Here is a 134071-nt window from a genome sequence, read left to right on the forward strand (position 1 = left end):
ATGTAAATGGGAAACCATGTGGCTGCTGCGGCTCGTCGCTACAGGTGCAACCGCTTGAAAACGCCTTAGAAAATTGCGTTCGAGCTAAAAGGGTCCTCGGCAAACGTTAGCATGCAAATATGCCAAACTAAGCTGGAGAACAACTGTGCTTAACATGAGCATATCAGCGAGCTGGGTAAGACAGTGTGGTGCTTTGAGCTAAATGCAGTCCAGCCTCCCAGCCATGTTTCATTTTTCGCCCTAACTTTGCAGTTTTTTTGTGTGTTTTTGCCACTCTGGTTGTCATCATCGTAGATTGCATTCTCTTTTACTCTATTCGTCTTATCGTTCACCCATGCTTGTGTGTCTTGTGTCTGATAATGTGTCTGCCCTGTTGTCACCCGTATCCAAGTACGCGCGCGATAACCATCATGTTTTTTTCTTCTGAATTTTCTGCGTGCGTTCAAGTGTGTGCGTTTGCAGCATGGACAGACGAAAAAGCCGATTGAGAGGGGAAAAAAAAAGAAAGACGCAGACTGCACAGCCTGTTCCAAAACAGAAGGCAACGGGGGAAAGAAAAACAAGCAAAGGGAGAGGTTAGGAGAGTGCCAGTAAGAAAGGATGAGAGAAGAGGGGGGGGGGGGGGGGATGAGGAATTTAAGTCCTAAAGTTATTTTTAAACCAAGAACAGGAACTCTACTGTTGACTTCCCAAACACTGAAACATAGATCGGCATATGAGTCGAGCTGGGGAAAAGGAGACAGGGAGGGAACGCACATTCGCACAGCTGTCAGGTGTGTCATCCCATACACGTGTCCACATCCAAGCACGTTCCGTAATGCAGGCTCACAAATTCACACTCTCACCAGGACGCGCTCATCGAAACGTAAACACATCGTATGGCCCTGTGTTTTCACGATCTTCACATCCTCGGTCCATTAAGGACACATGGGACGGCCTTTCATCTGAACTTCTATTTGTGCAATTCCTGTTTTCCCCCCACGTATGTACAGTGTATATATGTGCTGCATTTGGCTCGAGCGACTATAATCAGGACGTGGTGCACATAAGGAACTGACGGTCAGAACATCCCCAATTACAGGGCCAGCGGTGAGCGCAGACAGAAAGAGAGGAGTCGTTTTAAAAAAAGATGGCGGCAAAAGGGGGGGACATGTTGAAGAGAGTAAAAAAAAAAAAATCATGGTGGATACAGTTTCACACTAATTGAAATAAATACTACTGTAATCATCCTCTTGGCACAATCCGCTCAACGGGCTTCACGCTGTGTGCTTTTCCACCGGCTATGCCGCCAATCTGTTATTATCAAATGAAGACGTCTGGATTCACGGGGAGTGAGCCGGGACAAAACTCGCACACAAAGGGGGTGGTGGTGGTGTTCAGTGTACGCAAAGAGCACACGCCCTGCCATTCATGCGAGCTTTGTCAGTGGCTGTTATGAAACCCCGGCCTCATCAATGGCTGTTGTATTCACAACTCGTGCAGCCGAGGACGGGAGTGGATATAAACAGCCTCGAGAGGAGGTCGATCAGGTGCAGCGATCCCAGGAAGTCGATATCTGTCAGGAGACACGCGGTACAGGTCGCCCCTGCGTCACAGAGTATCATTTCTTCCTGACCTTTAGCCTGGGTCAGCCCCTTCTGTGAAGAGGGAGGTCAGCCTTAGCACGCACTCCAGGCCCCGGTGCTCCCAATGGGGTCAAAAGAAACTGGGTCACCTGTACCTGTTTGTCAGTGTATATATGCATCTTACTGATGCTGCCCACCCCATCAACCACCCAAGGCAAGGTCACGCCCTCCCCTCTGGACCCCCCCCCCCTCCTTCTTCTGCGTCTTCGCCCTCCCCTCACCTCCAAGGTGTCACAGAGAGCACCCTTGTTCTAGCTCTCGCCTCCTTTCCACCGGGACCTCTCAAAAATCCCAGATATCCCTGCAATTTCCGGTGCAATGTTTATTTGGCGGAAAGAGGGCTGGGGGGCGAGCGACGATGAAAAAAGAGCCTCACTCACAAACAGTTTGGGCTGCGTTTGAGGGTAAACATGTGCAGGAGGGGTACGTGAGGCGAGCGGTAAGACAGACTGAGGCTCGTGTGTTCTGGTCCTGACACACAGATCCCACCTCAGCAGGGACACAGAGTACGGCTCTGTTCAGGCCCCAACCGCCACAGTCTAATAAACATCCACCTCGCCACCTCCTGTCTGTTCCAGGGACAGCGCCCTCTGGAGGAGAGCTGAGGACAAGATGCAGAAAAACAGATCACACAGCGGCTGAAATAAACATCCGTCTCAACTCTGTAATAACTTTGGGTTTTTTTTATGCACACTAGTCAAAAACAGGATGGATGCAATACCATAAACATTTCTACAAAAGTGGTTCCTAACCTTTGTCGTCTCTTACCCCAACCGTTCATCAACACCACCCATCACGTCCTGAATGTGTTCTTTTATACATATTTTTATTTATTTTTTTATTATCAAACTCAGTCAGTCAGTCATTTTAAAGGGGTTATTGTTACACTTGTGTTTCCATACAGATGAACTGTCAATGTTGAGGCTTGTTTGGTCACGTTTGAATTAGAAGCTAACGCTAGGCCTGCTAGCCCAGTTAACACAACTTGGCAGAATGATACGTTTTAACCATATAGCCTACTTTTAGCTAACTTTTTAAAACTGTTTATGTTCAGTTGTCTCAGCAATTTAATCATAACTGATTTAAGGTAGCTACTTCAAACATGTATTCATTACTTTTAGCTGTGTACTTTTACAGTTTATCTTTTACTTTTAGCTATCAGAATGTTTAGCATTAAAGCTATCTTTTTATCTATTAGTTATTTGTTACTTTCAACTGTCTAATTTAACTAGTCATTCATAACTTTTAGTATTTCAAAACGATATCCATCAGAGCTAGGCTGCTTTTAAGCAAGCTAAGTTTTTCTTGTAGCTTTCCATTTGAACTTTTACTTTTAACAATTAAAAATATGCATCCATAATTTGTAATATCTAACCTATTGCAGTTGTATAACTGTTAGTTGTACTTTTTAATTATTTATTCAAAGTCTTTAGTTATATGGCTAGGCTTCTTGTAGTTAACTTTTAAGCCTGCTCTGCTCGCCTGCCAATAGCTGTAACAGCGGAACATGTGGTGTTCAGGTGTCATGGCAGACTAAATATGACAACCTTCAATTTTAAATCAAATTATTTCTCCTTTTTATACTTGTGAGCTACTGTACAATCTTTCATTGTAGCCCTGGCAACTGTAGGAGTTCACCCTGGGGTACATTCACCCCAGGCTGAGAATCACTGCTAAATCACCCCTGTAAGTCTATGAAAAATGTTGTGTAATAATGTAAAGTGTTCACGTTTTTTTTTTTGTCCACCTGTTGATTATTCTAACAAAAAGAGATTAAGCGAATGTATAAGCAAACAAACAACAACAAAGATCACACTTAGAATAACATACACAGATCCTTAATCCATAATGTTTTTAATATGCTCAAATGAATCACGCAAGAGCCAGTGAGAACATCGCAAGACATAAATCAGAAACTCTAACGTCAGTACACAACCACCGTCTGCAGTCCTGAGGAAGTCAGCGCTCTCCCCTCTTTGGCTGGCCGACAGCATCAGACTTCCTCCTTGATGAGAACGGCCCCAGCAGCGGTATAGGGAGTGAAAGGACTGGGGCGTCCGGGTGAGAGCAGGGTGAGGGTGGGGGGGAGTTTTCAGGGAGCAGGAGGGGCACATGTAGGAGGGAGGTCGACTGACAGATGGGAGGGAGGAAATGGGGCCGCCTGTCTCTCCTGTGGCTTGCCGCTGTCTCCTGCTCCCCCGTTAACCCCCTGCATCTGGATACAAACAGCCGCTGCTGGTTGTTTGTGGTGACGGAGCTCTTCTCACGGCTGTCTGCAATACCCAGACTTTGTAACCACTCAGAGAGCTTGGCATCCTCCTCCCTCTCAGTGTGTGATGGGACCACATATTTCTGTTTCCCTGTGCAGTCCACCTTATAGCTCCGCTTTCTCCTCTTCTGCTGCTGCTTTTCTTTGATCGCTGCTGGATCCTCTGATGTCTGAAGTGGAGTCACCAGTCTGCCCTGTCTGCCTCTGTTTCTCCCATTCGACCGTGCAGATGGACAGATGTGAGAAAACAGCTGTCTGTCCTGCTGACCGCATTGCACCTGAAGGCTTCCTTGTGCTGCCGTCCGTGTGCCTGCAAACAAACCTGACCTAAACACAGCTCTCCTGTGCAGATCTGAGTCCACTCCATGCTGAAGTTCATTCAACACTGTGACATCCTCTGAGAGTGCATCAGTGCACCCCAGTGGGCACATAATTGTACGAGCATGGCTGTCAGCCTGTATATTCGTAAAAATGCACGTATCTGAAACCTCAGTGGGGCGTGTGTCTGCCGGCAGCACAGCTCTGGACCTGCAGAATAAAGAGCGCAGTCGTCGGTGTGGGGGCAGGCTGGCAGACGACCCAGGCGGTCCGATGCTGCGAAACAGAGGAGGAGGTCGAAGACTGGATGAGGAGGGTCTCCCAGTTCCAACTTTACTCTCGATGCTTTTATGCATCCTGCTCAAAAGTGTTCAGATACTCCCTGCACGCACATCCACAACAGTCCAAAGTGAGCTAGCAATCTGCTTCACAGCTTCACCTTTAAAAGGACTGAGAAAAAAAAAACACAAAATTGTGCATATGGAGGTAGTTTAACATCAGCAGAGGTGTGATGTCAGCCATACGTACGACTCTTCATCCACACAGGGGCATGTTTGTGGTGGTCATGATGATGCCTCTCAGCAGAAATGACCACAAGAACATCCTCCACACGGCTTCATCATCAGGACCTCATTTACCAAAACGACGTATCTAGTAATCCAGTCTCTTCACATTATCCCCGTCGGACGACTCGTCTGCAGTCCTCTAAAGTCCACACTGTGTTGTTTGGTCTGACTTTTTTCACTGAGCCTCGGCCGACAGACACCCATCTCCAGTCCAAACAACCCACCCACCTTTTCTCTCCCTTTCATCCTGTTGCCCTCCCGGACATGAAAGGCACAAGTCCACCAACCATTCCCTCTCAATAATTTATGATTAAACCTGAGCAGAAAGGAGGGTTTACAAAAAAAAAAATGAATAAATAAAAAATCCACTCACCACTTATTATGTGTTTATCGTTTACATTGTTTATCACACAAATAAAAATGTGAAAACCTGAGTGCCTCTTCTGGTCATGTTATCACTGATATTGGCAGGCTGTCTCACAACAACAAAGTCAGTTGTCCACATTTGACATTAAGTACTGTTATTGGCTTTCTAAGATTCAGATGAGAAGACTGATATCCCACCACTTGTGTTAAAGCCTTGTGGTGGGTTTAGCTAACCTTCTGTCTGTTACGCATTTAGCATTCCCCTCCCTCCTCTCTTACTCCCGACCAAAAACACTTTAACGGTGATTACTGTCGGAATATAAAGCATTTTGATACTAGTTTTCATAAAAAAAAAATACATATATAACACTTACAGCAGCTCTAATGTCTTCTATGGAGCGAGCGCCAGGAGACAATTAGCTTAGCAAGGCATAAAGCCAACCTTTCGTCAAGATATTTATGCATTAAATACCTGTTCATTTAATTCATTTATACTCATTTATATTTATATTTGTACTTTTATGTTTGTGTGTTTGTCGGTTTATCCCTTTAAGGGTGGGGGGCTGGGAACACTGCTCAAAAGAAAATTGCAAACTGTTAGACCGATTATCAGTATGTTTGTACATTACATGAATGATTTTCTCTTGAGAAATAAAAATATATATATATATATTTAAAAAATACCTGTAAAGATACAGCTTGAAGTTTTGACATGTTTTGATTGTAAAGGTATCATACAAATAACATACAACTTTTGTATCATTATCTAATATAGGTTTAGAGTTAGAGTCAGCAGCTGGCATGGTTAGCTTAGCTTAGTGTGAAGACTGCTAACCTGGCTCTGTCCAAACGTTATACCCACTAGCACCTCCTCGGCTCACTACATAACATAATGAAACTTGTGTGTTGGATCTAATCAAATTAAAATTGAATTGTAAAAACCACACGTTTTGATTATACAGGACTGTAGGCTTCTATACTATCTCTTGCTCTATCCATCTCATTTGAAGGGATCATTCTAAATAAATATAACATGTTTTATAAAAATGTGCGAGGGGACTCAAAGGCGATATGTTTCTGAGGTATTTAGTGACGAGGTCATGAGCTACTAGTATAATTTGGAATTTGTTGTATTTCATAAATTCTGCATCTGTAAATAAGTAACTCAATCTATCAAATAGATGTGGTGGAGTAGAAAAAAAGTAGGCTACCACATTTGACTACATACAAACTGCATTTATACAGTAGTTGAATAAATGTAGTTAGTTACTATTCACCGCTGACAATAAATACTACAGAAATAATACATGTATTCCCTTGTTTTTAAAGACGAATCTCTCCCTTGTACATTGCTTTTGGTAAGCAGGCCACCCTGTGCTTCCCAACCTGGCCAGGCGATGGCGCTACTCACGTCACTGCGGCCGCGAGAAGTCTTCATAAACTCGTCGGTCTGTTTTCTATCTGCGGCACCAAAGCGGAAGCACTTCACTGGTGCGCGAGGCCAAGATCAACGCTAGCTAAACAGCAAGGTAAACACAGAAAATACGTTTTTGACAAGTTTGTGTTTTGTGTGACATTTCGGGAATGTGATGCGGAACTGTCCGGTTCGAGTGTTCGTGTGTTTCACAACGAGGAAAAAGGCGCCGGAGGGGAAGGTTAGGAGGAGGAGGACGAAGAGAGGGCAAAGTCATACGTAACGGAGGTTAATGGAGGAAACGAGCCGCCGGTAGAAACGTAGCAAACATATGGGGCTGTGGTGATACCTCCGACTGAGTTGGTGGGGAGTGGACAAGGGGTTAACGAGCAAATGTTCATTAAGACAAATGAGAGCGTTTTTAAGCTTGTTAGTTTATTTATCTTTGTAGCGTGCGAGTGTAACAACAGCAGAGCAACATGGCTGTGGAAAGAGAGAGACAGTCTTAATGATGCTGACCTCGATCACTTCAAACTCCTGAAGACTGACAGCACACAGGTCCAACAGATAGATTTTGTTGCTTTGCTGCCAAAGTGTTTGTGGAGTCAACTGGCTAAATAACTCACCAGTCAAAGAAAGGTCCTAAAAATACAAACATAGTGCTTTAGAGTGCAAATTAACAAGCTGTTGGCAACAGAAACTAATGTATATGGATAACAGAACATTAAAGTTTAGTGGAGAGGTTTTTATTATCCTAGCTTTTTTCAGCCAGCTCCAGGAGGTGAGCTACTGATCCAATTTGATGGTCCCCGGGTCTGCAAAACTATTTAAATTTCCAAGCAGTATGACTGAGTTTCTCAATCAGGATTGCAACAAGAAGTGATTTGAAACAGTTGCTCAATTGTGTTTTGAACTTGTTTTTTTAACTTCCTTTCTACTATATCTGATAAGCTGCAACCAGTGGATTTCTTGTAATTCGCTGAAAAAAATAATCTAAAAATTCAAGCTGTTACTGCTCTGTCTAATCCTAGTCCTGGGATTTAACTGGTGCTAAATGGATTCTAGATTTTACATTAAATCAGATGAGACCTGTTTTTCATAGATGTGTTAGTTCTGGCTGTGCTCATCCAATTCTGGCTACAATGACATAATGTTCATGCAAGGATGTAGTTGAACCTTGGTTGTACTTCAGCAAAACACGCCCACCCAATCTACACCCTTCATATACAGGATGGCTGTAAACTTGTTCTCCTTACATAAGTGTGCTCTTTTGTGGTACAGTAAAAACACTGAGCAGTCTCTCTGCTTTTACCTCAACTAGTGTCAAACTGACCTGAAATCACAATGAACTCTCGTAATCCACTCTCTTCTTCTGTTCTTTTATTTTATGTCTTTGACACAGATGGCTCACAGGCTGCTAGTGCGCAGAATTTGGACGCTCTCGGCGAAAGACATCCGCTGCCTCAAAACATCCACCGTCACCACAGCCTCCTCTTCATTTTCCACCTCCCTGCAGTCCGCCACACCTCGGGTATCCTTCCTTTCTCCATCACGCACACTGCCTCGCTCCCTTCCCCACACCTCCCGTCGTGAAGTTTCCTTCAACGTTCAGGACCACGAGGACTTCACGGAGCGGGTCATCAACAGCGAGCTGCCTGTACTAATTGACTTTCATGCACAGTGAGTACCCCGGGGAGACAGGGATTGGATTATTTTTGTTTCTAACTGTGTTTTTTAAATTATTTTTTATTTTTTTATATGATAAAGTAAGAATTCGAGCACAACTAATGATATTATTTGGCATTTTACTTGAATTACTCAAGCAATTAATATCAAGTAACAATTAGAATCTACACATTTCCTATTGATAGAATAATAGGGTGACTGATTAACTGATGGCAGCGCTACCATCCTGAAGATGGGGTAAACAATCGGCTAAAGAGCCGGCTAATGAAGACTGTGCATATAGCAACATAAAACCCCATGTAGATGGTCTTTAGGTTTAATTTCAAAGGTGACAAATATAAGTGAGAATGTTAATAATTGCTAAGTTTAAAATCATTCTTAGATAGTTGAGAATATGTCTTCAAGCATGGATGTTTTCTAATCTCTGAAGTTTTCATGCTGCTTATGTGTCTCGGCTGTAGGTATATATTGTTTCACTTATTTTCTTTATCTGTTATGTGACTTTTGTTTGAGATTTATGTACTGACCTTGGGAAAGACCTCTCTTCACAGCTGTCCCGTGTCTTTAAATGGCTGTAGGTGTTGCATGTGCGTGTGTGTGTGTCTTGCTGTTAAAAATAAATACACATGTACAAAACTGGCCGTGGGGATTCCTCTCACATGTCATGTGAGGCTGCACAACAGCTAATGAAAGACAGGCTGTAAATACTGTGTCCTATAGAGAGGTCTTCATCTCCCAAGATTTTCAATGATAAGAGTTAAGTTCTGAAGAGAGTGTGTCTAAACTGCACAGTCAGTTCTGTACAGTCAGGCTCAGGATGGTGTTCAGCTGAGTACAAGGAATGTTTGGGTTGCTTTTCCTGAATGAGCCAAGATGCATTGGAAAGCAAACTAAGAAAATAATAATCAGAAGAATAAAGTAAAGCTTATAGGATGATGAAGAAAAAGTAGAAAATGGAATGAGTGGAAAACTTTGGAATTGTGCATGCTGGCTCACTGTCATGGCAGACTGGGACCCTTGAATTAAACAAAGCCATTATTGATTTTAGTAGTAACACCTGTGCAGAACGGTCAACATTTCAGCTGTAAAAAGGTCTTTCATTTAATTGTTCTTTTTCGTTTCACACTTTGTAAACCTCATCAAAAACGTCCTGTTGCTTTCCAAACACATATCATAACTTCATGCTTTTATTCTTTATTATTCGGCTTTATTAAAGATGAATAAAATTGCCACATGCTTTTGAACTGTTTTGCTCTGTGTTTGAAAATCTTCTGGAGCATATGTTCACATACTCCTCATACTTGTGTCTTTTCAAAAACACATTGACGTTGGTTGTGTTTGTGTCTTTTTTTAGTTGGTGTGGTCCCTGTAAGATCCTCGGGCCAAGGTTGGAGAAGGCTGTGGCAAAACATAAAGGCCGTGTTGCGATGGCAAAAGTTGACATTGACGATCACACAGACCTGGCTATTGAATATGGGGTGAGACGCACTGCATTTGATGTGCCATCTGAACTTTGAGTTTTGTTGTTTTTGTATAATGCAGTTTTAAAAATGTTGATTCAACTTTGCTCAAGTGGCATACTTTGCAGTGACAGCTCTTGATGTATTGCATGTTAAGTCATGATATTACATCTTACTCGTCTTACAAGTTGTAACTTGGTCTCTCTCCAGGTGTCTGCCGTTCCGACAGTAATCGCCATGCGAGGAGGTGACGTCGTCGACCATTTTGTGGGGATCAAAGATGATGATGAGCTGGACTCATTTGTCAGCAAAGTCATTGAACAATAAACCAGCTGTCCCCACCCTGCCGTTGACCACCATTATGGTGCTGTTTTCTATGATTCTGGCATGGTAGGCAGCCCTTAGCCACCAAAGCCTGTTTAGCAACAGCTAACTGATAAACAACCATGCCACAGTTCCAGCTGGCAAACTCCCAAATGCTCACACCCATCACAAGACACACCGCTTCAGCTTTGCATTTTTGCATCTGTCTCTCTTGTCTCCTGCTGTTTCTTTTGTCTAGTGATGGGTGTGTGCCTCCATTTACCATTTTAGTTTATGCTGAGCTCCATTTTACAGAACTACAGTTTCTCTTTTATAACGTGACGGCTCCATGGGGGAGCCGGTGTGTAACAGTTTGCTTTAAACGTCTGTAGAATGGAAAATACACCGCTGTACTGCACTTATACTGTATAACAGGAGGGATGAACATGTTTAGCTTTAGTGCTGAAGAGGATTTAACTTTAAACCTGACGATATTGAATGAGGGTTGTGACAGTGTTACCTGTAGTTCCTGCTTCTGTCCACATGATGGTGGCATTTCTTTAACAGCGCAAAGCCACTCATAGTCATTTTACACCATTATGCCTAATAATGTGAGAAAGGAAGATGTGTGTGTGTGTGTGTTTCCGTCTGTTCATTGTGTGTCTGGTTTCTGACTGTGAAACTTAAGTCAAGTGGGAATTGCAAAATTGAGTTTGATTTAGTTTATTACTCAAATGAACTCTATGTACCCGAAAACATGACCAAGTGAAGTAATAAAGGAGTCAAAAGATGTTATGGGTATGAGTTGTGTTTTTGCCTGTGGTTAAGAAGAAGACAACAGTCCAAGCTTTATTGCCCCTAATGACACTGATGTAATACTTAAGTTATGTGCTTCTCCCCGGGTTGTTGATTTGCCTGCACTGTGAGGATGCAGATATTAGCCGGAGTTTTAAGTCCACGACGTGAAGTTTCTCCCACCAGGAGAATAAATGGGAGGTTTTCTCAGTGTAAAGACATTGAGAAAATTATAAACTAGAAGTAGCTTTCAATTATTCCCATTTTTATATACATCTACAGTGTTCTTTGAGCCGCATTTCTCTGCCTTCTGTCTGAACATGTAGGTGTTACTCATGCTGTCACAACCCTCTCATCAGCGTGACTGAAACACCCACACACCACCCTCCACTTACTGCTGCCCTTTAAATTACCTGCCCCCCCCCCTAAAATTAACAGTGTCAGCCTTCTTTCTCTGTAATCTTGACTTAATAATGTTTTGAATCTCGCACCTGACCAAAAATCCTTCACCAAAACCACCTTTCTCCCCTGCATTGCGAGTTGATGTCAACATATGTTACAGTCAGATGGACTTTGACCCTACAGCACGCAGTGGACTGCACCCTCCAACGTCACATTTTCAGTTTTACCCGCCTGTCTCCAACAGATCTAAATGCGTGGGATTCCGGCCCTGAAACACACCGACACGGTCTGGAGCCAGAGTAAAAGCAAAAGTGATAAAATGGCGTGGTATCAGTGGACCTGTTAAATCATTAACATTGGAATAGTAGGGCAGGGTGTGTTTATTTTAGTAGCACCATTTAACAAGGTAATTTAAAGGTGCGATATGTAAGACTCCGTTAAAGATATGATACGTAAGAATCCTGCATTATTAAAATGACTAGACCTTTGTTAGGTATTGGTTGAGAAGTACTTAGACCATCCAAAACGTTTCTATGTTCAAACCCAATGCACAAGTTAACGGAGCTGAATGAAATCATCCACAGAATCTGAAGAAATAACAGCTGGACATTAAGCCAAAGACATCTCGGTAGGCTACTGTGTTGCTGCAATATGTTGCTACTAAAGCTGACGTGCTAACCGACAAAGGCCCAGCCCATCCTGTTTCATAATTGAGAGCCTAAATCACGAACAGCGACTTTGTTGACTTTGAAAGTGATCTTTTTAATTCACAAACACCACGTGTAATTCATGGCACAATTCAAGTAGGATCTTAAGTGTGTTTGTCCGATGAGATCCACAGGAAGGGGTGTGACCTCAGTTCTCTGTACCACTCTGAGCTCCCAGTCTGGATCGCTAGCTGCAGGGCTAACTGAGCTAATTGGCTAATGTCAGCTCCAGTTGGCGGTTGCTCTGGTGATATGTTGCCGGAGTGACCTTGGAGCCCTTTCAAAGTGTTTCTACAAGTATTGTGATTCTCCAGTGTATCGCCTCTTACTGTGCAGGAACCCTTTCCTATGAACTGAAAGCGTGCGTGTGTTTGTGTGTGATTAAGGCATTTCTGTGTCATCGCCCGTGAGAAACACTCATGTTTATGCGGTCAGGTGAGGCTGACGGAGACAGGAGAGCACCTGCAGTCAGAGAGTCCCTCCAGTCAACATTTCATCATCCCCTCTTCTCTCACGACTCGCTAACTGAAAAACATTCCCACCCTTGCCTGCCTTCCCAACCTGGCATGTCATTAGAGAGCCCACAGCTGACAGAATCATGCCGAGGGCTTCCAGACTGCTTATTACATGCACATCATTTGACAAGCTCCATCTGCACATTTAGTGGTCCTGCCTTGGATTAGATCATCTCAGACGAAGCCCAGGGATGTGTTCATGAAGGGCTGCTCGGTAGCAACCGGTGGTTTGTTGAATGTGGGGGAATTCCTCTGGCATTACGTAAGCAGGTGTGAGCGAACCAAGCGATCCAGATGTATGCACCAATTGTTGCGTGCAGGATGAAAGGCATTCCTGCATAGTTTAGAGACGCCTGGGACCGCACGACAGCACCTTTAGATAATGATCTGCCATTTTAAACCACATTCTGCTTGTTCCTTGACAATCAGTGACTGGTCTGAGGGCCTCAGGATTCACACTCATGAATCAGGCTGCACCCCCGCCTTCACACACCCGCCCACACACCCTCCCCTGTGTTGTCTGCTCATCCTCTTTGTCTGCCTTCAGACAGGGGAAAGGGGTGACCGAATAGATGACGACTAGCTCCAAAGGTTCAAGAGCAGAGCGTAACCCTACACCTCTTCCGCCAAAAACAATAGACCACACCTCCATCCTCGCTCCGGCTGTCTCTCTCTCTTACTCAACCACTCTTGTGACCATATAAGGCAAAAAAAAGACAGGGGAAGCCAGCGTCTGCTGCTGCTGCTGCTGCTGCTGAGCAAACGGGTTGCAGATTTCTTCTAGTGACTCCGTCCCAATTTGCCCGCCTCTCTCGGAGCCTGAAACTGTTAATGTTTGCTGTGTGTTTGTTTGATATTAGATCTCTTGCCATGGATCCAAATGCTTTTGCAATGTACGTGTCGAAATGTGTGTGTGCGTGTGTGTGGGAGAGCGAGCAACTATGTTAACAACACCCACGTTTGGCACGGCCTTAGAGTGTTCTGTGTTTGTAGTAAATACATGGCTGTATTTATATATGAAACACATGCTGCCCCCTCCACCTTGTTGGGAGTCCATTCTGTTCCAGACAAACACCAGCCCGAGACAGACAATGCAACCACTGTTGCTGTTTATATCCCCTCCACCTTCTTCCCATGCAACACGCACACGTCCTACAATGCTGTCAAATCAGCGCAGGTGATAAACGAGCAAAGAGGCATCCCGGCAAAATGGGAAAGCTACGCGTATTGTCCCTTTACCCCACATTCCTGAGTTTTGTGAGCGAGCATGTGTCTTATCGCTCCTTCCTGTGTACTAATTACCAAGGAAAGGAGGAGGAAACTTGGCAGACTAAAAGACAGAAGGCAGAATAAACAACCAGTCCCCGTGCCATAATCTCATTATTGTTTTATCTTAAAAGCTATAGTTGCTCTCAATTATTGTGGTTCGGGCCTTTTTTTCCGGCACACGCAAACAAACACTTTGCTTCTTATAATGTCAGGAGGCTTTGTGAACTCAGGCGAGTTGCGTAAATAGTCTTGGCGGGGGGGGGCTCGTGCATGGCTGGGGAAGGATGTTTAAGGAAACACAAAGGGCTGGTCGCTGGAATGAAGGGAGATGTGTTTACGCCGGGCTCACGCTCGAGGCGTATGTCAGGTTAGATAATCTGGGTCGGACGGGAGTGTTTAACAACCTCTGCACTGTGAAAATGGACACAGATCTGAGCCGCTGGAGGCACACATGCACGTATCTCTCGCGCACGAGGGCACGGAGGCGCACATTCCCACCAAGACACTCGAGCGTGAACGCCCGCACACATGAACTCACACAAGTAATTACACAGCAAGAGTGGTCAGTGAGTTAAACATGCCACCCTTTTTAACATGCTGTCACTGAATGGGTCCCTTTCTCTCCGACTGGATGATATAATGGCCTCACACACCCTGAATTACAGACACACCCTTACGACCAGCCGAAGGGAAAAAGAGAGAGAGACTAGGTCACAGTGAAAAGGAGAGCAGGAGGCAGGGAGAGGGAGGGAGATAGTGAGGTCAGAAGTGTCCATATTTGGTAATTCGTGCCTGCGTTTTAATCCCACATTTCTGCCGGTGCCCAGGTCTGTTTGTTTTGTCTCATGCCACTGTTGTGTGAATCATGTAGTCTTTTCACACAAGGTTTTTGTTACACGTGAACTTTCTGTCAAGCAGGAACTTGCTTTCGATTAAAAATGCGCTTATTTTAGTACTTTGTTGTACGCAAGAGGTCCCTTTGTTTTTCCTTTTCCCATCACTCTCCTCCTCTAAGGCCTCTTTACTCTACCGGCATCTGGTCCTGCTCAAGTAACGAGTGACAGGGTGACCTCTGACCTCTCTGCTGAAATCTTTGGATATTTCCCATCCATCCAAAGAGAGAGAGAGAGAGAGACTGTGAGATTTATTGATTTTTCCAGGCATGCACACTGAATGTTCTGTGTTTTGCTCTACATGCATGTGATGCCCAGCTGCTAAAACTATAGGAAAACACACCGACACATTCCTGTCATAATGACACATAGCGGACGTAAATCACACGTTGAACAGAAAAATGTGCTTTTTCCTGTTTTCCAGGGGATGCCAGGCATGCCTGATGACCTGTTATGTTGTTACTTCTCGGGGTAAATTGACTTGAAAGTTGCCTTTTCGGGGTGTGTTTAACTGTGTAGCTGAGAATTCAGATGGCGATGTGCGTTGATGTCACTTATAGAGGCAGTTTTTGCATCAGATCTTGTTGAAAAGTTGTTTATCCCTGGACCTCAGATCAGCAACATCTGTTTCGTGTTCCCTCAGTCTGGTATCACTCCCTAAGAGCAGGAGAGATGATAAAACAGAAAAAGGTCGATCTTTGGCTTGTTTGAGTAGAATTACCTTTATTATTCCCTTTAAACCGGGGTTAAGTTGTTTTTTTTATTCAGATGTGTCCCCACAGCTCTGCCAGATTCAAACTGATCATCAGCATGAGCACGACCCTTCATGTTCCAGATGAATTTGTATTTTAAATCGGAAGTTATTTAACAATATGAACGACACGGAAGGAGTGTTTAGGTTGGTTGTCAAGTTTATATTGGTTTTCCTTGTGGCAGACGCTTGACCCTTTAACAATTGACCCATTACGTTAGAAACAGGGAAAGGACTGCAGAAACACTGGGAGGAGGGAAGGCTAATAAAGGAGATGTAGAGCAGGTGTGGAGGGAAAGCTGAGGACTCAGGTAATGGGCTGGGCTAATAAGACGGATGCAAGACCAGTGTGGACGGGAAAATTAGGCTTGTGAGGAGCACAAGAACACAAACAATGGACGAAATGACAGGACCACGACGTTAAACTGCTTGTCCATTAGCTATTTTAACCATTTATCCTTCACTTTGCCTGACTACTTCAACTGCTCAACTGTTGGCTATCTTTGGCTAACTATTTAAAGGTGCTGTATGTGACATTCAGCGACATCTAGCAATTTCAACCTTTGCCGACCACATTCGTAACAGCTAGTTAGCTATCATGCTTGTTCTAGCCAGCCACAGATAAAATCAAGTTACCTACACATGCAGTGCGTTTACATGACACTCAAGAAAAACGAATTACTGTGTTAGTCCGACTATGATCGGATTTTTAAGATGCATGTATGCACCTTAGTCTGACTAAAATCGGACTGGATCGGATTTCTCATAGTCGAATTAAAGCACCCAGATTATTCGATTGATAGTCGCATTAGTCCTGCGTGTATACGTTCCATCGGATCGGATCGGATTTTGCGTTCCGCGCAGGTGCAAGATTTTTTCCCCGGGGCCGTGAGCCTGAAGTAGACGGACGGCGGCGGCGTCTTTCCTCCGAAATCGCCGCAAGAAAGAGCGCCATTGTGCACCTAGTTTGTGTAATTATCATGTACACCATATACGAAATGTAAAAAGATGTAGCTTCGTCTCGCTCTTCGTACACAATCTTTCTTGAATGCCGAGGCAGCTGGTGACGTAAAGAGCCAGGGTGTGTCTAGTTGAAACGCCACCTATCGTACCGGGGTATGACATGCTCCGGCCCAATAATCCGATTTTCTCACCGGCATGTATACTCGGATAATTGCAGTTGTCTGATTGAGTTGCATAGTCGAACAATGGCTGTAATCCGACTAAACTGTGCATGTAAACGCACTGACTGAAGAGAAAAAAGCCAACTCTCAGTCACATTGGAGCGATTTAGCCACTCGTGGCTCACAAAACTAAAGAACATAAAGGGATTGTGACACCCTTTTCCGCTCATGATGCCATTAATCCACTGTATCTTTACATAGCAAATAATTTTTTCCTGTTATTATAATAATCTCGTATAAAGAATCTTGAAACTGTTCAACTGATAATTTAATGATTTATCAATTACTTTTAGCTAACTATTCTAACTGTTTGTAGGTTGTTTTATCTATTTATCCCTTACTTTAGCCAACATTTTAACCATTCATCCCTTTGGCTTAATCTGTTTATTAAGGGCCCAGTTTTAACCAGGGTATCTATTTCAACCATCAATCCATTACTTTTTTATGACTATTTAGACTTCTCTTTTAGCTTGCCAACTTCACTTTCTTTCGATCCATGTGCAACCCATGTTGTCCAAATGTCACAACTGAGTCATTTTTATTTTATTTTTTGTTACTGATCAAAGCTGCAGTTGTGCAATCCAAACTTCACACTGACAAAGTAAAAAATATTTATTTTCCATTGCTAATGTCTCCCTGCTGGTTGTGGCATGTGCATTGGCTGTGTGCCTTCAGTTCCACTCGACAAACAGGGCTCAAATCACCCAGTCTGAATCCCAGGAGAGTATTTGAAGTAAACAGGTTCACTTTGTGCTGTTCCATTCTTCTGTGTAGACTTTGGCAACGGCACCGCAAGAACTTTCATCTCAACATTCATCATTTCATTCTTCTCTCTGTTGCTCAGTTTTCTTGCACTGTCTCGCCAGCCCTTAATCTTACTCGTCTCTTCTTATTCCTCATTAAGGGATCAAATTAAACACACATATTCCAGATACCTGTTGCTTTTTTATCTGATTTCAGGTTAAGTACATAAACCTGTTCTCTGTATCTACCGCTGTCATCTTTAATGCTTACGCTTCCGAAGAAAAAGTCGGGCCTTTTTAAAAAGAGCCAGGGGAAACAAATGTCAAAAGTGATTTAAAGACTGAACAAGTGTTTCCTTCAAATCAATTAGATCACCACCTGCGGAGGTTCCCATGTAGTATCGACATGTCTGGTCATGAATCTAGCCTTACCTGTTAGAGCGATGGGAAGCTGTGAAAGTAAACTGCACGACTGTGCTGCACTTTATGTCTTGTTGGGTCTCTCAGTCTTCAGCTGAGAGATGCACTGGTGCATTTAAAATAGTGCAGAAGGTAACCCAAATCAGTTTGTTTTACTTGCATCCAAGGACTCTGGCAAGCGAGAAGTAATTGTTTATATGATGTAGTTTGTATGAAATATTTGAATTCCCTTGCTGGAAACAGGGACCTATGGGGAGGAAATTATTTGTTTTTAACAGTGACATGATCCCTGAGTGTTTTTATATAGTTCAAACAAGGGAAGCTCAAGGCCAGATTGGTCAATAGCCACCCTGCCAACATGTACTTGGGCCACACACTAAATCCTTATGAGCTCTATTGGCCCTGTTCTGCAGCTGACCTCTGACCCCCTTCTGGAGGGGACAATGCCACTTACATGGATAAATAATGTGCAGCAATATAATAATAATAATAATAATAATAATTGTTTTTTTTTCATCATTAAAGCAGAAACAGTATCAAAAACAGTACAGTACTTCTTACTGTTTTCAAAGCAGACAGTGTTCAGACTAGACCCTGCTGACACATGGGGAGACCCGGGATGATGCAGTCCATCCTGAGAGTGGCTAGTACTTATATGGTCATAAAAATCCTTAGTATGCACATACCTTTCTCATTAAACACAGCTTTATCTGCGCCCCCCTCCCTCACCCTCTCCCTCCCTCCCTCCCTCCCAACTCTTTCAAGTTCAGTTTTTTCTGCGCGTTTCGCCCTGCCCAGTGGCCGTCTCCCCTCCAGTTAGGCACATCTTTAGGAGAACGCGATTGGTCCAAAGTGTGCGGATTATCAGAGCGCGGCTGTCATTGGTTTAGAGAGGCGGTACAGACAGGCTGGACCCGCCTCGTCCTGGACCGCACCCCGGCTCCTGCTGGCTACGCACTGACTGAAATTACGCGAACCAGTGAGCAGCCAGTGGAGGAGGGAGGGCAGAAGGAAGAAGGGGAGAGAAAAAAAAAGATAGAAAGAGTGACTGAACTAGAGAAAGAGAGGGAGGAAACGAGCGCTGTAGTTTAGCCCGAAGTCTCTGCGAAGCTGCTGTCGACAGGAAAAGAAGTTTGACTCACGGCGACGCTGACTGAGCCACCCGGTTGTTGTTAGCCACCCTCTGAAAGGCGTACTGCACCCAAAAAGCAGGTAATATTCCCAGCTTGTACATTTTTGTCCGCCATGCGTTCTCTATGTGCTCCTTTCATAACTCATTCAATCCGCCCGTCACTCCAGCAAGTGCACTGAACCAGGAAGCACGGCCGCTAGTTCACGGCTGCAACTTCAGCAACCGCGCTGGGTGGAGTGAGGGCTAATTAACAGATTTAAACCGGGGTCTGTTTAACTTCACGGCACCGTAGCACGGATATTTACTCCTCTCAAACTTAAATACGAGTTCGTGTGTGTGATGTGTAGGGCAGTGGTCGTCAAACACAGCATCAGCATTGTGGCAGTCGGCGAGAAGCTAAAAGCCATAACGGTAGAGGCAGGAAGTGATTCGCTTGAATGAGTTGCAGGAAAGGCCGGTGAAGAGTTTGAGCTCGAGTTGGATAGAAATGTAAGAAAAGTGACTTCCGACTACATGTACACCGGCTCCGTCCGGGACACCAGGAAATGTATTATTAATGATTGGTTTGGTAGAACTTTTCGGATTATAGCGGACAGAAACAGACGCTGTGTGTGGCCAGTCATGTCTGGCTGGCGGCATGACGTCAGTGGTTCACCGGTGGACAGGGAAAAAAAAAAAAAAACGGCTCTGTGCTTTTCCGCCGCGCGACCAGCTCAACCTCACTGAACCGTGTCATCTGCATGTGCACTCTTTCTGTATGACTTTATAGTCGTGCTGCTGGCACACCGGGGCCCTTGAGGGGTTTTCAAAGGGGCCCCCGGCAAACAAGGAATACATTTGGCTGTGATTTAGTTCACTGGAGGACATAGTCGATTATCTTCAATATAGCTTACCCTCGATCTGCTGTAGATGAGCGTCCTTTCGAATTGAATGGGTGGGACAGAATCATGAGTTTGAATCATATGGATATTAGAAGTTCAGTACATCAGTATTTGATTACCAGTTATTATAATATGGGATATTAGCGTGTATTTATAAACATAGGCCTAACTTAATTCACCATCAAGTAACATCAGATAAATCTCCCTTTTTAAAAGAAGCCTGGTTACAATTATTGTATAGCATAAATCGGTGATTCGGAAAGTGGGGTGAGTGGACAAAGAGGGGTCCTCGAGTGGGCTGCATCCCGAGCAGGTCCCGAGCAACAGTAGGAATAGAATATTTTATGTATCATCATTTTCTGGAAGTTGGAAAAAACGACAGACATGAGGTTCGTCACTGTGATGTAATTTATAGTGAACTTAGTATTATCTTTGTATTGCTGTGAAGACTTTAAAAAGCATTTTAGTACTCTGAGGCAAATACTTATGTGAGATTCTTCTGAAACTGGCTGTCTGTTGTGTAATGTGCATCCATTGTGAGGATCATTGACGTGACAAGTTCGAGAATCTCTGGAATAGATAAGAGTCACATAAAATGTTTAATATTCAGAACACAGGACCTGAGAAGAGTAAAGGAGAGGAGGGTTAGACGGAGAAGGTGAGACCATTTAAAACATTTGCATTCTTCACAAAATACATTTAGGATTTGGCACTTAATGCCTCAAATTTGGCTTGCAATTCACATGCATTTGGGCTGGGTACAGAAAAGCAGTTTGGCAGATTCTGATAGCGGAATGAGCAGAGAGCATTTTAAAGGGGGTAAATAGGCATTGGTTGTTCTATCAATTGGCTCTATTTTAGCCGCAATGATTCCTGAAATACACAAGAACACAAGCTGAAAATGACCAGGTTTGTCTTCTAATTACAGTGCAGTGTACTGTGATGAACATCAGTGAGGCTACAAGAGTTTTCCATGACATTTTTATGGGATATATCAATATCAAGCCAAGTTAAGAACATTTTATTTATACAGTCTAAAGTAATACCTTTGGCTCACTGGGCTTCAAACTATAAAACACAAGACACCCTTGAATCTTAGCCACTTCATTCAGATAAAGTTAAATTCCACAAAAAACCTTCAACAGAGTAAAGTAGAAGCTTCATGGAAGATCTGCTGAGGAGGATCTCTCTTCCAGGATGGACAGGCGTAAACTAATGCTATATATACATGTAGCAACTGCAGAATTACAATATGAAAAAACATGATGACAGTTTTGTTAAATAAAGTTAGTAGGCCTAACTGTTGATTTGAATTAGTTTAGGAGATGTAGTAAAGCATATCGTCTAAGAAAGACTTCAGGTAACCTCTATGTAGATTAATGTTTTCTGATCATTATAAATATTACTCCAGATTGCCTAGCCCCTATGACATTTTAGGTAGTTTGCACCCAGTGTATGAATGCTCACAGGTAACCAACTTTCATGTATGTAGCCGAAAACAAAAGCTTATGTTAAAGCATCACACTTGATATTTTAATTTAAAATGTTTTGGTTTTACAATCTCAGGCCTAATTAGAATGAGACAGTCAATCTAAAAGACAGTCTGTCTGTGTCGTGTCATTGTGCATGTACACTAGTGTTGTGCTCTGTCTGTACAATTTGTGTTTGCTCTGTTAGATGGCACATCATTGTGTTTGCACTATGGGAAACAAACACACTCTGGTATGCTTGCACGCACTACCGATTTTTAGTATGGCAAGTTGGCTGAGTATTTGCAAAGAAATTGTGCATGAAACTAACCTCAAGTCAGAGTGGGCATTGAAGCCGTACAAAAATCTGACGTTCTTTCACCCAAACCTGCTTCTTATTGTTCAAAGCGTTAGCGGGCTCAGAGAGAGAGGGAGAGTAAGAACGGCACCTTGTTGCTCTCATTTGCAGTAATCAGAACCATACTTTGCATCAGCTGTTTCCTGCCAAAAAGCTATTAAACCACAGTGTGAGTTAACCACATTAATAATGTTTTGATACTCAGGCATAGAAATGATTGTGAAACTCATGAAGAAAAAGTAATCACAGTTGTTTCATGTAATGTACAAACAGGTGTGTGCATGTAGGCCCATTTAGCTTGATTCAAAGCCATCTCACTTGCTGTTGTTTCCAAAGAAGACACACCTACTCTTTTACAGACCAGTCCCAGTGATTTTTCTCTGCAGCTTGTGAAAGATGTAATACGTAGCCTTAAAGGGGCACATCGTATGACATGTTTAGTGTGTCATTTTCTCTTATTTCATTTGACTCATGATTTCTGGCAATGCATTGTGCAACTGTTTCTCTAGAGGCTCGTTTTTTTTCTCACTTATTGCCAGTTTCTGTGTTGTTATAGAGCCCCCCCCTGCAGAGGTCGTTACATTCCATCATTCTGTGTCAGCAATGTCCATGCTCGCAGCCCCCCTGGGAGAGTTATGTACTGTAGGGTAGACAAAATTACACACAGACATCTTAGAAAGTGAACAGGCAGCTTGTGTGCACAAATCTCCTCAAAATGATACCGTCTGCGTGAACATGCCTGGGGCTGTTTGGATTTCATTGAAGGACGGTCATCGTGGCTGAGACAGATTACTCGCAGGCCCCCTGTTTTAGTTGCAAATTAGATTGTAGCGTGGGGAGAGTAGTGTGACACAGTTTGGCACACTGCAACCCAAAGTTATCTCATGGTTCTTTTAACAGATAAAGTATTTCTTATCTATATCTGTCGTGTCTGTGACCTGAACTGTATCCACAGGCTCAATTATTTCCTTAAACTCAGATTGTCAGGCTAAGAGAAGGCAAATATAGGACACAACAGGCTGGAAGAGCTCCAAAAGCTGCTTTATTTGGGCTAGAGCTAAAACGCTAACGCATCGAAAGGAAATTATTCAGCAGCTGATTTGATAGTCCATTAATTGTTGGACATTTTGTTCAGCAAAGACTTTAAAAATGTACTGCCTCCAGCTTCTTATATGGGATTTTTTTTTCTGGTTGCCTTGTCTTTAAATGATTGTTTATGAAATATCTTTGAGTTTTTGACTTTTGGCTGGGTAAAAACATTATTATTTATTAAATAAAGATTGAATTGTAGTTGATTTTCACAATTTGTATGTGGCAACAATAAAAGATTTGTTGAAACCACAGTCTGAGCAAACTCCTTCAATAATTTACAATATGTTAACATGTCCTAAAAGCTGAAAAGGAGGTTGTGAGCTGGACTTAACCAGTTCTTGTTTATTAGTACATTACTCATGTATTTTCTAGTAATACTTCAACAATGGATTTAGTTGATGATCAGTAGGGCACTAAAGTCTCATGCATATCCTTACTTTCCTACACAGTCAGCTGATATTCATTCATGCAGGCAAAACATTCCAGTCAGAGCGGAGTCTGTTCAGATTCTCCATTAACCATGGCAGAGCTGATCATGCTATTTCTCAGTATGTTATATGGTTCCTCATAGCCATCACTGCTAGAAAGTCACTAGTATTTTCAGAAGGAGACATAAATATGTGATTCTTTGTTTCATAAAGCAGACATTATCAAACTCAACAGACCTCAGCGTGCACACAAACCATGTTCTGTCTGTACATTGTGCCATATATCATTAATGCTGGCCTTTAATTCGGTTCTTTTAAAAAAAAAAATGTCTTTGCTGTCTCATCTATTTCTGTTCTGACCAAACATATTCCTTCTGGTTGACATGAACGGCATAATTAAATTGCGTCAGTCAGAATGGTTGAACTGACTGGGCACAAGGATATATCTGCACTGCAGCAGTGTCTGCTGTGGGTTTCCTTTCACTGCTGTTTTGTTCTCTTACATTCCCTCATTGTGTCAGTCTTCTCATCAGACCTTTCTTGGTGATCTCTGTTCCCTGTCTGTTTGCCTTCATTTCACCTCCCCTGCCCCCTTTCCTCTGCTTGTGTTGTTTGCCACTACCCTGTCCTTTCCTCTTCCTCCGCCTCACAGCACGCACCTGTAAGGTTTCAATAGAGTAGAACAATACCAGGAAATGGTTGTGCTCTGACTTGGACTATTGCTTGTGACTCGGTACATAATAGTGCATTCTGTTTTATGGCATAAATGAGGTAATGCTGGATCAGAGATTACCGACCTACTCCAGCTCACTCTAGAGTGCCAGTTTAATGATTAGGTGATACTCAGCACTTGGCTGTCCATTTGCCTTTGCAACTTCCTTGTAGAAAATACTTTTTGTAAGGTTATTCTAGTTGCCAGTCTTTGTAGTGATGTTCTTAAAACTCGATACATGCAATGCATTTGACTCAAAACAGGTTAGGAAAATGTCAAGTTAAGTTATGTAATTACTTCGTTGTATTATTGTACATGTCAACAAATGGACTGTCCATAGCTGGCTGTATGTGAGCTGCACACCAGGCGTGTCTGCCTCCATAGTGAAGTGGTTAGTGCTTTAGACAGGGTGCAACACTTTAAACTTTGTAAAAGGAGCTACCTTCTGTCTCCCATTGGACATTTTTTACTCATGTCAGTCTAAATTTGTGTTGCACACCAGTTTTCCACGTTGTCATACTCGCCTGTCACTCTGAATCTGTAAATGCATTGTTTGACAAGATGATTGTTTGAATAAGATAGCTTTGTGTCGTCTGTGAGGGACTCAAAGGGAGTGCCCTTACCAGAGATAACAAGTGATAGAGTTGAAACAAGCCACACAATAATCATAAAGTATCATATATTGGGAAGGCCGTCTGGTGATTGGATGAAAATTAAGAGCAAAAGTGAAGTAGTTATAGCAGATTTTCTTCACTGGGTCTGTCTGAAATAAAAGACTTGGCTGTGCCAGTGCAGCATTCCACAGAAAAAAGTATTGCTGACGAACTGAAATGTGTATCTTAACTCCCCTCTGCATTCTTTCACAGTCAGTTAAAAGGCTTACGTAACCAGCTATCTATTTATCTAATGGTCAATACAGCCTGGGTGTTTTCGTGAAAGGGCAAACTGGTGCAGCAACTGCTCTGTTTTGTCAAAGAACCAGTCAATTGTGCACTCACTGCTGTGATCCGATAGCTGTTTGAATGATAGATGTGGAATTTGTTCTATGACCCTGAAATGATGTTCTTATCAGACCCAACGCCCTATTCCCACTTATTTGTCCTCCCTGTCATTTAAGTCAATTGTTCAGTTGGTCTAACTTCTTCACCCCAATTGGACAGATAGTTGAAATACAGTAGGCAGGCCTAAAACGGTCATCTTAAAGATTGTTAAAAAATGGAGCTAAACACTTGATACCTGCACTTTCATGGTTTAGTATCAATGGAAGCAATTATGTCAGCTAGTAATTCCCAAACAAGGATACTGTACACCCAAGTGGGTATGTCGAATGGCTGTAGAGTAGCTCAGCCACTTTGTATAGTAGTATACAAGTATGTGAGAACTGGTTGGCAAGTGAACAGGGAAGTTAAACAGTTGAAATAATAAATAAAACATTATAAAGTAATATTTATTGAAATATTGAGCTTCTGACACTAGTAGTAGGTATGCATTATATACATTTGTTGTGAGTAATGCTGGTTTCACATTGAAATTCAGCACACTAAAATACTAAAAATGCTATATCTACGTTCTGTCACTTTAATCAACAAGAGCTGCGTCTGTCTTTACTTGCAACCGATTTCTTTGTAGACAGGCATTCATCTGACGACGTCAGTGTGTTGTTAATTTGAATAGAGGAAAATTAGTGAAAAGATTTGCTTTGTTGCAACTGTGATATTATTATGGCATTACTGTCAGCAAGACCATCTCTAAGTACAAATCTCGAGATGAGTTTGAATTCTGCTGCACTTTTCTTTTCTTTCTTTTTTTTCCTAATACTAGTGCTGAGGATAATTTGCCATTACTTCCTGTAATTGGTTTGAAAGTTGGAACCCTCCAAAAAAAATTTTCATAGAAACAAACGGGGCTATGGTCCTCTTTTATCTGGGCTGGGACCTCCTCTTTTTGATGAATCCATGTCTGGCTCCAGTCTAGAGGAAGTTTCGCACCTGTAATCTTCGTTTGGAGGAAACTGAAAAGTCCAAAGGTCTGGATACGACTAGAGGGGTATAAAGTACCTGTTGACAGTTCTTTTGTATAAGACTATTAAAACTTATCCAATTAGATTGACTTTTACATAATTAATAGTAAAATTATATCCAGTTTGAGATCAATTAATGTGTACACATTTGATACTTGACTGGTAGTGTTGGTGAAGAGGGACTTAAGGTTCCTTATGGGGCTGTGGGAGCACAGTAGACTTAAAAGGTGGGCAACCACTGGTGTAGGTGATTGCTGAGGGCTTTAGTAAGACCTAGTAGGGGCCTCAAGTTGTAAACTGTAGATGGCATTGGCCAGTTTACTGTTGAAAGTGAAATTGGATCGTGGTTGTGGCAGGAATGTGAAAAGTAATGTGGAAAGTGATGTAGATCTGTCATGCAGTGCGGTTATTTTCCAGCAAGGGCTTAATTTACTTCTTGGTCCACCGAGCCACTCAGCATGTGCTCAAGAGAACACCACCTTCCCTCCTCCTTGAAAGACTCACACTCAACAAGTTCCACAAATGGCAAAATAGTTTTCTCAGTTTGTCATTTCCTCTTTCCTCCCCTCTCATGTCCTTGCCCCACCCTTCCCACTTTCAGAGACAGAGGGTGAAGGGGGGGAGAGAGCCGATGTGTGAGCCCATAAGGAATTTTAACTGACTCTGTACCTCTGTAGTCCTGGTTTGGCACCCACTCTGACTTTCGTGAGAGAGCAACATTGCAGTCAGTAGATCACTGGACTGTGAGGGGGATCAAAGTGGTAAAGCCAAGACCCAGGAGGGGCCGACGCTAGAAATAGACATTGGAGTATTTGTTGGAAAGAGAAATATAAACAGTTGAAGCCAAGCAGACAAGAGTCACAAAAGTGTGAAAGAATATCCACAGCATGAAGAGGACAGCTGAGGATGAGGAGATTTGGCTCGCCCTAAGCTAGCTGGGATGCAGTTGGAGGGAGCGCAGGTTTATTGACTTGGCTGTCGTTCTAATAATTTTCCTGTCAATGTGTCGGTCAACACTGCACAGCTGGTTTATAAGTTTGCTTTAGCTGGAGCAGGAGGAGGGTTTGATTGCACATGTTCTTGTCATGCTGTGGTAGAGGTTGTCACGACTCCCGGTTTTTACAGTAATTCCAGGAGAGTCAGAGAGGTGGAAAGGAATGAGAGAAAGTTGGATGGGTGGGTGGCTGGGTGGATGGATGGATGGATGGATGGATGGATGGATGGGTGGATGGCCTGCCTCAGTTTTATAGACGAAGGTTGACCTGCTTTCTAAACGGGACAAGCGGGCTGAAAAGGACGTTCTGTAGCTCTTCCCTTTTCCTGTCCTCTCCTCGTTCCTCCTCCACCTCTTTCTCAAAGTTGCGGCTGCTGCCTTACTTCCTTTTTGTTACCACATTCTGGTCTCTGTGATGAGGCCGGTTTCTAAAACAGGCCTCCGTTTTCTTCCTCGTGTTATTTAGTTTATGGTTCCTCTTCCTCCTTTCAAGTAGGCTGCTGCTTTGTCAGGTCACTGCTAACTCTGATTTAATTTGGGAATTTTAGAATATAATCCTGTAATGGCATCTCAGTCAGGCTTCGTAAAGGGATTTTTGCCAAGGATTAGTTTCAATATAAATGTGTGTTCTTTTGACTGTCATGTATTCAATTAATGAGTAATCCTTGTTGTGAATATCTCAACCAGCTAATCTCATTGTAAATGGGTCTCAACAGAATTGATGGTGAATGTTTTCACAGCTGAGTGATGTTGCAAAGTGACATGGAGTCAGGGAAGCCTTGATTCTTACCGGATTACAAATGACTTGGCAGGGAAGTAGAAGAAACCTTAGCCAAGTTAGGGGGTGGGATGAGTGTTAATGCACACTGTTCTATCTCAAAGTCAAGTCAACATCCATGTCTTACTATAACAGTCTCCACAAGGGAAGGCCTACATCTGAAATTGTCTGATGGGAGTTCTTTTTCACTCTTTTTTTTTTTTTTTTCTACTTTCTATATAGAACAGCTCTTGTCAAACTAGAATAGCTGTTGGAGTAATTTTAGTCCTCATGTCACTCTGGAGAGGCAGTTTGAAGTGTGTCACAGAGTTATCTGTGGCAAGCATGTGAGGGGGACTGAGGAAAACATCAACAGCCTTGATAATTCTGTCCAAATTGGAGCTGAACTGCTTTGTTGATCTTTGGAAATGGGCAACTATTTTGATTAACATGTAGTTCATTCTCTAAGCAGAAATGCCAAACTCTTACCAGTTTCAGCTTTGAAACTTTGAACTGAAATAGTAAATTGACTATCTCTGTGTATTGACTTGTTGGTCACACAAAACATATATTTTAAATCATTGTGGGGTCGACTATTTGGACATTTTTCATTGTTTTTTTTAGACTAAACAATGAATCTAGAAAATAATTGTCTGAGCAATTGATAATGAAGATAATTAGTATCCTAGTCCAGCTGAGTCAGCAGCTCACAGAAATGTGTGATCAGGCTGTCTCTGCACTGCAACATGTGATCTGCAGTCACTTGGAAATGGTCTGTTTACAATTACTGATTACTACTTGAACTGACTTCTTAAAGCAATACATACTCAAGTAATTTTATCACAGCAACGGGTGGATATTTATTATTTGTTAGAAGTGTATGAGATGCTGTATTCATGGTGGCCATCATGTCTCCCTGCATCTTGAGTATAATGATACAACATGGCAAGTTAAAGCAACAGCCAAGCGTTGGGTGTGTTCAGCCTGTTCTGTTTCACTTCTTGTTTTTGCCAAACAACAAAGCAACAGGGATTATAATCAGTCATGGCTCATATTCAGCCCTGTGTGGGGCCAGCTGATCCAATGTGCTGGAGTGAGTAATGGTCAAGTGAGTTTTAAGGGAGCATGGGAACATACTGACACATACACAAAGGGACTGAGGGTGCTCAGGTCTGTTCGTATTATGCAGCTATGGGTCTGTTTCCAGTGTGAGTTGATGCTGATGTCCCCTGAGTGATGGAACCCCTGAAGGAACATGTGACCTGTCAGTGTGATGGGAATAAGGGGAGGGCAAAAACTGGAAAGAAAGCCAGAGAATTGGTCTGAGAGAGATGTAAGGGGGGGCATAGAGGACCGAGGACAGAAATTTGTGGAATGCTTTTGCTCGCTGTCTCTCCCTGATAAAGGGTGAGTATGGGAGGAATGTGACCCTGAAAAGACTGGATAAACATAAGGGGAGGGGAGGGGGCTGTTAGGACTCTGGAGAGGGAGAGGAGGGTATCTAAAGGCAGAGGTGGAAGCTTGGAGCCAGCTGAGAGGTGTAGCGTGACTAATTAGCCCCACGTTCTGTTACAGGATGGGGTCGACTCAGTGCACAAGAGATGAGTCTGGTGGTGGGTTGAGCAGTGATGGACGTCAGCTGTAGGACAGCCTGACAGAGCGTTGATAGAGGATAGAGGGAGGCAGGGGTCATGAGAAGAATGGCTCTCCCTCTTGGATCAGGGTTAATGTGCTGGAACGGACAGGACCGACATAACCCTGTTAAACTTTTCTGTTTTCTAAAGACTCTCAAGGGCCTGTAACCTTTTTAAGTGTAGTTGAGGAATGATGTGCAGTTAATTTGCATTTTTCAAGTAATTGTCCAATGATTCCTTTATAAACAGTCATTGGAAGTAGAGCTAGGCCAGGCTTATATTGGCCAGTATAAACAGATTCTAGATATATTTGATATAGATGTGATTAGTATGGCAAGTAACTTCCTGGTACCCAATATAGCCTAGGTTTTCAAAATGCCCATATACTACAATACTATGTTTTTGGTCTTGGTCACGCATTCCATTAGTACGAAAATACAAGTAGTAGGCTATAAAATCAGTGAAATATATTTAGGAGGGAAGATATTTTAGCTTAGCTTCTGGATAATACATGTTCCTATTTTTAAAACTATTATTCTTACATTGAGTAAGCAAGTATTTTTTGCAGGGTTGTGATGAGCAGTGTTTTGAGCGTGAGAACTTGGCACCAGATCCTCGTCCCATTGGATAAAATTCCAATATAAAACTCCACCTAGAGTTGTCCTCTGCTGTGATTTCCCTAGTGTTTGCATATGAGCAACAAAGCGTTTGCAGACGAACTTCCATAGGGGAGCTCTGTTTTCTGGTGGATGTATGGGAGCATTGAGAGACCCTGGTGGTGCTTGGAAAACGGTGTGGTGGTCCTGCTGTGCTGGAATGATAATTGACATGGTAAAGTCTGGTGCCCTTGTATCAGTGAAAGTACATCATGCTCAGTTAAGTGCCAAGAATCTCTCTGCTCCTGCCTTCACTGGGCGGGTTGACTTTCCTGGATACTGGTAATACTTGTCTAGTCACTTTCTATATGGGTTAAACCACAGTACTCCTTGTTAAGAAGATGTTATTTTCAAGCGTTCAGAGGTGTAGTTAAGCAAGAGCAGCTTGTGCAGAGCTTTTTGTCTATATGCCTTCACATGGTCATGTTTGATATTAAACTTCTGCTTCCAGCACTTAATGTCAAAGATTTGTTTTGGATTACTGCACATTTGATGGGAAGCAAAATCTAGTTTGACAGGTGACAAACCCACTCGGATCTGCTCATCACTCCTTGCAACAAAACATTGAGAAACACATTGTTTGAAGACAGTACTCAAAGTTCATAATCACTGGAGTCCTTACTTAAATTGTGTTAAGTGCCTAGTCTGTTGACTTTCTTAACAGCTGTAGAAGCCTGTTTGCTACTAACTTATATTTTTTGGGTCTGCAAAAGATGTAGATTATTTGTTGCTTTTTTTTCAAGACATGCAAAGGTGCCAGGATGAATTGCCAAGAAACATTGGACACATCACTAAAATGCTAGAGACGGTGAAATACAAAAAACTTTCAAACTCAAGTCATGTGGCGTGAACTACAAACATTTCCTCAAATGAAACTTGCTCCTTTATGTTATGTGGGGTGTTTTGTCTGCTTCACATGAACTGTAAAATTCACAAAATGGACTTTTCTTTTTCATGATTTAGTCACCAGGTTTGTGCTCTAGAAGTATCTGAATGGTAACAGCCCTAAATCATCTAGAGATTAAAGATGTCTCAAGAATCATCCAAAAATCCCTTCAGAAACTCCCCTTCACCTCCTTAACAGATTCTCACACCAACCACTAGGAAAAATCACAAGGACACGCTCCCTCACAGGCTTCCCACCAGCAGAAAGACAGTGCGTTTACATGACACTCAAGAAAACCGAATTACTGGGGTAGTCCAACTATAATCAGATTTTGAAGATGCACGTATACACCTTAGTCTGACTAAAATCGGACCGGATCGGTTTTCTCATAGTCGGATTAAAACACCTAAATTATTCGATTGATAGTCGCATTACTCGTGCATGTATACGTTCTATTAGATAGGATCGAATTTTGCGATTTCTTTCTCGGGGCCATGAGCCGGAAGTAGAAGGACGGCAGCAGCGGCGTCTTTCCTCGGAAATAACCGCAAGCAAGAGCACCATTGTGCATCTAGTTTGTGTAATCATCATGTACACCATATACGAAATGTACAAAAATGTAGCTTCATCTCACTCTTCAACTATGGCTGTAATCCGACTAAGCTGTGCATGTAAACGTACTGAGTTATGTTTGTAGGACCCCTATAGCCAAACTGGAGGCACCTCTGCTGGGAGGTCAGCTTAACTCTCTGTGATGTTGGGCACAAGTTTCTCCCCTGTCACCTAGATGGTATTATGAATGGAGTGTTCACAGCAGTTAGCCAAGAGACATGGTCATGTTTTATGTCGAGGCGACCTAACTGGAGCTGACTCTTCCTGTTGTACATCCCATCAGTGGTGACCTTTGCATTCCTCAGAAATTGAAGAAGGAAGGGTAGCAAAGGCCTGGTCCCATAAAGGAAGCTTTTTTTTATGCAACCCCCTGCCTTTCTGCCAGATATTATTTAGATGTAATTCTAATTAACCAACTAATTATTATAATTGATTTCAGTGGGATTAATGTGTATATATTTTATCTTTGCTGTGTTGTCTGTGATGTCAACATCACTAACCACAATCTTTTCACATCTTCTCTTTCTTAAACAGCCACCATGTCCGCCGCAGACAAGTTCCTGTACGTGGACCGCAATCTGGTCAACAACCCACTGGCACAGGCTGACTGGGCCACAAAGAAGCTGGTATGGGTACCCTCAGAGCGCCTGGGCTTTGAGGCCGGCTCCGTGAAGGAGGAGCGCGGCGATGAGTGTGTGGTTGAGCTGGCAGACTCTGGGAAGAAGATCAAGGTGAACAAGGATGACATCCAGAAGATGAACCCCCCCAAGTTCAGCAAGGTCGAGGACATGGCTGAGCTCACCTGCCTGAACGAGGCCTCTGTGCTGCACAACCTGAAGGAGAGATACTACTCTGGTCTCATATATGTGAGTATGATGCAGTCACAGATGTAACATACCTTTCATAATGATGAAATTGAATTGTCTTAATTTTAGTTTCATTCACAGTTATAGTTTCAGTTAGAGATGTTTATTGGATTCTTTATCTAAATTTTAAATATAAAAGATCTGTCACACTTTCCAGCATTGTGTTGCTTCTGTTTTATTGATGTGCCTGTCCTCCAAACAGTTTGTAGGAAAACATGGTCCAGTTGGCAAGATTAAAGCATTCTCCTTATCAATTGTTTTTTAAAATCCCCACTGGCTTATAGGAAACAATCTGCCATGGCCATTCTCCAAACCATTTTATCTCCCTGTCCAACCATCTAATTATCTCATTAAGTCCCATTGTTTTAGTCAACCCCAATTTGTGCAAAATGTCACTGCATAGAAAGTGAGCTTGGTCCCAAACTAGTACTCATGGTATGCAAGCTGTCTGTCTCTACACTCTCTTCCTCTCAGTCTCTCTAGTCTTGTTTCCTCTCTGTTCTCTCTGTGTTTGGAGTTATCTTGTAAACAGGACGCTCCAGGGAACAATGCAGAGTATGAGAGATGTGAAGAAAGGGAGTTGGGAGACAGACAGACGGAGGGAGGGAGGGAGGGAGGGGGTCCAGTTTTTGCACAGATGGACATGGAATGTAAATCGTTCTGTAGCTGTTATTACTGTGGCCATAATTAATGTTATTTATCCCCATATGCTGGGCTGGGAGTGATTTGGTGTCTTTGACTCTGTGGTGTGACCCGGTCACATCAACACAGTCAAACTGCTCCCTCCAGGGATCCAGGCTACAGTTGGTTAGATTGCCCTCCTGGCTCTGTAGTCATTATGTTGACCCTGTCTCAAGGGAGAGCTGGTGTACAACAGAGGGAGATATGCCTGGTACAGAGATGTTGGAGGGCAGCACAGGAATGTAGAACAGAGAAAAGTTAGAAGTTATGGTTGAAGGAGAACTGAGTCCAGATACACAAAGTGATTTAGTAGAGCTTATAGAAAAGAATGCAGAAGGATTTTAATGTTGGCCTCAAAGCAGACAAGATAAATCTCCCGTGTAGATCTGAGATATTACTCACCTAAGTTGTCAAGTAGCTGTAGTTTTACATTGCCAAGGTCAATCATCAGTTTAAACTTGCAACAGGGCGGGGTTCAGATTACATAATATAGGAGGGTAGCAAATCAGAGTTCCTGAGAAAACCTTCAGCTCAGTGTCGATGGGGGATGGGTAAGCCTTAATCAAATGACTTTGTGCCGAGTACAACTATTTTAAGATGGAGCTATTGCACATTAGTATATGAAATTACCAGTATCCAATTCCATGATCCTAATTCTGCTCTCCACATTGAATGGAGACAAACAGATCTCCTTTTGTTGTTGGGATGGGCAATCTGACAATTTTTGTTTGTGCTAGATTCACTTTTCAGGGAAATTGTGGACAGAAACGTATCGTCAAGTATTTAATGTCCTCTTACTTCTGTTTCCAAACTTAACATAACCTCATTAACTAGCAGATTGGCACTGCAGGAAATAACTAGTGTTGATGTAGCCAACTAGATTGCTATGCTGATATGACAAATTACTTTATATGGCGCTTCCTTGAGTGACATATTGTAAATAACAAAATGTGAGTTATAGCCAGCAACACAGCAATTCATGGATTATATTTTATACATGGGTTGAGACCAATACATTTTTTTTTTTTGTCTGATTGTCCACCACTTATGTCCAGGATTTGTCCTAAAATCATTTAATCCATCCCTTTTTTAAAACCAAAACCCTCCTCCTCGACTGGTACCTTCACTTCTTCTCATTCCATGTTCAAATTCAGCTTGTGTTAACTACTTCCTATCTGTCCTGCAGACATATTCTGGCCTATTCTGTGTCGTCATAAACCCCTACAAGAACCTGCCCATCTACTCAGAGGAGATTGTTGACATGTACAAGGGGAAGAAGAGGCATGAAATGCCGCCTCACATCTATGCCATCACTGACACATCTTACAGAAGCATGATGCAAGGTACGTCGCTGAGAACATCAGAAGGAAATGAGAAAGTGAAATCCAGTCTGCTGGCCCACATGAAGTTATTTTATTGCTAGAGTTATTTTAGCATGCCCAAGCTTGTAAGATCCCTTTTTAAGAATGTATTGTCAATGAAGCTACTGTGCTCCAGTGGTGTCACACAGAGCTATAAAGTATAAGGCTCCTAAGAGACCAGGTTGTACTCATACATTCAGTAATGCTGGAAGTTTATTTGTATCTAAAAATGTAAATGAGGTGCATGAGAGATGCTTGTATACAGAGTTTGGGCCTTCAAGTAGTGCACAGTTGGGACCAGTTGCTGCAGAATAATGGTTTTAATGCCAGCAGAGCATTTCATATAATATAACTTTCCCCACTGGTCTCAGAAAATACCAGATGCTCTTAATTCTAGCTTAATTTTTTTTTATGGGGCATGTGTGTATTATATACTTTTATAATTTTAATTGTCAAATTCTTTGGAAATATATTCAGGGCATGTGTAGAACAAACTGCAATTGACACTTATTTTGTCCAACTTTAATTTCTTAATTGTTCTTGAGACTGATGCAGCTCAATTAATTTTTGTTATGTTAGAAAACATCCTTTTAAGGGCTTTTCTTCCTTTGCTAATGCAGATTTCCTGTGTTTGGCATGCGTCATCTTGCCTTTTTTCAGGCTTTTACCCTTGCCCCATACATAAATATGCAGTGTTTTGTGAACATTACGAGCACCTACTTGGTATTTCCTGCTTGGCTATTGTATTGTAATGAATTTCTTTAGCCCACCCCCCGTATGTTCTCTTGAATTGGAAATCCAGCCCATTTCTTTTCCTCACGTGCCGAGCTGTGTTGTCCATCATGCACACCACTCAAACAACTCCCCCCTGTCCCATTGGTGCTCTTTTTCTCCATGTTTGGCAATAGTTGTTCACACAACATTAAGGCGGGCGATGGGTGATTTGCCAGTTAGTCAGCAACCTACAGCAGCACCTCTTTCCAGTCACAGGAAGCCGGATATTGACTTCCTGTCTGTGGCCAATGTTCATCCTGTATGCACTATGATGATAACATATGCTCATTTAGAATAGCAGCATTGTTGTTCTGCAGAGGTACTGTAACATTTGCATGTCTTCTCTGCAGATCGTGAAGACCAGTCCATTCTTTGCACGTGAGTTACAAATCCACATAGACCTCCCATAACACACTAGACTAGCAATTAATATTCATTGGATAATTTTTTATTGTGTCTCACTCTATATTTAGACAGTCTATCTCTAAACCCTTTATATTTTTCTCTGTTTGTCTCAGAGGAGAGTCTGGTGCTGGTAAGACGGAGAACACCAAGAAAGTGATTCAGTATCTGGCTCATGTGGCCTCCTCTCACAAGACCAAGAAAGATCAGGTCAGTCCTGCCTCTGATCCACGCAGTTCATCCTTCAGACCTTTCTCCCATTACTCCTCTACATCCTCCAAGTCATTCCTTGTATCTTTCAACTTCATACCTTCATTTCTCACTTCAACTCCTGCTGTTAATTGATTTTCAAGTGACCCACAATCCATTCATTCCTCCAGTGCTTTTTATCTTACAGGAGCAACGCATCCCCATCACTTCTTTGCACACTAGATCAGTGACTTTTTATTGCGACTGTGACCATATTCATGACTATTAATCATCATCACATTATTGTATTCAAGCTGCTTTTTTTTCTGCAGTAGACAAGTTCCTCTGTGGTACAGCTGCCACAGAAAAGAGCTGCCATCAAAGGAAAAGGGGTGGCAGTCAAGATAACGGCACTGCAGGCACAGAAACACGATAGTATAGATTTGAAGGATTCTGGTGCTGACATTTTATATAGACCAGAGTCCTTACTTCATCTGTGATGTATTTGGATTTGCTGATTTTACTGCATGTCCTCATGAGAAATAAAACTCAGTCTATCAACTAGCAGTCAAGCATTACGTCAGACTCCGCTGGAAAACCTGCACTTCTGTTATCTGGTCTGCCAGCTCTATGATAGATGTGACAGTGGGGTTTGATGAAACCACATCTATCATCCCTTTTTGAGGTTGTTGTATTTCTCTCTTCCCATCAACAGAACAGCTCGATCCTGTCACATGTGAGTTAACTCCCTCCCTCCATGCACTCTTCCTCCCCCACCTGCTTCTGTCATCACCTTCGTTGTCCACCCTCACCCCCTCATCCTCCCTCCCTTTCCCCTCGCTGGAGCGCACTGTTGCGGGAGTCACTTTGTATTAAGGGCAGAGGTGACATGTCTTGCCAGCCAATAGGAAGTGTGGAGGAAGTTTGTTTGCAGATCAGTGGCAGCCTTATGTGTTCCTGTGAAAAATTCAGCCAGACAATAGTAGGATAAGGGGTAGGGGTCTTTGCTGGAAAAAAAACACAGCACTGTTTGGTCTGATAGATCTATTTATACATTTGTCTGGTTGAATTTTTCATAATTTGTATTGCTACTCTGTGCGTGCACCCGAGTCTGAAGTTTCTGCTTCTTTTTTTTTTTGCATTAAAATTTTGCTTTGCCAGTCAATATGTAACAGCAGACGTAGTTCAATGCGCTCCAGACAGACACATTAAAATCTCCTGTATAGTAAATGTCATGATTTTTTTCTTCGCAGTATTTTATTAAGAGGGTTCAGTAAAATAACAATGGTCTAGTCAGCGAGCCTGCACTGTCGCTCAGAAATCCGCTCATAGGCTTCTGACAAACATTTGTACAGTAGAATGTCATTGTTTGATGGAATTCTCTGCCCACTCAACGTATAGCATCTGCTATATGTGCTAATCAGCAGAGCGGTAGCTTTTTGATTTCAGCTGATATCACCCTATATTTTTGCTTGATGGATATGAGTGATCGTCAACCAAATGGGTAAAAGAATAGGCCAAATGGTGTGTACTCTGTAAGTGCAGAAACTTCACTAAAGGCCAGAACAGGCTGAAATTTAGAGTCTTAGCTGAATCTGAGATGACTGTTTGTTCTGTGCTCTGGATTCCCTGTATTATTCTTCTCTGGGTAACAGGTGATGGGTTACTGATGAGGGTCTTAGGGTCTCTGGGTGTTTGCATATTCGGGCACTAACATTACGTAATGTGTGGAGGGGAAGCTTGATTTGTGTGTACTGCTGTGTGTGTTTATGGTATCCCTCCTTTTAATTGCTTTTTGTTTCAATATTTTGTACACTCCATGTTCTCCTCTCCTCAGGTGTAAGTATACCATGGGTAAAATAAAACTGATGAATCACTGTCAGCATATTAATCAGAGAAGAAGCTTATACGTTTTTGAATCCATGGCTGAGAGCTATCTGGATTTAATGGAAAGTGTACTTTATATGTTGCCTTGCTGCTCTGTTTATTTTCTCTAGGGGGAGCTGGAGAAGCAGCTGCTGCAAGCTAACCCCATCCTAGAAGCCTTTGGAAATGCCAAGACAGTCAAAAACGACAACTCTTCCAGATTTGTAAGACCTGGTGCTACATCTTCTGATTCATATGTGTTATGTTCACAGCCTGTTTTTCAACTGGACTGTCATACCCCTTCTTAAAAACTGTTTATTTCCCCCTTCAGGGAAAATTCATCAGGATCAACTTTGACGTCAATGGTTACATCGTTGGTGCCAATATCGAAACTTGTATCCTTTAAACTGTCACTGCTTCTCTTTTCATTTGTAGTAAGCATGCTCCGATCGGGTTTTTTTGGCCAATCACTGCTAGCAGTTAAGGCTGATACTAATCATGTTTTTTCGCTTTGTCATCTATAGTTGTTAGTTATAGGTGACATTAAAATCATCATTAAAATGTTAAGGAAATTGATAATTATATTTAATTTATATTGACTGAAAGAAATGGGTTCAAAACAAAATGAAACGTTATCCCCAAACGGTAAAAAACTGAATTTAGAAAATGAAATGGGAGACAGAATTTAGGAAAAATTCCAGTTGTACACTGAGGTCTTTGTGCCCTGATACCACTACTCCACCCCTTGGTCACTGCTTGTATCTGGTTAGCTGAGTGCAGTTTGTAAGTGAAAGTACTGTGAGTTTGCCATTACTGAGACTAGTAAGTATTTATTTTGTGTGACTTGTGTTGTCACATTTAACTGCAGTTCAGTATAACTCCTCATGATCCTCTGAACAGAAACTCTGTTCTGCTGTGCTTAGCACCGCTGCGGTTGCTGTTATTACTCATACTACAGGCTCAAAACAATTAATGTTACATTGTGCCCCCATTCGGGATGACAGAAAGTTTAAACGGACAATCCCAAATGATAAATTGAAATGACTACTTCTGACTCCCCTGATTTATAGAGGAGCATGTTTTCTCACGCTGTTACCATTGTGATCTCTCTCCCCAGCACTATCAGCAGTAGTTACACACTGGCTGGCCTATCAGCTCGAGTCCTTATGTTACGAGACTGGGACCAGCACATTTATTCCCTCTGTCACAAAGGGCCTACTGACACAGTCCTCGTGAACACATTGCACTGCGTGTGTGAGAGAGATCTGTCTAGTGTGTTTAGCTGATCAGGCTCTATAAAGGCCACCGATTAAAACTTTTAACATTGCATATCTGCCAAAAACGATCGATGCGTGATCATTCGTAGCACCCTTAATTTGAAGACATGTCAGGGAATGTGTCAGTATCTCACTACAAACAAGTGTATATAGTCACAATAGTACCAGAAAACTTGTCCTTGACAGATTGATGACTAGACCTGTTGGAGAAATCCCGTGCCATTCGGCAGGCCAAAGATGAGAGGACCTTTCATGTCTTCTACTACATGCTCACAGGGGCTGGGGATAAACTGCGCAGTAAGCAACATATTGCATAGCTCTCTGATTAAACACAGATTGATGAGTAGTAATGATCTTTTGTATTTTATTCTGGAGTCTTACAGAGGTGCTTCCTGTGAAGATTTGTAACTCCTGATTTCTGTTTATCTCACTCTGATTAATCCTTTTCTCTCAGATGAACTCCTCCTTGAAAATTACAACAACTACCGCTTCCTTTCAAATGGAAACGTCACAATTCCTGGGCAGCAGGACAAGGACCTCTTTACAGAGACCATGGAGGCCTTTAAGATCATGAGTATCCCAGAGGATGAGCAGATTGGTAAGACAGCAAATTACTTTCAAACATCCTTGCCTTTGCTTACTATCTAATGCCAGTGCCACATCAACCATGTTTATGTTCCTGTTTGTTCTTTTTGTGCAGGCATGTTGAAGGTGGTGTCCTCTGTGCTACAGCTAGGAAACATGAACTTCAAGAAGGAGCGCCATACAGACCAGGCCTCCATGCCCGACAACACCGGTAAGTCAGACCCTTCACAAGTCGTTGATGATCCTGCGCTTATATTTCACGTATCATTGATATCTTCTCCCCTCTTTGGTGAACAGCTTGACCGATTCCCCTGCTGCTTACTTACTTTGTTTTATCTCTTTTGCAACAGCTGCCCAGAAGGTGTGCCACCTTATGGGCATGAATGTCACCGAGTTCACCAGGGCCATCCTGTCGCCCAGGATCAAAGTAGGCAGAGACTACGTCCAGAAAGCCCAAACCCAGGAGCAGGCAGAGTTTGCTGTGGAGGCCCTGGCAAAGGCCACATATGAAAGGATGTTCCGCTGGTTAGTCATGAGGATCAACAAAGCTCTGGACAAGACCAAGAGACAGGGAGCCTCCTTCATCGGCATCCTAGATATTGCTGGCTTTGAGATCTTTGAGGTAAATGAGATATGAAGAGTAGTATGTACATATAAATATGTATTTAAAAAGGATTTAAAATCTCTTCCATGTTTGCTCAGCAGTGTTCTTAACCATGTTTTCTCTTGTGTCTCCCAGCTGAACTCATTTGAGCAGCTGTGTATCAATTACACCAATGAGAAGTTGCAGCAGCTCTTCAACCACACCATGTTCATCCTGGAGCAGGAAGAGTACCAGAGGGAGGGTATTGAGTGGAGCTTTATTGATTTCGGCCTGGACCTGCAGCCCTGCATTGAACTCATTGAGAAACCTGTTAGTTGGAAAATCTTACTCACCTGTTAATTTCTCACATTATGTCCTTTTTTTTTTTTTTTTTTTTTACTTCGTAGTCGTAGTTTTTCGTGCACTGAGACTTGTGCTCTCCCTCCTGTGTGCAGGCCAGTCCCCCTGGTATCCTGGCTCTGTTGGATGAGGAGTGTTGGTTCCCGAAAGCAACAGACAAGAGCTTTGTGGAGAAGGTGCTCCAGGAGCAGGGCACTCACCCAAAGTTCTTCAAGCCTAAAAAACTGAAGGATGAAGCAGACTTCTGTATCATCCATTATGCTGGCAAGGTAAAAATGCTGAGTTCATTATGATGCAATGTCATTGAATCTTTTCTGATGCCTATTTAAGACATGTCTTAGTTTTGTCTGTCATGGATTTGTCCTGCTCTCCCTTGATAATAATTGCCTACAGGTAGGAGTCTAAGAAAGTAACTTAACGCTGCCTGTCTGATGTCACTTCTCAGGTGGACTACAAGGCTGACGAGTGGCTGATGAAGAACATGGACCCCTTGAATGATAACGTGGCAACACTGCTCAACCTGTCCACTGACAAGTTTGTCTCTGAGCTGTGGAAGGATGGTAAGTTGAGGCAGATGTTAAATTTGTTGTGTTAACCCAAGAATCACTGATGCTTCTCCAGTGGTTCTACTTGATGTCAGAATATTTTTAATGTTGGCTTTCCTGTTCGTTTTTTACATTTCATAGTTCTTTCTTTCTCTTTTACTGTCTGGTATGTGGACCTTTGTTTTTACCTTCTCAAAACCAACTTGTTTCCATCCATTTCTTCCTCTGTATGGCCCCATTTTGTCTGTCTTTTTTTTCTTTCACTGGGTCTCAGAGGTACAGAATTGTCAAAGAGCCTATTTTTATCAGCGTTTTCCTATTCTTCACTCAGACTCAGGTGAACAGGTTTCTTTTTTCATTTAGTCTTTCCCTCTCACGCCTAACGTCTGTCCACACATTATTTTCACCATGAAACCTCTTTGCTGTCCATCCATTTCTCCTAATGTTGCAACTTGTGTTTAAACTTTCCAAAGATTAGGATTATGTCACTTGTGTTTATGTCTTTAAGCAGCTATTTGTGCAGTAACAACATCTCCTGGGTGTCTTACCACTTGATGCTCTGTCATTGAACTCTCCTTTCTTTCCCTCTGTGTAATAGTGTTGTTTGGGGACTCCTGGTGTTGATCATGGGTACTGCAGCGATGGGTATATACTGCATGGGTTTGGTTTGGTTTTTTTTATCACCACAGAAATACATGCCCACTGCAACTGCAAAAGTTTGTCACCTTCCTGACACACACATTTAATTGAACCTTCACACATAGTCCACTCAAAACGACAGACTGGCAGTGCCAATAGCCTCTACTCACTGCATAGATTTTTAAAAACATTTTTTCATAATGGTGTGTAATCTCTCCACGCTTCACTGGCTTTTTGTGACTCCACTCCGTCATCCTTCTCCCAACTCCTGTTTCCCTTCCCTCATTCACTCGGTGTTTGTGTGGTGTTTCACTGGTCCTGGTTGTATGAATTGCCTCGACTCTCTCCTGGTTTGTATTTACCACGAGGAAGTGGAGAGACAATAGTCATTCATTACTCCTTGTGACATGCATTTGGATTGAGTTTACCTGGTTTAATATTCAAATTATAAAATTAAAACCTGCTGGCTTCTTACCTAATGTTTCTTTTCTCATTTTTTTCTCACATCTTTCAGTGGACCGTATTGTGGGTCTGGACAAGGTTTCTGGTATGTCTGAGATGCCCGGTGCCTTTAAGACCCGCAAGGGCATGTTCCGCACCGTGGGCCAGCTGTACAAGGAGCAGCTGTCCAAGCTCATGGCCACTCTGAGGAACACAAACCCTAACTTTGTTCGTTGCATCATCCCCAACCATGAGAAAAAGGTATTGGAGAAATTATCCATTATTCTTTCTACTGCAGGAATTTTCCAACCTGACCAAAAACCTTTTTGAGGAGCCAGATCTGTGTGTTTGGAATAAAGGTAGTTGGGACAAAATTGAGTTTCTTTAGGATAGTTTGGGGAATTAAATGGTTACTTCTGCCCGCTGACGTATGAAAAATGTACTGTTTTAAGTGACTGGACATATGTTTTGTTCAGAAAGTACCTAAGCCGAAGATATGTTTGTTCGTTTTGCCATAATGATGTTAATGTTCCCCTTTTAGGCTGGTAAATTGGACCCCCACTTGGTTCTGGATCAGCTGAGGTGCAATGGTGTCTTGGAGGGGATCCGTATCTGCAGACAGGGCTTCCCCAATCGCATCGTCTTCCAGGAGTTCAGACAGAGGTAACAAAATAAAACTTTTTGCACTACATCTTGCTGTCTGGTGTTCAAGAAAAAATTTAATTTGATCAAATATCCCTCCACTAGGTATGAAATCCTCACTCCCAACGCCATCCCCAAGGGCTTCATGGATGGAAAGCAGGCCTGTGTGCTCATGGTAAGCTTGTCTTCAGAATTCTAGTCTAGATCCACAATATGCATCCCCTCTGCAGTGCAATTGATCGGTGTGTTTCCTGTGCTGTCAGATCAAAAGCCTGGAGCTGGATCCTAATCTGTACCGGATTGGTCAGAGTAAAGTGTTCTTCAGAGCAGGAGTCCTCGCTCACCTTGAGGAGGAGAGGGACATGAAGATTACAGACATCATCATCAGTTTCCAGGCCTGGTGCAGAGGATACGTGGCTCGCAAGTAAGAAGAGATGATCTCTGCTTCATGTGACTCCACTGTCTATGAGAGTATAGTTTGAGATAGAACTTTGGCATGAACATGACTTTTCTTGCATGTCAACCTATATATGACCTAGTGCCGCTATAAGAAATTGACTCATGTTAACTGAACAGCTAAGCAAAATATCACAATAACTTAAGTGTATTGTTTCAGTTTCCATTGAATTTCATGTTAATATGAAATACAGTTGTCTGATTCTGTCTGTTCTTGCTTTGAAGGGCTTTTGCCAAGAGACAGCAGCAGCTGACTGCAATGAAGGTGATCCAGAGGAACTGTGCCGCTTATCTTAAACTCAGGAACTGGCAGTGGTGGAGGCTCTTCACCAAGGTGAACGCCTAAAATATCTTAACAATAACAGTTTAGTTACTTTAATTTCAGAACCATATCTTTTCTAATTCCCATTATATCCATCATTTTATCCTCAGGTAAAGCCTTTGCTGCAAGTCAGCAGGCAGGAGGAAGAGATGCTGGCCAAGGATGAAGAGCTACATAAGGTGAAGGAGAAGCATTTGTATGCTGAGCAGCAGCTGCAGGAAATGGAGGAAAAACAGCAGCAGGTAAACTTTCATAAACCACAGTCTCAGTTAGGTTAATTTTCTGTTCCACACCAGGAAATTGGCACCCTGTCCTTCATGTCAAATTCATTGATGGGTGAGGGAGGATGCTTGTTCTGAATGTCATGGAAGCATTTTTTCTTCCCTATTTTATTAAGATATTAAAAATCACCTTTTTGCATCTTCTGCTTGCAGCTGTGTGCTGAGAAGATGGCCCTGCAGGAGCAGCTTCAGGCAGAAACAGAACTGTGTGCTGAGGCAGAGGAGATGAGAGCCCGCCTGGCTGCCAAGAAGCAGGAGCTGGAGGAGTTTCTCCATGACCTGGAGGGCCGTGTGGAGGAGGAGGAAGAGCGTGCCGCTCAACTCTTGACAGAGAAAAAGAAGATGCAGCAAAATATTGGAGTAAGTAGTAGGAAAGGTTTAATCACAATACAATGCATACATATTTAAATCTGTGGGTGTATAAACACTATACGGATATACACACTGATTTGACTTACCAATCCTGACTTCTTCTATCTTGTAAACAGGACTTGGAGCAGCAGCTGGATGAAGAAGAGGCAGCCAGACAGAAGCTTCAGCTAGAGAAGGTCACCATGGAGGCCAAGATGAAGAAGATAGAAGAGGATGTTATGGTTCTGGATGACCAGAACAATAAGCTGACCAAGGTTAGGATGAAAAGCATTCTAATCACCAGGACTGACATGGCGATTGATCAAATATAGCAGTGTTTGCTTTTTTTTTTTTTTTTTTTTGGATGTATCAAGAAGTAACTCAGATGGTAACTACTACTGTGCTCAATTCAACTCTGCAAATTTTTTTTAATTTACACAGGAGAAGAAGTTGATGGAAGAAAGGATCTCTGAGTTCACCACCAACCTGGCAGAGGAGGAGGAGAAATCCAAGAGCCTGCAGAAACTGAAGACCAAACACGAGGCCATGATCACAGACCTGGAGGGTAGGAGAACAATGAAGACAATGTCACTTAAATGATTGCAATGACACCTTGTCCTGTTAAGGACCACTAGGATCTCATCATTTTTTCCCCTCTTTGTAATCTTGTAATTTGTTTGTTGTTTTTCTCTACTGTCAGACCGCCTGCGCAGGGAGGAGAAGGGGCGTCAGGAGCTGGAAAAGAACCGACGCAAGCTTGAGGGCGACTTCACTGAGATACATGACCAGATTGCTGAGCTGCAAGCCCAGATCGCTGAGCTCCGTGCCCAACTAGCTAAGAAGGAGGAAGAACTCCAGGCAGCCTTGGCCAGGTCTGTATGAGTAATTGATTGTCATCGTTATCCCTGTACTCCTATAGTCCAGCAGGGAATAGGTTATTGTAATCAAATGGATGATGATTATATTGAGTTGAGATTAAATTCTGCACCTTCTGCTCCATGTACTCATTCTTGCTGACCTGCTTCTCCCTGAAGGATCGAAGAGGAGGCTGCTCATAAGAACATGGCCCAGAAAAAGATCCGTGAGCTGGAGGCTCAGCTCTCTGAACTGCAGGAGGATTTGGAGCTGGAGAGGCAGGCTCGAGCCAAGGCAGAGAAACATCGCAGGGATCTCGGAGAAGAGCTGGAGGCCCTCAAGACAGAGCTGGAGGACACTCTGGACTCTACTGCTGCTCAGCAAGAACTAAGGTAGTGATATTGGTCTAGGATTGGCTAAAACAGCCACCCATTACTTTACATGTCATTATTTTGAGTCTGAACATGCGCAGATTAACCTCTGCGATCCCTGTTCAGGTCCAAGCGAGAGACAGAGGTGGCACAGCTGAAAAGGACTCTGGATGAAGAAGCGAGGGTTCATGAGCAGCAACTCGGTGAGATGAGACAGAAGCACAGTCAGGCCTTCGATGAGCTCAATGAGCAGCTGGAGCAGGCTAAGAGGGTAAGTCAAATAATTTTTAATTTTAAAAATACAATTTATTTATGATCCTCTATCCAACTAATAATTTATATTTCCATAAAACACAAATATTCTGTAATATGAAATATAGTTAATACTTGCCCTTCCCTGCAGAACAAAGTGTCCATGGAGAAGGCCAAGCAGGCTCTGGAGTCGGAGAGGAATGAGCTCTCCATCGAATTGCAGTCACTGTTGCAGGGTAAGGGGGAGTCTGAGCATCGCAGGAAGAAGGCTGAAGCCCAGGTCCAGGAGCTGCAGCTCAAACACACAGAGAGTGAGCGCCAGAGATTGGAGCTGGCTGAGAAACTGACGAAAACACAGGTACAGTTTTTTGAAACACTGACGATTTTCTTGTTGTTTTTGTCTGTGTTGTTAGCACCAAGAACTAGTACATCCATGATTGCTGCTGTCTGTGCTCCTCATCACATCTATGCTCGGTGAACGATAACCTTTATGTGATAACAATGCTAATTCTGAGTATTGGTTCACCAAAGTGAACCCCAAGCAGATGATGTGGTGTTTCTGTTCAGTGGTTCAGATGTTGTCCTCTTGTCCACAGTCTGAACTGGAAAATGTAAACTGCATTCTGAATGATGTGGAGAGCAAGTCCATCAAGGCAACAAAAGACTGCTCTGCGGTGGAGTCTCAGCTACAGGATGTTCAGGTATGCAAAAAATAAACCAGCTAAAATCCTTTTTGTAAATATCTACTTTGCCAATCTCGGTGAATTGGAAGTCGGTGCTCTCACTAAGAAAATGGTTTTATGTTGTAAACCATTTAAGACTATTTGGATCTAACATCCACCAGATTGATGTGACAGTCACAATAAGTAACCCAAACTTTGATTATTTAAAAAAATATGCATCAAATTATTTCTAACCTTTTTTAGATATTAAAATTGTTGACCATACCCAAATGTTGTGCTACATATAATTCAGCTTTACATATTGTTGTGTACAACAGGAGCTACTCCAGGAGGAGACACGTCAAAAACTGGCACAGAGCACACGTCTGCGGCAGCTGGAGGACGAACACAACGGCCTGAGAGAACAACTGGAGGAAGAAGAAGAAGCCAAGAGAAATGTAGAGAAGCAGCTTCAGATGGTGCAGGCTCAGGTAAAAACAAATGCATTGTGTCGGAGTATGTCATTCCAACTTTATAAAGCACATATCGATCTTACAGCAGTGAACGCTTGAATGACGCCACCTATTTCCTCACAGCTCACTGAGATGAAGAAGAAGGTTGAGCAGGATGCAGGTTGTCTGGAGACCGCTGAGGAGGGGAAGAAGAGGCTTCAGAGGGACCTGGAGGGAACAAACCAGCGCCTGGAGGAGAAATGTGCTGCCTATGAGAAGCTGGACAAAACAAAGACCCGTCTGCAGCAAGAGTTGGACGACCTGCTGGTAGACCAGGACCACCTCCGACAGATCGTCTCCAACCTGGAGAAGAAGCAGAAGAAGTTTGACCAGGTGAGAGAATGTTTTTATAGCATGTGTGAAATGGGTGTATTTCAGAGATGGAAGCTTTTAATGCCTTTTTGATTTAAAAAAAAAAAAAAAATTGACTTCTTTGTGATATATAACTTGACATGGTCATCATAACTTTGTGTAGATGCTCGCTGAGGAGAAGAACATATCTGCCCGCTATGCAGAGGAGCGTGACCGAGCTGAAGCTGAGGCCCGTGAGAAGGAGACCCGGGCACTGGCTCTGACCCGCGAGCTGGACTCTCTGATGGAAATCAAGGACGACCTGGACCGCAACAACAAACTGCTGCGGGCTGAAATGGAGGACCTGGTATCTTCCAAGGATGATGTTGGCAAGAGTGTAAGTCTGGAAAATGTGTCGTCAGTGGTGGTGTTCTCCCCCTATACATACCATCGTCCTCATCACACATCCTCTTCCTTGATACTGCAGGTCCACGAGCTGGAGAAGGGCAAACGTGCGATGGAGCAGCAGCTGGAGGAGATGAGGACTCAGCTGGAGGAGCTTGAGGACGAGCTGCAGGCCACAGAGGATGCCAAGCTGCGCCTGGAGGTCAACATGCAGGCCCTGAAGGCCCAGTATGAGAGAGACCTGGCAGGACGTGACGAGATGGGCGAGGAGAAGAAGAGGGCACTGGTCAAACAGGTACCAACAGGATATAGACTAAATTGTTCTCAAACATAAGTTGAAACTTAAGATGACTTTAATCAAATTAGACCACATTAAATAGAAATTACATTATAAAGAGATTTTGAAGGGTTGGGGTTAAATGTAATGTGCATCCATCAGGTGCGAGAGATGGAGATGGAGCTGGAGGATGAGAGGAAGCAGCGTTCTGGAGCTGTGGCTGCACGCAAGAAGCTGGAGCTTGACCTGAAGGAGCTGGAGGCCGGTATCGACATGGCCAACAAGAACCGCGACGAGGCACTGAAGCAGCTCAAGAAACTCCAAGTGAGTCAGTTGTTGGGATATCTTCGATAAAGCAAAAATGCTATTATATGTTTAAATACTAACCATGTGGTTTGTTCCCACAGGCCCAGATGAAGGAGATGTACCGGGAGCTGGAGGATACTCGTATGTCCAGAGAGGAGATCCTCGCTCAGAGCAAGGAGACGGAGAAGAAGCTGAAAGCCATGGAGGCTGACATGCTCCAGATGCAGGAGGTCTGCAAGCTCACATTGTCAACTTTCTATTCTACTCTCCTGCCTTTGTTTCACACTTACACTTACTTCTCTTTTCATTCATCCCTGCCAGGAGTTGGCAGCTGCAGAACGAGTAAAGAGACAGGCTCAGCTGGAGAGAGACGAACTGCAGGATGAGATGAACAACCAGGCCGCCAAGAAGTAAGACAGCTATCAAACTGCAGCAAAATTGAACACAATTGTGCATCCTCCCTATCATTTCTCATCTCCTTCTCACCTGTCTTCATCTCTCAGTGCTCAGATTGCAGAGGAGAGGAGACGGCTGGAGGCTCGTATCGCTCAGCTGGAGGAAGAGCTTGAGGAGGAACAGTGCAACACTGAGCTGACTAACGACAGGCTGAAGAAAGCAATGCTGCAGGTTTGTGAGCAGCTGGTCAAAATGTAATCGGTATAGTTCATCCAGTAGGTTAATTCCAAAAGAGACAGACCCTTTTTTTTCTTTTTTTTTTTCCCCTAGACTGACCAGATGAACGTGGAGCTGACAGCTGAGCGCAGCACCTCTCAGCGCGTGGAAGGTGCTCGTGCCCAGCTGGAGCGTCAGAACAAGGAGCTGAAACTGAAGCTGCAGGAGCTGGAAGGAACAGTCAAGTCCAAGTACAAGGCCAATATGGCCGCCCTAGAGGCAAAGATCGCTCAGCTGGAGGAACAACTGGACATGGAGACAAGGTGAAGACCTACTTCAATACATTTCAGATGTATACGCTGCACGGAATCTGACCCCTTACTTTCTAGATTAAGATTTTACCCAGGAAACATGTTTTATATACAATGCACTGTAATATGCAGATAGAATGCTACTTCCTTGTGAATGCATCAGTAATGATAACCTAGTGTAACTGGCCTTGAAAGCATGCATTCCAGGGTCCAACAAGGGAAACTTACCTAGGCCATTTATCTACATCATGACAAACTTTTGTCCTTGAGGTGAAACTAGCTGACAGTATTTGGTGCTATGTTTTTTTGTCTGACTGACATTGTGCTCTTGACTCAGGGAGAGGCAGGGTGCCACCAAGCTTGTGAGACGCACAGAGAAGAAACTGAAGGAAGTCATCCTGCAGGTGGATGATGAGAGACGCAACACAGAGCAGCACAAGGACCAGGTCTGTGGTTTTTACTCACCATTGTCAAACTAATGACAACGTCTGATCTATGTTATTAGTGACAATAAAATAGTAGGCAGCTCTTCTGTAGTACATCAGATTATGATTATGAAGGTCAGCATGTCTAACTTCACCTGTGTGGAATTACAGGTCGACAAGTTGAACTCCCGCATGAAGCAGCTGAAGCGTCAACTGGAGGAGGCTGAGGAAGAGGCTCAGAGAGCCAATGCCAACCGAAGGAAACTGCAGAGGGAGCTGGAGGACGCCACAGAGTCCGCAGACGCCATGAACCGTGAAGTCACCACCCTCAAGAACAAGCTCAGGTAGGAACATGTAACTTTCATTTTTATCCAGATTTCTACAGACGAGTAGTTGAGCACTGTTGAAATATCGCTAGGTTGTGCTGCTTATAATATAGTGGAAATGACTGTGAATCAATGTCTTATTTATTCGTTTTCTGTTTTAGGCGTGGCGACCTCCCCTTCCTTGGGCGCCGTACTGTTCCCCGCGCTGGCATAGAAAGCGATGAGGAGAGCGAGCCCAAGAGCGAGACCTCTGAGCCCAAGCCTGAATGAACAGCCACAGTGCCACTGCATCATAAACAGACAGACCCAAAATTCACATATGAGCACACATTACTGTACCTACTGAACAGAGGAACACATCATGTTGAAACTAGAGACAGAGATCGAGTCTGCTTCCTTCAAGTTTAGTCCTGTGACAGTCTGATCTCTTCAACACTGACAATCTATGCATTCTTAACACACATACAGAAGCCAGTAAACTGGGACAATCACCATGCTGACAAATACACACACGTTATTTTTGGGCCAAATTGTTTTGTTCTGCTTCATTTTTGATTCTCTGGGAAAAATGAAAAATAAAATGATATTTTTATAAGGAAACATTCCAATTATAATAGGCCTGATTGAGGATCTATTTTTCTAATTGAAGAAAGAGAAAACAAAGAAAGAAGTATACATAAATGAAGATAGATTACTGGAAGGGGACCAAAGTAATATCTCAATCTATAGAATTGTATTTTATGCAGAAGTTTTTATAATGGTTAAGAATGGAAGTTCTTCATGTTTATTATTGCTCGCGCTCTCGCCTCCGTTTATAATGAAGGTTTATATGCTGAAATGTATTCTATCAATCTAGCTGCAGTTAGTACTTGTGACTACGCTTTTGAGCTTAATAATTTGATATACACACACTTCATGTGGATATGAAAAATTGGAGGCAGATTTGAAGTAATACAATTGGAGACTCATTGAAACATACTGAAGGCATTTGATTGTGACTGTGCTGAAATTCCTTATTTTTGCACTGAGATGACAAAAAACACTTAAGCCTTGATATTATAAACCACTGCATTTACGTGTTTCATTGACGGAGAAGCTCGGAAGTTTTGGAAAAAAGTGTGCACATGCTCATTTAGTGAGTGCACAGACTGCCAACACACACTAAGGCCTTAAATACAGCTGCGTTCTACTGGGCAGGGTGGTTGGCTTTTTCTCTGGACATGCATTGATTTTTACATTTCTCACTATCAGTGTTTGTGTTAATGTTCAAGGTAAAGTTTAAAGGGGGTGGTGGGGTAGCTGATTACTCACAGCACACACTGTATTCTCAGAGCACAGCCTGGTGAGGGAGAAGAAGCTGAGGCAGAATCGGGAGGCAGGGATGAACTTATACCTATACTGTGGCTGACAGGTCTTTGTGTAAACATGGGGAGTTGATATGTAGCCAGGTATAGAGTAGATGTATGAGATACAAGCTCTTTGTGTCAGGTTGATGATGTCGACCCCTCGCAGGCTGTGCTCAGGGCGGCTTTTGGCTCACACTGCTGGGAAGTGATGGGATGTGTTGTTACTTAAAAATAACAGCTCACAGCGCACTTAAAAAAACAAAATGAAGAAAATCCAAAAAAGAGATGGGGGGAAAAAAATGCTCCTCCAACAATTGCTCTGTAATGTTTGTCTGTCTGCACCTCTGGAGTGGAAATCATATTGTGAAATGTTGGTATTATTGCAATTAAAGATGCTTTCTAAACTGCTAAATGTTGGCCATGTGTTTTGTTTTTTTTTTTATTTTATTTATTTTTTTAAATCTGCATACTGAGGTTTGTATTTGAGGATTTTTAGGTCAATAATTTGAGACAACGGGAAGAAGGGTTTCAGTTCCGCTTCTCAGACCTCAAGTTGTTTATGAAGTGATGTGTTGTAGCCAGCAGGAGGCAATCAGGGGTTTCTGTAAGAGAGCAGAACACAAGCAAGTCAGAACCGGTTTCAACACAGTCAATTATAGTAAACACGGATGAAGGCAGTTGGGTGAGACTTATTTTACAAGTAGTTTGTCTATATGCATTTTCTGTTTATAAAACGGCCTGTTATACGTTCATTCTTGACATGACTTAAGTATTTTTATTGTCTCTAAAATATTTTTTTATTAGTACATTTGTGACTCTGATATGAAAGTAATGCCTTTTTCTTTTTTGAGGCATTTAAAGTATTTCTATGTCGTTATACATGTACTTATGTTGAAATCAGGGGAGAGAATAATACTTTTACTTTACTACATATATTTTCAAGTTGTATGTCAATATTTAAAATGAAACCAAAAATACACAAAGATATCTGTATTTGTATTAACACCGTATAACGCTCTGATAGAAGTTCTTTCTGCATTACGATTAACTTTTACTCTTTTGCCTTTTGATGATAACACTTCTATTATCTAATAGTAAAATGTGAACTAGTGCATGACGTCGCTCCAAAGTGCAGTTGTAAGTGCGTGGTAGTTTTTTTAGGGGGAAAATATCCTCAGACAATAATTGTATCTTCACTTTGTGGCTGTACTTTTATATTCCACTAAATGCTCTTAAAAACTTTAGCTCGGCCGAAATAGTTTTTAAAATCAAAATCTCTTTATTTCAGTCGAGTCCTCAATTAATTGGTTAGTAATTAGGTCACGGCCCGCTTCTTAACCAATCAGGAGCCGGGAACTCCCACACGGGCGGGGCTTTCTCACAGTGACGAGCCTGTGTCGTCGTCAAACAGGAACCGGCCGGTTAACTTTATGAATGAGGCGGCCAGCCGTCAGGTTTAATGTTGCGGGACTAGGGTTAGGGTTAGCTCCTGAAGAGGCGGAGGTCCACTTGTGTCTGTGCTCCCGTTATTACAGTCGGTCAGGAGGATTCACGCCGACATTTCACTTCGCTGGTGTTATTATTCGGGCTCTCGACGGAGGGAAATATTGACTGCGACAGAATAGTTGCGTAAAGGTGGTTAGCTAACCGCTGCTGCCGTCTCAGAGGTGGACGAAGAAGACCTTTCTTTATTATTTTACTCGCAAAAGGTCTTTCAGACAGGCCTTTTGTGTTTTATTCACCGTGTCCTTTAGCTGTTCATTGAACTATGCTAGTGGCTAACTACTGGCTTCAGACTTGTATTACCAGTCTGTGAAACAGTCTCCTCATACTGCGGAAGAGTTGAGCAGACAGACTTTATACAGGGTAAGCAACACCTTAAGTTTTTCATGCTCTGTATTTGATATAAATTGATAATTCTGGCACCACATGAAGAGATCATGTCAGAAGCACCATAAGAACATTAATGTTCATATTGTGATGAGTGAGATTTTACAACATACCTGATGTGTCTGGTTTCTGTCTGTATCACAGGTTCAGCTGCACGTTGTGCATGTTGAATGATGTGTTATTAGGCTGGTAGGGAATGGACTTTGTCAGCTTTAATTTCCTTTAATGTGCCTATTTGGTTTAAGCAGAATACACGCATTGTCACTGTGTGTCTACATGGGTCATACTAATTTTATCACCAAAACTTTAACCCCACAAAAATCCATTTAGAGACAAAACACCAACACTCTTTAGACCCTCTGTGCTGCACAAAGCTTACCCAGATAACTCCAGTGCACCGTGCCTTTGCACACAAATTGCCCCAGATCACATTCACATGTCAAAATCGTGCAGCCTGGAGATCCATCCTAATATGCAGCGCAGTGATCTTTGTTTGGTTAATGAGCGGCTGTGTGTCGCAAATAGGAAACATGGTGTCAGTCTGGTGATCTATGTCTTATATAGTCTGCTGTGTGCAGCCTGACGCAGACAGCAGGACTGTGCACATGCTCCAGCATCATCTGGAAGAGATGCTCCATAGGCTGAGACTGTGTTGTTTGAAGACTGATCCCATTACTGAAAGGCCACTTCTGATTTTTTGTCTTTCTTTTTTAAGGCGTGCAAACGTTTCCGAGTGAATTATCGACAAGAGGAGCATAAAGATAAGATTCATCGCCCTGAAGAACTATGGAACTGTCCCTGGTAAGTTTTCCAGCCACGGCAATTAATAGACATCTTTGTTTATCTGATATTAGTGAAAAGTGGTGAGGTCAGATTATTATTGTAGGCCTTCCTTTATTCGTAAGGCTGCACAATAAATATAATGTTTTTTATTATTATTGATTTATTTTGATCACTTTTTACATCACTGACACGTGTAAAAAAATCACTAAAATGGGACATTTTTTGTAGCCTGCACCAAACTAACATGTTTTCTTACATCTGTAGAACAAGTTTTATGAACCAATGCATATCTGTAGCACTGCAGTACTTCCTTATAATGCTGTTTCGTCACCAATTTTGCATATATCAAAATCCTCAGGGATTTGGATTTTGCACTTGACCATTTTGTGATTTTGACTGATTGTGCAAGTGACCACCTCGAGGTCAGGGCATCCCGTCTGACGTTTATAACCTGTCTGACATTTATAACCTGTCTGACATAATCGTGACATATTTTACCCTCTGGATTAAATTGTGTTGTTACATATCTGCTGAATAATCAAAAAGGGTGGACATGGCAGAGTTCAGTCTTCAGTGTCACACTCATGGTACCAGATTGTCGCTTACATAACTCCTATAAAGTGATAAACTATAGAATGTCTTCTCGCTTATCAGCAGCTTTGTGGCACCGCTCATCAAGAACAAAATAATTATTACAATCATTTGTACAGACTTTGATTCGTGAGGAGCAATTCTAATGCTGTAAATCAAATGATATCAGCTGCCTTGTGTTCATCTTTCATCGTATCCTTCCCCCCCCCCCCCCCAGGCTCACCCAGCTATCAAAGCCTTCATGTGTGGCTCCTTCAGTGGGACCTGCTCCACGCTGCTTTTCCAGCCCCTCGACCTCGTCAAGACGCGCCTGCAGACGTTGCAGTGCGGCATGAAGCCTGGGTGAGTGTTTACGTACACACACACACACACACACACACACGCACGCATGCACACGCGAATATCAGTAAAACTAGCTTGCATCACATGCTTTCTTGCCCCATGACCTCCAAAACTGCTTTATTGACCAGTTGACCAAAAGCAGCTTGGCCTCAGCTAAACCCTGACTCACAATCACATGAAAGCAGTATTCATTATTTAGCATTGATCACCTTTCTGTCAGCTTATCTTAATGTTTCTCTTCCAGCTCGAACAGAGTGGGGATGGTGACTGTGCTCTTGAGCGTGGTGCGGACAGAGAAGCTGCTTGGACTGTGGAAAGGAGTTTCACCGGTTAGAACATCTTTACACTTTTCCCATCCCAAAAGTCTTCTGCATAGATGGAAACATATTGACAAATGCACCAGCTTCAGATTCTTCCATTTCCTGACTGTTCTCTCTCATCCGTCTGCTCCTCCAGTCCTTTGCTCGCACCATCCCGGGAGTGGGGCTCTACTTTAGCACCTACTACTCTCTAAAGCAGCACTTCTTCCAGGACAGGACCCCAATGGCCTTTGAGGCCGCGCTGCTGGGAGGTGGGGCGCGGACCGTGGCGGGGATCCTCATGCTGCCGGTCACAGTCATCAAGACACGCTTTGAAGTAAGCACTGGCAGACGTGTATGTGTGGAGTGGGTGTGTTGGCCGTGGTACCCTTTATGAAGCGTCCATTAATGCTCCAGTACTGTGACTTAAACCAGTGGTTCCTCACAGCCCAGTCAGGTGAAGAACCCCTCCATCAATAACGGTCGTGTTTGAAATGTGTATATGAATTGGTTTTAAGTTGGATTAATTAAATGTTAAATAACATTTAACACTATAGATTATATAAAAGTTGATGTTGTCAGTCTTGTTTCATTCCGTCGAGTTGTCAAAGTTTAGGATTGTTTGGTCAGAGTTTGCATTTCAACCAATTAATTTAACCATTTATCTGTTACTTATGGCTAATTTACCACTAGAGAATTATTTATTAAAGAAAATGTACTCATGTCTTACTTATCCATTACTTTAACTTGCGCACCCATTACATTTAAATCAACATTATGTAGAAATTGGCATGTTGTGCGATGTAGCGCTCCGCACAGTTTCTCAGTGCGACATCAAAAAGATTTTGAAACTGTTAGTTTAAGGTAAAAAGTTGGATTATGTTGCGCAAACACAGAAATATCCCTTAGGGTGAAAGTACCCATGGATGAGAATAATTGACTTAACCTAGTAATTGACTTAACCCAGTCTTGTTTGTTATACTGGCACCATTCTCTGCCAGTGGATGGGTGTACAACGGGCGGGTTTGGATCTGCTAATGTGGTTCAAGGGAAAAATTGACCACGGAGCTGATCGATTGTACTGTAAAACTTTCAAGTTTTTCAAGAAAAAACAACTTTTTTTCACCTTTTAACTACATTGAAAATACAGTATGCATTTAGTCTACATGTCCACAATATCCCAAATTGTTATATGGTCTCACTCTTATTTAATTATGAAATGATATGTTATTATAAATGCAGTTTTATTGATATTTACATTTCTATGATGACACTTTATAACTGAAGAAACTTAAGGGTGTATTTACTTTCTGCAGAGCTGCAACAGACATGTTGTCATGAAAGGCTTCTATTAGTTTTTTTGAAAATAAAAGTTTTCCACCGTACGAATTAGCATTCAAACATCAAAATGTAATATGAATGAGTAGTACAATGTGTTTTCAGCGATGTAATTGGATAACTGTGTTATGTGCATACTAAACTTAACCTGTGTTGTGTTTTCAACTTTCAGTGTGGAAAGTACAGTTATGTGAGTGTGACCGGGGCTCTGCGCAGTGTGTGTCGGACTGAAGGTCCTGCAGCTCTGTTCTCTGGCCTGATGGCGACTCTCCTCAGAGATGTTCCCTTCTCTGGTATCTACGTCATGTTCTACAGCCAGAGCAAGGCCTCGCTGCCAAAAGGTAAGCGTCCACCCTGGAGTCATTATGTATCAACCAGCAGCATGTCTTTATGGCAAAGAAAGTCATGATTGAAGCGCACAAAAACAGTTACTGTTGGTCTTGTCTAGACTCATTCTGCGTTTAAAATTAAACAGGTTATTGTTTTTAACGTCCACTTGAATTAAATACCTGCTGTCTGTCTTTCTTTAAGAAATCAGCACATCTCCTTCCGCCCCCCTGGCTAACTTCAGCTGTGGGATCCTGGCAGGTATACTGGCCTCGCTGATCACGCAGCCTGCTGATGTGGTCAAAACACAAGTCCAGGTCAATCCACAGCTGAGGACAGCAGAGGCTGTCAGATACATCTATATGGTGAGCATCTCACTTTTCTTTTACTTAGACTGTCAAGTCGCAACCGGCCTGTCTTCAGACAGATTAAGCTTTCACTGTAAATCCATCGCTGCATAATACTATGAATGATTATATCTGACTCCTGTCTTTGTCCTTCCTCCCACTCAGGAACACGGACTCCAAGGCTTCTTTAGAGGGGCAGTCCCACGGGCACTGAGGAGGACCATGATGGCCGCCATGGCATGGACAGTGTATGAGCAAATGATGGCTCGTGTCGGACTGAAGGCGTGAGGTGGAGATTTGATGAGAAGCCTGCGAGAGAAAGAGAGGGCTAAAGTGGAGACAGAGATGAGTGGACAGGACGGAATTGTGAAAATGCAGACGAGCCTGACGATGTGTCGCTGATATGAGTGTCAAAGACTTAGAATATTTCACTGCAACAGGAGGTGCAGACCGGTGAGCAAAGAGAAGTGTGCATTTGTTGCTTAAATGGCTAACACGCACTTCAAGCGAGATGTGGTACATTGGTTTGATGAAATGTGCTTTGCTGAAGTTCAGGAACCCGATTTTTTTGTTTTTGGGGCCTGGGCGACTTAACTTTGGATAAAATATTTTTGAATGATATGGAAATCCTATGATGTTCTGTATTGCACTACAAGTTGTCACAATTTGTAAAACTTAATGAGTAGTTTGACTGAGATTTTCCATGTTTTAGAAATGCCTCAATGGGAATTCCTGTGTCTGGTTTTTCCACAAGATGCGGAACGTGTATAAGCCATCATTACTCAGCACAGCTTCTCAGATAGCTCAGACTTCTATGATGCACTTTAACCCGTAGCGTTTCTCTCGCGGCACAGTTTGCCTGTTGAATGCCTTTCGCTTAACACTGTGTATATTTATATTCTGATATGTGCTTGTGGTACTTTCATCTGCCTTCAAATGTCCTGATTTTTGTTTTGATATTTTTATTTTCATGCAAAGATGCTGTTGAATTGTTCTTCCCTTTCTTTTAAAGATGTGCCAGAAAATAAAACACTACAGTATTTCTATGGAACCTTGATTTTCTTTCAGCGTGAATGATTCAATAGAAAGTGACAGCCTCGGGTTAGAGCCTGAGGGCGGGATGACCTCTGAAATGCTGTAGTGAAGGTACGGCAGCTGTATCTCACGGGACACTGTCACACAGCAGACTGAACCGAGTGTTTTGTCTCAGTCCTTCTTGTATGGAGAGATAAGCAGCAGCATGCGTACTTTTGATACTTCAGGTTATCTTTATTTAGTGGGTCAAATAGCACTGACGGAAACTGAATTAAATCCTAATTAAATCACAAAATTTTAAAAGGAGCCAGAACCCCTTGCTTAAGAACAAAACCTCTCCTCTACCAACTCAAGTTTCAAGTACCAGCAATGTACGATCTGTACTTTGCCACTCTTCTCTCATTAACTGGACTAGAGATAAAACAATGGCTGAGTCTGCCATTAACGATAACTGGTTCAGCCCTGGTGTAAAACTATCACAGGCCCTTCCAAGAGATTAGAAAAAGGCATACCGCTCAGCATATTGCAGCAGACTGCTAGAACATGAGGGCCAAAGACTGATCATGGCCCTGCCAGACGGCGATAACAGCAGTGGGGGGGAGAGAGTGGTGACATAACATCAAGCTGGAAATAAGGACAAGGAGTGTTGGACTGTCAGGATAAAGTAAGACAGTAAGCTACTGAGGGTTAATGTCTGCTGAGACAAAGTTATTCATTAGAGGTCAGAGAGGAAGAGAGAATTAAACTTCATAAAGACTTGTTCCTTTTACTTTTAACGTGATTTGTCTCTAAGTAAGTGCTGGCTGTTCATCGTGGCAAGGTTCGGAGCAGTAATCCTTCTTTCGAACTGAAAGTGGCAGTCGGCCTCTCATTTGTGGCACATTTCAACACGTCGAACTTGTTTCACACTAGTGATTTCTTTAATTTATTACAGGTTTGATTAGTGCCAGGTCCATAGTGTGAAAGGCTGATCTCAAAATGTCTGAGTGAGCATCATAAATCATTTATGAGGCACTTCATGGTGACTGAACAAACCGGCTCCTTGTGTTTCCAACCTGGATTATCCCCAGAAAAAAAAAAAAAGAACTCAAAAACATGTTATTCCGCCATGTGACAGGTCACCCCACTCCTCCTTGGCCTTATTTGTAAGACCCATCTGCTCTGTGTCCTCGACATTCATCCAAACCCAGTTTTTAGATTAACGCCATTGCCAATGGACCAACTGATCTACCTGTGAGTCTGTTCACTCTCCCAACACAACTGCCTCTGCTAAAGAGTACTTCCAGTACTTTCATACACAACTATCTGCATTCATGACACTTTTCATCTGAAATTATTTCTCAACTCACTGTGTCATTATGTACATATCATGTCCCCTTTCCCTAGGACTCGTTATCTCCCGCAAATATAGTTGCAACAAAGGTCAGTCTTTCACCGAGAAGTCAGCGTCTCAGCATTGTCTTAATATGGTCTTTCCATCCCCATTGTCTTAATATGGGATACCCATCCGACCCGCGCTGCGGCCTCTGGTTACCTCCGCTCCGACCATGGCAGCACATGGGCCGAGGCACCACCTGGTGGCCAACTGGCTGAACTACTCACCGCACCATTCACGTTAACCGACCAATCACACGCTTGGAAATTTGGTATATATTGTACGTCATTTCCTCCCATCGTCCTCTTTTCACCGTGTGGTCAGACTTCCATACGGCGTTGTTTCGTGGTGAGTTTTTTGACGGTCATATTTTGGTAATACGCCTCTAAATGAGGCCTAGAAAAGGATGTTATGATTTCTTTATATGTTAAACACGCTTCAGGGCTGGAAAAATCGTATCTCTAGCGTCTCAATCGTCCTAAATTATCCCGAAGTATATAATGCTAATACGATAGCTAACTTGCTAGCATCTGACACGCGCTCATCCAGCAGTGTGCCGCTCACCCTGAGTATAAATACAGTTTACACTTAGTATTACATATAGCATTATCTGAAATATGTTTACATATCTGCCATGAGATTTATCAGTGAGTTTAAAAATATTTAAACTAGCTTTGGAGCTAGGTTTTACGCTTTTAATGCCTGTCTCTAGCCCGGATGCCCTAAGCTAACGCATCTTAGCTGGCTGCAGTGCGCTTTTAGCAAGACCGTAAAGCCTCCTCAGCTTCTGGTTTTCTAGTAATCAACCATCATGTTTTCTCTGAACAAGAAAACATTAGTCGTAAAGTTTGTCCCATCATAATATTATAGGATTTGGTCTAATATTCCTGCACACACACCAACAATGTCACACTAACGTGGCATGAACTAACCAATACTGTTCATCTTTTTCCCAGCTCTCCCATAACTCGTAACGCAGGGAAAGTGGTCACGATGTCCGGAGGTCTGGATGTCCTTCAAATGAAGGAGGAGGATGTGCTGAAGTTCCTTGCTGCAGGAACCCACCTGGGAGGCACCAACTTGGACTTCCAGATGGATCAGTATGTCTACAAGAGAAAAAGTGACGGTGAGTGGTGGAATATGGTGCAGGGTTTAATATGATCTGTGATTATGGCACAAGATTAAGCAGTATAGTTTTCAGGGCTCTTCGCCATGGTGATACTAAAGTACTGTGTATTTCTTTTGATCACCAGGTGTGTACATCATTAACCTGAAGAAGACCTGGGAAAAGCTGCTCCTGGCAGCCAGGGCTATTGTTGCCATTGAAAACCCAGCTGATGTGTGTGTCATCTCCTCCAGGAACACTGGCCAGGTAAACTCTTAATGTGATATCAGATTTGTCTGATGCTTGCCTTTCCAACACTGGAATGTTGGCACATTAACTGTTAAATGCACTCTGTTAAAGCCGGGCACTGATGTCGGTGTTCAGGTGTCGGAAGTGTGCAAGAGTGATCTGGCTGGGTTTTCGCTGACACCACGAGGACTGCAGTCCCATGACTGGCGTTTGATAGCAACTTGAGCCACAGTTGAATTCTGCTGGTTGTTAAAACTTGATAAATGTAACAAAGATCCTTATTGCAACTTGTTCGTTCTGCCCACTTTAGAGAGCAGTGCTGAAGTTTGCCTCTGCCACTGGTGCCACCACCTTCCATGGTCGCTTCACCCCAGGTACCTTCACCAATCAGATCCAGGCAGCTTTCAGAGAGCCTCGCCTCCTGATTGTGACAGACCCCCGTGCTGACCATCAGCCACTGACTGAGGCTTCCTATGTAAACATCCCCACCATTGCCTTGTGCAACACCGACTCCCCACTGAGATACGTGGACATTGCCATCCCCTGTAACAACAAGGTGAGACAAACTGAATACATGAAACAATTACTGAAATGTTTGCTGTGTATCAGTAAATCCTTGCACACTGCTAGAGCCCGGCGCTGTCCTGTTTGTGCTGTGCTGGGTGTAGGATGTGTGCTAAATAAAAAAGCCTGACCTCTAACTTGCCCTCTCTGAACCACTCTGAGATGGGTGTAGATGTCTGCCACAAAAAGCTGAATGTCATGCCCTCTGTAGATGTATTATAAAATCTAAAACAGCAGATCAGTATTGTATACCGTTTATCATTGGCTAATCTGTGATTGTGCTGCAGGGTCACCACTCTGTGGGTCTGATGTGGTGGATGCTGGCCAGGGAGGTGCTCAGAATGAGGGGTACCATCTCCAGGGAGCACCCATGGGAGGTCATGCCTGATCTGTACTTCTACAGGGACCCTGAAGAGGTATGCAGTGCACCATGGGAGATGTACCCTTGTTTTTTGTTTTTTGCACTCAATAATGCATGTGCATATTTTAAACACAGATTGAGAAGGAGGAGCAGGCTGCAGCTGAGAAGGCTGTTGGAAAGGAGGAGTTCCAGGGTGAATGGAGTGCTCCTGCAGCTGAGTTCACCCAGCCTGAGGTGGCTGACTGGTCTGAGGGTGTTGCTGTGCCCTCAGTGCCCATCCAGCAGTTCCCGGCAGGTACACCTGCTCGTGAGTAACTTTAATACTTCATCTTTATTCAGAAATTGCAAAGAGATTGTTGTACCCAATTTGTCACTTAACTTTTGCTTTTACTTTCTTACAGCGGCTCCAGCTGTCAAGACAGGTGAAGTTTTATTTTTTTATATTGGTCAGTTTCAAATGAATGTGAATTGATACATTATTCTAACATTTTTTTTTTTTTCTTTCCCCTTTGCAGAGGACTGGAGCACTCAGCCTGCCACAGAGGATTGGTCCACTGCCCCCACTGCTCAGGCATCTGACTGGGGTGGTGCCACTTCTGACTGGTCTTAAATCACCAACTCTGGCATCAATAAAAGTGTTTACACTTGAACTTGTTCTGTTAATTCATTTGAAATGTACCGAAGGTCACTAAAACTGCCATGTTTTAATATCAAAAGCAGTTGAAGGCTAATAAAGCCAGTGGAAGTTATGACACTTGAAATAATGCATTCAGTATGGTACACACCTGGATATCTGTTAAAACATGTGGTGCAAAATGCTGTAGTGTGGACCTAATGTGTTTTTGGTTGAGGTGTAATACACTGAGGTGATAAGAGATTAAACTACATTTACAAGTTGAATAGATTTGCTGACAAGGTGTCAACCTCTAAGGCAAGGCTGCTTTTTGAAGGCAGACCTGTTTTAATAGCTGATGCATCGACATATAAATTAAAATGCCTAACCCCAAATGTTGGAAGCCCTTGAAAGTGTTTGGCCCTGACTTTAATGGTTAAGGTCCTCCCACATTGCAGAATCAAGGATTACAAGCTATTTAACTTGACTGGCATATAAAGTGTTGACACTTTGCGATAAAGATAATGAGTGATACAGTCAAGGTCTTTGCACAATCGTATCTAAAAAGCAAGTCGAGTCTTCATTGAGACAGTGTGACTATAATGGATCAGGATATGACTAGCGTGTATTTGTAGACTGGTGGAAATTACAAAGTTTGTGATTTATTTTTTTCATGCTTCAGAAGCTGTTGTCAAAACTTGGTCATCTTTAGAAAATCAAATGTAAAAAAGGGGAATAAAGTTGTCGGTGTCACACTGCCATTTTGTACCTGTAAGAATTTATAGAAACACGAAGTGGAGCAATTGGAGACGACAGGTGAAATCCATTGAGACCAAGAAAAATGCGGGCCAAGCAAACTGTGTAGTGTGGTGGTGTTTGACTCCAGCAAGGACTTAAATAACAATCTCTTCCAATGTCTCCGAGGGATCTTCACTTTGTTTTCCTTTCGTTCAGAGAAACACATTTCTCACTAGAAGTGCAATAATAACTACAGAGTGGAGAAAACAGTTTTCCTTCATTACATTGTGTTAGGGACAGTTATCGTAAGGTTTTAGCTTTTTTCCTCCAGGCCCCTCCAAAAATACTAGATGTCATTCATTTTTGTTAAAAATTAATTTTTATTACAGAATTCCCATTTCCTTTTATAAAGTAGTCGCATAATAGAAACTTGGAACCTTTATTTAGGGGTCATTAGGAGTTCGTTTTTTACAGGGCCACAAGCCAAAAAGGTTGGGAACCACTGAACACACTGCAACTGTGATTGTACTTGAGCCACGTTGACAGTGAATTTGTGTACCTAATCTTATTTTTGAGTAATCACAAGAGTTCGAAGAGAGTTTCACTGAACGTTATTGTGTTATTAAAACAATGCATCAGCAGTAGTTTTCTGTGTGTTGTCAGTGTAGTATTTTATGTTCTGGCATATCCAATCTTCAACTTCACAAGAAAGATGACTTTACAAAAAGAATGAGTGAGAAAAAGTTAAAGAAGCTGAAGGATGAAATTACATCATATTGTGTAATTACCTCTAGTGATTTAGTGAGATAATTTTTTTTTTTTTTTTTTGAGGGAAGGCCTTCTCTAATGAGCATCAGTGATTCAGACATTTAAATGTGCACTATGCAGTTTCGGGGAAAACATTTTAATTGACAGATCTGAGGAAAGCTTTTTATTCAGTTATGGAAAAAATAAAAACTTTTCTGTGTTTGTAGTATTGCCTCGTTAATATTGATTGGGAATTTTTTAATTCTGAGTTAGATTTTTTTTTTCCACCGAAACTACACAGTTCCCCTTTAAGTGAGATCAAATTGATTCTGACTCTTTGGTCTCTGGATCTGTGTTGCACACATTGAAATGATACCGTTGGGTCAAATAATGATGGGTACTCATAATAAGGTGTTTTTAGTTTGAAGTGGACCACCTTAGTAATGTTCTTTTTACTGCTTTCATGTACAACCAGGACGGACAGCCCGTCCAACATAAACAACAGTATAATTTCTACTGGTAGTAAACAGTCGTGAGGCGTTCAGGGTCCGCTCATCCCGCCTGTTCAGAACAATCATCTCCTGCACGTTCGCGCTTGTCTGTCAGGTGGGCGTGTTTCGGCTCTGTCATTGGACGAACGCTGTTCCCTTTCCTCCCCGGCTTCCGCTTTCTTTTCATACGCACGCCCAGCCACTGAATAATGATAATAATGATCAAGATGGCTACTACAGAATCCTCCTTGCGGTAGCTAACAACCAATTTCATGGAAGCAATCAAAACTGCGATTTCCCACAGTTTAAGTCCCTCGTAGGTGACGGGGTCGGTGCCAGGGATACTACTATATGGATTAATACGGGCTGAGAGGAGATAAAAGTAATTGTGTTGCCTGCAGCACTCATTCTGAGGAAGCTAGCTAGCAGAGCAACTAGCTAGCTCTACTTGTCGACCGTCTCCAGGTTTAGCTTTCCAGACAGCGGCGGCTCACAGGAGCGCGGCGCTCCCCGTTTTGCGTGCCCGGTCGTCGGACGTGGAGCGTCAAATGGCAGAGCCGAGGAAAGTGCCGTTCGTCACCATCTCGTCCTTCAACACCTCGCCGCCGACCCCGGAGTCCAGCAAGAAACGCCGCCGCGAAGATGAGGCCGTCGACATCACTTTTGGGAAAGATGGAGGTGGAAGTGCCGCGGCGGTCGGGTCAGGAGGTGGCGGAGACCCGTTCGGTAACACGAAAGGAGCCGATGCCGAGACCCGGGAGGCGAAACCTACCGTCCGCCTCAACCTCCCTCTGACCGAACCGAACGAACGAGCGTCCGCGGAGTTCAACTACGGCGAGCTGGTCAACTCAACTCTCACTCAGGTTAGGACGGAGGGGACACACAGGAGGCACCATGGTGTGCACAGGAGGGGCCTAACCTGGCACCAGTGTCAGGAGGGCTGCACTGCTGAGTGTGTGAGGCTGAGATGTCACTCGGAGACATGTTGTTATTCACTCAAGAGTGCACATGTGGAGTTGATATTGCACTAATATTGCACAACAGTTACTGTTATCGTGCTCAATGTTTATTTATTATGCCCATGATGACAAAAGGTCTAGATAGAGAGAGTAAGACAAGAGAGGAGTCAGTTTATAGTGAAAAGTTGCATGTTAAAGGGGCAATGCAGCAACTTGGGCTTTGTGTTTCCAAAACATTTAGTGACTTAGTTGGGAGAGACAATTTGTAAGACAGATGCGTATATATTGCATTTATTCCCATGTTGAAACTCCAGAAACATGATATATATGACGTGTTATATCTTGATGTGGCATAAGTGTCTTTTCTGGTTTTAAAAGGCTGCATTACATTAAAGTGATGTCGGTTTCTAAACTCAGTAGACTAATCTGCTTGTTCTAACACTTGCCTTTACCCACTTCATCATTATATTCCCATTACTTATGAATATTGATCAGAAATGTAATTGTGTTAATATTTTGTGAACGTACAAACACACACCCCTACGATATTGTTACAATAACAATAATGATACTGAAATAGTGCCTATTGAGTCAAGAATAATGTAATATTTGATTTTGTCACCCAGTCCTAACATATATTTAATGTATATATCACGATATGGCCTGGAAATATTGTGATATTGATTTAAAGGTGCACCATGTACTTTATATAGGGGGAATAGTTTTCAATCAGAACAGAAAGATCTTCGTTGGCTGATTTTTTTTCATATGCCCAAACAAACTAAATAAAAAACTTTTTATTTTTATTTTTATTTTTTTAAAACAAACTGACCTAAAAGGACAACACAATTTCAAACTGTTTTACTTTGTTTATATTTAGTGGACTCTGCCACTGCCACCTTTCTAGCTTGAAACGGTGTTGTGGGTACCTTATTTTTCAGCTTGTTTATTCAGTTATGGATTTATTTTTTTACCTGAGTTTGTATCATTACCTCATAGATATTGTAGATATTAAAATTTGAAAAAAAAAAAAAACCCTACATAGTTCCCCTTTTAAGGCGCTTACCGCCCAGACCTAACATGCTCCTCATTTGTAAGACCCTTGCTGCCACGTTAATGCTGCGTTCATGTCATGTGGGATGGGTGGTAGAAATGTGGAAAAGACTGTTTTACGTCTTGCAAACAGTCGGTTGTGTGATTTATAGATGGTCGAGTGACTGTTACAAGTGCTGTGCATTGATGATATAACACTAGAGGTGTACCGATACCATTATTTCTTTTCCAGTATCGACTTCTGAACTTAGCATATCAGCCGATACAGAGTACCGGTCCAAGACTGGGGTGTTTAAAAGAAATATAACATACATTTGATTATTATTTTTTTTAACAGCTGTATTCCAATCCTGTATGTTTGTCGATAGCTATTCGTTGATATTAGCAACTTGTAAAGAAAATAGTTAATTTCAATAATAAGATTATGTGGTATTGGTCATTGGACTTGTGTGCGTTCAACAATACACATTCCAGCATTTTAGGCCCTACTGGAGGCATTTCATCTTCAGTATCAGAGCAACCCTGTATAACACTATAATAAGCATTACATTTCCTTCGGCTGATGTGAGGTGTCCATATCCAGCTACATATTCAGGCACTTCTGTACAATGACGCTCTACGATGGCTGCATCAGAGCTTTCAGAGAAGTGATATGTTTCCCAGTTGAAATCAAAACTTCGATGTTGACGTGAACTCTATCTACAAGTCAAAATCCTGTAATCACAAACAGAACTTGTACAGCTATTTTCATATGCTCTTCCGTGAAACTGATTCTGATGTGTGAAATTAGTAGTGTGCCCCTGACTGATAATTTTGATGCTGTCCATGTTTTCCGCAGGTAAAGCTTCCAGGTTCAACGGTCCCCAAAGGACTCGCTCCTCCCCTGGACCCCACCGACCCCTTCGCTGACGATGACAGGGAGAGACGGGAGGTAGAGGAGCTGGCCAGGAAATTTGAGAGCAAATATGTGAGTGTTGTTGTCCCTAGATATGTGTCTATGTTATCACAGCTGTAACTGTGTGGACGTTGAATGTTTATTTTTTACATGTTTGTGGTCTGTGTGCTTTCCCTCTGTTTGCAGGGTGCTCCCCCAAAGAAGAAGAAAAAGGACAGGATGCAGGATCTCATCGACATCGGCTACGGCTATGATGAGACCGACCCTTTCATAGACAATTCAGAGGCTGTAAGCACAAATCACTTCCCTTTTTGTATTACTCATACTGTATGTCACCAGTTCTCAAAGTGAAAATGAATCAAATCCAAAGCCTCTACAGTCCTTTTAGGTACAATTTAATCTATATGGTTAAACATTGTCCATAAAAGCACTTGTGTATATTACACCTTAGACTAAACAGTTAACCCATGTTGGTAACACTAGCAACAGTTGCTTGTTTTTTTATAAACATTTGATTATAAGGAAATGACATTGCAGTGCAGATTACGTCAGATATGCTATGCATTTGAAACTCCCCAACAGACTGGTATTTCTGGTGCTGACGAATGAGGATAGCAATGTTTCACTGAGTAGTCCGACAATCACCCACGTCCCTAATATTGAGTATTTCACTCTGAAAAAGTAGTACAATTAAGCATACTCCAGTGAACAATACTAAGTTGTCAGTTTTGCTTGATTTATTTGTTCATTATTTTTTTGCACGTGTTATGGGAAATAAGAGACCTACTGCTGGGAAAAAAATTTAATTAAAAAAAATCAAACAGAAGAGATTAAACTTCTTTAGCAAGATTTCAGGAAACAGCATTTTAAGTCTTGTGTTGCTTTTGTTGAAGTTAATTGCAGCATCGGTTTTCCCAAGTTGCAGTTTTATGGCACGAGTATCATCTTTCTGTTAGTACAAATCTTGTTTACTAACTAGAAAAACAGCATTCGGCAAAGATGAATATAAAGTGCATACAGTTAATTATGATGTAGACTAAATTTGGGATAATAACTGTGTAATTGTTGTTGTATTTCTAAGTACTGGCTACAGGCATGCAGCGGTAGAGTAAAACTAACAGTAATTATACTTCTCTCCCGGCCTCAGTACGACGAGCTGGTACCGGCCTCGCTCACCACAAAACACGGAGGCTTCTACATCAACACGGGCACGCTGCAGTTCAGAGCAGCATCGGACTCTGAGGGAGAAAATGCAGGCACCGAGGATAATCACTTCAAGGTAAGAACACATAGTGAGATGCACGCAGGCGGACTGTGGCATGAAATAATCAAATAAGTCTGAAGTTGTTTTTGTACCATATTAATTAACCAAATGTTTTGTTCCCTCGTGTAGAAGATGAAAGACGGTGAGGAGCGGGTGATAAAGAAACGTCGCAAAAAGCAAGAGGGTGGAATTCTAGAGGAGAAGAAACCCAGAAAGAATAAAGTACCAAAGCCCGGGTGAGCTTTTAATTTTTCTTCAGTGTTTCATCTGAAATTTGTTGTTTCTCCGATATTTTCCATGTATAGAATATTTCCCCAGGTATCCCATCAGTACCCGCCCAACAAGTTAATCACCACAGATTGGTTCCTAAAGTCACTGCCTGTTCTCCGCTAGTCAGTTGAATGACTTTCTTCTACTTGTCTCTCCTGTCCTGGCAGAGTTTCAGCTCTGAATGTTCATCGGCCGGAAAAGAAAAAGAGGAAGAAGCTGATGAAGGATTCCATCCACCTGGCCAACATGCTGCGTCGCTTCACCAGGGAGAAAGAGGAGATGCGCAAGAAGAACATAGTTGCAGCTGGTCTGCCACGAGCCACCACCAAAGTGCCCAACGCTAACAGTGCACTCCTCAACGCCCACCCCAAGGCTGCCGGCGGCAACGACTGCAACATAGCCGACCTGTCCGCCGACCCGGCCGTGATGTCGCTGCTGGGCTCGGCCAATAACGACATACTGCAGGACATGATGGGCGACCTGGACTTCGGGATGCTGGACTCTCCTCAGCCCTCCAGTCCGGTGCAGGGCGAGAACGGCTCATTCGGGATGGGACATAAAGCGGGCGCCGGCAGAGTGTTGCAGGGTAGCGCGTTGACCCCTCCTCCTCTGCCCAGCGGACTCCCAGGCCCACTCGCAAAACGCATCGAAGACCTGAGAGCGGTACGAACTGAAGTGTTCCACTGGATCACGTGTTTTAGATCAGGACCGCAACTAAAGTGGTTGTAATAATTCATCTGCAGATTCTGCTGTGAAAATGTGCATTTTATTTTCTGGATGCCAAAATGTCCTTCAGATTTATTATTTATAAGCCTATGACAGGCAAAAATGTACTTGCAGCTGTGAAACCAGAGCATTCTTATTGTAAGTTGCTTGGGACAAAAGCATCTGCTAAATGCCCTAAATGTAAATGTAATGCGTTAAACAATGGCTAAACGATCATCATAGGAGCAGGTACATTTTCTTTGTTTTCCCTGATAACCAGCCCAAAGTCCGTCCCATAAGACATTACTTCAGTCTGTTTAACACTTGTCTCTTCGCATAGGCGTCCCGTCTATTCGATGAAGAGGGCAGGAAGAAATTCTTCACGTTGGACATGAACAACATCCTGCTGGAGTGAGTACCTTTTTTTTTTATTTTCATTATATTTGCATAAAAACAAATGTGACTGTGGGGAAATCTCTGACATCGGCCTCTGTTTGTGTGTGTGTGTATTTCAGTATCGAGCTGCAGGTTCAGGAGCAGCCTGCAGAGGTGCGTTCGGCCGTCTACTCTCACCTGGAGGCCTTTGTGCCCTGCAATAAAGAAGCTCTGCTCAAACGCCTTAAGAAGCTCAGCCTCAACATTCAGGTGTGTGGGAGGGATATTATTCTTAGACGAAAAATGTTGCTGCGTCAAGCTGGAACACGGTGTAGTCTGCTCGTTATATCTCCACTTTGGAAAGGAGACGTGAACAGCACTCTGCACGATTTCATTGGCTTGATGTGTAATGCAGGAGATTCGTCACATGAACCTGTAGTAACATGAGGGCTTATGTTACACAGTGTTTCACAGGATATAAACATTAGTAAGTGTGTGAGCTGGCAGGTGCGTCTAAATGTAACTGTGTGAAAGCAAAGTCATTGTTTTTGTCAGTGCTGCGTTCGCTGGCTACCTGCCCGTTATCCAATTCTATATTTAGCACGAGCGTTGTGCCGCCCAGCATATGCGAGTGTGATTTCTGACTGTGCTCATTCCCGTTGCCCAGGACGACCGCCTTCGAACGCCCCTGCTGAAGCTGAAACTGGCAGTGTGCAGTGTGATGCCGGAGCAGATTGCTCGATACAACATGGACTGCATCGCTAAAGTGGCGAAGTAAGGACACGACTCGAGGCCCCCGAATCCTCGATTGTCACACACTGTATCTATACGATGATCATTTGTCTGTTCACAGGCAGCAGTCCGAGGAGGGAGAGAAGAATGGCTCAGAGGATGATGATGAGGAGAAACCAGGGAAGAGGGTGATGGGCCCTCGAAAGAAGTTTCTCTGGGACGACAAACTCAGGTCAGATTCACAGAGGAAGGGAGGAACACTTTTCACGCAGGTTGCCATAGATGTATATAACGTGTAGTGATGGAGGAGTGACTGTAGGTGTTTGATTTCCAGGGCGTTGCTGTGTAACCTGGTGCGGGTGAAGCTGGGCTGCTATGAGCTGGAGGGCAAGAACTCGCTGTCTCTAGAAGACTACCTCAAAGCCTTCATGGAGACTGAAGTGAAACCTCTCTGGCCTAAAGGCTGGATGCAGGCCAGGTGCGTGTCTGCTGCGTGCATTACTTCAACGATCGCCCACCCGATGTTCACTGGCTGGCTGAGAAGTGAAATCCCTCCACATGTATATTTGCAGTATTGATATTTCCAACATGTTTATTTCTGTCTGCAGGATGCTGTTCAAAGAGAGCACCATGGCTCACGGTCACCTCACAGGCTACACGTGAGTCATGTGAATTATTATGAATTGATTTGTTCATAATTGACTCCGACCTGTCCAGCTTGTTCTCACTCACTTGTGTTGTTGTTGTTTTTTGCTCCAGAGCAAAGAAAAAGATGGTCCCTACTCCCAAGGCAAAGCCAAAGGTTAGACTTCTGACTTTAAGATCAACCTTAAACCTTTTTTGAAAATATGGTGGTTTGTATTTACATGACTGCCCAATATCTTGTATTCGTAAGTGTGAATGCAGCATTCAAATTAATGTAATTGTTATTTGTGTAAATGTATTTTTTTGTGTAATCTTTCCCTACAGGAGGCTGTGTGGGTTCAAAGGGCCACACCCTCCCCTGCAGGCCAGGTTGCCAAGCGACCGCCCCAGTCACCGGCTGAGCCCATATGTCTCGATTCCCTCGATGAGGACCTGACGGCTCCCTCCTTGGACTCCATCTCCCAGGCCCTGGCAATCCTCGGTAACGCAGCTAAGGGCCTGGCCCACGGGGACAGCCCCCCATCCCCGGACGGACCCAAGCCCACCACCAACCCCCCCACCCTCCACTCCTCGTCAATCATCCAGCAACAGAAAAAGAACTCTGTCAACACTCCCAGCTCCAACACACCTCACTACATCTCTACCTCTTCGTCTTCCTCCACCTCTCTGTCTCGGCCTCCCTCCATCGTGCCCTCCCCTCTGCCCTCAGTGAGGGTGGATGGGATGGGGGTGATTAAGGGTACAGTGCAGGCACACAGACACTCGGTATTGAACACTCAGAGAACTTTGGGTGTGGGCGTGGCTAAAGCCAACATGCCTGCCTCAGCGTCGCCACCTAAACCACGTCCACCACCCACTGCGTCCCCGCTCGTGGCCCCCGGATCTAAGTTGGGGCTCTCCACTCCCCACTCTAGCCTCCTCAAAGGCAGCAATAATAACAAAGCCAACAGTGGTGACACTCTCATCATCACATCGCCTCAGTCTCGGCCACACACCCTCACATCCCCCTCACACATGACCCCCAAAACCTTCCAGACACCTCGCCTTCCCCAGACCCCGCAGAGCAAATCCTCCCCCTCCACCACCCTCTCTCAGACGCTCCCTGGAGTTCAGCCCCAGCCCCGGCCTCAGTCAAACTTCATCACCCCTATGCACGCGACTCTCACCAAGTCCACCCACAGCAGCGTCCCACCCATCATCAAGCTCACCCCTCGCACCCCCAGTCCTGCTGTGACCACTACCACCTCAGTCTCCCCCTCCATCTCCATAACCCCCAGGTCTCAGGCAACTCCCACCATACACCAGTACACTCCCAAAAGCCCAGCAGGGTTCCGCCCGCCGTTCTCAGGTGCCCAAGGAGGAGCAACCAAGCCGGGGCAAGGCAGCTACACTTCTCCAGGCAACCAGAAGACCCCCAACAACAACAGCACCACCAACACCAGCCTTATTAACACCATATCCATAAGCAAGCATTCAGGATCCAGTGCCTCCCCCACAGTGGCCTCTGCCAACCCAGGGCAGCGTCCGAGGCCCGGGGGTGGGACACCTCAGGGGGCCAAGTCAGTCGTGTCTGTCCCATCGTCATCGGTCTCTTCTCAGTTGCCACAGGTTTGTTCTGCCAGCAAGTCCACACTAGTAAACTGCAGTCTCTACTTCCTGTTGTTAAAATGCCTCAATATTCAGCACATTTACATGTATAAGCACCATATTCATTTCATAATGCAGTGTTAAAAAAAGAAAAGAAAAAAGCATTAGTTGAAAAGGGAAACATGATCTCCAGTGAGTGGCATCAGATACTGGAACTTTGGAGTAAGTGTCAGACTTGAGCGACCAACACGAAGCGTCAGTATTTGATGACCTGTGGATGAGATTTAACAGTCAAATATCTTTCTCCAGAAAAAGTACAAATTGTTGCTGTAAGTAGTCAATGCACCCAAATCACTAACATTTTCAATTTGCTATGATTGGATTGTAGACATGTAGTTTTACTAGCCAAAGTTTTGAGATGTTTACTCGTGTCACCTTTGATATTGGCAGAAGACTCAAACCTCAGTAAATACAGCAAAAGAACCTGCTTGGTTACATACTACTAGGGTACACTAATAATGACATTTTTTATCATGATTTATTATTGCAGATGTGAAACAGTTGGCATTTAGTTAGATGATCTGCAAATTAATCTGCAGCTAATTTAAATAAACATTTTCAACTTCCCACCTTTTTAATTTAAAATACCAGCCACCTAAAATCACCTTTTTCATGAAGATCCATGCATCGTTCCTTGAGAAATTAATGAAAATGTCACAATTTTAAATCGAGAAGAAATACCTGTTTGGTGGAGGTAATAATTACATAATGGAATATACTGGTATGTATGGTACTGCACACATGCCTAAGCAGAGGATAGCAGAACTTTAAGAGACCATTTGGCTTGCAAATAGCTGCTGGTAGCAGTAAATATAAAAAACAATGGATGGATCTGAGCACTTATTCTGGGTAGGAAAATGTTATTTTGTTATTTGGGTGAACTGTAGGTCACATATTGAAAAGAGGTTGAGAAGAAGTAAGCTTAACCTGCTGTCTCTAACATGTAGAATGAGCAGTTTTTAAGTATGAAACTTGGAAGATTATTAACGGCCCGTTTCTGCTCAGGTCTCCACGGCGGGCAGTGGAGGTCTGCTCAGCTCAGCCACGTCTCTTCCCCTGGGCTTTGGGATGCTGGGGGGCCTGGTGCCCGTGTCCCTGCCTTTCCAGTTCCCTCCGCTGCTCAACCTGCCTCCGCTGGGGGCAGCAGGCTCCAGTTCGGCAGCTAGCGGCTCAGCAGCCAGTAGCAATGCATCGTTCTCCACCCTGACCCAGAGTGAGTGATGCATGCAGGCCCCAAACACGGATACTCATTTACTTTACTGAAATTGAACTAATGCAGCACACATTCATCTAAAATTGGTGGTGCTAAAGGTGCTAAATATAATGTAACGAGGACAGTTTCTGATGTGATAGAAAATATAGGTTCAGGCAGGCACTGTATAAGTTGCTCTGCTGGTGTTCGTTCAGTTGTTCCTGCACAGGCCTTGTTTTGTGTTGTGTGTTACAGCATCATTTGTTTATCACCATATTGTGTGTCAGATTGTGATTTTTCTCTCCTGTTTGACATTGTTCCATTTTGTTTGCTTCATTTCCCCAAATTTCTCCTTCCCCCCCTTTTTCTGCACTACCAAAATGATGCCAATCCTGCGTTGGTTATGGTTCCCACCTCTCTCTCACTGTCTCACACTTCCTCACACTTCCTCTATCTTTACCCCCTCCTCTGTTTGGCTGTTATCACCTGTCTTTTTCCTCTACGCCATCTTGCTCCTTCTCCACTCCCCCCCCCCCCCTCCCCATTTTATTGGAATCTGTCCCTCCCTTCTTGTACCCCTGTCCTGTCTCCTCAGATCTGTATAAGAGTCTCCAGTCAGGGTCTCAGGTTGCTCTGCCTCCTCACTTGCAGCTCGCTTTCTCAGGTAAAATCTGACCCTCTATCCACCCTCAAAGCCTGCTCCATTTACTCCCTCCCCTGCCCTCCTTTTCAAGTGTCTGGTGTGCTTTGTCTCTGGTTGTCTCTTTTCCGTCTGGTCCCGGCTCCATTTTCTGCTCGTCTGTTCGTGACCGCATGCCTTTTCATGTAATCATTTTTATCTGTCGTCCAACTTCTGTGGTATGTGTCTCTCAATGCTCTTCGCTAACTTATCAAGAACTGTATTATTCCTGTCCAGATGTCAGTCAAAGCCAGGGAGGAGATGCTAAGAGGAAGACTCTATGATACAGCTGGAATTCAAGGCCCAGCGCATGCTGTCTAATCAAGTGTTGGGACAAATCAGGATGGAACGAGACAGATGGACTGACCACTCATGTAGGGGTCTGAGATGAGGACCTGGTTACACGTCGGATACTTGATCTGAGAAGATCAGCTCAACTTTTCATGAATACCACAGTTAAATATAACTTTTTAAACAATTTGATAACTTTTAAATACTATTCTTCATAGAATTGTTAAATCAAATGACAAATCCAGTTTGTCAATGTTTACAAGATAGACCTATATCACTGTGGACAGGGAGAAAGGACGAATGGGATTTTTAAGAATGCAAGCTGTGTGCCTGTGTGTCTGTGTGTGTATGTGTGCGAGGGTTTAAATGAGCTTGGTTGGTGAGCCTGAAAGTTGAAAGTGTGCCTTTGTATGTCTCCCTCTCTGATGCATGGTCAGTTTGTCTATTTGGTGCTGTTTTTATCATAATGTAATTATCACTGATACCTGTAAGAAATGTAAACTGCAAATTGAATTTGAGCTTTTTTTTTTTTTTTCCAATGAGAGCTGTACACTTTTTTCATTGTTCTTGAATTCCTAATGGAATTCATTTCTGTACGGAACTCAAACTGCTTTTAATTAAAATCCTTCCCTTCAAAATGGCCAAATTTGTTTAAACTTGAAACACTAACAACCATGTTTCTTCTGCACTCCCTACAACACGTATGTCTTACAATAAGAATCTAACAAAACTGAGGCACAACACCACACATTAAAAGGGCAGTGTAAATTTAATTGACACCTTGATTTGGCTATTAAATCAAATTTTAATCAACCCTAACTTAACCCAGACATGACAAATCAAAAAATATTCAACAATAATGACCGTTTCAAACAACTTTTGACACCAGATCAAAGTCCAACAAATGACAAGACAAAAACAATACAAAAAGAGAAAGGGTCTAAGCAGTTTGTAAAAGACTTAACATGAAGGGTAACATGAACTGGCAGTATGTGAAGGTCAGCAATCCCCTCAAAACATTGTCGCTTCATGTCCACTTTTTGGAACCTACTTGACCAGAGGCCTGGTCTTATCGTCGTCGCCACACTGGTGGGCTTTGTACTTTTTGACCTCAGCCATGTACTTTGTCCAAGCATCGCTCTTGCCTGGCTCGACCTGCGGAAGAGGAGGCACAAGGTGATTACCAGTGGTAAAGTACACCGCTTCCTGACTCCCCACACCAAACCCCACTTACGTCTGTGTCGTTTTTCTGCTTCTTCGCAACCATGCCGGTCTTTAGGAACACTCCTCCTCTGCGCTTCCCCACCTGGGTTAGGGGATAGAAGACTGAAACCGTTATAGGAGCCCTTGCAGATGGACTGCCAATGAAGGAGACTACACCAGAGCAGAAGGTCTACATTTAGTTTCTTGCCGCACCACCAGGGAAACCATGATCAGTGAGGAGCATCCCTAGTCTTCACTGATCTACAAATGTTACATATATATGGACAACACAAGCACTGGCATGTGTGTGGAATGCTAAATGTTGGCCATTACATCAGGATGTTGTGACTTCAATTCCAGTTAGAGTAAGACTGTCAATCATGGTGCATCAATTTGGATGTGTTGAACTACTGCTATCTCATCTTACAACCAAACCCCTTACAAAGCTCGTCACGGGAGGCGGCCTCTTTTCCACAGATGCCTGTCCTTGTTCGGTAGCTCTCGTCTCTCCCCCCGTTTCCTGCGTCTCCTTTTTCCTCTTCTCCTCCTCCATCTTCTTCTTGAACATCTCCATGAAGCTGCCGTCGTTAGCGAACGCGTTTCCCCCGGGCACCGGGGCTTTGCCAGCCGAGGGCGCGGGGCTGCCCGAGGGGGACGCGGGGCTTGAGTCGCCGCTGCTGCTGCCGCCGCTTGTCTGAGGTTTGCCGTGTGCCGGCTTTGAATCCATGTTCATGATCAGGCAAAGTTCAGCGGCTCAGAGCGAGTATGTGTCCGTGTAGTGAGGAGTGTGGCTGTCTTGCGAAGTTCGCCCTTAAAGAACAGCGATGTCAACACGTTGCAAGACGGGCTGGACCCCACCCGCGATTCAGTGTACAAAAAAGCCCCGGAAATCAAGTGAGCGGATGCACAGTCCGGTACAGACAAAAATGCAAATATCAAAGAAAAAGTTCAAATAAAAAAAAGGATAAAAATACTTTAGTGTCTGCCTTCTATCGCATACACGCGACAAAAACAAAAGCAGACGCTGGTCCAGCTGCTAGCGTGGCTAATACTGCGGGCTAATGCCCGGGTTTGTGAGGCTTTTACGGTCGAACAAACTCAACCCAGTCCTCCAGTTCATATACGGGAAGTGTCCCAATATATTAATACAGTAAAGGTGCACAACAAAGTTCAAATACTTGCGGCACAGACTACGAGTTTCGCTGATTTCACCAACCCGTATCGCTAACTTTCGCTGTCCATCACTTGCTGTCGGCCATTTCTAATTTCTGCCGATGACGTCACGTCGCGGCTGTGGCGCCCCCTGCTGTGCCGGAAGTGAAACTGATATACAAGAATAAAACAAAGCTCTTTCTGGCCACTTTAGACCACTGTTGCTGCACTGCTCTGCTGGGGTTAAAAGCATGAATGTATTCTTTATTTTCACAAAATAATCTCGTGTTAAATCTTCCACATCAGCAATAAAATACACACCTCGAGTCCTGTACTTTGTACTGTAGCCTTTGTCCTTCACTACAATGTTACATCATAAATCTGTATTGCTCCAGCTGGTTTCTGTCAAACATGACCTGTTGCTGATTGTTGGGAATCATAATCATTTGTCACTAGATTTGTTGTCATTCTAAGTTCTAGATAGAATAAAGTACGGAAGGCTTGTAGATAGAAGGGCATAATATCAAGTAATTGAAAGTGAAACTGAACTTTTGCCAGCTCCATCTTACATCTAATTATAGGAGACATCTCCCTGAGAAAGACTGAAGACCTTTAGAAAAGAAGAACTGAAGAAAATTAAAAACACAATTTGCAGTCTCCAACAGGCCATTTCAAAAGAACATGCTGTGTACTTGAGTCTGTTCCGTGGTTATTTGTTGACCAGCAAGATTTAGACAGTTATCAAGACATGCTTGTAGAAAGTGGTGCGATACATAAACAGTGCTTTCACCATTTTACTGGACTGGTCGGGCTGTTGAAGGATGTGTGAAGTCTGACTAATCAGTTTGGCCTTTAGATCATGACAGAATTAAAAATGTGCCCACAAGAACGATCAAGGTGACAAAACCTGGGTCAGTCTTCTCACTCAGATCCTTCTGTACAAGTTTCCATACACAGTTGAACAGGACTGGTGAATGGTTCCTCAGTTTACTTAAAATGTGTTGGCAAGGACACACCAGACAACCATCTCTTATCTTAAGATCCCATTTATTTGTAGTGCAAAAGTAGAACAGACAGGACTACAAATATTTAACTTGCCTCTGATCCCTGTGACATGTACGCTACGCTAGAATCTACTAGACCAGTAGTATGATACAAACACTGTAAAACCTAAATTAACCCCTTCACGCCATGCAAATGTGTAACTAACATAAATATCAACTCAAATCACGGAACTCAAACGGTACAAAAATGTGTGCACACAACAGCAGGATCCTGGTCCGTGTAGACAGTAGCACAAACATTCACAGAGACAAAGTACAGGTCACAAAACAGCAGCTCTGATATGGGATGGACAAAAATGACTATCTGTTCAAGAGGAAAACTAACCAGTAGATAAAAAAGGCGGACGTAGTGTTGATGAATGTATTGTCTATTACAGGCTCAACCTTTCTACCCGCCTCCGACTTCCTGTCGAAAAGCAGAATTCCAGCTTAACGATGAATCCTTCCAGTTAAGTTGAACTGTAAATGCGTTCAAGGAGCAGCAAACAGCCATTAGCTGAGTCATTATTTGTAGTGTTCTTGTCATTATGGACTCTATTGCGCATTAGTTTTCCAGTTTTAATAAAATAGGAGGCTATCTGTTGTCTATAATCACATCGGTTTGGAGTCTAAAGTGGTTGGAGTGCAATAAGGTCCTACCCACAACCAACACCCTGTTTAATCTTTGGGAAGAAGAAGAAAAATAATCGTACGGTGATAAGCAAATTCATAGGCAACAAATGAGAACATGTTAAGAAAAATTTAACGCAGAGGTCACATGATCATGAGCCTGCAGTTTGTCTTTAAGTATAATCTATTTGTGTCAAATGAGACAGAGAGAAGAGGTCGACACCGAATATGTCAAACTACAGTGTCATTAATAGAGGGAGTATTTCTAGTATTCTGTGAGGCACTGAACAAACCCACCCTTCTAGGAAAGTGCTTTGGTGTGTCTTATAGAGCAATTTTGTAATTTCAGAGAAAATGATTCAAGTGACATAGGGGGAAACCCATTCAAGCTGTTAGCACAACTTCATGGTCTTTACATGTTTTGAATAGAAATTAGAGAGTCAAACTTACCTCAAAAACACATGGTTCAACAGGACAAAAAAAGGGGAAAATATTGCTACATTCTAAACAAATGAACAAAACCAAGGAGATATGCTGACAGCTCAGTGTGAAAGTCTGTTTCCTGTGTAGCTTTAGGGCTTCATTAGCACCTCAGTAGCAGTTGTAATACCCCTCTAACTGTAACTTCACAAATCTACTCCACATGTCATCCTACTGTATAAGATAAAAGATTAAAAAAAAAGAAACTATAAAACAAACCTTAAACAAACAGGACAGAGTCCGAGAGGCTACAGAGGAAATAAAAGTCACCTTAAAAGGTGAGACAGCCTCGCTTTAGGCCTTACAACTCCTACTCTCATCGTTTCTGTTTTCATGGGTTGACTCTGAATCAGCAGCGGAGTTCAACACAGTCAAATCTCTCCACTGGGGCTCCACAGGGAAAAGAAACATTCTCGTACCATTAAGAGCCAGCAGGGGGCAGTAGCAGCATGAGGAATACTCTGAGGTGCAGTGATCCAGTAAAGAAGGCATAAAGGCAAAAAAGGTGCAGGGAGTTCGGATGAAGAAGTCTGCTGTAGATCGCCTCATCGTCTCTGTGCTTCCTTTCATGTTTGTTCGACCGGCTGGAGGTTTTATCTCGGGTGGTGCCGTGTCAGGCCTCTCTTGGCGTTGGTGGACTGCCTCTGCTGGGCCAGGAAGGACATGGCCTGGTTGGAGGGACCGACCCGCTCGCCAGAAACCTTCTGATGCAACGCCATCCCCTGAGAGAGAGACAGACAGACAAAGAAGGAGTGATGGATCAGATGTGGGCATAGAAGAGGATGTACAGAATACAGAATAAGAACTTTTGTCTTGTCCAATAAGGATCCTTGTTTGGCCTTAAAAGAACTCGGTGAACTAAATGATTCTCTGTAGTTAAACTGACATGAAATCCTCAATATAACACTGAAGCGCCTTCTAAAACATGTCTACACTCACTTACCATGTTGTACCATGCAGAGATGATGAGTTTCTCCTCCTGGTCATGTCTGGCTCTGCTCTTCTCGTAGTCATGCTGCGCAGCAGGAACAGATCATCACGCATTAGTGAGATTCAAAGAGCCACAATGACCTGAGTTTTTTTTTTAATCTTCAAGGCAAAACACTGATACCTCCAGGTGCTGGATCTTTCTCTCCTTTTCTGTCAGCTGGTTCTTCAGTGCCTGAATTTCAGGCGTCGCAGTTACTGGCTGCTTGGGATCGAGGGTTTTGATCACCTGCGCACAAAAAGGGCCTTTTCTTACTTCGCTGACTTAGCATTGCCCTCCTTTAAAGAGTGTTAGAATCACAATGGACAGTCTAAAACATATTGTCTTCATTATCCCACACATTGTTCTTCCTTGTCAAAACCAGACACCTACATCGACAGAAATGTTGGTGGCTGTGTTGCATTATGGGCAGAGATGTAGGTGTGTTATGCTAGTAGCAGCTAATGTATAGTTTGAGCTCATCAATGGGAGACGGGCCTTAGATGTTTGATAAGTTCACTTTCTTCTGACTCCACACTTCCAGATTTTTCATTGTCAAACTTAAAGTCTTCAGACCCAAATGACATCACTTGAGGTGAATGAACAGTCTTCACATAACTCTGATACGATTTCTTTCACATATGTAGTAGTACTCCCAACACATGCAGGCAGAATGATGTGTAAAATTGGTGGAGTTCCCCTTTAACCAGTGAAAAAAATAACCTTCACACTTTTATTTTAGAGCTGTATGACGAGGACAACACGTTCAGTTCGGTTGGACTGACCGTTCTCGCCTTATCCACGTAGCGTTTGTATCGCTCCTCCATCTGCTTCATGTCCTCATCCTTCTTGCGCAGGATCTCCTGGAGTTCATCAATCTTCTTCGCCACTGAGGGGTAGAAAAACAAAACAAGTGTTGAGAAGAGAAGATGGAGAGGTGGGCGCTCAAAGAGGCAGCAAAGACCCACTTACTGTTGCTGTCCGCTTTGGGCTCGAGGTCATCGATGACCTCTCTTTTCTTTTGGAGATCCGAGTGAGCTTCATGGAGCTTCTCCCTGCAACATACCAAGAGTGTGTGTGTTCACTTTATGCTCTGATCTCACGTGTTTAAATTAAATGTAAGAAGCAGCAGAATACTTACAAATGCTCCTCAAGCTTTTTCTTCAGTAAGGAGGACTTTAAAGAAGAAAAAAAAAAACACAAAAAACTAATTACACTCAAAACTAACACACAAGGCTTTCTAAATGGTACACACACGCACGCACACACACACATATATATAAGCTGTGAAAGTCAAGCAGTCAAAGAGTTAAATCATGGGCCAGCTGGGCAGAGGGTGGGCCGTACTTACGATGGCCTGATTTTGGCAGGGTTGATCGATGGGGGCAGGCAGAGAGAGACAGACAGAGAGGGGCAGGCGTTAACAGTGAATCACCACAAACATGGGTTAAATTCCCACACAGCATGTACCAACGTAGAACAAACACTGCAGTCCTCGGTCCTCCAGTCACAGGGTTCAATATGGTCAGTGTGCCATGCAAACACTTTGTTGTTACACATGGGGACATTATTAACTCAATTCTAGAACATATATTGAACTTTGTTTTTCGTTTCTTGGAACAACCTCCACGTTTTCAAATCTACAGAAAACTTCAGAAAATGTTAAACTAACATCATCATCATCATAATCTGACGAAGATTTAGAAACAATACGGGCAGATTTCTTGATTTCACCTTGATCAGTTTAAAGCAACAAAACGTAACATGGCGTCAGCCCTGAGCTACCAACCCAAAGTGTCAGTATTTGACAAACTGCGGATGAGACTCGACAGTCAACCAACTATCTCCAGCAGAGTTACATTTTGTTGCCTTAATTCACACATTACTCTGTCAACTCCATTTGTAGAAAACTGGTTCGTGATGCGAGGGGATATAACAAAAAGTGACAGAAGTGGGCAGAGGAGGCGGAAGAAGTTCTCTCCACTCACATCCTCCGTCTTGCTGTCTTGCTCCTGGAGCGCTTTCTGCAGCTCCTCCACCTGAGAACGCAGCTCTGAGATCTGCTGCTGGTTCAACCTTGAGAAAGAGACAAGGACGGGGGACAAAAGGAGAGGTCAGGAACAAAATGAGCAAGAAAAAGACACAAGAAACGGAGAGAAAATGAAAAGGGTTTACGGAACACTGTGGGAGAGAGTAACAAAGAGAGGGGAGGCAGATGGTGAAGATGAAACACAAGGTTATTAAGTTGATACTGTGGGTGGAAGATGTTGGATCTGTGTACATCTGCTGCAGGGAGTGTTCATCCATTCCACCCAGTGTGCTGCCTGCCTGCCTGCCTGCCTGGCCATTCACTGCTTCGCTCTCACTGAGCATGCTCACTCCACTCCTCTCCTCCTGTTACTGTTGCTGAGGATGCTTCCCACACCCTGGGCCTGGTGTTGCATGGGCACACACACACAAACACACACACACACAGTCCACCCACATGTCCACATGCCCACAGGCATGTAAACACACACATACACACACACAGTCAAGGGACAATCTGGCTTTCTGCTGTCTGTCCTCCAGTCCAGCCCACACAGCTCAGTTGAGCACACAGTCCAGAGGGTGCGTTGACATTTAGGCAGATATCACTCCCACCATCAGCCAAACAAACAGCTTAATGGCCAGGAACACACAATATGGTGGCCTAGAAGGGGACTGATTACCTAAAACTTGACATACAGTCCAGCTTCTTGTTCAGACACACATCACTCTACCTGTTCTGAGTTTCCAGGGCGTTTTTGCTGCGCTGAGCATCCTCCAGCTCCGCCTGTACCTCCACTACCTTCTGCCTGTAGGTCTCCTCCTGGACACACAACATCTTGTTTTCACTCTGTAGACGCACCACCGTCTCCCTGTGGAAGGAGACAAACAATGAGAAGAGTGGAGGGAAACAGGAGGAGGAGAGGAGGACTGATGAAGCGGGTCCGAGAGCAACAGAGTCATAAAAGGTCTGCCCAGTCGACCCGTCTGACAACGCCCCGGCCAAATGTGCGGCACTGGCATGCATGTGTTGCTATTTCAGGCTCCGATTCTGCCTCTTACTATAGAAGACTAATTTAGAGCACAACTGGGCTTCTGATAGTGACACCAATGCGTGTGTGTTGCAAGTTCAGGCGGAAATTCTCATCGGTTACGCTTATATTTGGTTACATGTTAAACTACATCCCGGCTTATACAAACAGATACAACACAAAAGACATACTTGAGCTCAGTAGGCATGATCTCTGCAGCCAGGTTTCCCACTGTGGCACCATTGTCACACAAGCCTCCTGCAGAGAGAGAGAGAGAGAGGAGATTAAGTGTCAGCTGGTAACATTATTATAAAGCCTAATTATTCTGATTTTTGTTTTAATCTGGAGGGGAAAAATAGAATCAGATTGACAGAACGTATTTATATGTATATACACTGATCAGCCATAACATTAAAACCACCTGCTTTAAAGTGAGCAGGTTCCCCTTGTGTCCCAAAAACACATTGAGGCAGAGACACAAGACCTCTGAGGGTGTCCTGTGTCCGAGATGATCAATGCTATTCACTTCACCAGTTAGTTTCAATGTTGTGTGCTGTGTGAGGTTAATTAATGGTGAGACATTGGTGGTTCATTAACATGCTCCCGTGCAGCAGTAAACCTTAAATGTGTGTAACAGAAATTAGAATCTTGCTTTGGTTTATTTTACATTCTTGCCATTTAGTTATTTGTTTCTGATCACAACTCACCAGCTCCACTGAGACACCTCTGTTGGACTTGTGCACACCTCAGCTCGTCATTTGTCTCCCGAAGCGTGTCTCTTTCAGAGATGAGACGCTACAGAAGAAAGCACAATGCAACACAGGCTTCAGCTTCAGTTCAGAGTGCTTAATGTGTGGAAAGAAACATTTCCTGTGTTTGTTTTCAAGTAAAGGCTAAAATGCTTAGAGATTATTTAGAACAAATGCTTAAGTAAGTTTCATTAGACCCGCTCTGCAAATGCAAATGGACTTGACTCTCAAACCACACTAGGGAAGCAATAATTATAGAGTTACAGTCTAAGGAAAAATCCTGCATACGCAATAATAATGCATTAATTTACTGTAAATAATATTGTAAAAATGTAAAATCACATCAGCATTTTATTCACAAGTTTGGTTGTACTTCATTCACACAACATTTCTTTGTTGGCTTTTTTAAAACAGCTGCTGCTTTAAAAAAAAGAGAAAGAAGTAATAGAGTAACTAAATAATACAGTACTATAATTTGTAATATTAACATCTGTTATGCAGGTGCTATGCAGGGAATTACATGCCATTTTGGCGAGTGTTAAGTATTGATGCAATAATCCTTTTTCTGCTTTTGTTGTCATTGGTTTACACTGAACTGAAAGTCCAACTCTAAATCCACTGCTACTTAGTCTTAAAGAAATGTACGTTATGGTACATTATTTTTCTGAGAACAGACACACTCAGCATGAGCCTCAACTATGACACTTTAAACCACATCGCTGCATCCCTAAACCTGACCCGAAAAGTTTCCTATATATTGGCCCACACACGACGTACAAGTAGCACAAACTAAATGTACACTTCATGTCAGTACAGTATGTAAATTCTTAATCACTCCCACAAGTAATGGAGGACATTAATCACTCCTGTCAGATTGCAGGAGGTGCTAGAATTGATGTGGGAGTCCACTGAAGAATAGTACGATATTTTCTTGGCAACAATTCCTCCTTCAGGGAGGTCATAATCACAATAAATGGCCTTCACTGGAATGAAAATGACATAACTGCATCTTTTATAGAAAAAAAAAAAAAAAAGGGCTTCAGTGTGGGACAATTATACTTGACAGAGCCACTATAAGCAGATGCACTGCACTAATAAAACAGCTCATTCTTTGACCGCCACAATCAAACTTTTATTTCCCAACTATGTTTACCAACTCACTTCTTTCTCCTTCAGCAGTGCGTCATACTTGTCGTGAAGGTTCTTGTACTCAAACTGCCATTTCTCAGCTTTCATGGCCTCTGCCGAGTGCTTGGTGTGAAGCTCATGAGCCTGCAAGTCAGAGAGCATAGCAACAGAGCTCTCAATAAAAACTGCAAGCTTTTCCAAACACGTGCATGAGCCAGACTGTGTTTAGCATCACTTGGACGTCAACACAGGAACAAGTAACACCCTCCCTCTCTCCTTCCAACCCACAGCTTGCCTGTCTCTTGTAGGTGTCCAGCTGACTGCGGACAGCGTTGGCCCTACGGAGCTCCTCTTCCAGCTCGCAGGTGCGCTGCATGTACACCGTGTTGCGCTCCTCCAGGAGGCGCACCTGTCTGCGCAGGTCGCCCAGATCCTCCAGCTTCCTCTTGTATGTCTCCACCAGAGCTTCAAGCTGGTTCACCCGGTCAGACGAATGCCTGAGGGGGAGGAGAGCACAGTGTGGGAGGCGCTGAGTACCAGAACAGGAATATGACTTTTACACAATACATCCGTGTGGATGTGTACTTAACTACTGAAAACCAACAACTCTGACGCAAGCCAGTGTCAATGCATGAAATTCACAGATGTCGGAGAGAGGAGCTGAATGGACGTCTGTGTGTGGGCAGTGTGGGAGTTGTTTCTGTGAGTGTAAATTGATAATAGATGAACTCCAGCTTAAAGGAAAACGCTGGTGATATTTTACATTTTTCAGATTGTCAGTAAATCGCTTGAAAAGATCAAAACCCACAATGTGTTTGTTTTTCTCTCAATACTTTCCAACATTCCTGTCTGTGTCTCTCAGCTCCACGACCATTTCATTCTACTGAAGATGCCAGTCTTTAAACATGTGTTCATTGATACCTAGTTTTACATCTGAGCCCGGTTCTGTAGTTTGAGCAAACAGGAGTTTATAGTAGACCTTTTTTAATTAGGGCTAAACATTATGCGTATTGCGATGAATCATAACTATAGTGGGAATAATATTTGTTTCTCATTTTCACAGAACATTTTGTAAAAATTAAACGTATGCAATTTGTTGTTGTGACACATTTTACCTTTAGCAAAAACCGTTACATTTGGGATTTGAATGTTGTACTTGGCCATATTGGGATTTTAAGTATTTATGTTATTTTGATTAATTGTTCAGTCCCATTTTCAACCAGAAAAATATGTATTAGTGAGTATTTACAACCCATAAACAATGTTTGTGCAATTAACTCAAAATAAACTAACATGGTTATAAGGGAACATCTGTAGTATCTGTATTAAAGGAAGCCCTTAATGTCCTGGGTCCTCCCTGTTGTGACACCGCACAAAACTATAATGCTCTGTTGGAAAGCTTCAGAAGCAGAGAACACAAAACCCTCAGTGTCATGTGATTTAACACAAACCAAGCGTGACGTTTCTGCAGTTTGGCTGAGTACAAACATTAGTCCCTTTCACAGAAATAGTCCTGCATGAGGTCATGTGTGAATCAGAGCAGGGATTGAAATGGGCACCCTCCAACCTCCAGACTTTCTAACATTTTAGGGACAATGTTGGTACGGCTGTATTGGGAATGCAGCAACATTTCAGGGACAAGCTGGTAAAAGGTTAAATCTGTTTCACAAAGATACTTTATACCATGGAGCACTTGTGATGACGAATTTGAAATCGGCTGCTTCTACTTCTGTTCAACACTCTTTTAATGTTCCCTGTAATGTATTAATCATTTATTGAATGCGTGTTTCTGATTTAATAACTTGTCTTGCAAACTTGTTGTATATTAAATACATTGGCACTGGTCTAAAACACCTCCTCGCCCACTTTGTTCCTGAGAATTGTAAGAAACGTCCTCCGACGCCTTGTGAGGAGGCCTGCACTGTTTTGGCTTCAGCATTAAGTTCAATGTCTCACCTGAGAATGTCCATCTCGTCTTTGAGAGCCTGGGCCTCCTGCGCCAGGCTGGTCAGCTCCTCATTACGTAGCTGCAGCTCGGTCACCTCACGTTCCAGTATCTCTCCCCGCACACGCATGTCATCTCTGCTGTTCTCCAGTCTGAGATATACACGATAGCAGAGCAGTGGTTTGTGTAGCTGAGTAAACTAAATGGACTCGTTGTGAGGCATTAAATAGAGCAAAATCAACCCTGATCTGCAAGTCCACATGATGTTAACATAACTATTGCATGTTCTTTAAAAGACAGGAACATTATGTAAATCTCAAAATGTCTTTCCTCAGCAACTGTGACTCCTACCTGTAGTTCTCCTCCTGTAGCTGCTCCATCTGACTCTGAAGCAGCAGCAGCTTCTTGCCGGTGATGGCAGTGGTGGAGGCGTCTTGAAAGTCGAAGCGGCTCAGCTTCTCCTTCAGGGAGCGAGTCTCTGCCTGTAAGGAGGACTTCTCCTCCAGAGCCACCGACAGCTATGAGGAAAGAGAGAGGAACGGATGACAAACACTGTAAAAGAGGGGAAAAGACTGGGAGTTGGTAAAAGACTGCTGAGGGAGAAGTGGTGAAGATGCACAAAGTGAAAAAGGGAAAGAAGAAGAGATCGAAGAGGCGCCAGAAAAGTCCTGATTTAAAGAATGACGTATCAAGATCGCCGACTTGAACAATTGACATCCTTAAAGTAATGGCACACGACAGAAGTAAGACACAAATACACAGCGACAAACTTACCACTTTTCATGCTTACAGGACCTCAAAACACATGCTTTGCCCTCATTTCACATGCTCAGTTGTCAAAAGCTAGTTAGTCAGCTGATGTGTAATGGTCTCAGGCAGATGGGACTCTCAATAGTGAAGTTGTTAGGATTTCCCTCAGGGTCAGAACTAGATCTTCATGATATAAGCAAAAGAATGTGCACAGCTCATTGAGGACCTTTAACACTGTTGGTCATATGGTCATAGTACAAGGGGAGAAATGTATTTAACAGGCCAGAGTTGTAATAAAAGGCTCACAAGCTGTTTGTATTTGAGTCAAGTTATAGTTAGACAAGCTGGACGCATTCCAATATTAAAAAAGTGGGGTGTATACTTACCTGCTGGACATCTTTGTGGTTTGAATACAGCAAAACCCTACACTGAACTTCAGGGACAGATTGCATGCTTTAGCACAGGACCAGTAACAGTAAATAGCTTTCAAAACAACACAAATGACTAATCCCTAGTGCGTGGGCTAAGTAAGTAAACAAACAGGTGGGCAGAGAGCAGTACAAATTATTGTTGGCTACTGCTCCATCCCAAGGCAATGTGTCAGTTTTATCTTGATGTTATGCAACTATTGACAAGAAAAAATACTAAATTAGTCCCCTCTCAGTCAGTGGTGCAAAAACAAGCCATGAGAACACAAACAAAGTCTCAGGCGGGCTAATCAATAAGGGCCAGAGCACAAAAAGGAGCAGGCACACACATTCACCAACATGCTGCAACCAAAGTACAGCTAAACTGGGCATCCAAGTAACTGAGAATCCGGTTCATAACAGTTGGAATGGTTTTATGTAGCTCCAAAACCACAAAATAGTTTGTCTGTTGAGACCATTCCAACAGCTGTAAGACAAATGGAAGACAAACAAGCCCACGCCCCAGTATGCCATCTTAAAGTTAGAATCCTAACGATTTTTCATGCTATCAAACTCTTCTTCTGATACCATTTATGTACAGCAGTTTTTTAAAAATAGCCATTCTGTGCATTTATTTTCACCAACTTCCTCCACACAGTATTTTTCATTTTTAGTGGCAAGGTCTGCCATCCCCACACTGGGTTTAAATTATCTACCTACAGTCAAGGGTTCCTCAGGAAAAAAATGCCGCCTATATCCCTGCATTACTGTTTGCAAGTATATCTCAATGATAGCAGCCTCACTGTTCACTCTACATACACTGTGTCAGAGTATTTCAAAATAATAATAGCATTAGTATTTCACCATGCACAAAAATTACACTTACACCCATAAACATCTGGTTTTGAAGGCAGTAGTCACTGGTGTTAATGGCTTAAGCTCCGATCAGCTATGGTAGAGACAAAACACCTGGGTGGACACACCAATTCTTGCCATGTTATGACATGCTTTAAGTTAAAATTGTTGGCACGTAAATGTTTTTCAATCTATCTTCGTTCGACCAGCACTCGGACTTTGTTATGATTACACTTTTAACCGTCCGCCATGTCAGTACCAGACACTGCCAGCTGCCCGACTGCTACTGCACATGTTCAACTCTAAAGAGAGGGGAGATATGAGAGATCTCTCACTTCTCAGCTACTTCAATCATCAGCCCTATAAAATAGCAGTTTAATAATATACATTTTTAAGACTTTTGTACAGCAACTTTAATGTCTTCTGGATGTGGTCTGATGAGGTATATGATCTGCTGTCTTTATATTTTCCCCTGTTCTCTGGTGTCAAACATTAGACACCAAAAAAAAACCCCCAAAACAAGAAAAACATCTTGCATATACATGCTAATTTTGATGTCAAATGGCTTGGCTGTACTGTAACAGATAGTCCAGTATTTTCGTGAAAGGAGTATTTGATGCCCCTTGATATTTGGCTCCTGTTGTATTAAAATGTACTTGATGTTACACCAGTAACCAAAAGTGTCATCAAATTAACCAGGACCATATCTTAAGGATTCCAACTTTAAGGTCTCGGGAAATGTTTGCAAAGTAAGTTGTAGACGTCATCTGGTGTACTAACCTGATGTTCCAGGTCTCGACAGCGCTGGCTCAGGTCCTCTTTCTCGCCTGCTTCCTCACTGAGAAAATAATACTTCCTGGACTGCAAACACAGAGGGGACAGAGGAGATGTTACACTAGTCTCAGTAGGAGGGAGTTTTCATGAATGAAAGCGTGAAAACACAAAAGGAGGATGTAACAGATCTGTTGAGCAAGGAACAGGAACAATATACAGAAGGAGAATGAAAGTGCTGCGGGATTCACCTGGTAATCAAAGTCCCCGTAGGTCTCTGGGCTTCCCGGTTCAGATGAAGGCTCCTTTGATAAGAGCTGAAACAAAGCGGTCATGAGAAAGTCAGTAAAAACCTTACATTATGGGAGAATACAAGAACCTGTTTCCAAAAGCAAGTTTATAGGAGTTTCTACGCATCTTTATTTGGTATGTTATTTATTATGTTTTTTCCAGTCCTTTGGGTGCCAATGACATAAAAAAAAAAAAACATATTCTTGAAATATCTCAGAGTAAGGTTTCTGGGACTCCGATCAGTCTTTTGCTTATCCGGATTTCTTTGATTGTGAATTAACCATGACTAAGAGCTGGGATTAATGCAAAGTAGCGAGAAACCAGGGGGATAAGCGAGAGGCTCACTCACCTCCTGAATGGCTGTCATCACGACGTGCTGGACAGATTCCTCAAGTGTCATTATCTGCCGGATTTGCTCTGTGTTTAGGAGACGAAAACACAGAGCAGTGAAGGTGCAGCCAAAAAACAGATTAACACAAATACTCTCTAAAAACCAAACCAGCAATGCATCTACCAGTATTTTCAGAGAGCCTGTGATCATAAAGCTAATGTTTAAATACATTAATTTTTTTCAAATCTTCCTTGTTTTCTTTCTTTCTTCCTTCTTTAGTGTAGAGAAAAATAGCATGTGGTACGTTTATCAATTTGGGATGATCAAAGCAAGAACCATGTGATTAGACTTTGAGTTAATCCTGTGTGTTATTTTTATGGATGGCTGCGTCTACTTGGCTTTCTTTCTCTTTTTTTTCCCCCCCCCATTTTACAGCACACAGTTTACCTTGTTTCTTCTCACAACTGACAGCACAACCCAACACGAGCTGTACCAGCTTCCCCAGCTCAGTGACATCTCCCAACTCTCCTATAAGGTTCACATCTGGCAAGTGCTCATCTGACACCTGGTGACCGAGTACCTGTTAATTAAGAATACGGTGAGATCGGGGTTGAGCTTTGAGCAAATTTAAAGGTGGACTAGAAGTGTCAAAGTCAGTAGAAATAACAGAAATCTTCTTACATCGTGATAATATTCCAGCATGCTCTTGAGAATCTTTTTCAAGTTGCTGACCTGAAAGAACAAAACTAATCAGAGGAAAGAAGTGGGAAAAAAAATGTTACCTTAGGGTATACTGTCATATCCTGCTGTTTCACAAATTACCTTGAGGCGCCAGTTGGCCCCGCTCTCCTCCTTGATCCTGCCTAGCCATGTCTCATTAAACCAAGAGGGGTCTCTGTTAATGAGAGCACAAGAAAACTCTGGTGACGACAAGGACGACACATCTCTGGACATCAAGATTCACAGAGGCCACGGGGCAATGTGGCCCTGTGCTTCTGTTCTGCTAAAGCACAATGACATCAGTACAACAGTTCATTAAAGTCACATGTCACATTTGGGAACAATGCTCTTGTTATGAAATAACTCAAGAAGCACATGAGCATCTGGTTCAAGGTTAAAGTGACCTTAAAATGAAAAAGGAACATTTGCTTTGATTCAATGATAGCTATGACGTCTGCTTACCTGCCAGAGCTCCAGGGCGCAACTATTTTGGTTGCACTTGACAAAAAATATCCACCAAGTGCAACAAAACATTGTCACTGGTCACACTGGTGTAAAACTTAGTAGGCCTGATTTAAAAAAAAACATGAAGCCTATAAAAACATGTTTTAACAAACACCAACACCATGTGGGTGTGTAGGTAGTTGCCTTTGAATAATCATTAGCCTTTGAACATATTTTCAGTAGATATATTTTCTTATATAGCTACATCTCGCACATTCATTGTGGATGTTGTGAGTGTGAGCCTGTGCCCTGCTTCTTCCTTCCTTGCACACATACAAGAAAACAAATTGTAAACATTACAAACCTCAAAACATAGTTCTCTTCATTATGAATTCATTATGAATGTTAAGTTTTTTGGTTAAAGGTGCACTATATAGTTTTGGAAAAAAAAATGAATCAAAGGAGAAATGTTTATGCCTAAACAAGATCGCTTCCTTTTCATGACTGATTAAAGTGAATAAACAAACTGACCTTAAAAAGGACAACGCAATTTCATAACATTTACTTTGTTTTTATTTGGCAGACCCTGCTACTTTTGTAGATTAAAACAGTTTTCATCTTCCTGAGAGCAGCTTGTTTATTCAGTTATGGAAAATATAAATATGTATGCGTTTTCTTATCTACCTCATTAATATTGTAAATATTGATATACATTCTCCAAAATGACATAGTGCCCCTTTAAGTCCCCAGACCTGAAAGACCCAGACCAGACCTGTAAACTGCTGGGTGTCTGATCACAATCATCCCACAGAAAAGACAACTGTCTTTAAAAAAGCTGACCTCACAAATCCAGACTCTATTCTTTGAATGGTTTCAGATTTGAATAGATAATAGCCATGTGCAATCCAAAGGGCAATTTACTGCAAATCACACAGATAAGAAAATCTCAGTGCATAGGTTCTGAATTAATTTCAACCAGGCTTTTCATGTGTTCATGTTGTGCATCCACGTGATCAAAACAACAAACACTTGTGCATGTGGGTGCCCTTACATTCTGTGTAGAACATGTGCAATGGCCAATCCGCTTGTTAGGTCGTGCTTGCTGTTGCACGATGGCACCTGGAATGTCTGCAACTAGGAATGAAGACATTGAAAAGGAGTCAATAAAACTAACCAAGTAGATATTCGATGCACAGATGCATTTTATTAAACTGAACCACACGGTACAATGTTGATGAATGTGTTACTCATCGGTGTTAATCTGTTAATGGGTGTAAAAACCCTAACAGCTTTAATGTAGCTAACTATAGCACTATTACAAAACCACTGCAGGTAAGTTAAAAAAAGTCAAATTTTGGAAAACAAATTCAGTATTTGTAAACACTACTTAAATGACAGATACTAGGCAGTTATGAGGGATTACAGTCCCACTTCGCATGCTATTATTAGCTTGTTGGTTTCTTAGTTTAGTCCTACACTTGCCTCCGTGTGGAAAAGTGCCAAACAGGTGGATTTTCCATGGGTTCGAGAAGTCATTAGTTTGGATAGCCTAACATTACATCATAAATCTGCTTACACTAAGCTTTTTGGGTTTGTTTTTCTGGCAGTCAGCATTCGCTGACACCGCAGTCAGTCTGCTTCAGATAACGAGGTAAGACAGACCACCGAGCGCAAACTTCCACTGTGTTTACCTAGCTAGTTAGCTTGGCTAGCTAGCGATAGTTGGCTTCAAAACACACAACTGTCATACCTGCTCACACATTAATGTACTCATTCAACAAAGTAGGTATTACTCGTTTATGTGAGGCCGTCACTTACAAGAGTGACGTTATTTTTCTGACTTTGCCGACACCTGCTGTCACCTGTTAGCCTCCGGTTAGCCTTGCTAGGAAACCTCGCTAATATCAAACTTACCCAGGTTAACAGTGAGTCACACAGCTTTGCTTTATCCAGACTCATTGTGCAGCGTCCAGTGAAACCGACAGCAGCGTACAGAGAGGAGACTGATTTTGCACTCCAGACTTTTTTTCTCCCGAAGTTTTTTCACTCACTCCTGACACTTTCCACGTCAGTCATTGTCCAGCCATGGCCGCCCTCCTGCTGCTCCTTCCCCCTTTGCGTTTCAGCTCCTGTTATCCAAGCGAGCTTCCGTATTAAGAGCGTTCCCATGGAAACGGATTAAGCTGCGGGTCAGCTTGTCTGTCATGGTGAATAATAATAACACAGTAATGATGATCATCATAATAGCCCGCTGTCTTTTTAAGCTCCCGGAATCATGTTCGCCTAAATGCTGGCGACTTAAGCCTTAAACAGAATTCATTATTTTATTCATTTAGGATATTTAGACAGAAAAAAAACGAATTGAGATGACAAATATATTCAAGTTATGCAGCAATAAAAATTATTGACAAACACATAATTGGTAACACATATAATCCCCAAAACAGAATTAAAGAGCAACACGACAGTAACATCACAAAAAGTCTAATATTTTTTAAGAACAATGATAATAACAATAACAATAATACAAGATTTCCTACTAAATGATACCTTCAAACAAACCAAGGTTATCCAAAACCATCAAAAATTAAAGACCAATCCAAAACAATGTATGCATCATAAATACCCCAAAACATCAACACAACAATCAGGGCATCAATTTCTACTGAAATCAAGACTAATCGGAAATTTCAGTTGAAAGTCAAAGTGTCTTGTTATATGCATGGTTAAAAGCAAGTTTTCCTGTACAATTAAATTATTCTGTAACACTTCCTAATCATCATCAATAAATGGTGCATTTTTCTAAATAAACTTGACGTAAAATAGTAATTTCACTGTCAACAAACAATTAAATGCTCGGTCAAATTCATCATTTTACTTTGTTAGCTGTGTTTTTGATAGAGTCTGTAACCATATCTGTACAGAAGTGTACAGAAGGAACAGTTACACTTACAAGGAATAGTGAGAAAGCAACCAGACGAACTGATAAACAAAAGATCCACAAGACCATACATCTGCACTGGAATATTCACACAAAAGTGGAGCTTCCTGTATGGTGAGGTAGGTTGGGGTGATGGCAGGGTCAGATACGTTCTGCTGGTCGGTCTGCTGACCTGCTCGTCCCAGAATGAATGGGAAAAAACCTGGAAATCCTACTTTTTAAAGGGTGGAATGTTTTTTGATTAATATCTGTGACTGTTTCTTGGAAAAATCTGTCACTTTCTTACTTGAGCAGAAAGAAAGAAAAGAAGCTGTGTGCTGGTTTCAGTTATCATTTTATTATTTTTAATCCAGGAAGAAAATCCCCTATGGTGGCCAGCAGAATCAATGAAGGCCCTGCTGTTTCCTTTTTGTTTTACTCTAAGTTCCTTAAAGCACCACTGGATGGCTCTAGTTAACAAACAGCTTGATGCACAACTGGCTGCCCCACTGTGAGCTCCAGTGTGAGCTCCGATGCCTGTGACAGGTGTTTTGTCCAGACTTTCTAATAAGACTCTGAGTGGCCAGTGTGAGTTTTAAAACAGCAGGGGTAACGGTTTACAGTTGGCACTTTGTAATTTAATGTGTGACCCTCTGTGATATAATACTCCAAAGTTAGTCTATTTTCTCCTAATAAGGACTACCTGTATTTAGTATAGTCAAAAAGCCTCGAGAGTGGAAACGCGGCGACCTGTTCACACTGCTTCGAGAGAAGCTTTCACAGGTTTCTGTCAGAAGCCTCTCTCTCGAATCATTAACATGCTGTCACACACGTACGTCCTTTCCTCAGAAATCTGCATATCTCCCTGTCCTCACGTCTCCTTCCTGCATTCTTTGTCACTCTCACAAATCAAACTGCGGCGGCCAATCACAAAACACTGCCCACTGCTTCCTGTTTGCTTTGGCAAGCCCAGCCAGCGGCTGTGTAGCACGGTCCACTGTGCCGGTTGAACACCTGCATTAGGTGGCACATTTGTTATTCTTCCGGTCCTTCCCATTCAAAACCAGTTTGGTCACAACACCTCCTTACATCTGGCTTTACAATATTTGTCTGGTCAGAGTTCCTGTTTTTCTAGATGGTTTCCTAGCCAGAGGAATGCACATGTTTACCAATTCCCCTCTACTGGCTGTTATTATAAAACTCAGACCCCCGAACTAACTACTCCTGTTATCTCTTCGTTGTTTATAGTCAAACTTTATGTATTTTTTTTTATCATCCATTCAGTCTGTTTGCACATGGCTGACTTGCTCAGTTAAGGGCCACAGCATACAAGTGGAAACACTGTTTTTAAATGAGTTGAATAAAGCTAAGGCTGAACTGGGGGTCTCAAGCTGAGTAACCCCCACACTGGATGAACACACCTGGGAGGAAGTGAGGTTCATGATTGGGGCGAGGGGCAGAGAAGTTAGTCACCCACTGAGGGATCGGTCAGGGCTGACTAATGCTTGAGTGGAAGGAGGTGTGGTGTAGGGGCTCTGGCGAGGCAGGGCTCGAGCGGAGGCAGACTATTTTTGGCCAGCTCCTCTTCCTCCACGCTAATTCCTCTTTTCACCCGTTCGCTCTTTCCTTATTCCCCAGATGTGTTTCCTTCCTGAAAGTCAAAACACTTTACTTCTCCTCTTTTCCAACCCCACACTGACGCACTTGCGTCCCTCTGGGGGGAACCAGAAGGGTGGAGGTGGGAGGGCCAGCAGCTAAGATTGAGTAATTATTCCTTTTTTTGAAGCTTGTGGTTTTCTTGTTTGGAAAAAAAGGGGATAGTTCCTTTTTTCAAAAACTCGTTTGGTGCAAAGTGCAAACTATCTAGTGTTTTGCACTCCACAAGGACACATAGTATTGCGAAATTCTTCTGAAAAGTAGAAAACTGCATGTTTCACATTTTTACTTTGATTTATCAAAGTCCCAGTTCACTAAAACATGCATTTTGTTTATTGTTGCCTCATCTAGATGGTTGCGCTTGACTCTGCAGAGTGACGTATGCAGTTTAACACGAGAAGACTTTTCGTATTTATCTGCTGGAGGGGGAATGTTTCTCTGTGCTCACATTAAACCACAGTTTAATATGTGCATGTATCAGCAGGGTTTTATGACATCAATACGAGTTTGGAAGCCAATAAGCAACATAATCGAGGTCGATGTTGAAACTCAGAGCGTCATGTGCACATATCTGAGAATGGGAGTGTAGAAAACAACCTGTCAAAACGTATAATATGGAAAATATCTGCGCGTTCACAGATTTTTCAATAAGGGAGAAATAGATGTTGTTTTAGAGCCCCTGAAAATCCGTACATTTACTATATTTAAGTACAACTTTGAGGTACTTGTACTTTACATTAGTGTTTTCATTTTCTGCAACTTAATTCTCTTCCACATTTTGGAGGCAAATCTTACACTTTTTTATTCCACCAAATGAATTTGATAACTTTAGACACTTGTTTCTTTGCAGATTGTCTGCTGCATCAGAGCAAAAATAGTATATTATTAAAGGTGGGATACGTAAGAATGGGCCACCTGTCAAATTCATACCCCAAACAAATCAGGAGCAGGATATCACCAGAGTAACCGCTAACTGCTGCTAACTGTAGCTGCACTTAGCTAGTAAGCTTAGTTAGCCGTGCAGCTAAAGGTTCGGACTGGGAGTTTGAGGGAGTGCTGTGCCAGGGCTAGCTGGTTAGCACGCTATCTTCAAAAAGATATCTCTGCACTACCATACATAGACATCATAATGTTAAAAATGCTATTTATTCACATTCTGTTGATTATTTTGGTCTGTTGATTATCATTTTTAACTATACAGTTCGCTGCATATTTTCTCGTTATATTGATTTATTTCTTATCGACAGCTGGATAATTATATCTATAATTTACTTTTACTTGTACTTTTGATACTCATGCGGATGACCTTCACTTTTACGTATAACTTTTTGGTACAGTGGTCATTCCTTTAGTATTCATATATCCTCCATTAATATTCACGACCAAAGAAGACACAAATCATGTTGCTCATTATTGGCCATTATTTTATAAGATTTTAAAATAAAACAAATGTAAAAATGGGTGTGGTTTGATCAGATATGATTCTTGACACCAATTCAAATGTTTCATTAAAATCCTGATTGGAGCACAGAACCCTGTGGCCTTTTTCCAGCAGCGAGGAGAGCACAGAGAAAAAAAAAAAGCAAACATTTTCCCGTGTGAAAGAACTGAAACTGTTCTGATGCTGGCAGAAAGTAGTGCGTTCATGTCAAATACCATCACTTATAGTGACGTCTGATTGAGGAAAATAAGTTTCCAGGACCTGTGCGATTTTTCAATTGTGGAAAAATCATACTGAGACAAATTATTATACCAAGCAGATTCAGTGTGTGAAAACATAATTCCCAAATATCTCCATACATGCCTGCATATAAATGAATGATGTTGCGTGGGAAGACAAAGGACGGCTGCACCTTTAAATGAAAGAATGCCAACAATGTGCGGCTGTGCCCAGGCATTTGGAGCTGGAATGTGTTGGGAAGCTGGCAGCGTTTTTTTTTCCCCCTCGACAGCTTTCCCAGGTGTTACAGGGAAAGGAAAACAACCAAACCACAGAGCAGAGACGGACAGGCCAAAAATAAAAAAGAAGGCGTGTGGCTGTAGGTGACAAACACCAGGAGTCTGATCAGAAAGCCCCTTTCTAGACATGAGGTCACCCGTACACATAGCTACGTGCTGTCAAGACATGTAAACCAGAGGTGAGGGAGAAAATAGTGAGATTCATGACCTCGTCTCCTCCCTCGCTCTCAAACCGTGGATTTATGTCTTTTGTATGGGCGAGCAGTACATAACCTCGCCTGATACCTGACAGGGAGTGACCATTTTTCAATACTTGTGACATGTGAAGGCACACAGCATGTTGACCCACAGAAAGGGTGTTTGCCCTCCAAAAACCAGTTCTGAAAATCCCTCTAGAGTTATAGCACGTGTTGAACAGCCAGCGGAATATACAGCCGGTGAGTTCGGCTCCTCATTGGTGACTCAGTGATTGTTGTGTCTGTGGCACTTAGGAACAGCGAAGTTTCACTCATGTTACGTAACGGGCGCTATACGACCCTCGTACTTATCGATCTAAATCTAAAGATGAGTCACGGCAGCAGTCAACCGACCGCTCTGGTCTTTTCAGGCTCGACTGACTGTAACATCACACCAGGGGCCCAGGACGAGGAGGAGGACGAGGAGGAGGACAAGGAGGAGGAGGAGGAGGAGGAGGGGGGATCAGCTGTGATGTGGGAGCAGGCCCCCCCCAACACAATCCATCATTGTTCAAGTGTCAAAACAGGTGTGTTCTGCTTGCTTTTACCCTCAGAGCGCTTGTTTGTGTTTTTGATAAGTCTCTCTCTCTCTCTCTCTCTCTCAAGTCTTGCTTTCTGTTTCGATGCCTCAGCCCCTCTCTCTCTCCCTCTCACAAACACACAAACAGGCAGCACATGGTCAGCGCGAGTGAGTCACAGTTGTCTGGCAACAAGTGGCTCCTCTCAGGGAGAGTCCCTCCATGCGTCCGTGTGATTAGGGCCAATCCCCTCGAGGGTATCAGGTGCACTACTCCTCCGGGCAACGTGAGACTCCCTCCATTGTCTCCAGGTTCACAGTCAATATTAGCTCATGCCAAATGGCACAACCTCCTTCACAGATTAGAGCTCTTCAATCATCCTAAACTTTATGAAAACCAACAGACAGCGATTGTTGTTTACTTTTTTGTTGCTTGGCACAGTTTCAATGTGACACTTGTGCATCTAAAAATAGCAATATTGAAGTGTATTCACTTGGATGCATTCACTTGGATATTTCAGCGGCCTAAGCGGGGAGGATCAACCTATCCAGAAGCAATGAGCGCGGCACCTGGTACACACAATATAATATGAAGAGATAGGCTGAATACTGAAAAATACATTTTGAAACATTTAATGATTTTTAACGCACCTATTTTTGCAAAACTATCAAAGAAGCCAGGGTCGATTTCTACACAGATTACTAATAATTCCAGGACAAACTTGATGCATCAAAACACTTTATTGGTTGTAGCTATTTTACAATAAGACAAACAGTGTGTTCACACTTCCAGTGAGAACGCGACAGGCTATAAGTCATTTTCAATGGAAGCCTGCGGTATAAAGCTTGAAACCAACACCTGAAGCTTGCCTGTAAGTGACAGACTCACCACAGATCAGAGTTGAGCTGGTCTCAACTTTCAACAGTGCAACAACGATGTAACACGCTTGGCTGTTTTGTACCTTTTTCCCTCATAGTGTGAAAATACAAGACTCACAGCCATGCTAGCAGTTCTTTGAGGCCTCGGCTACTTAGGCACAGGGATTTTTTTTAGCTAAATGCTGACATTAGGATGCTAACATGACAAAGTTGAACAGAGTGCTGCAGAGATAATGCTATTAATAGGCTAACCTAAAAGTTAGCATCACCCTGGTTCCCTCAACAAAAAGCCTATGGGATTTTTCAATAAACCAGTTTCATGATTTTTGATACGTGAATGCAATTGCCAAAAGTAAAATGCTAACGTTGGGCTATAAACAAACTACATTGCGGTCGCATGACTTGAACATCTTTACATCTTTCATGACTTCAAATCTGGGGTATTTACTGCCATATCTAATGTTATTGTACATGTTTTAGCTAATTAGCTGAGGGGAATGTGATTCATTTAGCAGGTACCTTGTCATAAACCAAAGTACTGGACAGGTTAAAATGTTGTTGTATGATTACAGTGATTGCAATTTACTCTGCAGGATGCATGAATGTCTGTATCAAGTTTTATGCTCATCCATCAAATAGTTGCTGAGACATTTCACTTGAAATCACAAATGTGAAACTTACGGTGGTGCTCAAAGAAATGAGGGGATGGCCAGGAACCATGATTCTTTGTACCAACTTCTGTGACAATCATAAAAGTTGTCAAGCTCTTTCACTTTAGTTAAAAATGTCAACCTACCTGCACTACAGGTAAGGTCAAAGGATCTGCAAAGTCAATGGGATTCATCCTCTGGGGACCACGATTGTCTGTACAAAATGCCAATCCATCCATTTGACATAACTATCCACAGACCTAGCATTGTTAAAAATAAATATTATGACATTGTTATTTACAGTGTCACATAGTCTAATGAAACAGTCTTCGTGCATATTGAATTTACAAAATGAACACCTCAGGAACTGCTGTTTTACACACTCTTACACACCAGGTGTTTATATTGTACAAGCATGTTAATGCCTGCTGATATGTGTTTGTATATTCTACTGCAATATAATGGAAGCAGTTCATATCGCTGTCATCAGTGGCGAGCACTATATAACCACAAATATCACCTCTTGAAGTGTGACTTAAAGGTGTTTGAATATGCTATTATTTAGTGGTCATGAATGCAATAATTACTGTGCTGAACTAATAACAGGTTTGTGGCATGGTGCTTAAGCCTGCTCCTCCCAGCACATGTTCACAAACCAGCAAACACACCTCATACACCCACGATCAACTGCAACAATAGCGGAACGTGCAGTGCGCTCCACCTCTCGGACACAAGCCAGGTGTGTCTTTCCTCCACCCTGCCATTTCAGATAACTCCACACACCCTTCACCAGAACACTATGACCTATGGGGGTGCTGCATGTGCAACAGGACATGGTGGCGTGGTCATTCCATTGGTGGCTGGCTGGATTGAAGCTGACAGGGTGTGTGGTAAACAAGACCAGGCCTGCTGCAAGGCCTGTTATCCCAGTAAAGTAGGCCATTTACACTGATGTAAATACTGCAGAGAATAAGGAAAGTTATTGCTAAAGGTAGTGGTGAGATTTCTCTGCCTGTATGTGTCTGTTGATGTGAGGTCAGAATTAAAGGATAAAGGTTCACATTTCTTCAAATTCCGTCTAAAAACAGAACTTACTTCCCTAGAAATGCACTGAAAGAGTCATTGGCAACCGGGAAGAAGTATTCAGACCCTTTACTTGAGTTAAAATACTTATACCATCCTTTGAACATACTTCACCACAAGATCTGCATTCAAAACCTTACTTAAACTGGAAACTTTAGTGTTTTCAATTGGTACTAATGTTGGTGCAGCTGTTGCAAAGACAACCGGATCACTTTATGTTTTCCTCAGAGTTGCGACTACCAACAACAAAGGACAAAAGTTAATTTGTGTATTCTGTTAATATTGGATACATGAAAACAGATGGAAATGGTGCCAGGCTGCCAGCCTGAGTAGATCACCAGCCATGCTTTAAATAATTTCCCAGTCTGGGATAATTAAAGTAATTCTATCTATGCTGGCTGCCTGGAAGCCCTGCATTTTATGGAGTAAAATGCTCCCTTTTGTTGTTTTACTATTACAGACGATGTTTCTGCTTCATATTACTGCCACGGTAATGTGTATGTTGCAATTTACTGCTGTAGAGCTTTAAGCTTGAGCTACTTCTAACTATTTCTATAAAAATAAAATTATTTATATTAAGAGTAGGATCATTTTCTCAAGCCATAAAGGAACATCCATCATCACGAGCCAAAATGTATTTCACCAAATTAGGAACTGAACAAGAGGGGTATGAAAACCGGCATCTGAAAAGTAACTCATAGCCAAATGTAGTTGGCTGACAGCCAAAAAGGACAATATTAGCCTCTGAGATGTAGCGAGTGTAGAAATATAAAGTTGCATAAAATGTTAATACTCAAGTATTTCAAAGTACCTTAAATCTGTACTGAAGTACAGAACTTAAGTAAATGTTTTTGAGTTACAATCTGCCACTGACTCCAGCCACCAATAACCCTTAAAATGCACATATTTGCACATGAGTATTATATTTAAGAAAAAAACATGAAAAAATGTGAACTGATTCTTTAATATCCACTCATAGCAGTGACCTCAGACTAACCACTCTTGAACGTTGGCTGGGTGTGAAACCAGATTCGAATGAATCGTCAACACATGCCAAAAAAAATCAACCACACCTTCAGCCTTGCACAACTTCCCTATTCTTTTCGGTCCTCACACTCTCGAACACACCCAAACAATCTTCAGCCTTCAATCCCTCGCTCAGTCTCCTGCAGCCAGCCTGGCTTAATTGATGCCCTTCCCTAACAGCCTAAATTACACAGCCCAGCTTTGAGGGCAGAGAACGGGTTGTCAACAAGTGTGGCCTGAGTGAAGCCGCGGCCCTTCACCCAGAGTGACACTCCACCTGACTCAGCAGCACGCAGGCACTGTTTACTGGACCTGTCCACCGCAATCAACACGGCTGCATCTGGCCTGACTGTAACTCCACCATTAACCTCATCACTGCTGGGAGAGAGCAGACCAGGGGGTTGGGGGGGGGAGGCTGATCTCCCTCCCTCTTTTGTCCTTCCTCATTCTCATCAGAGTGCGTCCACGCAGGGGGAACAGATTAGGCTCACACGCAGAGTGGAAACACTTCATCCCGCAAACACAAAGATCTGCAGAGCTGCATAAATTATACCGCGGGGGAATGTTATATTGAATTGCATTTAATTTTACTCACTGCGCACAATGCACAGCAAACCAAATTAAAATTCAGTATTCCAATTACAGACAAAGCTGAAATAAAAAATGAAAAATGTTTTTAGGTCGGCATGTAATTTGCTGTACTGTACTGTACTTAAAGCCTGCAGAAAAATACAACTGAATGCTCATTTGCATTTTTATATTTCTATACTGTGTTCACACGAATTTGGACAAAAATGTAAATCAAATATCCATGCATAAGTTATTATACCTCATATAGGCCTACATTGTGTTGTCTGCGTGCACATACACTGTGCACACTTGTTGCTCGCCCACCTGTCTTTAGCACTGTCAGCACAAAGCTAGCGTGGACTGGCCAACCGAAGGCTGATAGATTCAGACAGCCACCGATAGTGACTGATGTGGACACAGGTGAACTAACTGTCCCCTCAGCTCACGCACACAAGTGATGGAAGGGCTGCTCCGCTGACTGACACGCCATGAGACACCGCCGGCTGATGACCCGCGAGAGTGAAAGCTGCTGACCCCGCACGTTGTCTCATTTCTTAAGAATCCGTCATCGAGTGTAAACACGCGCCGAGGTTGTCAGGCCTCTGATCTGTGTGCAGTGGTGACTGGGAAGCAGAGCTGGTACTCCGAGCACCAACTCAAAGCCTCTTTGAAGTGCTGATGGCTATCTCAAGGTCAACACACATTAAAAGCTATACAGTTGTCATATACTGCTAGTACAAAGAGATGTATACACAAAGAAGCAGTGATAGCACCTGCGGTTTGGGAGATAATTACAGGAGAGCGGATAAAGGTTCAGTTTGAAAGGTGTTGGGAAAGGGAGTTGTCATGGCGGATTAGAGCCTTGTTGAAGCGATAACTCCCACGACCTTTCAACTCGCGCTGCAGGGTCAGCACTGACTGAATTCCCCCCAGCACAGCGCCTGCAGCACTGCTCTCCTTAACCACAGAGAGCCGGCTGACCTGACTCCCACTCCCAGTTACACCACAGTTACTGTTATTAGTGATAACAAGCCTGTAAACAACCTGGATTTCTTCTGTATTCATTGATGACAAATTGATTTGCCACAAGACATGAGAAATTTGGAGAAGTTCAAAAGTTCAATATAAAGGCCAAAGACATATGACAGAGTTTAATGCAAAATAACCTTTTAACCATTTGAATACTATTAGTGTCTTTTTTATAAATTCTGTTTTATATGGAGACCCAAATGTCAAATATTTAAAAAAAAATTACAATAAATGATTAATCTGTGTCATCATTTATGTTATTTTGTCATGCTAATAACATCGGTTTTCATTTTAAAATTGCAAGTTTTTCCCTTGACCCTTGATATTAAAATGCAAACGTGGTTTTACATGGTAATTAAGTATTGAGTTGAGTTGTGAGCTTGGATTATCAGCATCAAAGTGACGATTTTAGCAATGATAGCTAGCTCCTGTTGGGTAGAACAACGAAAGAGAAAGTCTGTCTGTCTTTTTGTTGTTGACTTCTTATCTTTCTTTGAGGAACACATTAAGATTCAAAACGCTGCTGAGAAGACACCAAATTAACCAGCTAATGTTAGCGCCTGCCACTTTTGACATTTGTTGAGCTTGCTAGCATAAGATGCAAGGGGCATGTGGTTGGCTGAAGTGTGAAAGGGCGATGACCTTGTCATGAAAAGTTACATTCAATTCACTTCAAAATACTCTATATGTCCCTTGGGGGGCAATTAAAGGAGGTCAAAGTGACATCAAAATAAATATATAAAATGTATGATATAAAATAAAGGTGTGATTGTCGCCCTAACCCTAACCCTAACCCACAAACCATTGAACACCTTAAGATCCGGTGGCTCACCTTAAGACGGGACCCACCCTGCCCGAGGTAGACTGAATGTGTGTATGACATCATTATGGCATCACGTGGAACAGCTGTGGGGAACAAAACATCAGTGAAACAGCAAGGAGCCTCGGCAGGAGACTGAATGAACACCAGACATTAAGGGGCCAAATGTCATGAGGGGTCAGTGGACAGTCAGAGGAAGGTCAAGAAAGCCATCTCCATCTGACTTCAGAGAACGTCTTTATGCAACCACAGCTTCATCTTCTTATCAAGACCATCAGATGAGGTTCAAAGCTCAGAAAAAACGGAAACGCAGACCTTGAGTTGAATCATATGTCACATACTATATGAGAAAACAAGTTGGACTCAGAACTATTGTAACTGAGTTGTGTCTTTTATTGAGCCCTGCATTTGAATGCAACATACACACTTGGTTGCATGTAGGTAAAATGCCATAAAGTCACAATTTTACCAGTCACAATTACTGCTGCTGCCGCTTTGTCACCATCATAGAAATCACAATTTAACTACTTTGTAAGTGGCATGTTTGTGCCTTGAGGGCTCATGGGACATCTTTACATATCATGAAATAACAAAGAAAACAGCTTATGATATTGTTCAAGTGGCTTAAAACAATGTGGTCTATTAAGATCTCTTTAGGAAACATACAACTAAGCAGCTCATTTGAATTGATCCTCTAATCCCTTTTAAATCAACAGTGAATTAATGTGGCAGTTAGTAAATCCCAGCCTCACCAGAGTAAATCACTGGTATAAAAGGCCTGGTTATGATGCAGAACAAAGGCTTATCTGTTTCACAAGTGAGCGCTCCATCCGTCCGTGCCCTCCCCGAAGCTGCGAACAAACTTTCAAATGTCCGCCTCACATAATTAAACCCGTTCTCCGGATTGGCCCCCACAGAGAGGGATGAAACAATCCCACAGACAAACATTAACCCAGGGCCCGACCCTGCAGCCTGTCAAGAAGATGAACGTCTGAGACTGGAGGGAAAAAAAAAACAGCATTCCACTTCCCGTAAGCCAGTAAGGGGGAGGGAGGGGGTTTTTGGGAAGTTTGGTGAGTCATCACTTTTCTTTTCTACCGGCGCTCCCCCCTTTGGCATCGCAGCGCCGAGCTTGAATACCTCCACGGCAGATTGCCCCGTCATGCTTTCAAAAGGCCCTCTTCAGTCTTGACAAGAGTCTCACATCGAGCGCCGCTGCCAGAGTCGCAGCTGTCTGCGCGGCTGTCAGCGTCATGAGCTCTCTTTGTTGGCGCACACTTTGAAACCTGAGGAGATAGCAAGTTAAGACTTACAGCATGAATAAAAAATAAGCATGCAGCGACTTGAAGCGCTGCTGGCTCCGAGCCCCGGTTTGTCACTCAGGTTTGTTCTTGTGAGTGTGCATGTGTTAAACAGTTTTTTTTTTTTTTTTGCGATCAGGTCAAATACAGTGGGTGAGATGACTCACTGGATATCTGCTACCAATGCTGAGAATTTATTACTTGCTAACTTCATCTTGTGTGACAATAACATGCTGACGAATGCTTGTAAAATGATGACGGGGCTCGAATATAGGAGCTTTTACAGCAGTTTTAGGAGCAGCCCATAATGGAAAGTGCTTAAAAATCTCATGGAGAAAACCACAGATTTTATTGCTGTACTTTCTTCTCCTATTTTTATGTCAGCTCTTTTGTCTGACCACTCATTCATCCCAAAGCACTAACTGATGATCGACATCATTTTGTGGTTAGGGACTCTACCCAGAGGGCCCCCTGCACGCCGCACAATAACACCCTCGAACAGTCTTATTAGGGCCCGTGTAGCTCCGGGGGTCGAGCCTCTCTTGCCACTGTCAGTTGCTACACACACACACACACACACACACACACACACACACACAGAGGATATTTATCACTCCTTAATGACAGGCTCTACAAAGGGTGATGTCACAGGCCGCAACACAACAACGTACAACAAAAGGGCGTCCGTCCCACTCTCCTCTCTGTCCGACCGCGGTGACCTCACTTTGATTGATAGGCCTCAGTCTTACTGGGCTCTTTGTGCCAGTGCGGCCGTCGTGGTATGTGGCACATGAAGCCTCGATGCTGCTGCCGCTGCTGCTGCTGCAGATGACTAAGAGTGAGTAATCAAAACAGTCGCAGAAACAGGCCTGCCTCACAAAGATGGCTGTTGCCGTTAAAATGTCATCGAGGACTTGATATAAGGCAGTGTTTGCTCTTGCGGACAAGCGTCTCTCGCTTTTGTCAGCTGCGGTAGACGGTCAGGCTGTTTGTGTTGTGTCTGCGCACAGTTAGTTAAAAGCGGTACATGCACACGGTCAAAATACAGGGTTTGAAATGTGCGTGTGTGTGTGTGTGCTCCGCGCCGGCTACTTCGGATGTGACATATAGGCCTTATTGGCTTTGCGTCACCTGTCAGGCTCCATTTGTAGACGTGCCAGTTGTTGTCGGGAGGCGTTCGCCCATCATCACTCATAAACACACATTGTGTTCATAACAACAGCTTGCATGGTGCCCCTGCTTGCTTACCCCCCTCCTCCTCCCTACAATGTGTGTATGCCTCATTGGCTTTATGATAAACAGACATATAGAAAGGGAAAAAAAAAATCCCCATTTAAAACAATCGAATCCAAACGGCATCAGTTTTCTGAGCACTGAAAGTGAAAAATGAGATCTTATAAATTTCAGTGGAAAATTCTCAAAATAACTTTCTTTCCGCTCTCTCAGTGTGTCAGCCAGTCCACAGGCCTCTTCACACGCTCACATTAATAAGCCTGTATTAAGTTAAAAGCCTGAATCCCGTCCCACAGCAATTACACACAAGCTTCTTTCAGTTTCCAGTAAAGGTAAATAACTTCCACAGCATTTCTCTGAATGTCTTCCCCTGTGCATAAACACACATATTTAACTAATACACTCATCAAAGGCCTTCCATTTGAAATATAAAAAAAACCCCAACAACCTCCACCGTGATTTATGAAAAACAAAATCCATTACTTCTCCAAACCCCTGCCTGTGGTTTTCCTTCAAACGGGTGCTTTGCTAGCTGACTCACTGGCTGAAGTACAGCGGATTTCCACTTCCACTTTGGCCTGTTCATCTGAAACGCGAGAGAAAAACAGCAAGACGGGAAAGGGGAACGGAGGGAGGAAGAGATGGAGATCTGGAAGCCATTAGAAGCTGGCAGCTGCTGCCTGGAGTGGCTGATTCAGAGAAGGAGAGAGAGGAAGAAAGGGAGAGGGAGGATACGACACATGATTGCCATAATGAATTTAATATCTGCGCATGTGTAGGTCATTAATGCGGAGCCTTGTGATTTAGCAGCAGGGAACGTGAAGATTGTAAAAAAGTCAGTCGAAAAAAGCCGCCGTTCCTCTTTACAGCTCGTACCTCGCTGCCCGCATTTCCCTCCAGAGAGTAATAAAGTCTTATCAGGCTGTTTATCCATCCTGTCGAATCTGTTATCTGTTTGTTTCATGCTTCCTTCCTGTCTTAGTGACTGCGCTTGTACCACACACACACACGCACGCGCACACACACACACACACACTCGCCATGTCTGTGCTGTGACTGACTTATAAGATCGTTCTAAAGAGAGAAATTCAGCCAGGTTCACACACCTGACCAAACATCAATTGTCCAATCATAGCTTTGCAATCTCACAGCAGGTCTGTCCAGCTCTCTCTCTCTCTCCTGTTGCGCGGGGCATTTTTAAGACTGGTCCTCGGCATGTAAATAAGTTGGAGAGCATGTGAAGAGAATGGATGAACAGTGTATTTATCTGCAGTTAAGTAGGCTGCAAATGTTAGCATGTGTGGCTAACTGGCTTGTTGTCAACAGTAGTCACAAAGGCAAGGGACGTCCCATTTGCCAGCTTAATTGGGCCCATCTTACTTTATTATGTGGGGTTAGAGGTGAAGACAAATACCTGTTCGGGATTGGAACATTGCCTGCTGGGAGCCAAACTTATTCCTCATCCTCAAAATACCATCTCTTGTCGAAGCGAAGATAGGTACAAATAAATAGATAGAAGAAAATACAAATTAATAATAATGAAGAAACCCCTGATCTCAACCTGGGGGACACATACCACTGGTGGTACGCCAGCTCCCTGTACTGCATACTGTACTGTCGTGGGCCAACTGGCTCTACCCTCCAATACGTGACCAATACTGTGATTTTATTTCCACGTCTTCTAATTGGATTCTCAGCTTGAGGTTAAGCAAAATTGTGCCTTGGATGCAGCTTTTAGTCTCAATCTAGCACAAAATCAGTCAGACAAATCAGTTTGTACTTCAGTCTCTGTACGTATTGCCCATTTGAAAACAAAAAAGTCGGTGGATGACAGAATTCTAATGGGGTTTTAGCATCAGCATTATCTTAACTCACAAAATCCCCTGTTACATTGACATCTTTTGCTTTCAATCACGTATGTTTTCTAGTGGGAGACTGGTCTACAGCCCAGTAGCAACTCTATCTTCTGGTGCATCCATGTGAGTCAAGTTTCAGGTTGAGGTCAGGCGGAGGAAGTGAGACCGGATTGCCATAAACAGAAAGAAGTCAGATTCCACAGAAGTGATTCCAGCTCTCCTATATCCTGTTCAGAATGTCCATGGAGAGGCCCCTCACATGAGACGTGGACTACTGTGGGCCTCTGGGTTTTCACCCGTGACTCATCCGCTGGGTTCACAAAAATACACATCGCGCGACTCATCCACGGCTCAAACACATACTGACATATGCAAACAGTGTGTACTGATGCATTTAATAGCCAGATATACACATATAAACACACAGGAAATATGGAGATTTCTCTATGAGGCTATAACAGTGATCATTAAGAAGCAGATATATTAATCCCACTCTGTACGCCTTCCCTCACACTCCCTTCCCTTTCTTTAAGGTCTGTGATTAACAGTGGGACCATTTCAGTGCCAATACAACTTTTATCCAATAACATTGGCCGAATGCCAACATTTCTTTTTTCGTTTCAGCATTAGATTATAATGACACATTTCATTTTCAATGTCAAAATGTAAAGTTTGAGGTGAAACTTGTCAGCTATTCAACAGAGTGTAAAGGAGCAGTTATGTCATAATGTCAAAGACTCCTGTCAGCTTATAGGACCACTTAGCTGCTTGGTGTGGCTTGGTTAAAACCACTCCGTCTTTACGGTGAACATTGGCAGTGTGTGTGTAGTGAATGTGAATAATTATCACTCTTAATGAAACATGATCTGGGGTCCGACGAGGAATCAGGAACCTGATAGAATCTCAACTGCTTTGTGGTTAAGGGGTTAAAGTGAGCAGCATTGTTCAGTGAAGTGCAATATGAAAAGTTGGGTCTGTCCCTGTGCCAGCATCTAGATTTCGTATGCTCACTCCAAAATTGCACTTTCCGCATGGCCGATTTCCAGTTACTCGCACCAAGAGCAGCTCCCTCCTCACCACTTTGCTCTTCTTCTAACCTCTTTCTCTTCGTGTTGTTCTTCTCCTCCTTCCCTCTCACATCCGTGGTGGTCCGGCTTCATCACTGCGGTGGTCTGACACCAGTGTGGTCCTCCAGGTCAGCAAGAGGAGCGCAGACATTAAGCGGGTCAGAGAACACACAGAAAGAGAAAGAGAAGGAGAGAGGGGTTTTCACCTGGTGTGAGTCACTTTGATGGTAGAGAAGAATGGCCCCGCTTAAAAGACCCCTGCGGATTGAAAACAGTGGTAGTTTAAAGGGGTATGGTGGTGGTATAGATGCAAGTATTTGTGTGTTACTTCTCAGAAGAAAAAAAAGAAGGTGGGGGGGGCGGTGCGTGACACTGATCACATGTCACAGCTGAACTTGACGTCTTAGCTCAAAACAGCAAAATTTCACTTCCTTTCAGCGTTATTTTTAGACTTAGTTTTGAAATTTAGCCAAAAATAACGTAGTTATGTCAGATCCACCCATGATTGTTGCGTGTTGAAGAGGTGCAACATGCAGTGCGTGTTAAACAGAGGCGCTGAGCTATGCTGAGTGATGTATCATCCTTCCATGTCATCACTGCGTGTTATCAAAAACAATCACGATCGGTTTGAGATTCAATGAATGAATGAATGAATGAACAAATCAATTACTTCCTATGAAGAAATCACGATCATTATGTGGGAACGCAACAACTCAAACAAACTGGAGTCATTTCTTTGTAATACTGAATGGATAAATTCAGCATGCAGGTTTTTAGGTCAGTCAGTTGAGGAGTGTCTGGTCAAGAACTGGGCAACTTCATGTTCTCAACACCACCTTCTTCCGATGGAAAAAAAGACATCAGTGACTCATGACTCACATTAGGAGGCTATTCTTATTCATCTATTTCTACATGGAAAACTGTTATGTTCTTCTCTAACAGCTCTACTCCGGTGCAAAATTTGCACAAAGTTCAGTGCTGGTGAGGTCACAGCTTCCTTGATTTGTGGTTTCTTAGATGGTTGAGCAACACCGCTCATTGACGTACACAACTCAATCTTGATGACTCGACTTCTGAAAACTCCTGGTGGTACGTGTTGTCTTGGTAGGAAAATTTACTCTAGATAATCGCAACACTGCTGTAACCTCTGCGGTGTCAGATAAACACCTCTAACAGACAAATGCGCTGCAAACGGAATGAAGAAAGGGCGGAGGAGATAATGTGATCTCCCTCACGGTATGACGATCTGCAATAACACCTGCCTCTGAGAAGGTTATAAGCCGTGTGTTGAGACAGGGTCAGAGAGGTGATAGTAGCTCTAACACTAGAGCATATTGGAGCATATGGAGCACACACACGGTGGCCAACGTCAAGCTCAGGGTGGGAAGCTCAAATGCTGGGAACACCGTCTGGTGCTGTGTTCCAGTTTTCAAGCCTTATAAACGCAGGGATTATTGATACAAATTGTTATTTTACTACTTCATGTTTGTTAAGCGACAAAGGGACATCCGGAGGAACAGCTGGCCATATTTCAAGGTAAAACAGCATATTTTATTACCCAGTAGCCAACATCAGCATTCAACACACTATCACACAGCAGCTAGAGAGTGGTTGAATGCTACTGTTAGCTCATGGGTTAGCAAACATGTTGTTTTACCTTTAAATATGACCCAATGTCCCTCCAGATTTTCACGAACCACTGTCTTTTCAGTTGCTGATCAATCAGAAAGAGGCCGAATTATAACAATTTGTCAGATTCCCAAAGTTTATCGGACTTGCAACCTGGAACGAAGCAGTACAACCAGTTTTTGTGCTTCCCACCCTGACCTTGCCATGACCCCATGCTAATACGGTTTATGGTGATGGCATTTGGCCAGTCGGTCGACCCCTTTTCTTCAAGACTGAAATAACTCAACAACTGTGCGATACATTGCCGTGAAATTTTGTCAAGACGTTCATGTTCCCCAGGGGATGAGTCGTCCCCTAACCCTGATATTCTTACCCTAACCCTAACCAGTTACCAGCCCTCATGCTTAAATGTGACCAAGCCGACCAACAAAGGCAACTTAAAGTCAATCAGAAGAAGAGTAGGGCGGGTAATGCCTTCGCTTTCGCTTGTAATTACATCCTCAGTTACATTTTGACAATGAGGAGAAGCGGTACCCTTTAAGTATGGGGATTAGGGATCACATTTTCAGTAAGTCTCTCCCCATGGAATATGTTATACTGTTCCAAAAGCAAATAGAGAAGCTCAAACCTAGCTTTCTTGCTCAGCTGGCCAATCCTGGAAATGTACAGAAATGGTTGGATACAGCCTCCTCAATCCAACATTGGAAGGGTGTGGGATGAGTGGGTTTCTGGAGCTGTTTGACCATCTGACAAGCACTAGTATACGGTATATGCTGCACTGGCAGCTTCCTTCATTAATTCAGCCCAACCCATGCACATCAGAGCTGCTTGTTCCTCGGAGCACACTCCAACTACCTTTTGCTGAAGGCGCAGAGAAAGTGTATCGGACTCGGCTTCCTGCCACAAGAGCAGCTGCTTGCAGGGCCTTTCTCATAAATCCATTGTGAAAGCTTTGGGGCGCAGAGCAAAAGTGAGAGTATGGACTGCTGCAATTTCGGGGAAAGATGGAAAAATACAGAGACAGGAAAAGGCTGTTTGCCAACAAGGGGGAAAATCCAGGAACTGAGGTCCAGTTTTAGTTGGAAACACTGCATTGTGTTCGCCTCCTGAGGGCAAGAAAACAAATGAACTGTTAGTCTTTCATGTGACGATATTTCATGAAGTTAATGGCGAATAGTTAAACGGACATGGCGATGCAAAGATCAGATTAAAAACTCTGCATTGTCTTTGGCATCTCACTCTGTACTATCGGATTCCACGCATCTATCGTTTGTTCTCCTGGAATGTGTGTGTGCACGTGTGTGTTTGCCCACTTTAAAGTCTCCCGAGAGATTCATTTTGTTTCCACGGCACAAGATCAAAGTCTGGTGGCCTTAAAATTAGCTTGCAGGGATTTTCATTGTATGTCACCGCTGAGTTAAGACCTGGAGGAGCGAGCGAGGCTCTTTAATGTTGATCCAAAAACCAGACTATCCACTTCGTAACACCATTTCACAGGTGAGAACCGTGTCAGCCTCCGTGAAACTAATTCCCACAGTGAGCCTTCGCAGCATAGCAGGGTGAACACTGAGGTAATGATTCTGGGTCCAAACCGGCTAATTTATAAGTGATCCAAAGAGGCAGAGCTATTCTCAGAGACAGAATCGGATTATGTGACGATCCATATGCAATCACTTTTTATGCCAAGGGAGAAGACAGACGTGGAGAAGAGATGGCAGAGAGGAGACAGAGGGATTAGAGATGAGGAGGAGGTGTGGGGGTGTGAGGAGGAGGGGGGGAGATAGCGAGGGAGAGGAGGGCGATGGGAGAGAGAAATAGCCGGGTTGCCAGGACTCCAAATCTTGTCTGTCATTCCGTGCGTCAGTCAGCCTATTCCCAGGCTCACACGCAGGTACAGTATTTGCGCAAATGAGAGTGTATATATATACACACACACACGCACACGCACGCACACGCACATGCACAAAACACACATTTTTCTCACTCCATCAACGCAAGCTGGATGCTGGAAATATCCCTATTTATCCTCTGTCACAGTCTAATTAGATTCCACCGCCACAGCAATCCTATTCCTTCCACATTTTTCTCTCTTTTCTTACCTCGCTCGCACTCGCTGCCACACACTGCAAGACCTTCTGGCTGTTTCCTTGGCAACAGCTGCTTCCTGTTTGTCACTGAGGAAGCACGGGCAGGGGTGATGGTGGCGGTGTCAGCGGCGGCAGCTCACTAATGATAATAAAGTGGCCCTGAAGTGGGCATCAGGTGTGTGTCGCGCCTTGTAAGTTTCCTCAGCTGCCAAGTTCATGCCAACGGTAAAAGCCAGCGAGTCGGTTCAGAACGTCACATCACGCTGACCTTGTTTTTTAGCTGATTCGTCTTAAAAGGGGCAGAGGTATAAGGCTATACATGATATAATGCAAATACAGTCTGAGGCTAAAGCTACGTGTCCGTTAGCATCCTCACCAGGTGATGATCCCTGCAGGAGACATGGAAATAAGGAGCAGCCCTGTATGTATCCCTCGTGTTATCGAACAGTACTTCATTAAAATATTCATTCCAAAACACGTAACTTTATCTGAAGGTTTGGCTGAACTTGCTGGAGTTGAAACAGTACGGCTGTTGTGCTTGGAGGGAAAAGCACCATAACTCTCCTGGTCCATGTTTTTACCACGACTGCGTCAGTGCTTCAATATCAAATCTATTCTGCCCGCTTAAGGACAGAATGCCCAAATCAATGACATTCATACCATTTTTTTTTTTTACTGTGATCCATGTGGCATGCAAAGACATACGCACCAAGCCTCCAGGAAAAACACCCAACTTTGAAGCCAAACCATTTGATACAACGTCTTGTGATGCACACTGGCCCTAAGAGACTTTCCCATCATGTTACGTTGTTAAAGGTGCATTTAAAAGTTAAAAGAAATAATAAAAAAAATTACCAACAAACGAAGAAATAAGAGCTTTGACATTTTGGCATTTAGCTTAACGTTATAGTCATCTTGCTTTCACTGCAGAGTCTGAAAGGAACCTCGCTGTTCGCTTAGCTAGCTGTTAATTACTGTCCGACTTACGTTTTCTAAGCCTCTTACTGTCGTGCTTCAACAGGTATGCTTCCAACATAAGCTGTAACCTCACATAACAGTACACTGTAGACAGCTACTGACACGCCCCATCGCCCACTGCTGGAGATATGAAGCTAGCTAGCCGTGCATGCTAGCTTTTGTGAGCAGACAAACACGCTGTTAACTCTTAAGCTCTTGTGTTTGTTTTTTTCTAAAGGTGTAAACAGTCCATGCATCCCTCTTACCGCAGCTCATAGCATGAGTGTGACATAATTTCATATTCATTTTCCACCAACCTGAAGGCTGCTCCTATGGTCCGGTTATAGGACGCTGTTTTTATCCGCGGTAATGTTTTTTAATCATACGTACATATCCAGCAGGCCCCACCTGGCGCTATGGTTGTAAAACGTTCTGCAGCTGATGACTAATTACAGGACAGGGATTTGAGATTTATCCTTTCATTAAAAAGAACAGAATCACTGCCGTGCAGTTTTCCAGCCTGCCACGTGGAGCTGTAAATATTATTCCGCGAGTAATAAGTTGTACAAATTGTGCAGCCATTGTTTCATGCAGCCTCTCAAAGCGCAATTAATCATTTGCCGCAGTTTTCATTCTCTGCAAGCGTTGCTGTGGGCGCTGCTGACTAGTGGGATGAACCAGCTCATCGTGGTGAGGAAGGTCAGCGCAAGTCAGCCGGAGCAAATTAAACCCCAGAGTCCCCGTAAGTGCACAGGCCTTTCCTGTAATTACTATGTGGACTACTGTGCTTTTGACCAGAGTGCAGGATTTAATGATATGTACTTGCATAATGAAGCATGATGTATGAAAACGGCACGTTGCCTGATCCCCCTCCACGAGTGTTTGATTTTATGGGGAGTTTGCGGTCCGTTGAAAAAGAGCAAATCAGCACACGATTCCCAACATGCAGTCGGCCCGAGAGTTGAACAGTTTAAGCCGTGATCGCAGCTGTGTTGTCTTTAGCCAGCTGGGATTTTGCACAACAACCCAATTCAGTGGAAACAGTCATCCCAGTGTTGCAACATCTGCATCACATGACATACTTAATTTCTCATTAACCTATTCCCGAAATGCGTGTGTTGTAACTCTCGGGTCTGAGAAGGCGCGTCAGCATCGGCGGATCGATCGGTCCTCGCATGTTTTTTTCGTGTTGTCATCCCCCACCTGTGAGCGGGCGGGGCTGAGAGTCTTTTGGCACGGATGAATGCTTTGAAGTGATTGTGTCTTTGTAGAGCAAGGAGCCATAATGAGACTCAGGCATATTTGTTGAGGCATACCAGACGTAGCTGAGTGCCGCTTCTCTCACAAAAGGTGTTTGATAAATGCCTGGAATGACATCAAAACTTTGCTCCCGAGGCGTTTGTTTAAAGAGGAGCTCTTTTCGGCGAGAGCGACCACAGTGTTTTGGCAGGCGTTGGGGGGGTAAGGGTGTGTGTGTGTGTGTGGGGGGGGGGGGGGGGGGGGGGGGGGGGGGGTTTACCCGTATCTCACAGGAAACAATAGCTTCTACTGGAGAAAACTTCTCAAGTTCACAGGTACAACACATGGCGAACAGCGCTATGTGGGGCAAGTATCTTGTTCCATACCGGCTTGTTTCCCTCCCAACCTCGCAAACCGTCAGAAGATAAAAGAGGAAACATGGCAGAAAAAGAGAGTGGGAAACACAGAGCGACTTCAAAGCTGAAGAAGAATTTCTTTAAACATGGTTCTCCAAAGACCACATCAAACACAAGGGGGAGGCGAACGAGGGAGGGAGGGAGGGAGGTAGCCGGGCTGGGTTCATGTGTGGATTTGTGTGCATGAACATGGGTGCGTGCGAGCCTGTGTGTGTGTGTGTGTGTGTGTGCATCATAACATGGCACAAAGTTGCAGAGATGCATCTAGGCGATGCTGCTCTGGTCCAAGTGTAGTGAAGAAAAAGAGGCTGTCAGCTCTGATAAAGAGTGTGTGTGTATGTGTGTGTGTGTGTGTGTGTTACTTCTCGTTCTGGGAGGCCCTCTTCAGCACCCAAAGAGCACTTCAGCACAGCGGCTGCCAAGGAGACGATCAGAGGGTGGCCCTGCAGCCCACACAACACGCTCACGCACACTCACCCTGCCGCATCAGGGCTCCCATCAGAAAAAAGTGCACAGCCGCACACACACACACACACACACACGCACGCACGCACACACACACACACACACACACACACACACACACACATCGAACCACACACTTCATGCTCTTTTATAGTGTATCAACCAGAGTGGATATTGATTGTTTTAAACAGAGCATTTACGACGCAAATGCTATTCCTAGGGCTTGGAGTACACCCACACACCTTTTCCCCAATGACACAAACAAACAGTGCGCACACACAGACACACACACACACACACACACACACACACACACACACACACACACACACACACACAAAGAAGAATGCACAAAGAAATGGCGATACATTAAAACGGACATTTTTGACATTCCTGTAAAACCCTCTGGTATCATCCGAGGGCAACACCACACAATCACCTCTCACTCAATGGACCACTGTCAGAAACAAAAACGTGATCTTTGTCCTGTTTTGACCGAGGCTGTCTGCGGCGTTTCAGGCGCTCGCTCCGTAACAATGCCGCCGGTGGAAAAGAAAAAAAAAACCGGCTGGTTAAATGGAAACTGTGTGAAGTATTCCAGTCTGAGGTTTGTGTTCTGTCTGACCCCGTGGCTCCTGTTCTTCCTTTCTTTTCATGGAGTTCTTCCTATTTCTCTGATATTCTGGCACTCTGGCAGACAAGCCATTGTGGGCCTGTATCCTTCCTGTCGGCCTCCTCTCATTGGGTCTCTGCCTGCCTGCCTGTCCGTCTGCCCGTCTGTCTGAATCTCTGCCCGTCTGTCTGTCTGTGTTGCTCTGTGTTTGTTTCTTTCTTGCTCTTGGCAAGTAACTATGGCGGCGTTTCCCTAACTTTTTAAATTAGACAACTTAGCTCATTTGGTGCTTGGGAATGGACTTATCATCGGTTTGGGTGTATTTACATTTTTAACAAGACTGAGAGTCTATGCAGCCCAGTTGCCAGAATAAATCTTCACAGTTAATGTTACTGCAAACGATACCTTGCATGTGTATTTCAAGCCAAAACCTGATCGTTACCGAAGTATTTTTTGAAAGGGTTCAGCATATCAGTGGTTTTCAGACTCATACATTGACAACATATAGTCTGATGAATGGGTTGTAGCTATTCAGCTGTGGTTTGGGCTACATGCCAATAACAGCATGTTAACAATAAACGTTCACCATCTTAACCTTGCATGTTAGCACGCTTGGCAATAAACCAAAGCACTAAACAAATTAGAAATTTGACTTGATGATTGGGCTGGATGAAAGGTCACGTGCTCATAAATTACAGCTTATCCTAAAGGGGACATGAATATCTCAACCAAACTTCATCGTAATCCATCCAAGCTCTTATAGTTGTCGAGACAGGTCAGCTAAAAACTAAAATGTCAGGAGATCGTCATCATTCTCGGGACAAAATACAATGGCAATCCATATTTTAATTGTTGAGATATTTCAGTCTGGACCAAAGTGTTGGGCTGACGGCCCAACAATACTGTCCCTAGTTATTAAAAGCTATGCTCTTATCAAAATCATTGATTTCTAAGTCAGACACTATCTGTTCAGACTTATGCTCTGAAACATAAAATAATTATCAAGCTGCTAACTCAAGTTTTATGTGAGCAGCGAAGTTGACTGGGTTGGAAATTCAGATAAACAAACAAAATAACACATTGTTTAGGGACTACCACTTTAAACTGACTCAAAAAACACCAGTTTAAATTTAAACAGGTGGGTGCTTGGGGGAAATTTCTTGAACGCCATCCTCCTTTCTGCAGGAGGTGTAGAGGTGAAAGAAGTAACCTTGACACAGACATGATCAGCCAAAAACAACGTCATTAAAGCCTGCTGGAGTGATTCAGTTGAGGTAATGGCTTTAACTTTTGAAGGGCAGTATTTTAATATAACGCAAAAAAAAGGCATTGAAATTTGGGAGAAGGTTGTTTTGATACAGTGTTAGTCTGGGGGAAGTGGCTGTTAAATAAAGCATGTTCATCTTTTCTTCAGTCTGATGTGACCTGTTACAAAATAAATAATCCTCTTTTGTGCATCAAAAAGTGTTGCAATTGTGTTTTTTGTTGAGTGTAAGATTCTAATCTGAAGGTCCAGTCGCGGTTGTTCCAATAAAGACTTGCCACCAACATTGGTGAGTTCGCTCTCCTCTGTAGGCTAAACAGTCCACGTCGACCATGGCAGTCCATCCAGGATCCCAGCCAAACGCTGTGCTGTCACCCCCCTTATTTTTTGGCCTTTTTCAGCGCAAATGTCACTGCAAGTAAACAGTGCAAGCTGCTGATTGCCATCCATGTTTGTTTTGTTGCCAGAACACGCAACAAGTGGCGTTCTCGTGGGATTTGTGGGGTGGTCTTCCGCCGGAGCTCCAGTGGTTACCGATCAGTCGCCCAGTGTGTTCTCTAGTGTATTAACTTCCTGTCAAAGGCTTAAGAAAACGGAACAAATGATGGAAACCATTTGAAGCTATGCCTGTTGCAAATGTTAACTTTCTGAAGTGAAAACTGTTAGAATTTGGCAAAAAAAACCCATCTAAATCCTGCTATCAGAAACATGTCAGATATAAAATACACCCACGTAAAGAAAAGACCTCAGTCGTGTTAGATTGGTGGGAGTTGGAAAGGCTGACCTTTGGAAAATGAGACGTTGGTAATCTGTACAGCCTTTGTGCCCTCTGATGGCAGTGTGATGATGACGGTGGAAGCCTATCACAGGCACAATCAGTTTACACATTGGATTTTTTACGTTTGTCATTTATCATCTGCGTCTTCCACTGAAATTAATATCACATACAGACAGGAAAAAGCACACAAACACACACGACCGCAGGATGCGATCAGAATTTGAACATCCTCTCTGCCCCCTCAACATCCTGTGTGAAAACCCAACTACCACAGCAGCACAGGAAGTCGTGTCTGTGAGGAAGGACACCGGGGTTAGCGGGGACGTGAGTACACCACAGCGAGATGAGCTGAATGAAAAAGAAATGACGCAAATATTGCAATCAATACTAATAGAGTTTAGGTTCAATGCCACTTCCTCCCCGTTGCCGTATGCAAGCTGGGAGTTGAAAAGTGCCTGACAGACGTTGGATGACATCCATTCATCAGCACATGAGGCGCTCAGCCAGCTGATCGAGTGCGCCGACCTGTGTGAAAGAGTCAGTGCTAATGTGATTAGGTTTGATCCTGCAGATGATTTGCCTCAGGACATTGGTCTGCTCTCTGATCCTTCTTAATTGATACACGGATGTGGGTGGATGGCTAAGGCTATCTAACAAGGGAAGAGGGAGGAGGATGAAGAGGGGGAGTAAGCAGTGTATGCAGAGAAGAGGGTAGAAGAGGCACCTGCTGGGTCCACATGGCTTTGAATGGCCCAGTTTAAGTGGCTGCACTCACGCATCAGTCTGAAGCGCTGCCCCTGCTGTGAGCAAATGTGGTTGCGAGCACATGGTGCCTCTGATCAAGGCTATTGGCAAGGTGGTTTGTGTTATCCGGGGGGAGGATCAGAGATGGTGGGCTAAGTTTTTGTATTTTCAGGGAGTTGAAGCACAGGTGCATGTTGTAAAAAGGGATAGTTAAAGGTGAAATGGGGATAGAGAAGAGAGAAAGAAGGAGGTACAAAGAGAAGTTGGGGCTGGGAAGGAAAAACAAGTACAGCAAACAACAGAAGGGGGAGAATAGAGTGGTGCCAGTGTTTTAAAGCAACGTTGTGCAACACTTTTATTGTAAAATAACAGCTTCAAAATCATTTTGATGGGACGCTAACCTCTGTGAGAAACACTTCATTACACTACCTCACACACCACAAACTATGGGTCTTCAGTTAAGAAGAAGCTAGCTAATCATCACCTCTGCCAAAGAGGTTATGTTTTCACCAGTGTCAGTTTGTTACATTCAAATTACATTCAGAGAATTTGGCAGAAACTTTTGTCCAAAGCGACTGACAGTAATTCATACATTCATACAGTGATGGCAGTGGCTGCCATATAAGGTGCCAACCAGCACATCAGGAGCAGTTTGGGGTTCAGTATCTTGCCCAAGGACACTTTGACATGCAGACCAGGGGAACTGAACCAGCAACCTTCTGATAACAAGACGCTGGCTCTACCCCTGAGCCACAGCCACCAGCTGTTTGTTGGTTGGTTAGTTTGTGAGCATGGTCACACAAAAACTTCTCAACGAATTTCTATGAATCTGGGATGGAGGATGGGTCCCGGCCCAGAATAGACCCCTTTTGGTGCGGATCCTGGTAATGGGACAGATGCTCTTTTTTCTTCGTTCTGTCTTTAACAATGTGTTTTTCAAAATGTTTTGTTACCTTCTCAGGGAAAATGGTGGAAGTATGCCCAACCTACTCCATGCTCATTTGGATCCAAGAATGTACTATAGGGCACTGACTTTGATGGATTTACTGTCTATCAGACTACAAATGAGACAAGAGTTAAGTTGGTCATAGTGCTGGAGTGGAGTGGTTCTCAACCCTTATTCACAGATTTTGAGTGAAACAACTTAATATTTTATAGAGCGAATAACTCAATTTACAGAGTTTCCAAGTTGCTAAACTACCTGCTTACTGCTGCAAACTGTAGCTGTTGTTGGCTAGTTAGCGATGCAGCTAGCGGCCTCTAATAACTGATAATGGCCTGGCTGGGAGCTTGGAGCACCAGGGAAGTGTAACTTGTTTTTGACATAAGCACCCTTTGGACCGCCAGGAGGAGGAGGTTTTCCGATCCAGGGGGGTGGTTGCGGTGCCCCTTTGTTAATTTTGCCCCCTGACCCTTAGAAGATCTGTGTACGCCACTGATAGGAGCTTAAATGTCCCGTTTTTGTGCCTCACTTGTACTATGATGTCTTGCTCCCTTGGATTTTCTTTACACATGCATTCATCTGAGTGCCGGTGGTAGTGTTCTTTGACAATCACCTTTGTTCCATCAACACCTTCGGAATAAAGCAGCTCATGTAGGCTTACAATATCATCAGCTGGTTAATCGTCAAGTTAAAATGACTCAATAGTAGTCGACGATATAGAAAATCATTGATACCTTCTAAACTGCACTGAGGTGTTGTCTTTTGTTGTATAGCTGTGAGACTGTCATGGAGAGACGAGAGAATGGAGAGTGTGCGCTCGTGTTTTTCGACCCACTCAGCAGAGAGGAACATCTGCGCGGATCCACCTGCATGCAATCATCTGCGCACAACATCTGCGCCTATCTGTCAGCGAGCACAAAGGAACCAATCTACTTATCCAACACCACATTCAGATGCCAAAATTACTTTTCCATTTGAATTCTGCACCGCCATACACATGCCCATATTCAGGATCAGATGTCGAGAGTGTTTGTGAGTCACAGATTCTGATCGCTCATGGTCTTGGCAGAGGTTTCAGCCAGATAACATCAAATGGAAGTTGGAAACACACACACACACACACACACACACACACACACACACACATGCACACAGTTGGAGCAGTCGTCTATGTGAGTAACTACCAAGGCTGAGCTGAGGAGTCAGTTTATCAAGTGCCTGTTTGGTGGGTTAAAGACAAAGCCAACTGGCTGCGCAGATGCCGGCCAAGTCTGCACTTAAAAGTTTCTTCTGCGTCTTACATACCGAAAACTCCTTTTCCTATTCAGTGTCACGGGGCGTTGCAGCGTTTCAAATAGATGAGCGGAGATACTCTAACAGTCACTTCCACCGCATCGTCGTCTCAGAACGACAGCGGGATGAGAGAACAACTTTCGCTATTACTCACAACAGAAGAGAAAGTTGACGGCTCCCTACAGCTGCTCTGTTTGACTGGGGAATCTTCAGACAAAATGTGAACTGAAATGAGTGGAACTTGGGAATAAGTGCAGTTATAGCTGGCGATTAGCATGAATATCCCAAAAAGGGGCAGAGAGATAGAATCAAGTAAAATTTCCCTCCCTGTGAAGTAGTCACTTTTGCCACTTAGCATGTGTAGAGGGTCTGGTAACTGATGAAATGAAGCAGTGAAATATGCGTATCTGATGGACTGAAGTGAAAAACATCTACAGCAGCGCATACACCAGCAGTGTGCCTGCGTGTGTGTGTGTGTGTGTGTCGTGCAGGTTGTGGGGCAGCTATGTGTGCATATGCAGTGTGAGGAGAGTGCTGGGGGGAGACCACCTACACTTCCACCTGCTCTGCCTTTTAGAGGGGCCTCTTCAATCACAAGGCCGGGGTCATTATGGATGCGAGCCTCTAGCCGCCAGGCATTGTTTAGCTATTTCTGTCCTTGCGCTTTACAGTGAAACATCGAGCGAGAGCCCCATTAAAACCTGCGCTTCAAAACACAAGCAGCCACGACAGGAAACATCAGGTCCTGTACATCAGGCTCTCCTGTTTCTCACGTGGATGATAAAACCCTGAAAAGAGCGAGGCAACATCTGAACTGTGTGGTCCTTTGGACTAACCAATGTGTTTCCTTATTTCTTGCCACGAACAGAGGATAAAATGCAGGAAGCAACAAAACAAACTTCTCTTTATTATGGAGGTAGATGTGATAATAAACCAAGACACCTCTGACTTTGCCCAGACTGACACGGTGATGAGTAATGACAAAGCAGTGAACTGTTTGACAGGCACTGTGAAGATGACTAAGTCCAAACTTTCAGAGTGAGATATGAAGGGGGAAGATGTTGTTTGTTCCTGACTTCAGGGAAAACTATTTGAAGGCTTTCTAATGCTGCACTCTTGTTTGTATCTCCGAGAAGCTGTTTCACTTCAAATCAGCCACGTTATATTACTTGAGAGGGTTTGGTTCGGGCGAGACGAAAGGTGAAACAAATTACACGTAATCGTAAGACTAAAAGAATAGTGTCACATTTGGGAAATGTATGTGTATATTTGTTTCCTCGCTGAAAGTAAGATGAAAAAACTGATATCACTTTTTAAAAGACGCTAGCAGCCGGCTAGCTTAATTTAGCACAAAGCCAAGAAAACGAGGGATATAGCTAAAAACAACCAGCTACAGGCAAGAAAAATGCTGGCTAATTAACAAGTTAAAACTTGTCTTAAACTAGTTGCTGTAAATTAGCTGTTTCCCCCTGATTCTGTCTAATATTGGCTAAATGGCCTGCTCTAGCTTCATGTGTAGCCCACTGAACAATAATGAGAGGTAGCCTATTCGTCTTCTAAGTTTATATCCCAGTAAGTCAAACTTTTCCTTCAGATAGCTACCTGATAGCCAGATAGCTGCCTGCTTTGTTCAGAACAGTGGTAATAGACTCTGCCATGCAAACAATCTGTGATTTGTGACCGAACGAGACTCCTAAAATGTATTAGCCTACACAGAAATGTAACATGAAAGGAATAGTTTGACATTTTGGAAATCTTTAAAAGTCTATACTTGCTTTCCTGCTGAGAGTTAGTTGAGAAGATTGATACCCCTCTCAGAATAAGATAGCAGCCGGTTAGCTCAGCTTAGCACAAAGACTGGAAGAAGAGGGAGATAGCTAACAAAACCTAGCGACCAACACCAAAAACTCACTAATTAACAAATTTAATCTTGTTTGTCGAATCAATAAAGATCATTTTTTTAAAAAGTGTAAAAATGTTAGTTTTAGCTGTAAGTTAGTTAATTCCAGCTAATTTCGGCTAAATAGCTAGCTGTAGCTTCAAATTCGCCGTACAGACATGGGAGTGGTTTAAGTTTATTGCCAAGAAATGTCTAACTATCCTTCAAATAGTACCAATTCTCAGTGTTTTCTTGAAGGACGAGAGTTCGATGTGAAGATACCTCTCTCAAATATCAGCTAACAGTTGGTTAGTTTAGTTTAGTCACATGACTGGAAACAGAGGGAGATAGCTAACAAAATACAGCTTGCAATAAGCTCACTAATTAAAAAGCTATATCTTGTTTGTTGAAACAATAAAAAAAAAACTGAAGTGTAAAAATGATCCCTTTTTCATATAATGGGCGATTATTTAGCTGTTTAGCTTTTAGTGGCTCTTAGGCTGTTGTTCTTGCTCATCTAGGCTAATGGGCTGCTATACGAGCTATGCATTCAAATTTGACGAACTTCCATGTTTTCTTAAAGTATGACGGCCTCAAAACTTCTTAGGTTTAGCCAGATGCCTTCTCTGTGGTAAACGACTCTCCCGTGCAAACAATTAAACAGCGATTTGTGACCTAACGAGACTCTTAAATTGCTCATGGAGAGTCTATATTTGTAGCAGAGCTTCCTAAATGTACTACTTAAGGTAAACTACATTAAAAGTGAGGTAATTAGCGTGCCACATAACAGACCACAAACTGCTAATTGTGCTGCCTGTGGTTGTCTCTGCTTGCCTCCACCCAACAGAACCTGCAGACTGCTCTTAACAAGCAACCCCGGCATCTATTCGGCACGAGATCACTGTCCGAGCTCAGAGCACGCAAACAGTAATTGTCAGCTGAGGTGTGATACGAAAACATGTCTGCTGGCAGGCTGAGCTGGGGCACGGAGCACGAACTGGTCTGTGTGTTTGTTTAGTTCAAGCTGTGCACAAGGTGGTGCACCAGCAAAAGTGCATTTACATATGTGAGTAAGAGTGTGACTGTGAGCGAGAGTGGAGCGCGGTGTCTGTGTTTGTGCTAGAGTGGATGAAATGTGTGGGTGTATGTGGGGGAGTCGGATGATTTTTACAGGCACTGATTCACTCGAGGGCGTCCGTGTCCAGGCTTGTTTAAGACGTGCCGGGTCCCGGGCATCGGGAATGGCGCTCAGTTACAGGATCACGCAAAGGCTCCCTGAGGCTTAAGAGGAGTTGCCGACGCAGACAAAGTCAGAAAATCTGCGGTCTTTTGTGTTGACAGAAAAACTTGCATGTGAATGTTTGCCCCCAGAAAGTGCTGGCAATGCACCTTTTCTCTGAACTCTCCCTAACCTGAGAAAATCCTAGTGGATTTCTATCACAGTGACACACACTCAAGTAAAAGCACATGTGTATTTCATGACTGATTGTGTTGCTGTTTGTTTATATTACTTAATGAGGTTTGAGGGCATATGAGTGACTTGTAACTTACTCACTCCGCCGTCATCGGCTCGAACTCCACACCTTGTCGTCTCTGTCGAACAGTGACGTCATTCCCATCCAGGTCATGACCTCCTGATCATTCATATCCCCCTGAAGGGATTCCCTGGTCTGGCTTTACCTCCAGTATGACATCCTGGTGTGTAACACTGCAAAGTTTCCACTCTATTTATTTGGACGTGTCGGGGAAACCAGGAAGTGGACCAGACACTGAGGATGAGACTCAACGCAGACAAGAAACAACTGCTGACAGGCAGGGAGGAAAAGGGGGAGCTCTTGCAGAGCATGTGCGATTGTTCACACACGCAGATTCCTGATAAAGATTTTATTGGTTATCAAAGAAATGTGGGCTGCAATGGGAGCAGAAATGATGGAGCAGCTGCTTTTAAATCTGCCAAAGAGGGAAATAACTCCCGATCATGAGCTCCACAGAGGCTGACACTGCAATCCTCTGGAGGCATTTTGATTTAATAAGAGCCAAAGCCATGTTTTGACCATGTGGCAGATAAAGAACCGGGAAGAAACACACACACACACACACATAGCGGAGCTGCTGTGTGACTGAGCCAAACCATAAGTGAGAAGACCCACTCAAAGGAAAACTCAAAGTAGCTTGGCAGACGGCAAACACGCCGGGATCAAATGTGTGTGGACTCATGTCGTTTTTTTGTGTTTGCCACTTCAACACTGTGTGGATAAAATGTCCGCTATCTCGGATCCCTACATCCCTTGAGACACACACACACATACACACACACACACACACACACACACACACATACGCATGCATGCACACACACACACACACACACACACGCAGAGGAAAGATCTGGAGCCAATTGTCTCATGCCACAACACCCTCAACCTCCCCTCAGTTCCGCTAAATGTCTTCTTGCGCTACAGGCTCCCTGGGATTGAATTTATAACCCCGAATTGGGCAAGATCATTAAGAGCACATTCTGCATTCATTACCATGATGCATGTTCCTACACTACAGTCTTGTAAACAGACAAAGAAGGAAGGCAGAAGGAGGACGGGAGCAGAGCAGGGTTGAATGGAGCCATGGGACACAGCCAACCGTGTTGACCTCTGGCGCTAACATCAGTGACCCACACTTTTGACTGACGAACAGTTTTTCTATCACGTTTCCCCTCTCGCTCTCTGCAGAACGTGGCACGCCGCCTGCGACGAGGCCGCCCTCCTGTAGCGCCGGTCAGCTACCTGACTCACTGATCCTACCGGGCAGCTTCAGGTTCACTGAGCAGGATGGACGTTGGACCTTGCAAAGGAGATCTCAGAGTCCCTTCAGTTAGCGCAGCCACGGACAGCGCTGTGCGTGTGACTAAGCGGCTGCCCAACAGGCTTCCTACCCCCTCCCTGCTTTTATCATAAAGATGTGAGCAAGGGGTTGTGACAAGGCTGATGCACACAGAGAGGTCACAAGTCTTCCAGGGACAGAAGAGACAAGTTGTCCTTTTTTGACTCCAAAATGATCAAAGGATTTAGGACTTAGCTGGGGAAGAGAAAAAAAAAACCGAGAAGTAGTTTGGTGTCAGCATGGATTTCATGGCACATCACAGCAAAGATGAACTATTTAAAAATAAAAAAAAACACAGACATGTAATGTAAAATGTGTCTCCAAATGATAGATGTACAGCTTTTCCACTACAGCTCATTTGGATCTCGCCGTGTTGTGTGTGCATGTCCTCAGTACACTGCCATGGGCATGGGCGTAGGCGCAGTGTTTTTCCCTCCAACTATCTCGTCATGTAAGAACAGCGAGATCTTTTTTTAATTTGCTTTGGCAGCGTTTCATGCATGTGTCAATCACCGTGGCTGATATATGTCTGCTGTTAAGCCTGATTGACGGTGTTAACAATTTCAGTCCAGGAATTTGTCAAACATACATTAGAAACTGAGTTTAAAAAATCCCTTTTGAAGTTAAAGATACTAAGAATCTACCAAGGAAAATAGTCTACATTCACGCTAAAGGCTCTGTTAGCTGTATTTAGGCCATGAGATGCTCAAGCTTTTGTCATAAATTTAGGGTTTGGGGATATTGGGTGAAGGGTAAAGCAGTTTTTTTTTTTCTCTTGACGTCAAGCAAAGGATTCAAAATGAGTAATATTGCTGGGGAAAGCATTTGTTTTTACAAAAATGAAATATAGGATCCACCCAATAATTTTTGTACCCTAACCTGCCCTAACCATCTAAGTTTAGCATATTAACATGTTAGTATGTTGACATTCTGACTTCATAGAGCCAAACACAAAGTACAGCAAAGGCTGATGGGATTGTAACTACTTTTATAGGTACTTGGTCAAACAATGAATTCTAACACTAACACAGTACTAACATTAAGGGATCATCCGCAGGTGGACATGAATGCACCAAATTTCATTGCAATCTAGCCGCTATTTGTGAGATGTAACTCTTAGAAAACTGAAAAAGTGAACCTCACTGTGGTGCTAGAGGAAAGGTCAGGGGATCACCAAAGTGAAAACTATTCATCCTCTGGGGACCATGAATATCTAAGTTTGATGGTGATCAACGAGGTAGGCTTTCACACCAACGTGTTTTTGGTTTATGCACCTAACTTCGAACCACTCTGAGCATTTTGACTAGAAACATATTGGTCCAGAACTGAAAAAGTTGTTTCCCAGCTAGAACCAAAAATAGCAGGTAAGGTCTTTGACCTGAAGTGTAAACCAAAGTGGGTGTGTCATATTCTCTGGGTCATTGTCCATTGTGCAACTCCCTACAGTAATGACTCATCCTTGATTACATCCGCTCAAAGCTGGTGGAAACGCCCGCTGGTTCATTAGATAGTACCAGTGTTCCAAGAGTCTTGAACTGAACCAGTTCAAGAACCAAGGCTAATTTGGCGGGGAAGGGTTTCAGTGGACTGAGCGACCAACAGACCAACTAGCAGCCTGAGTGAGTGTCTTCCGACCAAGGCAGTTCAGGTGCTGATCCGGAGCCAGTGTCCACTCTGGAACATGTTCTTGTATTTCAACAACTAATGAAATTAAACCTGGTTCCAGAGCAGCACCAACACTTTTCTGGTCTACAATAAAGAGCCCCTTATATCAGGGGCTGGGGGCGGAATAATTGTGACCAAGGGCCAACTAAAGCCGCTGAAGACCGCCATTTTTAATAACCTGAGGTCGTGTGGCATGATTTGATGTGTCCCCAGGAGAATAAACAAAAGATTTTCACTTACAGATGCCAAATTGTAACAACAGTGGCCCGAGGACCAGGCATGTTTGGATGACAATGCAGTTATGCAAATCCAGAAGTAAAAAAGTCGATGAAGTCTGCCATCGTTATTTCTAGCAATGCTGGGAAATTGGAGACGTATACAGTGACTGAATGACGTGACTCTACAGTGGCTCTCATGCCCAGGGAAAAGCAAACACGTTCTTAAAAGTTTTGCAGGTTGCACCAGCCCAGAACCAGCACTTGGTTTGCTTTGGTCGAAAGGGGGTAATAGTCATCAGTGGTGTCCTGCTGCTGGTGTAGCTAAAAAATAAACCACACTCATAGACTGACACACTCGTAATCTAAGCAAAAATCAAATCGCATCAAACACGATTACTTGTAGAATTATTATATTTATTCCGTGAAAACAAGTCCCGATACAGTTAGGACGCAGGTCTTAAATCACTAAGACTTGCAGTTTCAGTTCCCCTTTCATGTTAAGGCAGAGTGCTTTCATGCAACGTCCGATGCTTGGATGCAGGTCAGGCTTGGAATCAATCATGCATCTCTGATTAGAAAGCTCTCCACTTTAGTCTTCAAATTAGTGGCACATGGAGGTTAGAGGAGATCTAAGCTGTCGGTAACATCAGCAGGCTGAGTGTGAATAGATCAACATCGTCTGTTTGGGAACAATAGCATGGAGGGGAGGAAAACACCATCAGGCTGTCATGTGATGTTGACGAGGATGATGATGATGATGATATAAACCATGATGGATCCCTCTATTAATAGACCTGGCAATAAAGTGACCACAGTCACAAAGGAGAACAGCAGCGCTGTGAATGAGAGGCCCCATTATGTCCGAATGAAGGAGTCAGCCACTCTGTCAAGAGGCCACTTTGCAAACAAACCTCATCTGACTGAGCATGTCTGTCTCTTTCCCCTTGCCCACCCGCTCTCTCTGCGCTAACCCCCGACTCCTTTCTGCTGAGTGGGTGTTTGGAAGAGTTCTGAAGGTCAGGGCAGAGACTCTGAAGTGAGGAGTGAACTCGGGGCTTTGACCTCTGATTGGCCCCTGGCTGCCCTAGCTGCTGTGAGTCACAGGGACGGAGCCGCCACGCCAACCGAGAGGGGCCCAGACAAGTAGGCTGCTGACAAAAGAAGAGTTGTGCAGAGGTGGCGAGGCACAATGGGATGGTTTGAGAGGAGGAGGAGGTGAGAAGAGCTCAATCTCCACCATAAGCACCTTATTGTTAAAGCCTGCTTAGTTAGGACAGAATGTATAGGGTGAGGAAATTAAGGGGATTTCCCTGTGTGTTGGTGATATTGTGCGATTGAGGTGAGAAAAGATGGGCTGCGTTAAAAACATATACTCCTTAATCTCTTACATGCTCTTACTCGTTCTGGGAATAAAGCAACACAATGTTAAAAGTTCATTCTACATGACCCATTGTCTCTGAAGACAACTAAATGCTTTCTGCAGCAGTGGAGGTGTGGGAGGGTTAGAAATAGGTTTATTTTTCTTATCTCCTCCCTTCATGCAGATGTTCACAATGTGGTTTAAAAAAAAATGAAAAAATCTTCATTCCACCCTTAGTGATAATACGTGCTTGTTCTCTCACACACACACACACACACACACACACACACGTACACACTTTGCTTAATCTTACGGTAAACAGCTTCCTTTCACCCTCAGGCCTTGCCTTTCCCAAACTCACCCAGGAACAGCAGCAGGTAACACTCGGCTGGTTTTTGGCACCCGTCCATGTGATCCCGACTGTTAAAACCGAGTCTGTTGCCAAGCAGCTCGTCCTGCCCTGGAACTCTTTGAAAGTTTGCCCAAAAAATATGCATAAAAAAAAACCAAAAACCCAAATCAACAGAAAAATCCTGGAGCAGTTTTTAGCGATAAGTAGGACTAGAGAGAGAGAGAGAGAGAAAAAAAAAAGCAGAACTCAGAAGAAGGAATTTCTGTACTCGAGTACACGGAGCAGCTCTAAATCTAAACAGACTAAACAAGACATGTGACTAATCGAGATGTGACTAAGATGTCGGCCACTTTTTTTTTTTTTTCTTCTTTGGCAAAAGCTGGAACCTGATAGCTGAAGCGTTGGACTAATCACCACATGGCATTGTTTGGAGCTGAATCGACCCAAAACATTCACAGCGCTACTGTTAATAAATCACTGGGGTGATTAACAGAGATTAGTGAGGACACAAATAATATCGCATATTAATGTATAACACGCCGTACATCTGTCTCTGCGTTCACACATTTCTCTCTCCCGCTGCTTGGGTAACATGAGTGTTTTTTTGACTAACATTTGGCAGGATGGCACGTTGCCACCTCACGAGTGTTCCCGTAAACACTCACCACTCTGGACCCTATACTGTTGTGCTTTGCCAAAATGTCACTGGGACTGCGGTCAACCCCGACCGCAGTGCTGAATAAAACTTAAACCGGAGCAGAGAGCAGGGCAGCAGCAGAAGCAGGCAGCTGCACGGAGAATAGAATTTATAAGGGAGGTGGCAAAGTGGAGGCACAACACTGCCAGGAACTATTGTTTTCCTCTGTTTGTTCATATTCCCATGGATACTGACAAAAAGGCATAGAATTAAAATAGTCCTTCCGAATGCCAGAGAATTACCTGAGATGAGGCTATTATGGATCGGCATGAAGGCCGTAAAAGTGGTGATTTCAGACTTTCCAAGTGAAGAAGGATGGTAAACAGCTGAGCTCTCCTCTCTGTGACATTTGAGCGAGACGTTGAGTAACTCCTGTCCTAACACTCCCTTTAGGCCCAAACATGATAACAGGGTCTGTCGGAGCAAATATCTCCAACAAGTACATGTTGTTACAGGGTAGTTGTGACTGTTCACTGCCACAGGGGGAAAACCTGTTGAAAGCTTGATCAGCCCTTTTTTCGCCGGCACAGTTCACACACACGCAGACTGATATTCTGTGGATGTGATAAAGTTTAATAATCAAAAGTTTTAGGAAATACTAAAAATATGATGATGTCCTGGTTTAATTTGGCAGTTTGATGGTGTTTGATTGTATTTCATAGACCAGTCAGAGATATGGACTTGACATAGAAGTTAAGTCTCACGACTTGACCTGATAAATGATGATAAAAATGACGTGACTGTGTTCATTTTCAGTTTAGGATTTTCAGTCTGGCTGTCAGTGTTTCTGCGTTTAAAGCTGACTAGGAGGGATTTCTTTTGGAATGAGAAGATGTTAAGAAATCATAGATTTTTTTTGACATGTTATGTGTTTTCGTTTGATTACATTTATTTCACTGCATATCATCCCACAGAGAAACACCGCTCCGGAAACGCCTCGTCAGTCGTCCCGCCTTTAAATCTGTGACTTTGTGATGTCACACTATGTCACCGTGTCACATATTTACATCACTTATCACTAATGACCAGTCTGGCGTGGAGGAATTGATTTAGCAAACCTGTTCTGTTGTTGTCAGCGGTGCTGGCTCAGGTGTGTGCGAGCTGACCAATCAGAGCAGACTGGGCATTTGTGATTTTAGAAAATATCGTAAAAATAAATCCATGTATTTATATCACAGAAGAAGAAACAAGGCCAGTGCGACTGAAATAGTTCCCTAAAGGTAATAGGTGTATGGTTGAAACATCCAGCTTCTGTGGCACCGACAATTCAAATGCATGAAAATATTTTCACAACAAGGTCAGGAGCCACTGATCCAGACAGATCCTCTGCCTGTTTATATGTCTTACTATTCAGTCGTCTGATATGCCTCGTCTCCGTCTGTAAACCCAACATCGGTCATTGATTTGTTTCCGGCTACAAATGACTGGAACTGAGAGCGATCAGAGACTCGTCCCTCAGGTGCAGCCCGAAGGATTTAGCGCCTGCTGAAGCGAAGCATCCCACCTGACTTGTTCTGTCTGTGCGCAGATTCGGGATCCATCGGTGGAGGCATTTGTGTTTGTGTGGGCGTTGGAAGAATTACAAACAGGAGACAAAGGTTCCCTTCACCACAACTGTAACAGGTGCACTACTGTGGAATCACATTTCCTTTCTCTGCGCACTGAGCTCTCAGACAGAGCGAACCACAAGTCCTCTACCTGTAGAGCCTAAACAAAAAAAAGACAAGGCGTGATAGATCAAACAGATTAGTTACTGAACATGAATTTTCCTGTTTGAGATTATTGACTTGGTTCCTTGTGTTTCCCACTCATGATCAGAGCATGGCTATTTCAGGCAGCGTGCCAAACATCAGTTACACCTCATAAACCTGTCAGGATCCTGGAGGAGGGAGTGTTTGCTCTGTGACTCGTCAGTGCTCTGCTTCCGTGGTGTGTGAAGTATGTTTTAATGTAAATATCAGTAAGACGATGAGTTGGACTGTATAGGATGTGTTCCAGTCCGTCTGTCCTGGTCAGCAATTACAGATGAATGCTAAGTTCTCCTCCCTGCTAGGACAGAAAGTCCCTAACAAACCTG

At 43.2% G+C, this 134071-nt stretch overlaps 8 protein-coding genes, 1 long non-coding RNA gene and 1 other non-coding gene across 15 annotated transcripts; 6 read left to right on the forward strand and 4 right to left on the reverse strand.

Moving 5' to 3' along the window:
• Positions 1–3495: 3495 nt before the first annotated feature.
• On the reverse strand, positions 3496–4525 carry LOC115576099 (uncharacterized). The gene is made up of 2 exons (XM_030408610.1): positions 4271–4525; positions 3496–4237 (listed from the first exon to the last, which is right to left on the reverse strand). The coding sequence occupies exons 1-2, from the start codon at positions 4323–4325 to the stop codon at positions 3585–3587; spliced, it is 708 nt and encodes a 235-aa protein (XP_030264470.1). The 5' UTR covers positions 4326–4525; the 3' UTR covers positions 3496–3584.
• Positions 4526–6525: 2000 nt separating this feature from the next.
• Positions 6526–10802, forward strand: txn2 (thioredoxin 2). 2 transcript variants are annotated; one of them, XM_030408922.1, is made up of 4 exons: positions 6526–6673; positions 7961–8238; positions 9599–9722; positions 9915–10802. In XM_030408922.1, exons 2-4 carry the CDS (start codon positions 7961–7963, stop codon positions 10029–10031), a joined length of 519 nt encoding a protein of 172 aa, XP_030264782.1. In that variant the 5' UTR covers positions 6526–6673; the 3' UTR covers positions 10032–10802. The 2 variants fall into 2 exon arrangements, with proteins under 2 accessions (XP_030264782.1, XP_030264781.1); XM_030408921.1 differs by lacking the exon at positions 6526–6673 and having other exon boundaries at positions 7946–8238.
• A 7823-nt stretch (positions 10803–18625) lies between these two features.
• LOC115576331 (myosin-9) lies at positions 18626–51301 on the forward strand. 2 transcript variants are annotated; one of them, XM_030408882.1, is made up of 41 exons: positions 18626–18898; positions 31852–32183; positions 34051–34207; positions 35350–35377; positions 35518–35611; positions 36306–36326; positions 37588–37680; positions 37788–37851; positions 38932–39030; positions 39188–39331; positions 39434–39529; positions 39669–39940; positions 40058–40231; positions 40357–40530; positions 40707–40821; positions 41960–42147; positions 42428–42549; positions 42634–42703; positions 42792–42952; positions 43210–43318; positions 43417–43548; positions 43741–43947; positions 44076–44213; positions 44380–44503; positions 44639–44810; positions 44973–45185; positions 45291–45435; positions 45568–45774; positions 46013–46117; positions 46417–46569; positions 46675–46923; positions 47066–47278; positions 47369–47581; positions 47726–47887; positions 47971–48099; positions 48191–48279; positions 48373–48496; positions 48596–48804; positions 49130–49238; positions 49389–49561; positions 49705–51301. In XM_030408882.1, exons 2-41 carry the CDS (start codon positions 31857–31859, stop codon positions 49811–49813), a joined length of 5883 nt encoding a protein of 1960 aa, XP_030264742.1. In that variant the 5' UTR covers positions 18626–18898; positions 31852–31856; the 3' UTR covers positions 49814–51301. The 2 variants fall into 2 exon arrangements, with proteins under 2 accessions (XP_030264742.1, XP_030264743.1); XM_030408883.1 differs by lacking the exon at positions 36306–36326.
• A 224-nt stretch (positions 51302–51525) lies between these two features.
• LOC115576332 (mitochondrial glycine transporter B-like) lies at positions 51526–57857 on the forward strand. 2 transcript variants are annotated; one of them, XM_030408885.1, is made up of 8 exons: positions 51526–51571; positions 53495–53580; positions 54371–54495; positions 54740–54824; positions 54952–55131; positions 56305–56473; positions 56664–56824; positions 56972–57857. In XM_030408885.1, exons 2-8 carry the CDS (start codon positions 53566–53568, stop codon positions 57092–57094), a joined length of 858 nt encoding a protein of 285 aa, XP_030264745.1. In that variant the 5' UTR covers positions 51526–51571; positions 53495–53565; the 3' UTR covers positions 57095–57857. The 2 variants fall into 2 exon arrangements, with proteins under 2 accessions (XP_030264745.1, XP_030264744.1); XM_030408884.1 differs by lacking the exon at positions 51526–51571 and adding an exon at positions 52290–52755.
• A 1560-nt stretch (positions 57858–59417) lies between these two features.
• On the forward strand, positions 59418–62145 carry rpsa (ribosomal protein SA). The gene is made up of 8 exons (XM_030408684.1): positions 59418–59564; positions 60173–60342; positions 60470–60588; positions 60881–61126; positions 61422–61550; positions 61631–61802; positions 61897–61917; positions 62011–62145. Exons 2-8 carry the CDS (start codon positions 60210–60212, stop codon positions 62103–62105), a joined length of 915 nt encoding a protein of 304 aa, XP_030264544.1. The 5' UTR covers positions 59418–59564; positions 60173–60209; the 3' UTR covers positions 62106–62145.
• On the forward strand, positions 60665–60804 carry LOC115576460 (small nucleolar RNA SNORA62/SNORA6 family). The gene has a single exon (XR_003982866.1). It is a non-coding gene; the product is annotated as a small nucleolar RNA SNORA62/SNORA6 family (small nucleolar RNA).
• Positions 62146–64262: 2117 nt separating the features above from the next.
• LOC115575612 (ubinuclein-2-like) lies at positions 64263–75429 on the forward strand. Of its 2 annotated transcripts, XM_030407811.1 has the most exons (17): positions 64263–64947; positions 66935–67063; positions 67178–67279; positions 68139–68270; positions 68385–68491; positions 68693–69188; positions 69571–69641; positions 69746–69875; positions 70273–70379; positions 70459–70569; positions 70672–70815; positions 70946–70996; positions 71097–71139; positions 71307–72590; positions 73635–73842; positions 74417–74485; positions 74738–75429. In XM_030407811.1, the coding sequence occupies exons 1-17, from the start codon at positions 64633–64635 to the stop codon at positions 74782–74784; spliced, it is 3546 nt and encodes a 1181-aa protein (XP_030263671.1). In that variant the 5' UTR covers positions 64263–64632; the 3' UTR covers positions 74785–75429. The 2 variants fall into 2 exon arrangements, with proteins under 2 accessions (XP_030263671.1, XP_030263672.1); XM_030407812.1 differs by lacking the exon at positions 74417–74485.
• Positions 75430–75541: 112 nt separating this feature from the next.
• trir (telomerase RNA component interacting RNase) lies at positions 75542–77281 on the reverse strand. The gene is made up of 3 exons (XM_030407813.1): positions 76437–77281; positions 76026–76097; positions 75542–75946 (listed from the first exon to the last, which is right to left on the reverse strand). Exons 1-3 carry the CDS (start codon positions 76725–76727, stop codon positions 75839–75841), a joined length of 471 nt encoding a protein of 156 aa, XP_030263673.1. The 5' UTR covers positions 76728–77281; the 3' UTR covers positions 75542–75838.
• An 893-nt stretch (positions 77282–78174) lies between these two features.
• On the reverse strand, positions 78175–93854 carry hook2 (hook microtubule-tethering protein 2). 2 transcript variants are annotated; one of them, XM_030408006.1, is made up of 23 exons: positions 93631–93853; positions 92768–92850; positions 91375–91447; positions 91234–91284; positions 91000–91132; positions 90571–90638; positions 90182–90247; positions 89940–90020; positions 87499–87665; positions 87159–87299; positions 85498–85699; positions 85236–85346; positions 84033–84120; positions 83517–83583; positions 83029–83166; positions 82255–82342; positions 81618–81623; positions 81408–81442; positions 81239–81321; positions 81052–81155; positions 80411–80515; positions 80243–80314; positions 78175–80021 (listed from the first exon to the last, which is right to left on the reverse strand). In XM_030408006.1, exons 1-23 carry the CDS (start codon positions 93673–93675, stop codon positions 79893–79895), a joined length of 2136 nt encoding a protein of 711 aa, XP_030263866.1. In that variant the 5' UTR covers positions 93676–93853; the 3' UTR covers positions 78175–79892. The 2 variants fall into 2 exon arrangements, with proteins under 2 accessions (XP_030263866.1, XP_030263867.1); XM_030408007.1 differs by lacking the exon at positions 81618–81623 and having other exon boundaries at positions 93631–93854.
• Positions 93855–109830: 15976 nt separating this feature from the next.
• LOC115575739 (uncharacterized) lies at positions 109831–114401 on the reverse strand. Its single transcript, XR_003982724.1, has 2 exons — positions 114247–114401; positions 109831–110776 (listed from the first exon to the last, which is right to left on the reverse strand). It is a non-coding gene; the product is annotated as an uncharacterized LOC115575739 (long non-coding RNA).
• Positions 114402–134071: the final 19670 nt, after the last annotated feature.

Source organism: Sparus aurata, chromosome 23, assembly GCF_900880675.1.
Source record: "Sparus aurata chromosome 23, fSpaAur1.1, whole genome shotgun sequence".
Lineage (NCBI taxonomy): Eukaryota > Metazoa > Chordata > Actinopteri > Spariformes > Sparidae > Sparus > Sparus aurata.

Coding starts and splice junctions, on each gene's coding strand:
- LOC115576099 (XM_030408610.1), bottom strand. CDS start 4,325: ATGTGCCCACTGGGGTGCACTGATGCACTCTCAGAGGATGTCACAGTG. Junction 4,238..4,270: donor GGATGTCACAGTGTTGAATG/AACTTCAGCATG, acceptor CAGATCTGCACA/GGAGAGCTGTGTTTAGGTCA.
- txn2 (XM_030408921.1), top strand. CDS start 7,946: ATGTCTTTGACACAGATGGCTCACAGGCTGCTAGTGCGCAGAATTTGG. Junction 8,239..9,598: donor CTAATTGACTTTCATGCACA/GTGAGTACCCCG, acceptor GTCTTTTTTTAG/TTGGTGTGGTCCCTGTAAGA. Junction 9,723..9,914: donor ACCTGGCTATTGAATATGGG/GTGAGACGCACT, acceptor GTCTCTCTCCAG/GTGTCTGCCGTTCCGACAGT.
- LOC115576331 (XM_030408882.1), top strand. CDS start 31,857: ATGTCCGCCGCAGACAAGTTCCTGTACGTGGACCGCAATCTGGTCAAC. Junction 43,549..43,740: donor TGGAGGAAAAACAGCAGCAG/GTAAACTTTCAT, acceptor TTCTGCTTGCAG/CTGTGTGCTGAGAAGATGGC. Junction 45,775..46,012: donor AGAAACTGACGAAAACACAG/GTACAGTTTTTT, acceptor TCTTGTCCACAG/TCTGAACTGGAAAATGTAAA.
- LOC115576332 (XM_030408885.1), top strand. Junction 56,474..56,663: donor CAAGGCCTCGCTGCCAAAAG/GTAAGCGTCCAC, acceptor TCTTTCTTTAAG/AAATCAGCACATCTCCTTCC. Junction 56,825..56,971: donor CTGTCAGATACATCTATATG/GTGAGCATCTCA, acceptor CCTCCCACTCAG/GAACACGGACTCCAAGGCTT.
- rpsa (XM_030408684.1), top strand. CDS start 60,210: ATGTCCGGAGGTCTGGATGTCCTTCAAATGAAGGAGGAGGATGTGCTG. Junction 60,343..60,469: donor CTACAAGAGAAAAAGTGACG/GTGAGTGGTGGA, acceptor TTTGATCACCAG/GTGTGTACATCATTAACCTG. Junction 61,551..61,630: donor TCTACAGGGACCCTGAAGAG/GTATGCAGTGCA, acceptor TTTTAAACACAG/ATTGAGAAGGAGGAGCAGGC.
- LOC115575612 (XM_030407811.1), top strand. CDS start 64,633: ATGGCAGAGCCGAGGAAAGTGCCGTTCGTCACCATCTCGTCCTTCAAC. Junction 68,492..68,692: donor AATAAAGTACCAAAGCCCGG/GTGAGCTTTTAA, acceptor CTGTCCTGGCAG/AGTTTCAGCTCTGAATGTTC. Junction 70,380..70,458: donor TGCATCGCTAAAGTGGCGAA/GTAAGGACACGA, acceptor GTCTGTTCACAG/GCAGCAGTCCGAGGAGGGAG.
- trir (XM_030407813.1), bottom strand. CDS start 76,727: ATGAACATGGATTCAAAGCCGGCACACGGCAAACCTCAGACAAGCGGC. Junction 76,098..76,436: donor CGCCTCCCGTGACGAGCTTT/GTAAGGGGTTTG, acceptor CCCCTAACCCAG/GTGGGGAAGCGCAGAGGAGG. Junction 75,947..76,025: donor AGCAGAAAAACGACACAGAC/GTAAGTGGGGTT, acceptor CCTCTTCCGCAG/GTCGAGCCAGGCAAGAGCGA.
- hook2 (XM_030408006.1), bottom strand. CDS start 93,675: ATGAGTCTGGATAAAGCAAAGCTGTGTGACTCACTGTTAACCTGG. Junction 83,167..83,516: donor ATCATGCCTACTGAGCTCAA/GTATGTCTTTTG, acceptor CTCCTTCCACAG/GGAGACGGTGGTGCGTCTAC. Junction 80,315..80,410: donor GAAAGATCCAGCACCTGGAG/GTATCAGTGTTT, acceptor CCTGCTGCGCAG/CATGACTACGAGAAGAGCAG.